This window comes from Enoplosus armatus, chromosome 20 (genome assembly GCF_043641665.1).
Source record: "Enoplosus armatus isolate fEnoArm2 chromosome 20, fEnoArm2.hap1, whole genome shotgun sequence".
NCBI lineage: Eukaryota > Metazoa > Chordata > Actinopteri > Centrarchiformes > Enoplosidae > Enoplosus > Enoplosus armatus.
The window spans coordinates 15,192,865-15,337,043 of record NC_092199.1 but is presented as its reverse complement, the minus strand read 5'-3'; the positions used below and the strand labels follow the sequence as shown (position 1 = coordinate 15,337,043).

Below are 144,179 nucleotides of genomic sequence, written 5' to 3'. Positions count from 1 at the left end.
AGAAAAATAAAGACACATAGATGTTGCATGTTCTGGGATGATTCACAGGTTTTCTACATATGATAATCAAATTGCAATCCAAAGGTGTTTCTGGTTGTGGGCATCACACACACACATACGCAGTCCACTGGGTCAATATGACTCCCTAATGCAGAATTGCACCTCCTGCATTACTCAGACAAGGGTGCAAGGAGCTTACGTCTGTGTGCCACATTGTGAGTGTCCGTATATACATCATATGGAACTGTACCCACACGCATGCCTATAAATCTCTGCGTGTGATACTGCTTTGACCTGTGAGTGAAGATGACAGCAGAGAGAATGTCATGACAAATTACAGGCTGTGTGGCCCACGACCAACTGGGAGACAGCTACAGCATCTGTGTGCGTGGCCACACAATTATTTTCTGCGATAACCTCCCAGGACAGGCCCTGTCTGGCTCCTCATTTCTTTTGATCGCACTGATTGATGGCGTCTGACTTGACTGATGCATTGGGACGAGGTGACACTGACCCCGCAGCATATGGTGGATGACCTTATTACTGTAGAGGCTTTGCAGTTGTTTGACAAATCTCCCGGCAACCAGGTGTGGCCCCATCGTGGAGGTCCGCTTACACGGAAATAGATGCGTCTGCTGCGCATGTGGGCTCATTCAGTCAGCATTAATGGAGTGATAAGGTTTCCAAAGTCAGGTTATTGTGACAAGGTGTTCTCGCTCTGCTAGGAGGCTGTAGCTTAGTGAGGTCAGCCCTGTTCACGAAGCAGACCGCCGTTGTTTTAGCTAGCCAATCAACCAGCAAGCTAATTCAAAAAAGTTCAGTTTACTCGTCATGAGGACTACTGCTCAGCCTGTTGAGTAATAACTACAATGTCTCAAGCTTTGTCTTAATGTGTTGTGTTCTCGGTCGATACAATACATACTCAGGCTTCAGTTCGTTCTATCTCCTGCTCTCTGTGTCTCCTTACCCCGCTCTCTCCCTCCCTCTTTGACTACATGACACATTTTCCTGCCTTCTGTGAAATCTAGGCATTTTTGCAAGCACACGCTGGCTGAACCAAATGTGAAGCCGAGGGGTGGTGACCAACATTTCAACATGGAAATCTTACATTGTCAAAACACAGCACTTTACAAGCAGAAACGGGGTCTTTACGATGGCATCGCTGGCACGGGGAGCAACTGTTGCTGAGACCAGGATACAGTAAATTATACAAGTACAAATGATGGGTTTCACAAATATAGTTTCAGAGCTGTCCTTGATGCGCCACAACGTTACAGGAGTTTACGGCAGGGATTTGCCTTTGAAATTCGTTTTGGTTAGGGCACGGAGGTTGACAGAAAACCATTTCGTACATATGCAAAGTCGAGCTGTTTTAAAGAGAGCAAGGCCAGAGTGGCTGCCGAGATGTTTTCCCATCCGTCCGCTTAATCTATAATCCAGGATGTTAAATTCAAGAGTTTACGGATCAATGCAGCTCCTCCCGCGGAGATGCCAGCTAGAGCGGGAAAAGAGCGTCCTCTGTTTGTCTCCCTGTTGATCATGTAAGACCAGACCAATCAGCGTGAATAAAACATGACCATGAAACTATTCAGGGTTGTGGTTTCTGATTTTTGTCTTTCAAAGTCTCTACAGAATCACAGTGCCGGCTGTTTTCCCCTGGCATGTGACCCTTCAAGGAGGGCACGGATGGTGCTCAATCCCCTAAGAACTCTCTCTCTCTCTACCATGGGTGAACTGGCCCCGATATTTCTCCAGTGGGTCCACAGCAGTCCGCTCTCCGATCCTGCGTCTTGTTTCGATTTTGGTTCAGTCTGCAGGACTTCTGACAACTCGATAGAAGCTGGCAGGCATGAACAGAACTCTTATTTATGTTTTATTTTAGCATCACTTGTCTCTACAGTGTTGAAAATCGCTTTAGTCGAGATACATTTTTGTACCGCCTCAGGGCGAACCAGCTCAAGTTGCCTCATTAACCCAAATATCAAGAGTTCTGAGTTGGAGTCAGTGAACTTTCCCTGACCTCTGAAAACCCTTAGGAAATTGTTTATTTTTCACTTAGACTTTGTTCATGTGTCAATGTCCGTGAGCAGCAGCTGTTACATCATCCTCCTGCCCCCAAATCTTTGAGCAAGGGTCACTAGCAGTGCACTGACGGCCCATTAGTCTGGAAGCCCCAAGCGCCACCACTCAGTCTCTCTGGCCTCCCTGGGAGTTGCTGCTGTTGCTCCTCTACCCTCAGATGCTGGTCTGCAGTTCACCATTGAGCAGGGCAGCATTGTGAGTCTCCAAGTTGGCGTTGATGATTGCGGCGTCGTTAGCCATCCTGCTGCGGTCCGCCCTGCTGTCACTGCGCTCTATCTCGTCCAGGCCTGCCACCTTTTTCAGGCAAAGAACGTTCTGAAAGCTCTTCTTGAAGTTGTCCGACAGGAAGGCGTACAGGATGGGGTTGGCGCAGCTGTTGGCGTAGCCGAGCACCACGACAAAGTCGAAGGTGCTCTTCACAGCAGAGGTGGGCTTGATGGAGCCGGTGACGGAGGTGACGTTGAAAATGTAGAAAGGCAGCCAACAGAGGACGAACACCGCCACCACGATGGATACCATCCGTGTCACCTTACGCTCAGAGCGCTTGCGCTTGGTGGAACCCACTCGTATGCCAGACGACTTAACCTGGCAAAGGAAAGGGCCGTCAGTGGCTTAAAATCTCCCAAATACAAAAGCATAACATTCACACTGTGAGACATATAGAGGAAACATCTTTAAGTAATAGTTTGACATTTCGGGATAAACACTTTTGCTTTTTTGCCAAGAGTTAGATGATGAGGTTAATACCACTCTAACATCTGTCTTATAATATTAGGCTACAACCTGGAGACAGTTAGCTTAGCACAAAGCTTTTTCCACCTCTTAAGTCTCTATTAAAACGATTTCCTACCATCCGCTGTATTTTCAACATTATTCCCAGGACAAATGTTCAAGTTTCCCTATCTAGCCTGGATAGCCTTCCAGGGCTAGCTAGCTCGTGTTTAAACACACAATAACCCTGGTGTCCTACTGTAAAAGTTAATATTAATCTATGATGACGTGATGTTGTTTTTCAAAAAGAACTTAACACATAAAAACATGCACTGCCTTTGGCTTCTTTGACAACCGTTGACTACACGCGTATCCAACAGTGAATCTATCAATAAACAAGTGACTCAAATCTGTCTGTTCAACATTCTAGTCGTGTAGCCAGTAACAAAAATATCTATAAAATAAAATAAAATATATGTGGTTTTTCAATGAAAATATTATGTTACATTATAATGTCACACATGTAGGGGCAGGCTCTCACCTTGACTATAATGAGCAGGTAGCACAAACATATGACTGCCAGCGGCAGGAAGAATCCGATGAAGAAGGTGTAGAATATGAAGGCTGTGTAATAGACATCCTGGGGCTCCGGCCACACGATCCCACATACAGGCACCTTGTCCAGGCCACTGAAGATCATAGTCGGTAGGATGACTAACAGCGACACACCCCATACTGTCAGGTTAATTAGCTTGGCTATACGGGGCTTCCGCCATTTTGTGGACTTAATAGGGTGGACAACAGCCAAGTATCGATCGATGCTCATCACCATCAGACAGAAGATGCTGGTGAACTGATTGAGGGAGTCTGGGAGGGAGAAGAGGAGAGGGAGAAGAGGAGAGGAGGAAGAAAGGTGAAGTGAGGATACGTATCAAGTAGCAATATCAGTTGCTGCTAAAGCTTGTTCTCTTTATTAAAACAGGGGGAGAATGTGTTGGTAAGACAGCTAGGATGGCCAACACTGTTTGAATTGCAAATACGAAGAATCAAATCATTCTTACGTCTGTCCGTTAAAGATGAAGCCGCAGCCCGGAGACCGTTAGCTTAGCCAACCAAAGCTAACTTTTCCCCTGCGTCTTTTACAATATTTGCACCTTATTTAACATTCCATGTTTGATATTTCAATTATCCTATCCTTTGTTGTATATATGTCTTGTTTTATACATTGTATTTTTAATATTTGATATTTCATTATATCAAGCACTGGAGGGGGCAAAAGGGCATTTCATTCGAGATATGTTGTTTATGTGACAGATGACACCAGCACCTATAAATCTCACAAATGAACACATTATACTGTATCTTGTTAGTTCAACCCATTCAAAAACCAAAGTGTGAAAGCTGCGGTGACGACAAGACACCAAAAAAATAGTCATGCACATAACCACCATAAAACACTTTTTGTTTTTTGTACAGATAAAACAAGCAAGATACAATGTGTTAATTAGTGAGCTTTAAAGGTGCTGGTAGCTAGCTGTTAACCCCTGCTTCCAGTCTTTTGCTAAGCTAAGCTAACAGTATTGTAGCGGACAGAAATAGGAGTGGTATCAATCTTCTGATCTAACTTTTCAGCAACAAAGCAAATAATCGATTCCTTTAAGACACGCTCTGGAGCAACCCAAAAGTGTTTCTTTTTCGCATTGAAACCGCCCCTGCTAGTGTCCCATTGGCCCTCTGCTCTACACCTACCTACAGTCATGATCACCCTGCAAAGCACCTCTCCAAAGGGCCAGTGCACCAGAGTCAGCTGCAGGGCAATGAACGGCAGGCTCATCATGCACAGGACATCTGCCACCGCCAGGTTCAGGATGTAGATGTTGGTAACCGTCTTCATTTTGGCGTAGCGCAGGATGACATATATGACCAAGGTGTTGCCGCACAGTCCCACGGCGCATACCATGAAGTAGATGAAGGTGATGACCACCGAGCTGGTCTTGTCCTGGTGAGGTTCCCTGGTCTCTGAGATGTTCAGGTCCAGGTCAGACTCATTCCCCTGGATGTAGCTGTCGTACAGGAGGGGCTCAGGGATGGAGATGTTGGGGGGAGTTGGGAGAAAGGGCCACTGATCCAAGGCCATGATGGTGAGAGGTGTTTAGGGTATCAAAGGGCTAAAGGTGTAATTATAAGAGAAGGTAGATATTATTGGGTTTGAGGATGGATTTTAATGCACAAGGCTGGAAATAAGGGTAAAGGGTCCTCAGGAGTTAAGCTGTAAGATAAGCCTGGGGTACTGGGAATTTGAGACTTTGGGGCTCTGGGGATTGGGATGACTGGGGATTTTCGTGAGCGAGGAACCACAAGTATCACATTCCAGCTGTAGAGACTCAGTAAAAAAGCAAGAGAGATCTATGGAGAGAGAGAGAGAGAGAGAGAGAGAGAGACACAACAGAGTGAAAAAAACAGTACTATGGCTAAGAAGCATGCCTGAGAATATTTCCTTTGACAAATAATAATAGTCGTTCAAAATCCATGGCAGCAGTTGCAAGGTTATCCTACATAACTGCTTTCACGCCTTCAATCGGAGGGACATGTAAAATATTGAGAGAGAGAATGCTCCAGATATTTCCTTTACGTGTTGACTTCTTCCTCTCCTTGATTATCCTCAACAGTACTTATTCCTCTCAGAGCAAGCATTTGGCAGACAGAGACATGGAGAACATGGCCAAATCCAGACAAGTCCAGAGTTTGCATGATGTGCATGTGGCCATCGTCTCCTTGATTTGAGAAACCCAACAAAGAAAGACAGAAAAAACTGGGGTTGTAGGTTAGACACAAGCCCCAAAATACTGGAGCTGTTTGGTTTGCTCGTGAGCCAGCAGCCACCAGTTTGAGACTTTTGTGTCATGACATTGAGGCGTGGGTGACCACACAGCTCATCACGACTTCTACTACAGAGCCACAATTGCACCTGTATTTGTATTCAATGTCAAAATTTCAGCTTGATCTCGCCTGCTTTTGTACTCTTTTCTTGCTTTCTAACTCACCCAGATCATAACACCCCCCCCCCCCCCCCCCCATGCTACACTGAGCCCGGTAGTCCAGGTCAGGTGTGTGCATATGTGTGTGCATATGTGTGTGGGTGTGTGTGTTTGTGTGCGTGCGTACCTCCACCACCGCATGCATACATGCAAAAACGTACGCCAGGGTGAGACAACGACGAGGGCACTGTGCTACCAAAGACAAATGTTTATTCAATTGATCTTGGGGACAAACAGCTCTGACACTGTGGCAGGATCACTCGCTCTCCCCCTGCAGTGACAGCAGTTGGCTCAACAGGGACATTAGTCTTGCTCTTGCTTTCATCATTTACCTTGAATTACACGTGATTAGCACATGTGGGCCCCTTTAGACAGTCCACTTTTGTGGTAATGAGGGGTATTGTGAGAAAAGGTTGGGCCCAATCACTTTGTTATCACAGAAGATGAGGAGCAATATACTTGCTCCTATGTGTGGAAAATGTGTGTGCATGCAAAGGTTAGACGACTGAGTTTCATTGTTCATCCTTTTTATTGATCTACAAAGGGTATTTCCTTAATAAATCCATTCTTTATTCGATAACATGTTAAAAACAAACCACAAATGCCCATCATTACCAGAGCCAAAAGCGACGTCTTGAAACTTTGAGTTTAATCTGCCCATCAGACAAAAAGGTATTCAAAAATGTACTAAAACAGCCATTCAGTTAGTCACTGATTGGGTTTGTTAACCTCACCTGCATTCTCATCATTTCAAAAGGGTTTTATGGGCGCAAATATCGTCCGATCCTAAAGTTACAATCCTTAAGATGTCACTGCTGGTTGATTTGGCAACACCTGTGGTCGCTAGTGATAGCAGTGAGCGCCGGGATGGCGGACCCTGCCACTAACAGAGAAAACTACTATATAGACTGAATGAATCAGTCCCCCCCAGATATTGGTGGGGCTCGATTATAGGCTTGTGTGCTTGTGTGTGTGAGTGAGAGAGTCAAAGAGAGAGAGGGGGAAATCTGCACTGACAATACATCCACTAACGCAAGCAGGAGGCATAGGCTAATTACTGTAAGAGTGTCAGTCTCATTTGGTAACATCTTGCAGTTTAATTATAAAGCAGGGCAATTGTATTATTGAGTGCAAAGGGGGATTTAGTGGTCCATTAAAAAGGAAACGTCTTCATCATAAATTGCCGGCTTGGGTGTCAGGAGCTGCACTTCGGCTCAGGCGAAGTGATGCCAGGGACGCAGCCTCACACTAACCTGCAGGCTGTGTGTGTGTGTGTGTGTGTGTGTGTGTGTGTGTGTGTGTGTGCGTGATAAATGTCCAGCTCAACAGGAGACCTTCGGCCATTCACAGTAAAGTGGAAAGTCGTCCGATAGTGAGCAGTCCGGTTTACAGCATCTCAAGGACACTTTGACATAAAATGGTCGCTGCGGGCATCAAACGTTTGACATCTTGATTGAAACGCAGAGACCCCCCCCCCCCGTTCTCTGCCTGACATATTTTCTCACACACTTGCGCGTTTCTCCAATGGACTTGCACCTGTTTCAGTTATTCTTTGCTGCGCAGAAATGAAGGCGCACCTCCTCTTCCAGGCTGCCAGAACACAGAATCAGGTCTTCGACTGCGCGTAGAGCACGTGTTGTGGGTTTGATAAAAAAATGTTACTTTTAACAGACAGACTAGAGACTGACTATGCGAGGACTGATTAACTATGCGGGAACAAGCAAGCCAAACTCCACGCAGAAAATGGCAAATTTAATGAGCAACATTAAAAACCAGCACACATTTTTTTTTTTTATTAATTTTTTCCCCCCAAAGCATCACTTACTTTGAAACAGAAAACTTCATCCTCACATCAAGTCCATCGCGGTAAGGTGTCCTTCAGCAGTGGAACATGGAGTCCGGCAGCTCCGGAGCGGCGCTGACCTGCCGGGAAGCTGCATCCCGCCAGCCTCTCCATCCACCTGCTCCCCCAGTGTTACGCACGGCGCTGGCGATCAACCGCCCACTCCCCACCTTCACCGGAGCTGGTGTCTCTCAGGTCATTTTACATTCCGCACTTGTTAACCGAAACGTTGGCAGACCGCGTCTCGGGAAAAAAAAACAAAAACAAAAACGCCTGAAGTGCGCTCGCAGTGCGCTGCGTACAACCAGACAGTCTTGGCACCGAATCCCCCGCGACGAGTCTCACGGAGCGGCAGAGCGCACGACTGCACCGGAGAGAGAGAGAGAGAGAGAGAGAGAGAGAGACACAGACAGACAGAGAGAGAGAGAGAGAGAGAGAGAGAGAGAGAGGCCTCAGCGCGTCATCCTGTGTGCGTCGGTGTCCGGCGGATTGCTGGTTTTGAGTCATGCACATGAGTTGTCTCTTCTTCTGGTGCCTTGTTAGCTTTTTAAAGAAGCCAGATCTACAGCGTTTCTTTGGCAGCAGCTGCGTATCAATTCACTGGACCTCTAGACGCACCAAAAACACGTCTGTGTGTGTGTGTGTGTGTGTGTTGATTCTGGCAGAGTAGGCCAACATGCAGGGAGAGGAAACCTCAGCCCCCAAGCTGCAACACAGCACGATGCCGCAAGTGCATTGTCTCTTTCCGAATCCACCAGCTTCCACTGCAATTACTTCAAGTGTCCACCGGCAGATCTCAGTCAGCTGTGCACATTGTTGTCCGCCAACAGCGAAGACACTCGGATCTGAGGGGGTGAAGCCAAATCGACGGTCCCTCTTCCGTCTTTATGAAGGAGGAGTTTTCGAGCCAGTGCAGATGGCGGGCATCCTCCACGACCTCTCTCAGCGGAGAGCTCCGTGAGAAAATGTGCCGCCACTTCTCTGTGCTGCTATTATTACGACCGGCCTGTTGTCCCATCAAAGATGAATAGCTCTATTTGTGTTTGTCCTCAGTTGGGCCTATTCTGTGCGGAAATCCCCGTCCACGGTGCGCGTTTGCTGTGGTTTGAGGTCAACAAGTTCTCTGGGTGAGTTCGCTGTTGTGTGTGTCACTGAGGACCACGTCCAACCTGCAGGCGCTTCAGTTCATTTTCGGAGCAACATTAGCATTGTAGCACTTTAACATCGTTAAGGGGTTAGTACGCTAAATATGAAGCTAACACGTCAGCCAAACGGCAGGTGAGTTTAGCCTAGCATAACAACTGGAAACGGCTAGTCGGCTCTGTCCTAAGGTAACGAAATCCGCCTACTGTACCAGCACCTCTGAAGGTGCGCTCAGACAGAAAACAAAGCACATTTTCAAACTGTCTTTCATGTGAATTTGACCGCTGGACCCCCAAACAACCAATGCAGACGTTAGCTGCAAGCAAGCTAGCAACCGACGCACCAGCCGGGTCTGCGTGTTGCATTCAGCTCTGAGCTCTACTAACCACCTTCTCTCTGTTACGTCCCTCCAGTCTGTGTCCTGGCTCCTATCGCCTCTGTACGTTTACAAATCACACTCACAAAGCCTCAGTGTGAGCGCCAGTTGCTTTCGCTTAAAGCTGAAACATTTTCAACTCAGCGACTCGGCGTCTCCATATCAAGTGCCCTTGGCGAATTTGCGACCTTATTGCTTCTTTCCGTTGACTCGGTTGTTATTGAGACGCTGGGTCTTGTGGGAATTAAACACATCATGACATAATGGTACAATGATAATTTATGTTTGTGGATTTTGCTGGTTGTTGAACAAAGGCAGGCTAGTTGTTTCTTTATGCCGAGCTAAGCTAACCACCTGCAGACTGTGGCCTTACAGTTTCCCAAAATGTCAAACCATTTTCTTATTCACCTTTAAATCAGACCTTAATATCCGTACTGGTAGAATACTTGGAACAAATACGAGGCTTTCTACATTGTGCCTCCCACAACTGCCAAATGGTTATGGGGGGGGGGGGGGGGGGTGTTCCATCCAGGGAGACGTCGCCTGGGTTTTGAGAAACAGCAACAGCAGCACTGAGCAACGCAATCATTTGCATAATTGATCTCATGAGTTTCTTTCATGCTACAAAATTCATCTTGCAATGTTTAAACGCCGCTTTACATCCCAACATTGCAGCTAATTAGTCCGTTCAGTCCTTTTTGAGTACTGACTTCAATAAAATGTCAGTTTTTAAAATTGATTTTACTGCTCAATACCACCACCCACAGGGTATCCCGCTGGAGGAAAATAAAGAAAGCTAATGGAAATAAACCAGAGCTGCTACTGTGCTATCTGTTGGGCCACAATCTCATCTGGATTCATTGATGTTCAAATGCTGATACACACCATAATGAAATCTCAAACTTTCTCTTTGCTTTCCACTCGACACAAACACACACATAGCCTTGAATGTCATTCGTCAACAACTCTCCGCTTGGCTTTCATCTCTGGCACACGTCTAAGTCAATAAGAAGCCTGGTTTGAAGGGTAAAGGTCCATTTAAGATAAGGCTTAAACTTTCCTTTCTTACTCCTTATACCGTCGTAGACAGCAGAGTCTAGCTGCCTACAACACACATGGACTTATTTCTCATTTAGGTGCTTAAGTCGGTGATTGTGTACTTTGGGCTTTGAAGTCTATCCGTTTGAACAGATCAGAACAGACACTGATGGAGGACTGCAGCTGCTGACGTATTGTTTTCGCTGTGACAATGTGTTGCTGGAAAGAGCAAAGCAACTAGAGGAAAGTGTCAAGCCAAATACGCCTCTTTTTTCCTCCAGCAGCCCAACGCCTCTTGCCTGTTATCCCGTCATGACCTATTCTTTTGCCTTCTTCTCAGCTGGCTTCACATACATTTCATGGCCCCTGGCAGACTAAGCACACAAAACACATCTCCAAAGTGTGACTGATTCGATGCCGCTGCAGAACGCAGAACCTTGACGCTGTGCTCGTGATTAAACTCTTCCAGGGAGAAAGTTAAGCATTCACAGTGACATGATTTATCTGCTGTTTATCACCTCGACTCCTGGTGACGGCGCAGTGCTGCGGCACATAATATCACACACATCACGTGATGCCCCTCGTACCGAGAGCGAGCGCGAAAGGTGCTGCACATAAACTGGATCAAATGGCAAAAGTAAAATGTAATGACTGGTCCTGAAGGTCATAGAGCTTTGAGTATTTCTTTAAATGCTTTTCTACCTGAGGTCCTCTCCAACCACAAAAGAAGAAAATGTCACCTGACCTGAGAGAAGTTTCCTGCTGCTTGGCCTGGAGAAAAAAAAAAAGGCTGCTTTCAATGGGCACCAATGCTAGAAAAAAAAAAAACACTTTCTAGCCATTTTTTGACGCGCATAAAAGTAAATGATTTAATGTTAGTGCACACAAGGTCAAGGCAGGCCGGGGCCATAGATGGATTATGACACAACAGACCCAGAGCACAGACACGTAAAAGACACAGCTTTGTCGTTTGCAGCCGTTTTGTGACTCTGGTTGTTGTGCAACTCCTTGTGGTAATTTTTCGTCTCCTTAAAGCCATTATATGTCTCTTTGTAGTCAATTTGCGTCTTTTTTTGATGTTGTTTCATGTCTCTTTGTCGCATTGTGTGTCTTTGCAGTTGTTTTGAATTTTGCTGTGTAAAAAAAGATACTGACTCCAATTATGCATGCTCTCAGATCGGGACAGATTGTAATGGTCATATGGCAGAAGCAATTCACAGACTGTAAGTCGTATGCTGTAGCTAGACTCTTAACCAAACCTAAGGAATAAGAACATGTCGGTCCCCTTTTAAGGGGACCTTTAAAATGTCTTAACCTGACTACATCATACAACATTTTCGTCAAAAGACTCGCGAACATGTGTACATGTATGTGTTTATCTTTATATGTGAATTTGTGTATATAGAGATGTTGGTTTGATAAGTGCTATACAACTAGGCAGAGGAGTGCAGTGGCCGCACCAGAGTGTAGGGCTTGACCATGGCGTGGAGGCAGGAGCAGCTTTCTTCCCTGCATTATAATAACACAGTAAAATAAAAGACAAATCAGCAGTAAAAACACGTAGGGACAACTCGCAGCGCTAGTTGGTGGTTTTTCCCCTGTTTTTTGGAGGGAGTATTTCCTTATCTGAATTGAGGGTCTAAGGATGCTGAACAGACTGTGATATTGGCTATATAAATAAAAGTGACTTGACTTTAGCACCTTCACAAGCCGGGAACATGCTAGTGCTAGTAAGTTGTAATAACTCTCAGAGCCCCCCCTGTTACTTTGCACATCATTTCACCCAATAAGGAGCAAGTAAACTGTCAGTTAGCAAGCTCGTTAGCTCGCTCTCCAATGGGACAATAAGTTCGCACAGTTTATTGAGTGTCTGCTAACCCTTCCTCTTTTGTGGAGCAGTTCATCCTCACACAGAGGGGGGGGGGGGGGGGGGGGGGTTGAGACAAAAGTGGATGGAGCAACACAGCTAATATGCTACGATAGCTTCCTCCATTTCACCACTCATGATGGCTTGCTGATGGTCAAGGGTGCAAATTCATGTGTCAAATTTTTTTTTGAACATTTTGTGCGGATTTACTCCAGCAAATCCAGTGATCACAGCTATACAATTACCTACAATATTTCTGCCTATATTTACAGAATATTTAAGATAGTGTGTCACAACGAGTGACTCTGTGGCTGACAAATACGGGAGCCATGCCATTTTAACGGTTTAAAAAAAGTAATTTATTCCACAAAGCAAATGAATAAAATGCTTAACTGAACATTAACAAGATGTGGAGTGTGGGTGTCAGTGGAATCAGCAGTGTAAGGTGTGCATGAGTGATGGGATAGTGTTGCAAGGTGCATAAAAGAACAAAAGAGGAACTAATGTTAACACTGCTGTCCTCACATGACTGGCAGGGTGCATGCAAGAGAAAAGAGGAGTTGAGGAATGAGAAAACCAAGCCAGCAAAACCGGCTGGGAACACTGAGCCCAAGAGGCATTAATCAACATCCTCCACAACAATGAAATGCAATGCATAGAAATGCAAAGACACTGCTGAATAACAGCAGTAGGGGTCATCACACCCTATTTACACATGACTTTGGGCGACTTGGGTGGATCGAACAGCTATCTCAAAAAAGCAAAGTGTAAATGCATCCATCTCTCTAAGACAAGTACAGGCAAATACAAGGCACACTGAGCTCCTGTAGCGTTTATCTGATCCCTAATCAGTTCAACCACTGAAAAACTTTTGTCTCACTTGTAGTTCATAAATACAATTCATTCATGTGTTTGTGTCATGAATAGTCGTTAGCTAGCTAAACTGTTGTAGTATCTAAACTGCTAAAGTGCAGACGTTCTTCTTCTTTTTGGCAGTTACCAAACAGCTTCAGGTGCATTACCACAACCTTCTGGACTGGAGGAGGGCTGACCCTGACACGCATGTAGCACTGGAAAACCATGATGGATTGTAAACAGATTTGTGATCTGACCAGCGGAGAAGCATTGAAGTGGCAAAGTGTAATGTGGTGTGTAATGAAAGTGTCTTAAATCTGGATTTTACCCCCGATACAAGACTTGAAGTGAAAGTGTAAATGGGACCTAAGAAAGGAGTTCGATGCTTGACATTGAGAGGATCAGAGTCTGCATAAAAATGATTATTTTGTATCTGTGTGTAATAGTGTCAGCATGTGGTGAGAGACCAGAGTGTTATCTGCATAAAAATGATTATCTTGTATCTGTGTGTAATAGTGTCAGCATGTGGTGAGAGAGCAGTAACATACAGATGATGAACTAGAATTATTCAGAACAAAAGTCCTATTCTGTGCGGACGTCAGTAAAAACCCTGCTGCCCTGCTGCCAGAATTAGACTTTAAACATTCTTGTCTCGGCACTCCATTAGCAAGTTGTGAGCTTACGTAAGAAATCTCCACTCACCCAGACAACATATGATGATATCATGACCGCCGAAATATGTTTCAGGCACAAACACCTCCGAGGCTCGGCAGAAACATTTCTCAGAATGTGACTCACCCTGAGATGACAAGTGAATTACATGCGACTGTGTTATTGCTGCGGTCGGACTGTGAGCTGAATGTGTCAGCGCACACATGTTTTGAGGGCCTGCACGGTCACATGCTCGGTGCATATTCACTTAGCTGAGTAATAAGCATGTGGCATCGCTCTGATGGATCGTCTTTATGATCCTAAACTGGACTCCATGGAAGGTTGTCAAGATGCACAACCACATAATCCGCTTCATGACAGTGATTAGAAGATGCACAAAAAGGAGTTTTTAAAGCCTTTTAAACTGCATTTCAGTATTTCGCCTTTGGGTGTTATTGTAATCACCTTTTATTTTTCGGGTTTTATTTCAATTCATTCTCAGCAGAGCAGTACATCCACTGGGCATTGTAGACTAAGGGCACAATAGCAAGACAAACACTTTCTGGCAAAAGGCATCAATATAAACTGAAGTGTTACTAGCCAGCGGTTCTTACTCTTTTTAGCTTGTTATTTTGCAGATGTGAAAATGTTCAAATTTATACAATAACTTCACAAAAAAAGATATTTCTGTCCTAATGGGCTCTAATCCTATTCATCTTCCTCATTTCATGTTTTTAATATGACTGATTTTTTTTGGCTGATTCAACTGCATTAATATGCGTTTGATTAAATAATGAGAGAAGGTTAGGCAGTACAAATATTAATTAATTCACATGGAAAAAATCTTTCACACAGAAGAACATTAGAATATTAATCACACTATTTGATCACACCACAGGAGATAAATTGGTTGCCTTGCCAACCTCTGTAGTGGCCTACCATATGTAGCCCATACCAACAAAAAATGTAGTATGACCTAAGATTGAATTCAGAGAGCTTTTGTGTCAATGCCACACTACTCACAAGGATGACTTCACTCTGATCATGGATGTTTGCATAATTTATTCATCCTTGTATTAATAAAATATTCAAATCCCACGCTGATGAAAACATTTATGTGTGGGCTATGTGGGCCCAAACACAATTTCACCAGGAGGTACAATAACTGAGTGCATGTGTAAATACAAATTTAGGATTGATTATGACCTCCACTGAACATTTTTTCAAGGCTGTGAAGGAAGTGAGAACAAGCTAGACTGGTGTGATAACATCAGCAGAAAAAATAAACCAGTTGATACCCAGATTATTAGTGGAATAAAAAAATCCTCTGGTAAAGTTAAGTCAGTCATGCGTGTCCTTGTATTAAATGATAGTGAATAATATAGTCAGTTAACCAGAGATCATTTCCTATAGTTAAAAAATCTGCTACAAGGACGGCATACAGAACACTTCAAATTTATGCTTAGAGGCCAACAACGCAGCCAGTGATTCGTACAATTTCCACTTATCAAAGCTCAAAGGTGAGTCATCAAAGTTTATAAACCTCTCAGAGCCACTGGACTCAAGTGTTAACACTACGAAGAACTGAGGGACATACAAGCTGAAAGCTTGCACAGAAAGTACATTTCCAAACAAATGTACATTTTAGACACATATTGGTCAACACAAAGGCAAATGGGCCACGGTATTGGAAATGAATTACAAACAGACCAAATTGGAAACCCACACTGGTAAGAAACAACCGTGGTTCACTGCTCACTAGACTTCTGTGTGACCCCACAGTACGGACTTCAAAAACTGAGAAATCATTGACAACGTATTGATTCAGCGAGGACCTGGCTGACACAGACAGAACAGGGGGGCCCGGCTGTGTTCATTTTGTAAAACAAAACAAAACTTTCTGTAATAAATAAATTCCCCCGTCTTCAAAAGCAACTGAAGCTGCCGTGGCGTTTAAGTTCTGTCACGTAGCGGACGACGAGTCACGCTCCAAATAACCAGCCTGTCCTTCGCCACACTCTGCTCTGGTCGCGGAGGTGGAACTCTGAGGCTAGCCCAGTTGGACCGAGATGAGAGGGACAGGTGGGAGTTTCGGTCGACGTCAAATCCAAACATGACAGTGTCTTGTTATTGCTACAGTTCAATTCAGTATCAATATTTGAGATCCTCCCCATGCCCTTGAAAGGCACCCAGCAAATATTTAGATGTTGAACAGGTGTTGATATCACGTGTCTCTCGCTCTGTGTGTGTGTGTGTGTGTGTGTTTCTCTCTCAAATTGTGTCCTTATTTGAGCTGATTGATACCTCCATGTCTGAAAAAAGACAATCAGAGAAGATTTAGCTAAAAAGGTCTTTTGGTGCATTTTAGTATTTTCCAAAGCTGGGCAGACACTGTGAGTTTCTATTGATCTTACGCGTTGTGCTAACTCACATTACAGGTTTTAATTTGCCTCTCCGCGTGGCCAGAAGCTGAGGCTTTTACACTCACACCGTACGGATCGATTGACCCGCCACAACGTGAAAAGGGAATAATATGGAGCCACAGATGTCTGGAAGATGCAGATAATATGTCTGTCTGCTCTGCAGCTTTTCAGTTTTATATCACAGCAGTCTCAAGGCTACCTCTAAATTTACCATATCATCTGGACACTCTCAGTGCCTTCTGACGTCTGAAAAAAAGAACACGTTTTGGTGCAGCAGCAAAACAGATATGTTTTCTGCAGCTATTTCTGTGTCTTAGCAGAGACTGAAGAGCCTATGGAGTCTTATGGGGCCAAAAACGCAGTACCTTATCACTGTGAGAGTCAGCCCATCATCGAATCCCCATAGCACCTAAAAGCAGCTCATTTATAAACCTCATTTGGTCCAATGTACTGCCCTGCGTGATCCTGGGCCAATTTCCAATGTGAATTTAGATTACGTTGTTCCCTTCCTTGAGAAGCACTTTAATTGAGATGGATGGTCGAAGATACAGAATGAAGTGGAAAGATATGTTTTTAGATTATGTAAATAGAAAACAGAAACATCCGCAGAGAGGATGATGAGGGAAGATTTTGTCGTTCCACAGAGACACACCGAGAGGTATACTATTCAACAGAAAATCCTCTCAAGCTGAACTACCTTGTTGAAACATTGATCTGGTCTTTGTGGTAAATATTTCTAGGCAGCAGTAGTCTTTGTAAAAACCCACCCAGTTCTATATTTTTTTAGACACGTGAAAAGAATCCGATGTGTGCCAATGCAGCTGTCATCTGAACGCACAAATCAATTTTCTGCTCATGTTGCTCGATGGAAGTCACTGCGGTCGACAGGACCCTGCTGCTGCCTTTTCCAACCAAGACCATACCCCAAACCTGTCTATGCAGCTGCTCCACACTGAGTCATTATGTCTGTCTCGTCTATGCTTGTATCTCCGTTTATTTATGTACGCATGAGGAATGTTTTTGAACGTAAATAACGCACTATTTTAGGGAAATTCAAGACCTGGGATTGCTTTGAGATGGTAATCATTTTCATAAGATGAGTGAGACACTCATAGGATGAAAATATGTACTTCATGTGTTCTGATAAGACGCCGGCCATTTTTGGCTGCCCGCCTCCAGCCCCTCAGCAAGGTAACACCAGTTCTTTCACCGCGTCCTGCTGTTGTGTGTGCGGTTGCAATTATTTTTCCCTGACTCCTTTATTAAAATGTGAGTTTGTTTGGCTGCACTGCAAACAGATCCACCCATTGCTCTTCTGTCAAAGTAGATGAGGAAGATGTGTTTGCTGCCCCCAGAATTCCGGGACCTAAAGTAATGGTAACCACAAGTGTTGGCAGTTTAACCAGGACTGAAATCTTAAAGCTTGCGTGCAGAACTTTTATCTCCCCCTTCTGGCATGTGCCTACAGGCTTTCCGCAGCCCAGAGCCATGTAGAGAGAGAGTTGCGTCAACTCCGTTCTCTGACTAATTACCGTAAATCGCAGTTCTGTCTCTCTGTATTTACCATGGATGTATTATATTTAGGAATTTCTCCCGCCAAGACCTTCCTGGAACTATCTGAAGAGTACGTGGATCACGTGATGATCACGCATTTTGAACTTCCTTGATGCGACTCTGTCGGTGGCGGCGACAGGGTGAATCAACATTATGTGAAGTCATTTGGCAATGGCTTGAACGTAATGGACGTTCATTTATATGTAAAAGTCCTGCACTACAGCTTTAAGCAATGCAACTTTGGAAAACATGTTTTTAACACAATCAATCCATTAATAAATAGAGATAAGTGAAGTGCCTGAAAATGAGCAACGAATATGACATGTCACCTTAAAAACAAAGGAAGTAAATAAAGGAAACCTTACTCACCATGTCAAAAACACAACTCATATATCAAGAAACAAGTGTCACATGAAATGAAATAAAAGGGCACGATGAGTTTTTCGTTCCTCATTTTACTGACTCCGATCCTCAGAGGCAGCCTCTGCAGATAACCGTCATGATGCACTCAGTCGCCATCTATTGCATTAGTCCTGCAGATAATATTGTTATTTCTGAATAATCTACGTTAGTGAATCACAAACAACTTAGTGCATCATAAGACAGGACTTTGATATCTCTCAGCCGACTAATTACCGCATTCAGAAAACCTCATTTTTCCTTATGCTGTTCCTTGAAAAGTGGTATTGGAGACATGGAGCCGGTGTAGCTCCCTGAGCACACAATAAAAGAAAGCTGCATTTGTAAATGTGTGGTGGAAAACTTTGACTGCACATTTTTGTGCTTTCCAAGAACACAGAAAAATGGTAATAATTTCCGCTTCTGTTTGCTCCCCTGCAATAGCGCAAACCATGGCTCAGCAGTGTCTTGTTTTTGTCATAAACGTGTACATTTTGGCAAATTGGGAGTCCTGTTGCGCAATCAGAATGAAATAGGAAGCAGAGATTTAAAAAGATAGATTGTTGTTGGGAAATGAGGGCAAGGAATGACAGGAATGGAGGAGGAGGAGGAGGCGGAGGAAACCGAAAAAAAGACATGAGAAAGAAAAGAAGAAAGGCCCAACAGCGAGTGGACTATGTAAATTGCCTGATTGACCTTTATTGATCTGTTCCTCTAATCATGTCGTGGACAAATACACAAATTCAAACACACACACGCGCGTGCACACACACACACACACTCCCTCTCAGGGGTCCCATCAATATTCTTTACTGACAAACCTCTCAGGCAGTTTGCATCTGGTCTTAATTACACGTAGAGGGTGAAGGTTGGATCAGTTAGAGCAAAGAGGACCAATGAAAATAACTGCTGTCTGCCAGAGCTTTAATTAGGACCAACACACACATACAGTACACACACAAACACACACACACACACACATTCCTCAGGCCTTTTGATTGAGTGTGACCTTTTGGATTGTGGCATAACAATAGTTTGTGTCTCTCTTCTATCACTCGGCACACGCGATTGAATGCAATTGAACAATCCGCCGCATGTTTTGTTGGATCAGTGAAACAGTGCAGCACCGTGGGCTTTTGGCTGCCATTTCCTGCTTTCGTCACCACAGCTGGTTGTTTTTATAATCTTAAAACACTGATTCTGTTTCGAGTCATAATGTACAGTTAGGACCAGAAATATTTGGACAGTGACACAAGTTTTGTTATTTTAGCTGTTTGCGAAAACATATTCAGGATACAGTTATATAATCTAAATATGGGCTTAAAGTGCAGACTCTCAGCTGTCATTTGAGAGTATTCACATCCAAATTGGAGGAAGGGTTTGGGAATTACAGCTCTTTAATATGTAGCCGCCTCTTTTTCAAGGGACCGAAAGTAATTGGACAATTGACTCAGAAGGCTGCATGGGCTCGTCCCTCGTTAACCTGTCATCAATTAAGCAGTTAAAAGGTCTGGAGTTGATTCCAGGTCTGGCATTTGCATTTGGAAGCTGTTGCTGTGAACCCACGACATGAGGTCAAAGGAGCTCTCAATGGAAGTGAAACAGACCATCCTTAGGCTGAAAAATCCATCAGAGAGATGGCAGAAATGTTAGGAGTGGCCAAATCAACAGTTTGGTACATTCTGAGAAAAAAAGAGCGCACTGGTGAGCTTGGGAACTCAAAAAGGCCTGGACGTCCACAGAAGACAACGGTGGTGGATGATCGCAGGATCCTTTCCATGGTGAAGAAAAACCCCTTCACAACATCCACCCAAGTGAAGAACACTCTCCAGGAAGTAGGTGTATCAGTATCTAGGTCTCCCATAAAGAGAGGACTTACTGAGAGTAAATACAGAGGGTTCACCACAAGATGCAAACCATTAATCAGCCTCAAAAATAGAAAGGCCAGATGAGACTTTGCCAAAAAACATCTGAAGAAGCCAGCCCAGCTCTGGAACAGCATTCTTTGGACAGATGAGACTAAGATCAACCTGTACCAGACTGATGGGAAGAAGAAAGTATGGAGAAGAATTGGAACAGCTCATGATCCAGAGCACACCACATCTTCTGTAAAACATGGTGGAGGCAGTGTGATGGCGTGGGCATGCATGGCTTCCAATGGCACTGGGTCACTAGTGTTTATTGATGATGTGACGGAAGACAGAAGCAGCCGGATGAATTCTGAAGTGTACAGGGATATACTTTCTGCTCAGATTCAGCCAAATGCAGCAAAGTTGATTGGACGGCGCTTCACAGTACAGATGGACAAATGACCCGAAACATACTGCGAAAGCAACCCAGGAGTTTTTTAAGGCAAAGAAGTGGAATATTCTGCCATGGCCGAGTCAATCGCCAGATCTCAACCCGATTGAGCATCGATGCATTTCACTTACTCAAGACAAAACTTAAGGCAGAAAGACCCACAAACAAGCAACGACTGAAGACAGCTGCAGTAAAGGCCTGGCAAAGCATCACAAAGGAGGAAACCCAGCGTCTGGTGACGTCCATGGGCTCCAGACTTCAGGCAGTCATTGCCTGCAAAGGATTCTCAACAAAGTATTAAAAATGGACATTTTACTTATGGTAATGTTAATTTGTCCAATTACTTTTGAGCCCCTGAAATGAGGAGACTTTGTATAAAAAAGGTTACAATTCCTAAATGTTTCAAAGGATATTTTTGTTCAACCACTTGAATTAAACCTGAAAGTCTGCACTTCAATTGCATCTTAGTTGTTTCATTTCAAATCCAATGTGGTGGCTTGCAGAGCCCAAATCATGAAGATTGTGTCACTGTCCAAATATTTCTGGGCCTAACTGTATGTGTTGGGAAAACAATAAATAAGAAAAGAACTGTCTCATGTTTAGGTCTCAAATCAGTCCCATAGCTTTGGTTTAAAGCAACAGAGTGAGATTGACGCCACTCTCGTATTTGCCAGCTGCTGGTTAGCCTAGCCTAGCATGCTGGAAAGAATGGAAAGAGAGGGGAAACACATTTTGACCTGATCATTTCAATAATTTGTTGAAATGTTAGTTGTACTTAACTCATCCTGATTGCACCATCTCTCGCACTCGGTTGAAACAATCCCAGGGTGCACTGCAGCTTCACAGACAGATGTTTTAAAAGAAATCAGGTAACTGCTGACTGCTAATTTAAGCATTATAACAGTTGTGGACATTGACCACTTCACTTTAGTCACTGCAACTTCTGCGCAAAGTCTGAAATGTAGAGGAAATACTCCGTTTTCTTGTGTTTGAATACAACACAAGTACTTTATGTTAAAGCTGTTCCATTTTATGGTACTTCATACTTCTGCTCCACTACATTTCAGCGAGAAAAAGGTTTTTTATGTTTATGTTATACGTAAAATGTTGAAATATGTAATTTAAAATGTTCTTTTATTTCACTTTAATGGAGTCAAATCTGTGCCAATTGCTGAAACTGCACTTTTGCTGTAAATGAAAATGAACGTCTCACAAAACAAAATTAAGGCTGAGGAGCACCTCAGACAAAAAGCCAGCATCTAGTGGCCGCCAAAAGAACTGCATCTCGAGGCTCTTCTTTGGGTTCAAAATTCAGCTGGGGTGCAGCCGGTGGGGTTATGATCTCCACCACCTCGCCCCGCCCCGCCCCCACCTCAATGTTCAGAGACGGATAACATGACCAAGGACTCGGTGACGCCTCCTCACTCAGGTTTTACTCAAACATAGCAGTAGTCAGGCACAGTCAGGCCAGGCACACCTGGTACAGATTCAAACCCAGACAAATGAAAGTATTCACATTGTGATTTCATATGAACATGCTTTTAAAAGAAGTGTAATAACACTAATAAAATGCAAATGAATAAATGTTATTTATTTATCGACCACTACCAGTAAACATTTAAATGCTAGATGAGAGCTTATTAAAACATGAGATGACACATAAGTCGTCCACCACTGCAAACTAATTAGGCCCTACGGCATCACGTCAAAACTGTCTTAATATGATATATATTTTAGCTGTGCAATTAAATCAATTTGTGTTTTGTGCTTTTGGGCTGAGACTGAACTCGGCCTCGTCTTACTGTCAGTCAACTTCTTCTTTGCCATTGGCACTTGAGTGTCTTTAAAATGTTCAGAGATGTGGCGGCTGTTTAATAGCTCCTTTTGAAAAAACAAGCCGGTAGACACGAGTGGGTCTCAGCGAGCAGGCTTGACATTTACAGAGTCTTTCCAGTTCACAGGATGTCCTCCCAGGGAAAGTAGCGAAGCAGACAGTCGGGACGACACTCGGGTTTGCTTGTTCGTCTGACAGAAGAAGACTTGGAAATCTCAGAATTCACCAGAGATTTTCAGAGATTTTACCTAGCTGCTATTTTTAAATCGAGGCCCTCGTACTGGGGCTGGCTATTGCAGCGATGGAAGAAGCACAGAGATTCTTTTGCTAAAGTAAAAGTACCAATAAAGCAATGTAAAAATACACTGCTACAAGTCAAGTCAAGTCAATTTTATTCAAATGTCATAAATTAGCCTCAGGAGGCTTTACAACCTGTACAGTATATGACACCCTCTATCTTTAGACCCTCGATTTGGATGAGGAAAAACTCCCCCCAAAAAATAATTGGGAAAAAATGGAGGAAATAAGTAGAGCAGCAAAGTAAAATTACGGTATGGACAATAAGGACGACAAAATTGTAGATAGTACAAGTAAAACCTCTGCATTCAAAATGTCACTTAAGTAGAAATAAGTATTATCATCAAAATATGCCAAAAGTAAAAGCAGTCGTTCTGCAGAGGAATAAATCCTGTGACTGATACATTATTATGTATATATTTTACTGTTGGAGCTGGTCAAGCTAGAGCTAGCTTTAGTTAGTTTAGCCCCATGGTTCTCAAACAGGAGGTCGCCCCCTCCCCCAAAGGGTCACAGGATAAATCTGGGGGAGGGGGTACACAAATCTGTTTTGATTGTTTTGGGGATTCCGCTTCTTTGTGAGATATTGCATAGTCTGACCTCTTTGGATCCTTAAAATGTTATTTTAATGAAACCATTGTAGAAGTTTGGAGGGTAAGTCACTCTTTGGTGGAACTGCTTACAACACAGTACCCCATTGTAAAAATACTCAAGTAAAAGTCTTGCATTCAAAGTTTTACTTTGGCAGGTAGGTCAAAGCATAGAAGTATTGACAGCAACATACACTAAGTATCAAAAGTAAAAGTAATTGCCATGTAGATTTATGGTGTAATATTGGTTGTATTGTTGGATTACTAGTATTGATCCATTAACACGTGAGGAGCGTGTTAATGTTGTTGCCGGTCGAGTTGGGGCTGATTTTACGTATTTGATATACTGTTAGTTAGTTTAGTTAATTAGAATGCATCATTTTATAAGATGATCCTCATTGTTTTATGTGTAAAATCTTGACGTGTAAAGTAACTAGTAGCAGTCAGATAAAAGTCAAACAATATTTCTCACTGAAATGTAGTGGAGTGGAAGTATGAAGTACCGTAAAATAGAAATACTCAAGTAAAGTACCTCAGAATTGCACTTAAGTGCGGTGAATGTACTCAGTTACCTTCCACTACTGCCGTGACTTTTGAGAGCGACAGAGTTGCAGAAATTGCGCGTAAGATTGCTGGTAAGTCTCAGAGCGGCCATTTCCAACCAGGTTTATGAATCATATACACAATGTGATGCGTGAAAGACATCGCCTAGCATCCGTACAAGGAAGTATGTGACATGGGTGTGGTTTATTCCTTTGCACTGAAATATGGTGACAGAAATAATAATAATAAAACACAAGCAACTATATTTATTTACAGTCAACATGGCATCAGCATCTGCGAGAGGCTCATATACAGAGTGACTACATGGTCAGTGTAAGTCCCAGCCCCATGTCCCGATGAGCGGCCTCAATAACACAGCTGGATTTACAAAACATGCGTATCGTCTTGTGTGTGTTCAGATGTGATGTAAATGGATTACGTGGACAACAAACTTTAAAACGAGGCACTCGTGTCTCTGGTACACATTGGGACGTCCGATTTATGTTCCTCATGCAAATAATCTTCTCATTTATACATATTTACAACGTTGATGATAGACAGCCAACATCTGTTCTGACAGTCCAGTCTTGACAAGGGAGTTTGTAAATGAGCCGCCGGCCTCCTGTTTACTTTTTTTCCCCCCCGCATGTGTGTGTAATTCTGTTCATGCATCTCCTGTTTGTTGCTTGGCCAAACACTGTGTTTATACCTGATTGATATGTGTTTTATGCCCAACATCACAGAGAAGCATGTCACTGCTATCGCACGAGTTTTTGGCTGGAATTGCTGGATTGCCTGCCTCTGTGTGACTTAGTGGAAGCCTTTCCATCACAGTGGGTAACGTTAAAATGCATTATGATCAAAATAAACCCATGATTGCTTTTTACATTTCTCAACTGGTGACCTTTTAGAGATCGAGGAAGGTTTTCAGCATTCATAGGAAGCATTCATAGTACATAAAGGGAATAAATGTGGTTAGCTTTTATCCTGTTCATTTCCTTCAAAGTGCCTTTTGGAGATTCTCAGGATCAAGCAGAATACCACAGTAAGCCTGCGGCACACAAGGATCCCAACATGCATGGGTGCAGGTGCACGCACATGGCCACCCAGGCACACACACACACACACACACACACTCACACACACATCTGATGTCCTCCCGCAGTTAAAGCGTTGAGGACGTAATCCAGCTGTGGGACTGGAGGAGCTGTCCGTGTGTGTCTTCGTGCTGGTGTTTGGCCGCGGGCATGTGACCCGTGTTATTCTGTCGACACTCCACACTTCGTCCCTCCTGTGCCTCATTCCATTAGTTCTGGTGAAATGCAGCATAACAAGAGATGCAGCAGAGCAGGTCGCCCCAGCAGAGTTATTAGGAGTCGAACTGCACGACAGGTCTGAGTCAGACGAGGCAGGAGGTGGGCCTGCGCTCTATCGAGGCGGGGGACTTGTCGGATAAAGAGAGTGTTACGGAAAGTCAAATTGAATTATGCAGTTTGATGAGCATTTTTCCTTCAGTTTTGGCTTTTTCTTATCCTGTGAAAGAACCTCTCCCTCAAAAGATTGGAAAGTAAAAAGCCAACTGTTCAATTTCCACAAGGGGGAATGGGTAAACTTTCCAGCAGAGCAGAAAGATTCACAGTCAGTCAGTGAACAGTGCAACCCACACAAGTGTGTTGAAATATACATGCCTTGTAAACACACAACTCAATATACAGTCAGAGGGACAGCAAATCTGATCACCTAGGACGAGACAATATGGAGGCAAATAATGTACCTTCAATACATCAGTTGAGTGGAGACAATAAAAAAACGAAATCTGAATTTATCACATATCTACGAACCATCTAATGAGTAAATAGGTTTAAAGAAGTTGAAAAGTATCATGCAGGCATCGTGTCAGGAAACTGGGGAAAAACTCGAGTCAGTTTTCCGTCTTCTCTCTATGCCAGAATGGTTACATCCCGCACAGCTGTGTCATTTAAGTCATACCGTTCGGTGTTGCACTGCATGCTGGGAGATGACTTGGTGGCGAGGCAGATGAGGGTGCGGAAGTGCCTCCTGAAGGTGTCGGAGAGGCAGGCGTAGAGGATGGGGTTAGCGCAGCTCCACGAGTACGACAGCAGGACCACAAACTCAAAACCTCTGGCGAATGTCAGGACCAGGCCAGTTTGATACAGGGAGCAGAAGTTGAAGGTGTAAAATGGCAGCCAGCACATCCCAAACACTACCACCACTGCGACCACCATCTTGGTGACCTGTCGCTCCCGCCGGTGGCTCTCGTGGTCCGGGGTCGTCGCTCGGAGCCGCTGGGACCTCAGGGTGAGCAGCAGCGCCGTGTAGGAGGCCGTCATGACGGTGAACGGCAACGCAAACCCCATGACGAAGGTGTAAGACAAGACGCCGAGCCACCAGGCGTCCGAAACGAGATCTGGTATACACAGGCCTCGATCGGCTGAGAAGTGAAGCGCCATGGGGAGGATGGTGAGGAGCGAGAACAGCCACAGGAACGCCGAAACGATCTTGGCGCAGCGCGGCGTTCTCCAACGGGCGAACCGGAGCGGATTGGCCAGCGCCATGTAGCGGTCGATGCTCATCACCGTCAGACAGAAGACACTGGTGAACTGGTTGATGCCGTCCAGCACCATGACCACTTTGCACGCCGTGTCGCCAAACATCCACTGATTCTGGAAGTTCTGGCTCGCTATGAAGGGAAGGCCGACCATGAAAAGTCCATCAGCTAGAGCCAGGTTGAAAATGTACACCGTTGTAGAAGATGACATCTTGTCCAATTTCAAAATGGCAACGATGACGAGGGAGTTCCCAGCTAGTCCCAGGATGCACACCACCAGGTAGAGGATGGCCATGGTGATGCCAAAGCCATCAATACTGTCCTCAAAGTAAAAATGCTCATCCACATAGGTCTGATTAAAGTCTGTATCTGCTAAAAATGAGGCGTCCATTCTTCTTCCTCAGCACATCAAAAATGACTGATCAAAAAAAGAGAATTAAAATCCAAAAATGACACTCAGGGGCCGCTCAGCGGGAGAAAATCTTTGCTTCTGTTTAAATTCCTCTGCAAGCAGTTCAAAAGTCACCTCTTGACTCCCCGTGGTGGAAGTAAGGAGTACTCAGAGGGAGAGGAGTAAACAACTCAACCGAGAAAACCTGAAAATCAAACACCGTTTTCAGGTTCAAGAACAGCCGAGCTTCAGCAGCTCTTCAACTCCCCCCATCCAGTCAATCGTTACGTCCTTTTATCTTTTGGAAAAAACAACAAAAAAAAAAAGCCAACCTGTCAAAGTTTATTCCTTTGAGGTGGAGACAGCACGCTTTCTCTCTGATACCGATGTGCCCTTTCTCTCTCTCTCTCTCTCTCTCTCTCTCTTTCTCTCTCTCACACACACACACACACACACACACTCAGCGTGGATATGAGCAGGACGGCCACTCGGACACTTGCCTGACCACTCTTTCTCCCTGGGAGCCCTTTTATATCTCTTCCCCCCACAGTGTGCAACGAGTGTGTCTGCTGCTGTGTGTGGGTGGACCCCCCCCCCTGCCCCCTGTTCATCAGTCTCCAGAGATTGTGATGAACTCCAGCTTGGCTCACGCCCCTCCTCAGTCCACCCCCCCCCCCCCCCCCCCCCCCCCCCCCCGCACCCCAGTTCCTCTTCCATAATGCTGTTTCCAAGGTAAACCCTGGCCCCATCTGCTACAATACTTTTGTTTTCATAACTTTTTCTCTCCACTCTTTCTTCTCTCCCCTCTGCTTCTGTTTACTTCACCCCCGCCCCCCTCCTGTCCCCACCATCCGTTTTGTCTCACCACTCTCCACCCCATGCTCCCCTACTTCTCTGCCTCCTGTGCTCCTTCACAGTTCAGTGGGGGGTCATACAACTAAACCTAAACAAACACACAGATAATACCGCAATCTTGACACTCGGGCCACCCACCTTTACAACCCAGACAGAGTAAATCTGCCGCCAGGAAAGAGAAGTCGCTGTCTGTTTTCTCAGGGCTGTTGTTTTTTGACATTTGACATGGGATGCGGTTTGTGCGTCCTCGACTCCTTCCATCCTCCTCCAACCCTTCCAACTTGTTTTTCTTACCCCATCTATCGCAAAGGAAAAGGTGAAAAAAAGACGAGAGAGAGCGGAGAGGAAGGGAGGAAAAAGATGGAAAAGAGGAGACAGAGAGAGACGGGTAGATTGGAAGAAGAGGGGGGGGGGGGGGGGGGGGGGGGGGGGGTTGGCGAAGATTAAAGACCCTGGATGAGCGATTGCCTCCGTCCTGTTGCCGCTCTGACACGCATAGCTGGAATACCCCGGGAACGTCCCCCAGAAAACATCCAGCGCGTTCTGCCACCCACTATCAACACTGCAAGCAAAGCTCAATCAAAACGAATCAATTCCTCCCCATCTTTATCACCTTTATGCAGTGATTTAATCTAATTTCAGAGACACTTATCCGAGAGCTCATTCATCAGATGCCACAGAGACTTCTCGAGACATACCTTCACCCTGGCTTTTAACTGGTTCCAATTACCTAGAAAAAATGCCTTTGTAGTCTAAACTCCTGATTAGGTTGTGGCTTAACTTCCCCCTGGAGACCAGCACTTCATACGATGAAGCCCACCTCTGCGCACCAACTCCAGCCCCCCCCCCCACCCCCCCGTAAAAACATCACTGGAAACACTTTGTTTCACGGTGCTAAATTTGGAGACGTTTGACAGCTTCGTATTTCACGGCCAGTATTTCACTGTTCAGACAGACATGCTGGCATCCAAATCCACGTGCTGCAGCGCTGTCTACTGCAAAAGGACGAGCCATGTGGACTCAAACGGATGACTTCTTTCACATTGCCAAACTCAAGGCTGAGGGCTACCTCGCGATTCATCGGAAAATAAATAAAAATTGCTCTCCAGTGACTTTCCTGTCTCTTCACTATCTCACATGATCATTGTGGGGTCACAAGAAAAGATCTTTAGTTCCACTGACAGACAGCTGTGGCTTTGAACTCTGTGCTGCTTTCTGTCGTTCACTTGTTATATTGATGCTCTAGAAATGGAAGCTTATCCTTCGGATGAGCATGAAATGATGACCGCCTGAAACTCAGAATGTGACTGTAAACCAGACAAGAGTCGACAGCCATGCTGGCAGCTCTGTGAGGCTGTTTAGGTATGGTGGCACTTTCAGCTACATGTTGACATCAGCATGCTAATATACTCACAGAGACAATGCCAACATGATGATGTCTAGCAGGTATGATGTTCACCATCTTAGTTTTGCATGTTAGCTATGCTAAGTAGGGATGTACCCAAATCCGAATATGTTATTCGAGAAGGAACAAATAATGCGATGGAAACAGATATTTCTTCTGCACAAAGTTATGAAAGTATGAGGATGTGGAAATATATTTCATAATTTAATGCTTTGAAGGCACATCAATTGTATTGCTAATGAATAATAAGTTAGAAAATTCATCATTTGACATTGATTTAATGTGACTTCCTGTATAAACCAATCTTATATCCAAATACAGAAACAGATCATTTTGTTGTTTGACCAGATATAGATACAGATAATGACGTCGCTGTACACCTTTAATGCTAACATTTGCTAATTAGCACTGAAGTACAGCTGAGGCTGATGGGAATGTCATTAGTTTTGCAGGTATTTGGTTATATTAAAGTAAACCATAAACCAAAGTGTTGGACACATTGAAATTTTAACCTGACCTGCATGAAAAGTCATTCCACGACAAATAATCCACTAATTAGCTAAATATGTCATTCAAAACCAAAAATGTGAAGCTCATGGTGGCGCTAGATGAAAAGCCAGAGGATCACCAAAGTCTGTAGAATTCATCCTCCAGGGACCATGAATGTCTGTACAAAATGATGTGCTGGTCCGTCTGGTAACTGTCAAGTGTTTTCGCTGGTGAACATTTTGAATTGCTGGTGGCTCAAGGTGGAAAAGTCTTAGGATCACCAAAGTCATTAGGATTTGTCCTCAAGGGACCTTGCATATCTGTAGCAAATTGAATTTTCTTATAGTTATAAATAGTCTAGATGTTTCACTCTGGACCACTCATGTCAAACTCATGATGGCTCTAGAAGAAACGTCAAGGGATCACCAACGTCTGAAGGAATCATCCCCTGGGGATCATGACTGTCTGTGGCAAATTTCATGGCAATCCATCCTACAGTTTTTGAGATATTTCAGTCTGGACCAAAGTGGTGGAGAGACTGACAGACCGACTTTGCCATCCATAGAGCCATGCTGCTAGCGTGAATAAAAAACGAACCCCAAATGAAACACAGAGGCCATCTGTATGCAATGATATAATTATTTCAGCTAAATATGAATCAGAGAGTGTTGTCATAGCTTTGACTGAATTGTTTCACAAGAGGGCATTTTCAGTAAAAGATGTTACATATGGAATGGCATGCTGCACCAAATGCTTTCAGCATACTTGGAGATGAAAAGAAGAAGAAATCTGGAAACAACATTATGTCTTATTATGTTGTTTATTGTTTCTGGGTATCAGTTTATTTCTGTCTTTTTGTTTCCCAGCAACACTGACTATAAACCCAAAGTCACTCATGAGTAATACAAATCGAGCTTCCTGCAATTGCATCACAGAAATGTTAAATATTTAAGGAAATGTTGGTGGAAAAATAATCCCAACTGCACTGCAACATTTGTGTTTCATTAATGAAACGGAAAAAGCTGTCGTAACATAATCTAAATGCATCAGTCTGTTGATTTATTGTATCCAGGGTGGCATATTAACTGCTGTGGTGAGTGGTTGGTGAAAAATTCTTTAAAACTTTGAAACACTGTAAAAAGAAAAAGGCAAAAGGCACTGCACCATTGTTGGCGTATTTTTCTTTGGTGGTGTATTCCTGTTATTGTCATGCAAGACTGCCCAGAAATATGCAGCGTCACGTTGGGATATCTCCAATGCAGGTGTTTTGAAGTTGTATTAGCATAAAACAGCAGGGGACTGGCACATCAGAGGTAAACATCAGTATTTAATGCCAGTTCCGCAGAATCAAAGCGTGAGGGCTTCTTTCTTCAGCCGCCATTTTGCACAGACCCATCCGCAATCATCCTGCAAGGACAGCAATCCATTGAAGACAAGGCAAATACTATGCTTGAAGTTTCTCTTATCCAATATCTCCATTCACTTCAACAATACAATCTGACATGGTACACTGCAGGCAACCTGTACATAGTACTGTACTGTAAGTAACAGTATAAACAGATAACAGAGTTAGAAATACTCCGAAAGCCCACTGGTGTGAATGTGTGTATCTGTGTGATTGTGAAAAGGAGAATTACTGGAACAAACGATGACCAGTATTGCTCAACTTTCCCTGGAAAAAAAAAATATAATTAAACTTTATTGCTGTAAGGCTCTACAGGAAAACCTTTAAGCTGTGGAGTATGCAAAAACGCAAAACAAATGTTGGAAACAGGAAATTTAGAGCTTTGTGGAAGAGTTGAATCGGTTACTGATGATCAGTCTACGGGTCAAAGGTCAACATGCCTAGGAATTACTGCCGAGAGGCCAATGAGAGCAGCAATCCTGGAAACTTCCACTGGAAGAGAAAATTCCCCAGCAACATCCCCAGAATCTGTTCCTTGTCAAGACCCAGCAAAAAGTCCTCACATGCACACACATGTGCCCCCAAAAGCCAGCGGTGGAGAAGTATTTTACTGAAGTAAATACTTGTACTTAAGTGAAAACACTTATTGACAACATTACTTAAAGTATAAAAAGTAAAAGTACTCAATGCAGACAAATTGCCCCTGTGACTGTTACACAATTCTCTGTTATATTATTAAGGAATTATTACTGACTCATTAATGTGTAAGCAGCATTTTAACATAGCTGTTTGAGGTGGAACTAATTAGATCTTTTATATACATAACTGTGGGGTGATTTCAGCTACAGGAATGCAACATATTTTTACTGCCAAAAACACACATACATGATCACTCGCTGTCCTCACAGCCCTGTGAGAGAGTAATGTGTGAATATATAAAACAGCTTGTAGCACATTTCTGTTTTTGTTTGCCATCTTTTCTCCTGTACATTCTTATTAGATCCTCACAGATTCACTTGACACTTGAATATTGTCCTTACACGTAAAAAAGGCCTGAATTTGCTCTGCTTTCCAAACACCTCTTTGGCGTTTTTCATCATATTTTTTAATGAATGAAGTCGCCGCCGCTGCTGCTACTGCTGTAGCTGTCAAATTGATTGACCAATAGGCTGCGAGGAGAGGCGGGGCTTTAGCTGTCATAGACACGTGTACCGGGAAGGAGGAAGTAAATACAGAAGAGCCGAGGTGCCACTGGAAGGAAGTGAGTAAGCCTGAAACTAATGCCAAAAGTGACCGATAACATAAGCTTAGGGTAAAATTACAGTTTGCCGAATTAATGCACGTCGTTTGAAATTACTACAAATAGAGTTTGAGTGAAATATAACTGTTGTTTGATGCTATAACGCGAGCAAGCATTTAAAGTTAGCCGGTTGGCGCTCGTCACGTCAGTTACCTGTACACATTACGTGCAGTATGTCTGTGTTAGTGTTCGTAACTCAGTTAAAAGACCAGTTATACCGCACATGAAGCCACATTAAAGATGTTTATGCAGCGTACTTAAAAAAACATAGGCTACATGTTTGCTGTTGATGTAAAAATGCCAGTTAAAGCTAAATGCAGCCTATGAATTCAAAGTCCACATCCTCATATCACATGCACTTTATCTAAGGGAAGACATACACACAGAAAATGCATGTAACTTCACATTTAAATTGATTATGCATTTATGAGATGGATATCAATATCTGTTAGTCTTATTTACCACATGAAGTTGTCAGTCGTCAATGCTTTATAAAAGCAGCTTCCCCTGCTGTGTGGTAAATATTCCCAATGCATGCTTTTTTTATTGATGTGCTCATGAAAATGTCATTTGATGGGTACATGAAAGCCCTGCCTACAGCTTACATTAGAAAATATTTGTAGTAATCACAACACGTATATTCATTATTGATTGTGAATGTGAAGCGTTTCCAGTTAAAGCTACTTTAAAGTGAGACCATGTAACATTTGACAGAAGAAATAACACATTCTTCATCCCATCAAATGAAAAGCTCAATTCATACGTTGTAAGACTGACCCATGCTCATTTCAAGACTCGCGGGTTTTTGCCCGCAAACATTGCGGTTTGTTCATTTACAATGAATGCAGACCTGTCACTTAAATAATTTAAGTTTTGCAGTATGAACGACAAAGTCACAATCCTAGTATTCAAGGCACCTGCTGTACCATTGCATTTATTGTACGACAAACATGAATCATCAACCTATTTTAGGCTGTGTTATCTACTCATTGAGAGGTGATGGGCCAAGCCCGACAGGTTTGGCAGCACAGGCGCAGATGAAAAAGTTCAGGATCTTGAAATGCTGAGCAAACAGGATTTGACTCTTTGCTCTGCTGGGTGCTGAACCAAACACAGCGGGTGTGTGTTAGACTAGTAGTGTGAGGGCTTAAAGGCACACAAGTTGACTGAAGGTTAGTCAGCCACTTACCCCTGTTTTTGGATCTGTTGTTTGTTCTGTTGTCATTTGTGCCTATATTTGGCCATCAAATATGTAAGCTTACCAAAAAGGGTGCAGTTACGTTGCTTTCACATGTCAAATTGAGCATAAATACCGGCTCCTAGATGGAGACAATATCTACTTAAGTCTTGCAGGAGGATTTAAAAGCAGGGCAGTTACTGGATGATTTTAATCTGTCCATTTTGTTCCCCTCCAGTTCTCAAAGGCTTTTTCAGAAAGATAAGAGTACAGATAGATATCACCTGCCACATCTTCCAATATAATGTGAATCTGCCCTGTGTGTTGTTTGTGCAGGTCTGGCACAATGCTAGAAGGCTACAGCCCCATGACCCAGGCCCTGCTGGGGACTCTGTTCACCTGGGGTCTGACTGCTGCCGGAGCAGCCCTGGTGTTTGTCTTTTCCAGCCGACAGGTATTGTTTGAACACAGGACCTGCAGACACGCCAAGCTTGAGCAAATACTGTACATTGTTTTAAAGGAATAGGTTGGCCACTGTCTTGGGAAGAGTTAGATGAGGAGATACCACTCCCACATTTGTGCGGCAAACATAAAGCTCAGCATAAAGAATGGAAATGGGAAAACTGCTAGCCTGGCTCTGTCCGAGAGGAAAACAATCGGCCTTCTGTATAAGCACCTCTTAAGCTCACAAATGAACACGTTGTATCTTGTTTGTTCAATTTGTACAAAGGTTTGCCGTTTTCGGAGGGGTTTACACTTTGGTTTTTGGACGGATTAAACAAATTAGGTGTAACGTGGCTAGCTGTTTCCCCATGCTTCCAATCTTAATGCTAAGCTAGACTAACCGTCACTTGGCTACAGAGTATGACTTCATATTTAAGGGACAGACATGATCTCCTGTTATACAGCAGCACGTTAGCAGGGCAGCAGCAGCTTCAGTGGTCTGTCTGTGTCTACACAGGATGCGTTCGGGAACAGTATTTAGTGTGGTGTCACTCACATTTTTGCAGTGCCTAGAGCCCAACACACAATCGCTGTAGTCATGAGACGGACACCTGAAAAATGCGGCTGAAACGTCTCCTGTGTAGACGAGCTTCAAGTGAAACATCCAAACACAATCAGATTTATCAGTGATAAAATAATCCTTTCCTACATGGAAACAACGCATGAATTAATCACATGATATTTATGTTAAGACAACGTGTTTTTAGATGTTCTTAGCTGTTCAGCTGCTGTTGAAAGCTGAGGGTTTCCAATATAACTGCTACAGAGTGTGTTACAGTACATCACATGAAACCCGTTTATTGACAGAATGGTTTCGCTCATATGTTGAGCTTTTTATCTTTGAACCTTTGGCTCTCGGGACATGATGCTTTTTTTGCCAGTTAAGTCAACAGAAGGAGGTTTACTGACGGGTTTGATGTTACACTGTCAGCATTTGAAGATATTGATTTGACTGACTCACTTCTTGTCTGCCCTTTTTCAGAAGCGCATCTTGGATGGAAGTTTGGGCTTTGCAGCGGGGGTGAGTTAGATTTCTTTTGAACTGAACCGCACACACACACACACGCACACACACACACACACACACACACACACACACACACACACACATACAGTACAGGTACTGTAGGAGGATGCTACGAGGTGATGGGTTTGTGGACGTGTCACTCTGGCAGGCTGAGTTTCTCCCAGAGCCCGACAAAGCCTGACACTTCCAGATGCCACATTCATTCATAAAAGTTTGAGATAAGTGTCCCCCTGAAGGAATTCTTGGCCTTATCATGTCTAAAGAGGTATTACGCTGCAATAGAAAATGCATCCCCTAAACCCCACTGTGACTCTTCCAATTACATTTTTTGATTTCCTAAGGGGGCAAACAGTTCACGGCTGATATTTATCAAGTAAAGGAAATCGGTAGCAAATCTAAACTGGCACAGAAGTGTGAAGTGTGATATGCGTATTAAAATAGCAAAATTATTTTTTACGTCTTTTAAAACTATGAAGGTTATCTTGCACTATATCTCCTCTGGGATTTAGGAGAGCTGCATAGCTGCTTTAACCTATTACAAGCTCATAGAAGAGGGAAATGATAGGACAAACGTCTGCACACATTGTGTTGAAGATTCATTTTAATTTTAAACAACAATGTTCTTCTTTAAACCTGCATTAATTGATTTTTAAAAAAATACTATATTCATATTGAGTTGTGTTTCTGGCCACATGGCAGATACAGGTCCAATATTCACTCTTCCTTTTTGCTCTGTTTTGGTTTCCACCAACCGAAAAAAGGATCTGTCTCTCTCTTGCACCTGCTAAATGTTCCATTATGTTCACCAGGTAGTCGCTAACTTTGTCTGTCTGCTGTTTGGTGCTTTGCGAGTATTGTACGGTGGCTTTATCAGAGCTTTTCCGCAGAAAACATCTGTCTGCTGCGTCTGGATTCGAGGTTTATGAGAACAGTTGGAGTGAACCAAAACAGCAACGTTTTGGGCCGTAAAAGAGCCGAGGTGAACTGCAGAATCTGGTGCTCATTTTGTGTGCGTTTGTCACCACGGGCGACACCTTTCACATTAAACGTGGTCATTTGATCCATTGTTACTATAAAAATATTGATTAGTGCAGCTTTGAATGTATTGAAACCTCTTGTGACTGATTCTGTCCACCCGAAACCCTCCATGCATTTTCAGAGTCATGAATAGGCACCGTCACAAATTGTTGATGTAAAATTATTGCTCAAAGTGTAGATGAGCAGTGAGCACACCGCCAACACTGCCAAAACAGCCAAAACAGCCAAAACACTGATGATGTTGTTATTGTAGTCAAGGCGTGTTCATATCAAGCACCAACCTCCAGGTCTGAAAAGTGAGACTGATGCGGAAGTGCTTTAAACCTGCGTTGTCTCTAATGGTCAGCAGGGGGGGGGCGACTCCACTGGTTGCGGAAAGAAGTCTGATTGTGTAGAAGTCTATGAGAAAATGACCCTACTTCTCACTTGATTTATTACCTCAGTAAACATGTTATGAGTTTATGGTCTCAATCGCTACTTTCAAGTCTTCTTCAATACAGCATGATGTTCATTTTGTAAATTATGAATTTTGAAGAAAATAGACGATAAAGCAGGGCGAGGCTTCAAAAATGTAGTCCACAAAGCAATGGATGACGTCACAGTGGCTACGTCCGCTTCTTTTATACAGTCTATGGCTCATATTAAAACTATAGGCCAATGAACTTCCAGCTGTTTCAGTGTAAGGTACTATTAGTTCAAGTAACAGAATCAGAATCAGAAATACTTTATTGATCCCGGGGGGGAAATTATACAGTACCGGTGCTCCCATTCAAGAGAGGAAAGTAGCATAAATTTAGAAATGAGAGTATGTACAAAAATAAGAAATAAAAAGATAAAAAATATACACATTTTCAATATTTAAGTGAAAAATAAAAGAAAAAAATATATACAATAACAATGTATATGTATGTATATATATATATATGTATTGCACTGTTTAAAAGAATAAATAATGACTTAAGTAGTTTTATCATTTTGACAAAATCTATATATTTTTAATAAGCCTGTGTGTACTTAGTTTGCGATACACTCACATCATTTTCATACGCCACAACACTTTATTTAGTTTTCCCCACATCAAGATATACAGTAGATCTGCCCATCAGTCTTTTGAATGTGCTCCACTGAGAAAACTGCAAGACTTCTTATCAGTTTCAGAGAACGTCCACCGCTTGCATGTAGGCAGCTTCATAAATAACTGCCATGTACCCGTTTTTTTTTTTTTTTTTTCATTTCTTTTAAAATCCTGTTGAACCTTTAATTGCTCATGGTGATTCTGAGATTGTTAATAATTACAGGCCCAGACAAGTGAGTTGATAAGACTAATGCCGCATGATGAGAGATTGTCAACGCTCCCTTGAGAAAGAGAATGGCAGAAAAGATGGATCTTATCTCAATCAGCCCGTATCTCAATCGTCTGTGTTTCGGTCTTAACAGCTTTTCAATTACGTCCCGGGCCGTGCTGATGCTGTCATACGTCCAAATGAAATAAGATATGGACAGAGAAGAGCTGAAGGGTGTTCCTGTCAAACATTTGCTTAACTTCTTTCCCAATTTTGTCAGTAGCATATCTCTCTGAAATATATTTTTGATTAACTTAGCCACTCTGCATGGATACTGGATATGAATTATTAATACAAATTGGCAGTCCCTCTAAACCTTTACAGCCTCTTGTTGGCAGAATGTGCTTTTACAGTAATTTATTTGAATAAGAAATTACATTTTGCATACTATATGTGCACTAAGTGTTTGGTCCTGATAATTCTGTCATAATCTATGTTATTAGTAGCTTGTGGCATAGCAGAATGCACAAATGTAGCACTGGTTGATGTCATTTTTCCTGTTTCATTTTTGTTGAATCGTTGCTCTACTTTGGCTCCAGTTTGGTTTGTATTACTGTAAGTGTGTGTGTATGTGAAAGAAATGGTACTCGTACTAGTATAGGATATATGGGTGTAGAGAGAGTTAAGAGTTGCCAGTGAAGGTAGCCAACTTATGCAATTTCGTGCTTGTTGTGGGCCGTCAAAAATAATAAACAGCAGTCCTCCACTCACAGATGTGTCTCTGAGATCCGGCTGCTCCATTCGGCTTTTATACTCAGCCACATCAGCTTCTGGGAGAAAAAAAAATACCTGAGGAGGTTGAGTGGAGATGGAAAGAAGAGGGGAGCAGATCGCTTATCCCTTTTATGCCGTTTTCAAAGAATGTCCTGACCGGCCTTGGGATTGCTTTTTGGCTACAGATGGAAAATCACCTGAGGAGGTGCCATAGTTGCCGAATTCATTCAATATTGACGCAGAAGGTGAAAGTGAAGTGGTAAAAATGCTGAACGTATCTGGTTTGTGTTTTAAGTTTTAAGCTCTGTGATTGGATGCTTCTCACCAAAATACACCTTGGGAGATGTAGTTAACTCCTCTCCATACATTTGTATGTACTGTACACACGCTTGTACCTTTTTTTTTTTAACTTTTTTAAATTTTATTTCAAAGAACCAGATATGTCAGCACTAAGTTTATTGTAAATTGAATTGCTCGATCATAGACGTTCGTCAGTCAACAACATCTTTATACAGTACTGGAGCCACAAGACGCAACAACCAATCAAAAAAGAGACAACACACCACCAGTAATTGATTTAAAATAAAACATTGTTGAGACCAGCGGATTGTCCGGAAAACAACCCGGTCCAAGCCTCACTGACGAACTGAAAATCCCCCTTAGGTAAACATTTAAAATAACCCAGTGAGTGTGACAAAACGTTTGACAACTAATCTTCCTACATTTCTAACTATTTGATTTTCAGAAGTGTTGAAAATGTATCAGTTGGAACATGTTGTGTTCAAAAACATTTAACGCATAAAAATGAATTATTGCTTTGGCTATTTTATTGATATTTATATTGACATTTGTTCCGATATCTCTGTACTAAAGATACACTAAGTTGAATGAGTCTGTTGAAATGGCATCTCGCAGTGAGACAGATTCATCAGTCAAATGTTTCTGCAGGTAAAAATCTTGAGTTGACTCATGAAGACATCGCCCGTTCAGAGAGACTGTACAGAATAACTGTCAGTAAGATGAACAATAGGTTAGAAAGTGAGTAGTCTCTGCTGTCGTGAATATGCAGATTTGATGAAGCCTCCACAGCGAACTTATTCGACGCGGTGCGGCAGACTTTGTCCCAGCTCGTCTTGGAGACAGAGCTGGTGAGATGCACTCGCTACACTGAAATATTCCTTGCACAATCTTTTGTGTGTGTTGACACTGTGCTTCACACACTGTGTGTTCACACAGCGGCGCACTCAAGTTGAACCTGTGACACAAAATACATATGTCCCCTCAGGACCGCCGTGCTCAGGTTACCGCGCGATACTTTTAAGTCCAACATGAAAACACAATGGCGTGAGTGTGTGTGAGTGCGAGTGCGAGTGTGTGTGGGTGTTTCATGACCTGCATGTGTCGTGCTTTTTGCATCTCATGTGATTCAGATGCCATCCTGTTCCCATGCTTTACATCTGCTGTCCCGCCTAACTCACATGCCCTGAATCCAACACACACGCACACACACACACACACAGACAGATTCAGATGCAGATGGACACACAGACATGCCATATCGTCTTTGTCACAGCAGAAAATCACGTCACACAGTCCCGGAACACAGTGTCTCTCAGCTGTGATTGCGGGCATAAGAACAACAACAATTTATGATCCTTTCTTTGTTTCGACATCTCTCCATGCGTCTCCTCTTCCTGTCCCACCTCTCTTGGCAGTGTTTTAGGTAATGACGCTGTTGATTCCTGGAAAGGAGTGTCACAGAAAGCAGTTACAGCGAATGCCGTTAATGGGCAACATTTAAGCCAAGTTCTCTGCCTCTTTAAGTTAATATCCGGGAACATTTGAAATAAACATCAGTTTTTCAGTAACTGCTCCACACACAGTTTATGAAGCGTGGCCCCAGCTGTCTTTTTACGAATTACAAACAATTTTCATTGGCTAATAAGTTTGCACCGCTGTGTTGTAGCGTCACACTACCTGCTGCACTGGAACGAGCTGTTGCCAGCGAACGTAATCCGGGCGATCTTATGTTTCTTTCAAAGAACTATTAGCCAATATAAATGAGTTGTGTTCCTGTGGGTGTTTCCTGTCCTGGTGATTGGAAGAAATGGCAGCACACTGTATTTTGTATGGTTAGAGATTTTTTCCCAGCAGACCAGAAACACACCTCCAAAAATGTAATCTCCATCAGAAAAAAAAAAACAAAATCAGAAAAAGGCATATTTGCCCCATTGAGCCTCATTTCACCTACAAAACCTCTGTAGAAAATTAGTTTTTCCAATTGATGTTGAACCTGCATCAAGGAAAAAAAATGTGAAAACAGTGTGACGTCACAACTGTGTGCGTGTATTGCCCATGAAACACATAGTCAATCATTTCTCTGCCACGTGATAAAAAAAGAAAAAGAAAAAGATTGGTTTCCTTGTCGGTGTCGTGGACAGTTAGATTAACAGAACGGTGTGTCCGAGTGTGAAGGAGCACTCTAGATTAATTAACACCGCGTAACGCACGTAAGTGTTTATGCATGCATGAGCCGTCATGTTGTAGGGGTATGGCCTCGGTCCACATGACGCACACATGAGAAGAGACCAACAGCAGTCACATACATGCACATTAGTGCAGACCTCAGGAGAAGATGCTGCACACGTTGGGAAAAAAAGTAAATGTGATTTGTGTGAAGATCATTTTCATCAGTTGAGCTTGAAGACTCATTCCTGAACCTTGTTGCAGTTTGATAAGAAATTCTTATCGCAATTATTACTCCTTTTTTTTTTTTTTTTTTTTTTTTTGAACTTTCAGCCATGTCTTTTGCCTTTCATCGATTGATGAAGTTTCAGTGCAGTTTCACTCACATGATAGTCATACGTGGGGGGAGATTGTAACAACAGTGCTCTCCATGACTGGGCAAACTCCATCTGCTTTTGAAGCCCATGAGACATGGCGGAAAGCTCCAGAAAACCCAAAAAGTGGACCCTATGATTTTTTAAATCAGTTTAATCAGTAAATCAGTTTTTTTTAAATAATTTTCTCTTTTCATTTTTACTGCAAGAAGTTACTGAGCCTAGACCAGCTGTCGGTCTGGCAGAATGTATTGGATCCACACCATAACTGATATTATCTCACTGAATAGAAACCCTCCACATCTTTTTGCTTGGAGGAAGCTTCATTGTGGACATGACTATCATGTGCTCTCAGGAAGTAGTCTTATCAGTCCTAGTACAACTCTCAGCACAGTGCCTACGGAGATGATTTGGAGTTGCTTAATAAATATGGAAGCTGGTGGCACTACTGCTGGAACCAGTTTTCATGCTGTTCTCATTTGATATACACAATATACGTGATCTACTACTTTAATCAGAGGTTTACGCTCCCACGATTGTAATCTAAATGCATTCTAGGCTGTTGGTGATGTTGCGAAGACACGTCGATCTAAAATTTTTCATCTGAAAGTAAAACGGCAGGGGATGGAGAGCTTTCTCAGCCAGAAACAAAGCAAGTACTTTCTCAGTTGAGACTGAAGTAAAGTGGTGTTGGCTCAGTTAGCTGTGGCTGCCAATAGAAATACAGTTAACTTCAGTCTGGCCCGCTGATGTATTGAAGACTGGATGAGGAACCTGAACATGATAGCCCATTTACTCCAAAGAAAGTGACTCGGTCCAAAGAAACGTCCTCCCGTTAACACTCATCATGCATGTCATTCTCTGGCTCCATCTGGTTGACTGCTCACCCATATGGATGACACTGACATTTTTATAAATATAATTGTGCTGAAACATAACAAATGACGTGTAATGCACAAAGGCTCGCAAAGCAGTGTGAAGGAGAGGGATTTGCCACTAAACAGCATTTTATGTAATTATACCCTGTGGGATTTTTTTTAGGGTGTTATATTTCACAGAATTCAGCCCACACCGTCACCAAAAGGCTCTTGAGTGATTTTCGGCATTCAGTGCACAGAGGTTGAAAACGAGCCTGAACGAGCTGTGGCGGAGGTCTAGGCATCGGTCCATATGGACAGTAGTTCTGTTGCCAATGCTGCTGCCAGATGCATGTTGTGTGTGAGGTGAATGAGCATCCTGAGGGGTAGACAGTACTTACCAGGAATACTTAACAAGAGCGCTGTCTGTTATAAAGACATGGGCGCACACAGAATATAAATATTTGTTTGTACTGGGAATGTAGTCGCATTCAATTGAATTATTTCTTGCTTTAGAAGCAGCAAATGCACATTAACATAACATATGGACACCACAGATACTCCTGTTGTATATGCATGTTCTGTTGGTTGAGTGGAACAGTGAGGTTCATTTCTGCTCCTCAAGAAGAATTGGAATGAATTCAGTCTTACAAGGCCTTACTTAAGATTCTGTCATAGGCTGTAGGAAAGAAGTGGATTTCTCTCTTGATGATGTTGATGATTAAACATTTTCCTGATGAGTTTATGGTCTCAGTCGCTAGTTTCCAGTCTTCTTCAACACAGCATGATGTTCATTTTGTAAATGATGGTCCCATTTAGAGTAAAATAGATGATAAAGCTGGGTATGCTTTAGGATGTGGCTACCTTGTGAGTGACTGGTCAATCAGGATAGAGGCGTGACAATGTGTATCCATGGTACTGTGTACATTTAAATAGCCGTGAACTTGTTTTTGGGTGTTGACCGTGTTTTTGTCTTAGAACTATGACCTTTTCACAGTGTGTTTTCAGTTCATGAAAGTTAATTGTAATATTTCTGTCGCCTAAAATGTCTTGTTCAGCGTTCGGTTGTACTAAAAGACACTCTAAGGAGTCGGCTGTTCATTTTTTCATTAAAGTACATTTACAAGCTAACTTTGTTAGCAGCGACTTCACACAGTGTAGCCCGGAGCCAGGTGCAGTCAGGTTGCTGGTATAGGTGGCCGTGCATAGTGTCCTCGGGTTCTAAGTCAGATCCAACCTCTCATCCAAATATGGTCACTTCTGGCTCCAAAAACAAGATGGTGACAAACCAACGGTGGCTTCTTCTTCTTTTTTTGTACAGTCTATGGGTTCTGCTCATCCTCTCTGGATATATATAGTAAGTAGGTAAGTAAGTAATTCATTTTTTCTAGAGTGTCATGGACAAAAAAAGTGTCCAGCCCGCATGGGCTTACATGACACTACAAACAATAATTTCAAATGAAAATCTTTTTGCAAGTTGTCCTTCCACCTTTCCATCACAAGTGTCTCTCTCACTGCATTGAAATGATTACATTTATGTCAGATCGCAGTGTTGAGTGGCTATGAGGACATGTATAAATAGAGAAGCTGTGATTGAATTAGGCGTGAGGATGAAAAAGGATTGCAGGAAGCAGAACACACAACACAAACACAAGTTATACGTTATATTAACGTACACCGCCCCTGTCCCCCCTGCGTTACATTAACGCACCCACCCCCTACTGGACACTTTATCTGGACACTTTATCTTGGTCACTGCACTGTTTGCTATTTATCTTATCTTATTCTTTTACCTTTATATTTTTACATGCTTGTTGTCTGTCAGATTATATGTTATATGTTAAAAACAATGTAGCACCATCAGACCACGGCAAATTCCTTGTAATGTATGTTACTTGGCAATAAACAGTTTCTGATTCTGATTCTGAGAAATGGGGCACTGCTTTCCACAAGGTGGGAGATCATGTGCTCAAGGTTGTTGAGGGAAAATCTGTTTTCAAATGCTGCAGCGTGCAGCGTGCTTTGCATGAAGGGTTGGGTGGTGTGGAGCATGAACATTCATTCAAGTCACATTACATGCTAATTACTTGCTCTTTGCTTTTCTTTCCTGTATTTCTCGGGTAAAGTAAATTTTCTACAAGATAAAAAACTAACTAACTAGCGTGGAATGATTTATTATCTGTTCAGTATTAATGAATAATTCCCAGTTCCCAGTAATAAACAATTCTGTCTTAGTTCACTAAGCATTTTGCTATTCTTATCATTCCTGCATGAATAAGCAGGATATTTGTATTTCTTTGCATGGCTGGATGCAAATCAAACTAACTGAATTGTGGTCATTACTTGCAGGATCCACTGTTTGCATATGGAAAAAGAAAATCAACAAAAGTGACAGAATAAATGCAAACATTGTCTGTTATCACGCTCAGATATTGCTTTCCTCGCCTCTTTAAGTTAATTGTGAGACATTACTTTATCCTTGGATGGAACAGCTGCAGGCTGTATGTCTCTTACAGCATACTTAACCAGCCCTGCAGCCTTGCATGCTGCAACTGGAAATTGTCTGAATGTCACTGATCAAATTAGTATTCAGATATATGTCATGTTTGACTTTGATTTAGCAAGAGCACAGTGGTGTGAGAACGGCAGCATCGCTTCTAGAGACTGCTATCTTGCCTATTGGCAGCCTAAAAGTTAGCGAAGTGAGTTCGTGGGTTAAGGCCTTTGAACCAATGATTGTCTGAGAAAATCTTGAAAAGGAAAAGACTCAGGGACCATCTCCTTCTACTAATACTCCTCTGGACATGCCCTTTTCAAGAGGCATTTCATCCCTAGTTGCACCAGGGGAGATGTTTGGTTGCCAGCAGGATGGTACTTGCCAACTTTAAAGTGTGAATGTGTGAAACTGTAGGAATGTTAAACCGGCAAATGCTTGGAACGTGAACTTTTGTTCACAAATGAACCTCATTTGAACCACTTAGATTCATTCTAATGTCTTTCCCACGGCTGTAAACCAGCAGCGCCGTGTGATGGTTATCAGTTGAATACTTAAAATGCAAATGTATTCGACCTACAAGTACTGTCTTTTGACCTTTCCAGGAAAAGACATTTTGTATGCTCTCTGGGCAGTCTCAGTATGGAAACACAAAACATGCACTAGCATATGTTTTCTCTCTGGTGGCAAGTAACGGCATACAATTACCTTGTTTTTGTACTTAAGTATTCATTTGGGAACTGCAGGTCTGAAACCTGTGGTGTCGCAGCATTTAGGCGATATTGGCAGGGCCTGGTCTTGGACGCTTTGAGGACTCTGTTAATTAAGCGCAATTCATTTTTGTTCCCCCGATAATCTCATTCTACTAGAAGTAGCATTCGTGGTTGGCGTTGTAGCTCCTCTCTACTGCATATTTATCCTGCATTGATATTCCATTCATGCCAGACACAGCTGTTTCTCCAGTTCTTATATTTTATAAGAATATTTCAGATTTCTTCAGTGATATCTGGAGTGATCTGTGAAAGATATTACATTGTGGCCTTTGATGAATCTGCTTCATCGCGCTTTAGAGTCACAGAAAGATTGGTTTCGAGCAGAATTTGATTTCAAATATTGCAAGTCTCCCGGGGCTCAATTGACATCAGCTGCTACAATTCTGTCTGCCATGCTGCTGTGCTTGATAGAAGCCACTGTGTGTCATAATAATAAATGATCTCATTGGCTGCTCATTGCTAAGTACATTATATTTCAGATTTTCTGCGTTGCTTTACTGAAATGTAACCACAGTTTGTTATAGACATGTTTGAAATGAAGACTGATTCTTGTTGTGTGTGTCTGGCATAGTTTGCACTGTTGCAGCACAAAAGGGAATTTCCTTCAGGGTAGAAATAGTATTGTATTGTAAATCTTCAAGTCAGATAGGCAGCTGGTGTAATGTTAATTTGTCAAAGCAATGTAAAATTTACTAAACCTGCCACAAATTACCATCAGGGACACAAAAATTTGGTAGCTCTTTCTGATAGGAATATATTAAAGAATATGTTTTAGTTGTGGAAGAACATTTTTTTCCATTTTTAACTGATGCTAGATTCTTTGCCGTTGTGGTATGTCAAGCTATAGTAGGGCTGCAACTAATGTTTCATCCATTGGTTATATTTGTGATTAATCATGTAACAAGTCTGTAAAATATAACCCCTTAAAGGGTAAAAATGAATCGCTCAATATTTAGTATTTTGACTTGATGAATGACAACTTACAGTGACATTTAGATCCACTCTGTGACGTTGAAAAATAATTTATGGAAGCAGAGATAGAAGCCTCAGTCTGAGTTGCCACAAGGATTTGTTTCAACAAAAAGGCGGATCTGCAGGATCCTGTCTTGGGCTATTCTCCATCGACAGTTCATGCCTGTCAGTTTGCCCTTGTCTTTCCATCTTCGACCAAAGAGCTTTAGAATAATCTCTTTCTCTATCCCTGAACATTGTCCCTTGTGCAGTCATATCGATGCAGAAGCACAGCAGGAAGAAGAAAAGGGTTGAATGTTCTCTAAGGTATAGATAGAGTGAGGTGGATGTAAGCCTTCGTCTTAAGAATGACCCTTTGATCAATGTGCAGCGTGTGTTTGTGTATATGCATAGCTGTCAAAAGATTTACATATAATTTAATAAAGCTTTGCATATGCTAATACCGGTCCAACAGTTATAACTTACCAGTCAAGGATTTCATCTCCATGTGTCACTGATGTCAGTGTAGTTCACTTTCAATATGATTCAGTTGTCAGCTTACAGATGAACCATCTGAACTTCTAGCCCTGATTGTCTGTGGAAAGCACTCAACATGAATCGATTCTCCTGTGGCATTCTGATTGACTTGATATGCATGGATCCAGACTAAAATATCTTAACAACTGTTGGATTGCTTGCCATGGCATTTTGTAATGACATTCATAGTACCCAGAGGATAAATCCTAACAACTGTGGTGATCCCCTGACTTTTCATCTAGTAACACCGGCATGTCAAAGTTGTCATCTATCCTGTGAAATGCTGTATCTCAACAACTACTGCATGGGTTGGCGCAACATTTTGTACAGACATTCATGGTCCACAGAGGATGAATCCCAATAACTTTAGTAATGCCTGAATTCTCCTCTAGTGCCACCATGAGGTTAACGTGTGGTTTTGGGTTAAATGTCTCGACAACTGTCTGATGGATTGTGATGGAATTTGCTACAAACATTCTTGTCCCCCTCTGGATGAATTTTAATAAAATAATGGCCTCAGTGATCCTGTTACTCTTGATCTACCACCAACATCAGGTCAAAATGTTAATTTGTGCAATACTTTGGTTTATATATACCTGCTAAATCAATGACATTCCCATCAGCCTCAGCTGTACTTTGTGTATCGGGCCAAGTAGCAAATGTTAGCATGCTAGCCTGCTAAACTAAGATGGTGAACATAGTAAACACCATACCTGCCTGACAGAGCTGCTAGCATGGCTGTAGACTCTTAGTCCTGTTCTTCTTCTCTGACATCTGTTTATTTTGGTTTCATGTTCAGAATGCTTCATTAAAGGCTATTTGAGGGAATCACTGAACACATGTAGTTTTACTGTGTAATTGTGCGGAATAAAATAGTCATAGTATTTATGGCCATTGATTACTTGGCAACTTATCTGCAGAAGTGGTTTCCCCTTTGAAAAACTGTTAACATGTTAAATGGTCAAATTCCTCCAGCCAAACACAAAAATGACACTGTGGAATTTTCCCATGATGACTGAGGGACACCTACAGAGAAATAAGAAATTAAGGACTACTGAGGACAACGCTTAAATTAAATGACGGTTGAAGTGCAGGATGAGAAAGAGATGGTGACAGATGGAGAGATGGATGCAGGAACCAAGGAACGAGATCGATTAAGCTTGGAAGATAGAGATGAAGTGGGACAGAGTGGATGGCTTTGAACCTTGTTAGCTTTTAGATAGACAGAGGCATGATGGATGGAATAGAAGAGATATCAGGAAGGAAGATGAGTCGTTCGGGGAGGGAAACTGTTTGGGAGCATCTTCTCCTTAGTGGGATAAGGAGTAGGATTTTGCACCGACAAGGGAATACAGGCCATTAAAGGGGAGCGACGAAATTGGCAACATGCACATGTTGGGAGGATAATCTAAGCAGAATCCCCTAAAGGCTCAGTTTAGTCCAATCTTTATCTGGAAAGCTAGTGGGTTATGGACAGCAAAACGGCATAGATAGTGAGATGAAGACATGCGTGATGTAGTCTGCCTTGCTCCTATAATGAATATACATCTTTGCCTCACCTTGCCAAGTACTACACAGAGTGCTCAGTTGTAGTAAGTAAAGTAAGAAGTAGGACTTCTGTGGAGGGCAGTAATCAAGTTGTGTTATGCCTGTCTTTATCTTGGCAATCAATCAGACTATCTCGATCCAGCTTATTTCTCCATTTGCCACAGGCTGTGATTAGATGATAGAGCCACTAACCACCACTGGCGAAAAAACACGGCACTTATTTTAGAAACCCTTAGAGAAGACTATAGCTCACTATTTATTTTTGCTTTCCACAGCAAAGCGACAGAACTCAAGCTTATTTTAAAGTTTTTGCGCTCACTGCAAACCAGTCATTTAATTTACTTTATGTCGGACTGTGGGTCTGTAATAAAGATAATAATTCAAAACATCACAAACGCACACACACTTCAAAACATCAAAAACATGCTGAGCACATAGAGTTGCCATATCTCCAAGTATACCTTGCAGCTTTTGGTGGGATCAATTATACTGTTCTCTGCTTTATATAATCTACATATACAGTGCAATCATTAAGTATTTGTACAATTTCGTTTTAACTTTATGCTCCAGCACATTTAATTTGAAATGAATTAATAACTACACGGTTAAAATATTGATTTTCACATTAATTTGATTAACACACTAACTAACATGGAGATCATAGATTCTGGCAGTACACCATAAACTTGTGACAGACAAGTATTTGTCAGCTATTTTCTAAATTGATTAATCATTAATCAATTGGCCAAAAAAAAAAGATTAATAATCTTTCAATGAAAACGACAAAAGATGTAATTTTTTGTCTTTCTGACATTTTGTAGATTAGACATCTATTTCGTGTCAATTTTTTTAGTGAGTGTACCCTCATTGCTGTTGCTTCATTAACATATTTAAATCTAACATTTATTTTTTTTTTTTTGCTTAAACATCAACCCATGTTTAAGTTTTTCAGCCTCAGCCCACCACATGAAGGCCTCTCTCACAGCAATGTGAAGCCACATATTAATTCCAGCCAGATTCAATATAATATTATTATTTGTGATTATATGGAGCTGGCTTGTCATTTGGGCAGGGGATTGTTTGATTATTTTGCATAACTGATACCCAAGTTTTGATATTGTTAAACAATACTATTTCCGTTACTTTACTTTTGGAAATATAATGTCTAAACACAAGTAGCTGTACAAAAATTTTGCCTGAATATGATACAGGCACAAAACATGCAACCACAAATCTGACCAGACATACAGTGCCAGCGTTTGGTACTTTTGGTACAGTTTTTGATATTAAGTGCTACAGATGCATTTGAATTGGTTAGTGATAAGTAAGGTGTTAAGGTTGAGCACCAGCCCAACTTGCCACTATATTATATTTAACAGCAGTGTCATAGGCACAGCAATGCTTCCTTTGATGTTGTACATTTACATTTCTACATCTGGTCGCATCTCAAGGAAATTCTGTGCTATTTCAAAGTAGCTCAGTTTACTTGACATAGGCCTACCTTTTTACCCATTTTAACAGTTGTATACAGTGCTTAACAAATTTATTAGACCACCTGTCATAAAAATGAGAAAACACAAATATTTTAGAAATCTGTCAAAAACTTGTTTCAAACTAAAAATTGTATTGTTATTTATTAGGCAAATAACAAACTGTCCCTTTTGTTATTGAGTTCCAAATAGTTTCTAGCTGTTCCCAGAGACTTGCTTTGGATGAAACTTTTGTGCGATCTATTTTTGAATTCAATAAATCCCAGATCTGTTCAATAGGATTCAAGTCTGGACTTTGACTTGGCCAGTCCATCAGTTCCAGTACTCCAGATTCCTTTTTCTTGGTCAAGTAGTCTCTGCACAGCTTTGCAGTATGCTTGGGGTCATTGTCTTCTTGGTATTTGAACCCACGACCAATCAGGTTCAATCCAGAAAGGATTCCATGATGCACCAAGATGTTGTGGTAGACCTTCTTGTTCATGATACCATCGATTTTAACTAATTTGCCCACGCCGTTTCCACAAATGGAACCCCATACCATAATGGAATCTCCACCGTGTTTCACTGTGGGTGCAATGCATCTAGCATCAAAACGTTCTCCAGCTTTTCTGCGGACATAAACACGACGATGCTGACCGAAGAGTTCAAACTTGGACTCGTCCGTCCAGAGTACCTGCTTCCAGTCATCTACAGTCCAGTGTTTGTGCTCCCTGGCAAATTTTAGGCGTTTTTTGGATGTTTGCAGGCCTCAATAATGGCTTCTTAGCAGCTATTCTTCCCTTTAAGCCTTGTTCCTTCAGTCGTCTGCTTATGGTCATTCTGGAGACTTTCTCAGATTCTGATCTAGAAGCATTAATCTCTGCCTGAAGATCAGCAGTGGTCTTCCTTCTGTCTCTAGTACTTAAAATCTTGAGGTGCCTAACATCTGCTTTTTTGTAAAACAGTAAATTTGAAAATTCATGGATAACAACAATAATTATATTTTAGCATTAAAGATATCATTTTGATTAAAGAGCTTGCACATACTGGTGGATTAACCATTACAGAAACATAAAAAAATATTTTGGTAATCAGCAATACTGTTAATCTAGGGCAGCAGTGGCAAACACCTTACACTGGGTGGTGGTATAATAAATTTGTTAAGCACTGTATATGTATACCAGGAGGTACTGTACATAATGTAGTGCTGGTTTAATTTAATCTAGGGACATCTGCATCACATGTACAGACCACTTAATGTAAAATTATATATTTACGAAACCATTAAGGGACTCACTGTTGGTTTCTAATATTGACGTTCATTGCTCACATGGAACCTCCTAACTCAGCAGGGTGATTACTGATTGCGGGATTGGTTATGCATCTAGATGATTGCCCGCAAGCATTGTAAGACCAGAGCACCCTATGGTGTCTAGAAGAGAGTCCGTAGTGATGGGAGCATTTTGAGATATGGTTTGATTAAGCTACAACTGTGTTATGTCCGTCTTCCTCTTCATCTTAGACAAGGATGATTTGAGATGGAAAAATGAATCAATTTGCCTCAGGGGGCTTTACAGTCTGTACAGCATACAACACAACCTGTCCTTAGACCCTCAACCCCCCCCCCCCCCAAAAAAAAAAAACCTTTAGAAGAAACCTCAGGAAGAGCAACAGGGGAGGAATCCCTCATGCACAACTTGGCAGCTTTTGGGGCACAGAATCAAAAACAGCAGAGGGTTAGAGAAAAGCAGTCTATTAAAAAGTTTGCAGTCTGTTCGTTGAAGTTAGTCTAAGAAATAAAGTAAAAATAGTAATTATGATAACTACACTCAGTTTGTAGTCTTGCACGATTGTCCCCTGAAAGCCTATGCTAATGCATGCATATGCAGATGACTTCCAGCTCTGTTCATATGTTCATGGTATAATATTTCTGGGGCAGAATATATCTACATGTAAAACTAGTAGCAAAAGGCTTATTATTTAGGCCCTGAATGAGCTAACAAAGCAGTAATTGGGTGCTGGCATCAGTGTTAGACAGATGTTTCAATAGCCTTGAGGCTGTGTTGGATTCAGACTTAATGTGAGTGAGACGAGAGATCGTGGAATGGGGTTTGGCTGCTGGAAGTGCTGATCAGAGAGAGGAACCATACAGGGAAATGGAACAAAAGTACCTTGCTGATAGTGGAATGGAAAAAGAAGAGGAAGAAAGAATATTGAAAAGGTCACAGAAAAAGTAGAGAGATTGAAGCAAAAGTAGATTGCATTTTCCACTATTGTGTCTCAGGTGAATCAAGTATGATTTACTTATTCACCTAGAAATCCTCAGATAGTCTGATATCAGCATCTATACCCATCCCTATAAAATTGTCTTTTGAAGCAAGCAGCAGCTAGGGCTATGTTCAAAGAAAGTTGGGCTCAGCAAAATTGAATTCCTTGTCTCTCTTTGCCCTCTGGTATCACAGATCAACCAAGTTGATATGAGTGTTCTGCGTGGGGATAAGCGATGTCATATTATTATAGCATTTCTGGGTATTGATGTTCAAATATTTCAAACTGTTCTCCCTCACTTTCAGTTGGAGCTGCCAGCATGTGAAATAGCCTTTTGCTGCTTTGAACCCCATGTATTACAGCGTCACCCACATTTGTGTGATGAACCACTTCTGTATTTCAATCATATTGTTATTAGCTTAAACTACTCCTTTTGTGCTACAGGCCAAAGGTGTTTCTTTTTTTCTTGTTTCTCTCAGGGACTGAGCAGCAGTTTAGGAAGCGGTAGGCCTGAAAGCACGCTTTACATTTTTGGACTGTTCAGTCATTTACAATGAGGCTACAAAAACCCATCCAGAAGTTCTAACCCAAATACAAATATACAATATACATATATAAATGTATATGTTGGCAACGGCAGTGTCAATATTCTAGTATACAGTATTCAAAAACCCTAATACATGTAAAACAGTGGAAAACTGTCCTTTGGGAGCATGAATCGGTTACACGAAAGTAAAACCAATTATCTTCAATTTTTGTGACGTGATATACGTTTTCTCGTAACATAGCCAATTTCCTTGGCTGCCGCCAACAGTCAGGACAATTAGGAAGTGGAATTTATATATTTTTTTCTTTGGATTTGCTGGGCTTTAGGCCATCAAAGAAATTGTTTGATATTTTGGGAAATGCTCAATCTCTGCCACGAGTTAGATATAGTTGATATAACTCTAATGTCTGTCCAGTAAATATGAAGCTACATCCAGCAGCATCTTAGCTTAGCTTAGCATAAATGGGTACAAAAACCAAAGTGTAAAAATAACAATTTGTGTTTTTTATGGGTAGTTATGTGTGTAACTGCGCCTGGCCAAGAAATAGTCCCTAGCTTACTGGCTTCTGTCTGTAGCTTCATATTAGCCATACAGACATTAGAGTGGTATTGATCTTCTCATTTAACTCTCAACAAGAAAGCAAATAAGCCTATTTCTTAAAATGTTGAACTATGACTTAAAAAGTGAAAACCATTTTGTAGCTTTTTGAGTCATATGTATTGGGATATCTGTTGCATTTGTTGCATTTCTTAATAGTAGTAATAGTAATCCTGGAATTTAATTGGTTAAACAACCCTTTAAGAGACCTAAAGCATTAATGCCCACACTCATTACACATGTAAAGTCACGTTTGTGCATTTACATCAGTGTATTCTGTGCACCTTTGAGGCACGGCAGCTGTAACAGCAGTGTGTCCAACTGTTAATCTTATGTGCGCTCTGGATTATTGCTAATGAACATGTAGATGGCTCCCCACTTTGAGTCAATTGGCACAGAAGTACACGGCGTTCTCCAGTTTGCAGAATTACACCCTTGATTGGTAGACGATGGAAAGTGAACATGAAGAGAGCTGGTGCGGGAGATAAAAATAATCCCCCCAGGGGAGTTCTTTTCTGTGATTATGGGTTATGCTGCTAGGTATGAGGCAAAGTGGAGAAAGGGAACAAAGTCTCTTAACAAGTTTGCAAGTTAACACAGAAGCGTGTACAACAACTAAAACGTACTACGTCATGGGAATCATCAGTATGGTTGGAACTGGTTGCTGTGTTTGACCGACTGCTTGGATGATACCACCTGCTATAATTGGAAATTAAGTGAAGTTGAACAGCGTAGAAAGGAAACCATTTTTACAATTATTAATCAGGCTGCTTCTTCTATTATAAGTGGCATAATTAGGCCTCTAAAACCAATGCTCCCATTAAGTCAAGACAAATTTTTCCGTCTCTGGTAAAAGTTTTTCCAATTCGAATGAATTAGCCGATGGATGGATATTCATTTCGTACGTGGTACAAGACCGGAACATGCTTCTCCAGGCTGCATGTAAACGAACATGCACTGGTGTCATGAGGAGAAGTGCTTGTTTCTTTTATACTTGTGCAAACAAGAACATATTTTTTCTTTCCCATTTCCAAGCCGCATCACTACAGAAAGTTGGAGCAACCAACACCACACCACACTACATAGAAATAGGAATACTGACTACATCTCCGGTCCAAAAATATGTGAAAATCCAGTGCGCCCACTATAACACAGCACAACAGAGACCGATGGTATGATTGGAAATGTTTTTTTTCAAAATGTGAATCCTTCATTTGATTTGGGTTGTACTTTTATTTCTGAAAGGTTTGGTTCTCTTGCCTCAGATTTTTTTTTTAGTTTGCTAGGATATGTAGTTTTAGCTATGTTCAGTTTCGAGTTCAGTTTCTGGCTTCTCTTTGATGCCTTTGCCCTACTTCTGTTGCCAGTGGAGTGGAGAATCCGGCTTTCTGCTTCTACCTGTATTACTCTGTTCCCTCGCCTTGCTTATTGCATTGCGCAGCCAACCGAGGATTAAGTTGGAAAGCGGATACAGTGAGAATACATGTGACTTTCACATCATGTAAACTGTAAAAGTAAGTGTTGATTGTTTTTTTGACTACTCGCAGGGGCAAGTGGTTAAGAAGTTCTATTTGGGAGCATCAAGACAGGTCATACTGTAGATAGAAAGTGAGGAAAGGATCATTTGTCCTCTGCAATCATGGTGAGGATGTGATTGCTGCCAGACTTTGACAATTCAGCATGAATAAGTCTAGAGTAGAACTGTGAAGTTTACTATAATTAACAGGTTTTCAGGTCCCAGAGTTCTATTTTGAGCCAAACCAAATGAGTTGCAATCAACCGGTATTGTTGTGCTCTGTCTGATTGACAAAGCTGACTAGATCTGATGCTAGCGGTACATAATTTTTCAGTGCTGGAGCTGACTGCAGCCTAACAATATGCCTCCATTACGTTTGATTGGCAGGGCTGAAGACTGACTCGTGTTTCACATTTCCAGGGCTGACAGTCAGGAGGCAGCTATGAGAGGAGCTGCGGGAACCCAAACAGAATAAAAATGGGCATGTGGCAACTTTTGAGTGATAAACAATAGAAGCTGCAGATACATTGCATACATGGATTTTGAAAAGACACAGTGTGTTCGGACATACAGAGCCCTCCCCCCTCTCTCTATTTGGACTTTGACAGCTGATATAAAGAGACTTTGGAGGCTTTGCAGTGAAAGATGCCTTCAGGGTGAATTACCTATGAGGAGGCTGAATACACTGGACACTCGCTCACAAAGACATGGCACACATATCCAAACGTGGACACACACACACTCATGCAAACTTGGGAAACTTCAAGAGACTTAAATCTCTAGTTAATAACATTCATAACGTTCATTGGTGGTATTTATGAGACTACGTCAGTCAGCCAGTCAGATCACATTCCTTTTACCCCAGCACATTTTCGTATTCTTATCCTAAACCCAGAGGCCTTTGATGTTTGCTCCTGCGAGTCTTCCAAGTCAGACTCACCAAACTCTCCAAACAGCGCAAACGTGCCATAATTGCCCGTTACAACTTGATGAATGCCACCCGTTTGCGAGATTCGGTCAGAAGCATAGTTGAGTCCTGCTGTTGGAAATCAGCCATTGTCAGCAGTCGTATTAGAGAATCCCAGAAACAATTACAGAATATTAACACAGCTGTCAACGGCGTGCCATCAGAGCAGCGCTGCGCCGTGACCTGAATAAAGAAGGAACGGTTTAATATGAAGTTAGATGCTGAGGAAAACGTCTTGCTAAAGCAAAGCGGCCTTTGACTTAAGATGAGAGGTGGTCATGGTGTCGTGATGTTACGCTGTGACAGCTGTATAAGGAGTCTTCCCAAAATATGCCGCTCAGAACTCAAGCACTCAGTAAATTGCCATGGTTATGATAATTTAGTGGACAAAATGTGAAATTTGCATTATGTTTGTCAAAGTTAATTATCTAGTTGTATTTAAATTCAAAGATTATGGGTTCATATGTTTATATAAGTCAAACGAGTGTTTTTGTGGACATGAGTCGTACGTCAGTTCTGTTTCACACATACGTTTTGTTCATACAATATTTTGCGAGTGTGACAAGATCTCTTAAGTCCCTCATACGTGCAACAAGAACGAGTCTGTTCATGTGAATGGTTCTTGCATAAGGCAGTTTTATAGTTAACATTTTCCTGTGCATGATGATAATTAGTGATGACATATTACATTGTTATGTTTGAAGGCACATGCTGCTATGATACAGCAGGTCTCTATGGGACACCAGTTGTAGCCTTAAACCTAATCAGCCTATTCTTTCTTATTCGGTCTACACAACAATTCCGTATAAGTATCTTGTTTTAATCTTTTTTTTCTCTTTTTTTTTCTTATTTCCCTCCTTCTCCCTTTTCTTGCCTCTGTCAGGTAATGTTGGCTGCTTCCTATTGGTCATTGCTGGCCCCGGCAATCGACATGGCGGAGGATTCTGGGAAGTACGGCTCATTTGCTTTCTTGCCAGTGGCGGTGGGATTCACACTTGGAGCGGCCTTTGTTTACTTTGCTGACCTGGCCATGCCCCTGCTGGTAAGAACCTGATGCATGGACTCTCACACATTATAGTCTGCACCAAGGATTGTGAGAATAGTGTTTATTGTGGTATGTGAACACTGAATGTAGGAGGTGCACATCTGTGTCTTCAATAAGGAGTTCCCTGCTGCAGTTGCCAATAACTTTTGTAGATGATAACCTTTGAGCGTCTAAATTGAGTGAACAACAGTGCAGAATAATTCACAATATAAGGAATGCCTGGACTGGGTATAAAAAAAACCACAGAAACATTATGTGTCCATTAGTAACCTAATAATTTATTAGAAAAATGTTCTGCGTGTTCATATCTTTCTTACTAGTACAGTAGAAGATGGAAAAAGTCATTTGAGATCATAAGAAGCTTTTAATTTGAAGGGGAAAAAAATACTTGAAAGAACTCATAATTGGATAAATGGAGACATCACTGTGACCTCCATTCCGTTTTCTATCAAACTGCTGTATTAGTTCATGTGTTGTTTCTTAGACACGCAAATTAGAAGGTTCCTCTCAAAGTCAGTACTTTTTCTCATTTTTTGCTGTGATTAGTTTGTAATTACTTGGTCCTTTTTTGGAAACTTCCTCAGTAATTACTTTCATGGGAAATATTAGGTAATCGGGGATCTAGAAGCCAAAGTATTACTCAAAATTATTACAAAAGCTGTCTCTGTGAATTATGGTTTCTTGTGTGTGTGACTGTCACATCGACTTCTACACAATAGAATGGGTTAGTCAATCTCTGACAGAGATAACAGCTTGAAACAAATTACTTGACTTGAGTTCTGAAGTCGCTATAGCTATCAGCTATATACAGCCTCTTGATGTTTAGATGCTACCAGGGCTGTCGTGCTCAAGACTGGTATCGGCCTCAAGTCCTTTCTCCAGAGGTTTTTTATTTCTTTATTTATTTTAATCTCGGACTTGTCTCGGACTCCGGGATGTTTTGACTCTGACTCTTTCACGCTCTGTCGCTGTACTCCTTTGCCCCCTGTGTGTTTGTGCGTGCCTGCCTAATTCACACTGCATTTGCAGTCATCAAACTGCACAACGGTATCATAAAATATCCCAAACCTCACTACTCCATTTTATCAAGAATACATGACGTTTAAAGTTACGTTAACGTTAGCATTAGCAGCTAACATGATCAGAGCACACTGTCCCTCCTGGTTTAAGGTAATACCTGAATCCATAGACTGTTGTATTTACAAGGACATAAGCCCATAGTGTGGTTGAAAACAGATCAAGGGTGTATGGCTCACACTGACCTGGGAACAGAGAAAATTACATTTTATGCAAATGTTACCTTCCAACATTAATGCAGTTTAAAAGCCTTCACCTTACTGTGAGGAATAGATGGTGGAGAAATACTAATGTATTTTAAATGTAACTAGATTAGTTACATTTTTAGCCATGTTAGCAGCATAGCTATAGGGGTGGCAATGGCGGTCTGTCGGTCAGTCTGCCTGTTGCAAGACCGAAAACTAACGACGTTCCCATCTGCATCAGCTGTACTTTGTGTTTCATGCTAAAAAGCATTTAAGCGTTGTTATTGTGCGTGTGGTAGCATGCTGATGTTAGCTCAAAGCACCGCTGTGCAGCCTCACAGAGCCACCAGCATGGCTGTAGACCAAGTCTCGTTCATGGTCAGTTCACTTTGAAAAATGAAGCGAGGTCATTATTATTTCAACATAATTATCTGTGCGGCCCTGCTTAGTGTGTAGTGTATGCATTCTGATGAATGACCCTTTGGCAGGTGAATATTTAAAGAGATAAATACAAAATAATACAAAATACTGAAGCACATAGTTGCAGATTTAATCATTCCCCTTTGACCCTTTCTAAAATAGAAAATCATCACCATAATGTTGCACACGTCAACAATATGTGATGATTACATCTCGGAGCCTTCTTCTGACCCGAGTTTAACAGACCGGTGAGGGGTCGAGACGGGACTGGGAGAGACAGAAGTGTGATAGTGTGATGCGGACCACTGCAGCCAGAGCAGTAGAGAACAGCTGCTGCCTTAAGCTCCTGCAGTCACACCAGGACAGCAGCAATGACACGAATTACATATGAAGGAGCGGCTGACACATCACTGTCATGCACACTCATACAAGATGACACACACTCATGTAAACACAACACACACACAGAAGCACAGTCTACTGAGGACAATGGAGAGTGAAGGAAGAGGGCGATACATCTATACATATATAAACATATAGGTGAAGTAAGCTTGTTTGGGGTTTGTGTACGGTTTGTATGGTGTATTATATATATATACATATATCATTTTGCGTTATTTTATACAAACATGTTTGCAGCCTTGATATGGTGTGAACTTTTTTTTTCAACTTTTGCCTCACCTGGTATTGGCTCCTAAGCATCAGCTATAATTACATGGTAGAACGTCGTCCTGTCGCCCTTAATTGCAGTCAAGTTTCTGAAGCCACTTCCCTAATGTCGAGCCTTCTTAACTGCTGAGCACTCGCACAGCTCTGACGAGATAAAAAGATGTCACTCGCGTACAGCTGCACTGCAAGTCTGCTTAGCCCAGTCAGTTCCCGCCTCTCTACTCAACCCAGCAGGGGCTAATTGGGCAGCTGACCTTCCTGGTCTAAAACCGCCTGTGCAGCAGTTCAGCAACTGCACTCAATTGGCAGTCTGAGGCAGAGGGGATGCACTTAAAAGAGATCTGTATCGGTAGTGTTGGGCAAACAAGCCATTCTTAAATCATTGAAGCTTTCCAATTGTGTCAAATGGCTTTCGTTTCTCAAGGCTTAAAGCCTTCACCAGGGGCACATGCTGGTCAAAAGACTTAACAGCAGGCCAGCAATTTGTTGCAGTTTGTACAACAGTGTATAATAGTGACATAATTATAAATGCATATAAATGAATCCTTGTTTATGCCTAAAAAAGACATGATTGACCTCAAGAGAACATCATGAAAATTGGTAGAAGTATCACTTCTGACTCGCAGCTGTGTTAAGGGGTAAGCGCTATCATACTGCTCTTTAAACGTTTGTAGATTGGTAGTGCAGCCTGAAAACCTGATGGCCTTTAGTAAAGATGTTCAAACCAGTGCCTGATATGCTGTAGCAATGTGTTGTTGCCTAGTAATGCACGTAGGAGTACTTTTTTTGACTGTCAGACTGACGTGGACCCAAAATATCTTGGTGTACTTTACCTTACTTTGCCATGACTGGATGCTTTTTAGCACTTAAGCAAGAATAGAACCCCGACTCTCAGCAATGTTGGTTCAAACGTACAGCTCTCTACAGGTCTGCAGCTAGTGTGGAAAAACTTGTGGGATTCCTGTTCGTCTTTTCTATATCACATCATTGATGTCAGTGTGCCTATCATGCCAGTGATCTTTTCCACTTTCATCTCTGCTTCATTCCTTTATCTTGTAGCTCCTCCCCAGCTGCCTGCAGCCCTCCTTTCTTTTCATTTCTCCACATGTTCCACCTCTCCTCTGTCTTCCCTCTTCTTCTTCTTCTTCCTTGGTGCCATGGTGACAGTAGTCGAAACGTCAGGCTGTGATAATAGCGAGCACGAAATCAACAGGGAACATAGGGGGGGTCTTCCATACACACACACAGTGGGGGGCCATCAGTGTTTGGACAGCTGCTGGTGCCACTTTTACGGGCTCCTCAACAAACACTGGAACTGAATGAGAAGAACGATTGGGGAAGGGCAAGATGGACAGTGAGGGAGAGCTGGGGTTGACAGGGAGAGAAGGATGGGAGCGATAAGGTAACGGACACATTGGAGGATGAGAGGGGGCGAAAGAGCAGGAAGAAAACCAGGTAACCAAGACACTGTGATGGTTCCAGGAAGACATTTTATCACCACCATTTTTTCCCACACATCTCTGTCCCCTCTACCCATCACACCAAGGAAATCTAAATGACATTAAATCAGCATCTTAAAATGTCTTGTTTTAGTTTTGGAACCAAACTAAGTTCATGTTTTAAAACTCCAGCGGCTGGATAGTTTTTGTTCCAAAACAAAGTATGAGCTGGAGTATTGAAAGCCATGAATCTTCACACCTGGCAAAGTAATTGTTGAGTAATTGGTTTTAGTATTGGATTAAAAGAGATGGAGTTGTTAATGTGTAATTTAGTGCATCTCGGAGTTCTCAGAGTTCTGTAACCCTACTTTCTGGTCCTACCGGGACTTGTCACTTGTTTGAAGTCCCAGAGCGGACGGATGATAAGGGGTTTAGCTGTTGCAGGTTTACATGGTTTTAGGAAGCAAGAGTATTGCACCTTGGAAGAATAGATAGAATGAAAGGGGTGGTAGAAAAGTAAAGAAACAGGAAGACTGTTCCATTTTCACGTATTCTTTTCACTCTCTCACTTGTTCTCCTCAGATAATCCGTGTGAAGATGCAGTTTGTTTGCAGAGACCAATGTGTCTGTCCTCACTTGAATGAAATACAGTGCTACTTTCTCACCTTATTAAATTCTGTCTCCCATCCTACTTGCCATCACCATAACAACAAATAGTGGTTGGGGGCAAAGGAAGTGTTGGCAGCCTGGGGTGTGGGCATTGCATTTTGGTATACAGTATATCACAAGATCTGGGTTTCCTGTCCACAGTATTCAGGACACACTGGACAGCAGTAACAATGACCCGAGCACCGCAAACACATGACATCTTTACTGTTTACCGTGTCTGGGGAATGGCTGTCTTACAGGAGTGACTGATGTTTAGTCATGGTTACCCAGGGTGAAAGTCTCAGCCATTGGGGCTCTGTAACTGGGACACTCCAACTGTAAAATAGCACCAAGCTTGTTTTGAGCAGAGTCTTTAAACTCTGCAACCTTTCCTCCATTGGTTTGCTTTGACGCGTTTAGGTTCAGATACAGTACGGGGCAATGTGCCTCACTATTTGCATCCAATGCCAATGTTCTGTGCCAGTGCAGGAAGTAGTGAGCCCTTGGTGTAGCGATGTGGAGGTCGGGCTGCTGGATGGACATGTAGTGCATCTGCCTTTCATGTGGACGACCAATGTTTGCAACCTGTCACAGACCTGAACTAGTCTTGCAGTTTGTACAATAGTGCGGTCAGTTTAAGTCTTTTAAATTAAACTGGTGATATATTGAATAAATGCATATAAATGAATAGTTAGAAATCATTGTTTGCCTAAAAAAAAAGACATGATTGACCTAAAGAGAACATCATGAAAATTGGTAGAAATATCACTTCTGACTCGTGAAGTCAGAAGTTCTGACTTACTATTATTTTTTGGTACCGTTATCAGCGAGTGCTTTAAACTAACCTTAACGGTAATTTATTTTCCATCACCACAATCTTCCCCTAACCTTAACCATACCGTAGATACCATGGGTCTTCATTGTAGAGAAACAATTTTTTAAAAATGTTTGCAATGCATGCTACGAAATGTTGTTATGCAGAGTGGTATTCTGACTTTTGCAGAATTCTCCAATATGAACATTCATCTTTGGCAATGGGGTTGATGTGTGACCACCTCATTTAAGAATTCACGATGAAAGAACTGAAAAATCCTGGTTAGTTTTCATCAATGCGAGCGATTCCCCATTCAAACTGGGGCCTGGCCTCACTGACAACAGGATACTTGCCTCTCAGACGCTCAGACGAAGTGTGTCAGCAGGACTCCTGAGTTGTGACCAGTGTTAGTTGAGCGGATTTGTAGTCCAACTAACCGGCCCAGAGGGCGACTCTGGTGATGATGTTCTGCTGGTCAAAGTGCAATTCAGAGGCTTGTTTATCCGCCAGGTTCATAACAAGCAAGAGAGTGAGTGTGTGTGTGTGTGTGTGTGTGTGTGTGTGTGTGTGTGTGTGTGTGTGTGTGTGTGTGTGTGTGTGTGTGTGTGTGTGTGTGTAGTTGCCCCTTCCACGATGTCATGTTGCGTAGTTTGTGATGGACCATTATTTTCCTATCTTGTAGTGAGAGGATGTTTGTGATTCCACAACAGACAGTCTGTAAGAGTTCCTTTTTGTATGATGCAGTCTGATTTCATCATTGGTTAGCATTTTCAAGATTCTTAGTCGAGGCCCGCTGGAGCCGAACACACACACACACACACACACACACACACACACACACACACACACATACACATACACAAGGCGTAGCTCTCTGGAAGAAGTGTTATTGTGCAAATATTACAGCCATCTGGGAAGCCCGCTATAATGAACACACACACAAACTCTTTGTCTGCTTGTGTCGTTCTCTCACACACAAATTGGAGAAGAGTGGTGGAACAGACGTGGCCTCGTTACCTTTCCTTGTTGCTTCCCTCCCACGTCTGCTGTCAAAAAGGTTCCCTCTATCTCAGACAGTCTCGGTCCTATTCTTGTTCTGACAGTACACCGCACCTTAAATACACCTCCACCTGAAAGAGCTTAGCTGACTTGCATCAGTTTGCATAATGAGATATGATGGAAATCAGCATTCTGCTTGTTCACTGAGCACTACTGTGTCACTGCATAATGACGTAAATATGGTTATTGGGAGATTTAAAATTCTGGTCCTGTTTTTTTAACTTCTGTAGCTCTGACTGACACACTCTCACAGCAACCTGGTAATGATTCATAGAGATTTGATTGTCTGAGATGAACAATACAGGGGATTTAATTGAGCAGAGTCTTGATTTAAGTTTCTTCTTCTGTTTGTCTTTTAATGGTGGAGCATGGTTGTCTTCTTTCTTTGAGGGAATGTCTTGAGTGTTAGAATACCTCGCAGAATAAGATTAAATACTGCACCAAACAATATTTTTTATGTAAGACCAAAAAAAAAAAAACATTGTCCAGACAATACATCGCTGAGATTGTTTTAGAGAACTTCTTCTTCTCTATATACACATATGAATGAGGAGATGATGCATATTCAAAATTCTGAGAAAAAGCATGAGAAGTTATGTTGGCGTTGTTGAGAAGACACTCTTTAAGACTGAGTATTAAAGATGTATTACCTAAATCTGGGGGACTAACAAGAGACTGTTTAAAAAGCATAAGCAGAGACATCCTGACTTTTAGTCCCAAGTATGCGTCCCTTTCAATAAGGCCTGTAAGCTGACTTTTTTGGTTTGGCTAAAACAAAAACTGATGTGTTCGCCCGTTCAGTGTGGTTTGTTTGGGCTGGTGTGAAAGCTGTCAGTTGAACTGTGGTGCGGACCAGACTGAAACCTCATGAAAAGGAGGCTCTCTCTGCCCCGCTTCCTAGCAGACTCTGGTGTGGTTGGTTTGTGGTGTGAAAGCAAGCAATGTACTCTTGGAACAGTAAGATCTCCAAACTACTTACAAAGGTGGGTTACAGTGGCAGCAACCAATGGAGTTGGCCCTTGGGTTTGCAGACAAATGGCTGTGCCGATGCCTAAATGAAAATATTCCCAATGTGATGAACGTGTACCATCTCATGAAGTAAATCCAAACAAGTCTGACAACCCTGTGACCTGAAGGGAGTAGCCTACGATAACTGCCTGGATTTTTAGCATACTTGTTTCTCCCTTACAGACTGCAGTGAGCTCTCCTGTCTGCCATTACACTGTCCAATTTGCTCACACTGGGAGTACAGCACCATGATAGATACAGGAGACGCCACAGCTAGCTGAATGGCTGATGTGTCTCACTGTTAAACCAGACTGTGCTGTGATTATGTGGAATACGCAAGTTGATGAGCTCTGTTCTTCAGACAGCCTGGCAGTATCATAAGTGTATGCATATTTAACATGAGTGGCCCCAACTGGAATGAAAGTTGTAATCCCCACAGCAGGGCTAATATTATTATTATATTTTCTGACCGATAGCCGACCCTCATAAACCGATCATTAACCGTTAACCGACCAGATTAAAATGTGCTATTTAAAATGGACGAATGTCTGTGACCCATTAAAATATTACCAGTACGCCTGTTACACATGTTTTTGGGGTTTATTTTTTACATGTGCAGTAGCAGCACAGACAACAACAAAACATGAGGATTCACACATTGAATCCTCCAGTGCTGAGACCACTGTATAAAACATTTAATTGGCATAGCAGCCTAGATCTCCTGTGTAGAAATATATTGTATAACTTATTAAAATGAAGAGCCTTGCAAACAGGAGCCAGACTTTTGTAAAAGGCTAAGTAATGATCAAAAACAGCCGCCAGGCTAACAAAATGGAAATTTGTAGTCGCATTTTTCAAACCTCAGATAGCCCTAAAATAAAATAGGCCAGGATTTTATTCAGAAATAGCGACGTGTCCACATTGGAGTAGTCTGGTGCGCAGTCTGTTCACTGAGACCCGCGGCGTAGAATACCAGCTCAGATGGTTCCGACGTCCGGAGATCGTAGCAACAGAGAGTGCCTCGCTAGAGTGGCCAGCATCGGGAAGAACGCCTGAATACTTTTCCACTAGTCAAGAGTATCCAAGTGAGGGGGGGTTGCCTCTCATATAGGTATCCACCTCTGCCTCTGGGTCATTAGCTTGATGAGGGGTGCTGTAGTTGTCTCCCCGGAGCAACATTGTGGCTATTAATATCCTGTATAGGATATTAGTTATCATGCACAGAGCCGTTCTCAGCACCTGCATCCGTCTGTGTGTGTGTGTGTGTGTGTGTGAGAGAGAGATTCAGACAGTCAAATTTGGCATGGCCCTGTATTTTGCTGATTTTAATGGCTTGGCCCAGGTTTGGCTGCTGTATTGTTTTCCTTTGTCTGGCCCTTAAAGATACATATGAGGTGAGGTAGCACTGTGGGACATTTGGGACTGTCCTCCCAAGAGAAACGGCAGCATCTCCCAATGGAGCAAATGCCCCAAAAACAACATTTGGCTACGTTCAAGTGACAACGCCCTCTAACAGCTGTAGGAATTGTGACTCTTGTTAGTGATGGGCCAACAAGACATTGGAGTTGTGTGCTTCCTGTGTCCTATCGACCGTCACTGTTAGTTTCTTCCTATCATGACAATGATCGTTCCTTAAAAAGAGTACTCCACCGATTAAGCTTTGCACTCCTATAATATTGTCTGACTCATGATGGAGAAAGTATCAAATCAATACAGTAGAACCAGAGGCATCGTCTTTTTTTAGCCTACTTATTCGCCTACATTTCCCACAATTCAAATCTACCACCAACAGCTCGGTCAGAAATTATTGTAGCCTTGAGCTGCTACATGTTCACACCAACATAATTCCAGTTTAAGTGTAAATGAAGTAGTTACTTTAACCCAAACCATGATCTTAACCAGTGTAAAATCAGAAAATGTTTTTCTGTAATGTTGCCCTGCTAACCAGGATGTAACAACAACGCATTTTGTCGTGTCATTTGGAGGACTTGTTGGACGTGTTTTCTATATTTGTGGAAGAGAAAACGGTCCTTATCTGTGTTTCTCACTAATTCTCACACACACACACGTACGCTTTTGCGCGATTCCATTAGCAAAATGAATGAATGTGGACAGCTTCTAACCAAGAAGAATGGCACCAGTAGAAAACCTCTGAAGGCTTCTGCCACAAACGCGATTCCGCTAATATTCCAATGAATCACTCTATGTTCAAGGCTTTTACAAGTGCTCCGCTATCAAAACAGCTTGAAAACCCTTTCTGTGCTCTGCGCTTATTTTTTAATTAGTTTATTTGTTCATTTTCATTCTTTTGTAAGCCATATATTTATTTATTTCCTTGATTGGCCATGGAGGCTTTCATCTTTTCTCCATGTGCATGCTGATCCGCTCCCTCATCCATCCTCTCTGGCTCTTGCTCTTTGACTCACCCTTTCACCCGCCTTTTTGAGGTGAAACCAGCATAATAGCATCTCTGGACTAACATTACTCTCTCGGGCCCCTTAATGCTTCATGGAGCACGGCGACCGTTTAATGAGAACACGCCGTCTCTCTCTGTCGAGTTTGTTGGTCATCTCCTCTGTGTTATTTATGTTGGCCTGTGAATAAGTGATGTCTTCCTTATCTGAGGCGTCTGGCCCGGGCGGTAGAGCTCCCCCCTGTGTGTTTAATGAATGATGGCTGCTGAAACACTGATTACAGTAAAAGTGAGACACAGGGATGCTGAATGTTCCTCAAAAGCATTTTATAACATCAGAAAACACTGACGGAGGTTCGAGGGCGTATCATTTTGGCCACATGTCCATCAGAAAAGCTGATTGTTGCTGATTGTTTTCATTCCTTGTTAGAAAGTATGGTGGTTGTGTCCTCACAGTCCTGAGGGGAGAGTGTGTATTTTCTCCTAAGGACAAAATCAATCAGTTTTTCAGTCATTTCAAAGCAACCCAAGGAGCCCTGCCTGCCTTTCTGATATGCTGTTTACAGCCGGAGGCTTCAAAAGAGGTGGATGACTGAGAGGCAAGGAACTTGACTTTTAATTTCAATTTAATATATGATGATGATATAACCTATAATGTAAAATAAAATAAAATATTGCCTTGAATTTCAGACTCATTTTTAATTTTAGAAGCTACTGAGCACTTTTTTCTTTACTCTTTAAATGCACCACCACAGGCGGTGCCAGAGATGCGTTTGTAGCTGGCGGCCATGGCTGAGCAGATCGCCCACTAACTAATCCACCAAGGTGTCCTTCGGCAAGACACAGAACCCCAGTTGGTATTGATCGCCTTGCATATTTTACCCCATTCCACAGAATCTCTAAGGTCCGGTCCTTTCTGTATCCCAAGAACCTGGAAATTGTCATTCATGAATTCACATCCAGTTCAGACTACTGTAACTCACTCTACTCATGCTCACGCAAACACAACCTTTCCAGACTTCAGTTAATTGAAAATGCCGCTGCCAGGCTCCTCATTAATTCTAACCGAAGGGTACATATAACCCCAATTTTAGCTTCATTACACTGGCTACCTGTGCATTTTAGAATTGTTATTAAGATTTTAATTATCACTTTTAAGGCTCGGAAGGGACTGGCCCCTGAGTATATCAATGAACGTCTAATCCCATATGAGCCTATGTGAAGCAGGTGATCCTCCGGTGGGTCCCTTTTAGAGATTCCAAGATCTAGATTGAAAACTGAGGACGACTGGCCTCGTCGCTCTGAAATGATTTGCTGGAGAAGAGATCAGGCAAGCCACCGCTTTTAAATCTCTTTTAAAAACAGCGCTGGTATCAATTTACAATAAGGGTCCATTAATGAACGTTAGTTAACAGTTAACGAATGTGTCTAATGATCATTTACTAATGGTTACTAACTATTAATTTATACATTATTTAATAGTTTATAAAGATGCTATTAACATCAGTTAATATAGTACAAAGCATTAACTAACTGTTCATTAATACAATAATGTTGTTGTGAAGTTGAAAACATGTATCCCACTTCGTAAATGCATGAGGATGCTGAGTAAACATTAGTTAACCATAATTACCCAATTATTAATGCTCCTTGTTGTGAAGTTGAAAACATGTATTTCATAAGTAACACTGTCGATTACATGCTGACTGTTGTAGAAGGTTAATAGTGTAGTGTAACAGAAAACATACCGCTCTTAGACAAAATGAAATAATCTCATTTTAACCTAGAAACGCCACCAATCACACACATTGAGTCACATTGAGCATCGCGGTCGACTCCCATCGTAAGTGTTAAACTCCGTGCTGGTTCGTGTTTGATGTTGATAGACCAAGTAAAAACGGAGATAGGACAATAAACATTTGATATAAAAATCATGTTTACGCGTACGAAAGACGGGATGGGGCAGACGTCGCACTTATTTCAATGTCTTCAACGTTTTTTTGTCACATGATGAAAGGGAAAAAAACTCCCGAATCTGCTGACTCTGCTCTACAGGCTGAACATTTTAGGGAGGTGGGGGAGGTGCCAACTGAGCAAAGAAGTGGGAGCGTGCTAATTGGGAACCCTGCACACTCTGGGAATGAAAGGCCCGATCTGTAGCGCTCTGCATTATTGTTTACATCAACTGTTTTGAAGAGCAGCGTAGCTAAGAAGAAAAAAAATAACCACCCATGGATTCACCTGCTTTTTGTTGTAAGTAGTTGTTTGTTGTCCATATGATCTCGATTTTCTCAATTTTACCTTTCACATGTTATGTTTGCAACCGGTGTTTACATTTGCAACCTTTTAAAATGCTTCATTGAGCATGTTTGTGGTTTTGATCGTAAAAACACAATCCGATTTGTATGTGTTTTGTGTGTTTTCGGGTCCAACATGCTGACACAGTATGCTAAAGTGAAAAGATAATTGTCAGGTCATACAGGTGATGTTGGGCAGAAGAAAAAGATACCAGACACTGGCATGGTAAGCATCTTTTAGAGTGACGTATAAAGGCAAGATCCAAAGTATTCAAAACGGCCAAAATAGCCCAGGACCACCTAAGGGTTAAGTTCATTTTGTCGCGAACAAATTACAACTACAAAACATGTAACCTTTTTTTTTTTTTTTTTTTTTTTACTTTAAAGCTACTTAAACAAAGCTTAAACATGTGTTGAAGAAGATACGAAGAGGAAGATGTAGAAGAAGAGTCTGGGGTATTCGGATTTGGCTGCTCACTGCAAAACTAGGGACTGACAAGAGACTGCCTGATTGAAATAGCGCCTAGGGTCTTGTACAGTCACGCACTGACTACCTGCCTAGTCATGTTGCGCTAATCCACTTATTATGTGTGGGTGTGCGTCCTGCCGTTATTCCCCGTCGCTGTGTCTCCATCGATCAGGTAGGCCACCTCTTCCACTTCCTCTCCCATGTTTCTATTCTTGTCTCATCCACCTCTCCTCATCTCTTTTCACAGCCTGCACGTCAAGGCGCTGTATGCGGCATTTTAACATAAATACCACTAATTGTGATTGCTATACAGTGCCTTCAAAATATTAGTGTTATTTCACCAACAAGACTATTAGTGAGGAAACTCCACCAGCCTCCACCTGTCTCATTACATAATCTGATACAGGGAGTTTGTTTTATGGCACAACAGACAAATTGTATTATTTTTGCAACAAATACATGTCGTTATTCCACTTAAACTTTCTAATTCTTCAGTTTCATCTTAGTGTGACCTTTTATCAGCTGCAAAGAGCCTTTTTATCAAGCCATTTTTCTTCCCTGAAACATAAAACACTATCAGGGAGGTGGAGGAGTTCCCTGGCAGCACTCTCTGTTTAGTTATGCAGCGTTATGGCTGGAGGTAGGGCCGTACAATTAATCGTATTCAAATCATGATTTCGATTTTTATGCCCTATTTGCATAAGCAGGGGAGACTGGTTGTATCAGACCAAGCATTTCTAATTTACTACCTCAAAATTTGCCCCAGCGTACAATTTGATGAGCCCATCAAGGCCATGCAAACTGCCAGTCCTCCACCCGACCCGCTCTCATGGGCACGAGGAGATTGCAGAGGCAATATTCTGTTGGAGAACTGTTTTCCTAAAAATTGCGTGAGAGAAATTGTGATCTCAATCACGAATGAGAAAATGTATTCTTACTTTGTCCAGTATCAAACTAAAAAAACAACAACATAAAGTCCAATTCATGATGTATATTTGACTTTGTTTTACATGGTCAGAAACTGAAAAGTGAGCACTGGGTTAGCAGCAGCTTTTACCTTTGCGTCAAGAAGCAACAATGCCTATGCAAGCTTATACAAGTGTTTTAAAAAGAAAAAAGTGCTGCATGTTGTGCCTTTTTTAAGGAAGTGCATTTCCCAGAGGCCTCTAGATTATTGTGTGTGTGTCATCTATGCATTTGTGTGTGTGTGTGTGTGTGTGTGTGTGTGTGTGTGTGTGGAGTACATGACCATATGTGATTGTGGTACAGATTTAGGCGCAAGAAATCGAAGCTCCTTTCATTCAGTTTGCATGTAATTAGCATCTGATTTTCTATGGCAGCAGCTAATTATGCAATCAGCGGCTGGGACTGCCTGTACCACCAGTTGATTACTGGGCCTTAAAGACGCAGTTCAGTCACAGCTGTCAGCCTGATCAGGAGAGCTTGGATTGTTTTTGTGGCAAAGATCACCTCACCACACATGTTTCATGTTAGAGAACTTTATTACTGGTGCTCTTAGTTAGCCTTAAGAGGTGCTCCCAAAGATCTGTCTTCATGACGTGAAATACTGGTAAAAAGCAATTGTCACAAGTTTTCACAAAGATGACTCAAATGTTCGTAGAAAGTCTTCAGCCAGACTTCTTCAGTCGCTGTCTGCCCACATGCCCAGTATCTCAGAACATACTGTTGTAAAGTGAAGCTAAATTCACGGCTTTCCTTTGTTGTTTCCTTATTATTTTTAGTATTTGTTTTCATAGAACAAGATTAAAAATGTCACTTGCAGCCGTAGTATAAAGTCCTCAGATCTATGAATTGAGTCTAACTCGGATTCGGATTTGGCTGCTCACAAGTCCACACTTCTGCTGGTGGCGTTTCTGAAAAATACAAGGAAATAGTTTCTTTTTGACACTTTTCAACACAGCTGCAGCTGCACCTTCACGTTGGAAACATTTTCATGCCAACGCCTCACAAACTGTGTGAACCTTAATTGTCTTCTCCCATTATTTGGCGCGATCCTTCCTTGAATGCAAAATAACATAATGACCGAGGACAGGTGGGTTGCACTTCCAGGTGCGTAGGCCTGTTTGACAAAAAATACTCTTGTGTGCAGAATGCGCCTGAACCGGGGGGGGAAAAGCTTGGCGAGATGTGTCCTGTCGCTGTCGGGGTGAGAGGGTGCGTCAGCAGAGGATGATGCCAGTCAATGCATTAGTAATGGCCCTTTGCCTCACATCAAGACCACCTCTCAGTGCGCTCACGTCATTAGACAGCGGCTCTTCCTCCTGCTGTGCCTGTGTGAGAGAGAGAAAGAAAGATAGAGTGACAAAAAAAAGGGAAAGATGGAGAGAAAGAAGAGATGGTGATTTAACGGGAGGTGATGAAAGCCATTGATTTGCCACTTTTTCACTCCCCAGTTTCATTGGCCATCGTGAAGAAATCCAGTAAGGGCACCAATATCATAACAAACTCCATCATCTTATGATCGGCATACATCGTATTAATTGGTTAAAGTCGGTGGTTAACTCACACATGCAGTAAAAACTGTCAATATATTACATTGCTGGACCACATACTCAGAATTGTATTGAAATAATTAAGACCCATTGCTCCCTTTAAATGAATCAAAACTATTGAAGCTGTATTGAATGATGATGTGCTGTGTCATCGCTTGTGTTATGATGTGAAACCTTATCTCGTTCTAAAATTTGATATAAGAGAATTTCTCAGCTTGACTATTAAAGCAGGATTTTCTCTGGTGCCTCCTGTGTATCTGGAAAGTGATAGCTTGTGTGGGAGTGTAATTATACTGGACTAATTGGCTTGTACCGGAGAGTTAGCTCTAGATGAAGAATCAAAATGAGGTAATGAGGTGCTCCACCCCAGCTTGTATGAACTGTAAATAAACATCTAATTCTATCTGAAAGAAAGAAAAGTGTGACTTGAGGTATGAGCCTGCGGCTCCAGCGTGGCATTCACTTGACACTGCCAGATGACACGGGTGATTTGTCGTATTTGTCATTTGAAAAGCTAAAAGTATTTGATGCCTCCTGCTGAATGATTCCCATGACTACATCCTGCTGGATGACACGATAAAAAGCGATCCAGTCAAACTGAGATTCAGGCTCTCATGTCAAAACACACGCCAGCTCAGATTGCAGGTTATGTCCGTGCGCTTGTGGCATGAAAATATTCCTGCTTGCATCATCTGTAAATGTGTTTTTTTTTATACTACGTTTTATGTAATATTGTTTTACATATAATTTAAGTTCTTTGTGCTGTAATGCAGACCACTTCTGTTGTGGTTGAATCCCATTTTGTAATATTACAATTGACAGATCCGGTTTTAAACCTCCCGAGCTGCTCGCAGACTCATCTGGGCCGACACAATCAAGCCTAAGTGTACTTTAGATCTCAATGGTTTAACTTGCAACATGTGGTTGTGACTGTTGTTTCAGTTGCAGAAGAGTTGGGAGCATGTTCATCAATAGATGCACCGAACACCCTCAGACTCACTTCTCATTCTTCAGCGCGTTACAAGCAGATGAGTCAGGTATCGAGAGCCTTCTTCAACCTTGCTACATAAGCAACCTTCACTGATTATACAGGATGTGGATGATTTGCTCCCAATGGGTGATGGTGGTGATGGTTGCAGTGAATGTGTGTGTGTGTGTGTGTGTGTTTGTGTTGTGTGTGTGCTGAAGCAGTAGTGTTTTCCCAACGGTTAGATCCTGACAGGCTTTGCAGGTAGCGTCCGGCGGAGTCCCATGATTCATGCAGCCAACAGCGGTTCTCCACCTCATTTATTCACCACATGGACAAAGAGCTCATGCTCCATATTGAATATCACATGACAAGAGGCACACTAGCCATTGTGTGTGTGTGTGTGTGTGTGTGTGTGTGTGTGTGTGTGTGTGTGTGTGTGTGTGTGTGTGTGTGTGTGTGTGTGTGTGTGTGGGTGGGTGGGCGTGTTTTTCCTACCGCCTGGCTTACCTATGAATAATCATTCCCCTTTGAAATGTCACCTTTCAAACTCAGTGGCCCCAACTAGATCACTGTGGAGGGGCTGTTGTGTGTGTGTGTGTGTGTGTGTGTGTGTGTGTGTGTGTGTGTGTGTGTGTATGAGAGAGAGACAGAGAGAGAGAGCAAGACCTATACTGGTAGAAATTGGAACAAAGAGAGAGAAACCTCTGAAGTAAAAACACTTAAGAAATAAAAATCAGGCAGGCTTCTTTAAGTGTGTGTGTGTGTGTGTGTGTGTGTGTGTGTGTGTGTGTGTGTGTGTATCTCCATAACCCTTGTTACAATCTCTGTATTCTCACTCACGTCTCTGAGTGGGCCATGTCGCCATGGAGACGTCATTTAAAATCCATAGTTCTTTCTTTGGTGTTGGACTATTGGTGCAATTGAATTCATCCAACCAATAAAAGAACTATAGTATAGTATACAGTGCTGTTGCAGTGCACTCACTGGAAGGGCATCATGGAATAATTGCTTCTATTCACATTATTTATTATTCGAGATGTACCTGTTCATAGTATTTTCTGTAGTAAAAGTCGAGCAGTTTCAGTGGATGCTGCGGTACATTTCTCAAAAGTTTCTTGGACAGTTTTCATTATTTCTGTTCCACCAGCTTCAATCAGATCCCAAACTCTGTGAATCCTGAATCTGACTGTGCACTCTTAAACTAAACAACAACATTTAAACTTGTTTAGCAACATGAACAAGAATGACTACTCTTGTAAGCAATGCTCCCAGATCCAACGGCGTAAGGGGATGCCGCTGTTATTTTCATTGTCAGTTCATCTGCTGATTATCTTCTCGATTAATAATCAGTCAAACAATAGTGAAAAAAGCATGACGCCGTTAACTGAAGAACAAGGTGCCAAATCAGTGTCTTGTTTTGTCGAACCAACAGTCCAACACTGAAAGATATTCAGCTTACGGTGATGTGAAACAGAGAAACGTTGCTATATGATTGTTCATTCCCCTGCAGTGCGTAATTTTAAAAGAACTAATTTGAATACATTTCTTTCAAACCCACTCATGACGCCCCCGAAAGGACAAGACCCTTAATATTTCATTATACCACCTATTACTGTAACTGTAGGGGGCCACCGACTCATTCCCGTTTCAATAACATACCTTCCCTTTTATCAAGATTCAAATTTATTTAGGTCTAATGTTCCTTTACGAATACCGAGGAGGGAAATGGAGGCATGTAAATCCATAGTAATGTGGAAAATGTAATACATTTCTGCAGGAATACCCTCTCAATGACCATGTGTTTATGGGACACGACAAAAAAGAGGCAGCGTGTTACTTCAGTGCTCATTGGAGAGAGTCTATGAAACGTCTCTTTCAGGTAGGAAATAATACATACATAAAATAAACTGAATGCATTTATTTGTCTGTCCTCTGTCTCTCCTCCAAAGTGATATGGTCAAATATCTTATTTTAACTCAATTATACTAAAATAATTCACATACAACTGAAATAGAGACGACATATCTGAGTGTCCTGTCTTTGTATGTGTTCTGGTGACCCTCGGAGACAAACAGTTGACGGCCCTCTCGCCTCTGGTTAGCATTGAGCACCATTAAGAGCTTCATTAGTTTCGAGGTGTTGGCAGTCCTGACAGTTATTTTTCTGTCATAAATATTGCACCCAGCACCGTTGCTGTCAATTCAGTGCACTGTTTATGCAAAACTGTTTGCTTCCAGACAGCCGGGAGATTAAGGCAAAGTGACGTATGGACAGGATTGTTTTTCTCGCCCCGTGGCGAGCAGCTACTTAGCTTAAGATGTACCATTCAAATATCAAAATTTAGCGCCCAGCGCATGTTATCACATCGTAAAGTAGCTGGCAATATTGGTGTGACTCAACATTTCTATAAGCCGGTTTGCATGCTTTTGAGAGAATCCATGCAGCACTGCAGGACAGAGCTTCCCTGTGGTGGATAGCGTTTCTCTCTGGCCAGGAAGGGTGCCTTTCAGCTCACACACACACACACACACACACACACACACACACACACACACACACACACACACACACACACACAGTTGCTCTGAGAGGATGCTCTCGGCAGTGCTTTGATGGTAAGGTATTATCAGATCAAAGCTGTCCTCAGGGCCTCTCCGCTCAGGGAATACTTGCCCCGTGCCCTTCTCTGGAACTTGTTATCTTTTATAAGACAAAATGGCCACCAGGTCGCTGAGTGGCTCAGTCAAGACACCAAGGAGACTCATTGAGGGCTTACTGCAGGGACGATAGACGCCATGTGGGAGCGGGGATTTACAAGGCAGCGTGCTAGTCCTGATAAGCCCTCAGACACTCGCATGAGGTGCGCTGTGAAGGTACGAATGCAGACACTGAGGAGCAGGTTATATTCATACTAGTGCACTTTTCTCTGGGTGTGAAGTGTGATCTCTAATTCCTCTGCAGTGAAAGTTTTTACTAATTCTACTGCATTACCATCAAGGGTGCATCATTTTTCACCAAAATCTTTTATTTATTCACACTGCAGATGTAAATGAGCCAAGATACAGCTGAGTTCATTTGATTGAACTGTGAACTAAACAAGACCTGGCGCATAGCTGTTTACGACCCGTCTCTCACCTTTCAGGAAAGCGGTGTGCGAGTGCAAAAGAAGTAGCGTTCACTGCTACTGAACTTGGAATATCGGTTGAAGGGAAGACAGTTTGTACGTGCAATGGTGGACACTTCTTGCAAGTTGGAAAACTATATGTCGACAAACATTAGTTAAAGAGCCCAATGATGTCAGCTCAAAAACAAAAAAAAGTTCACTGATTGAATTAAGGAGGACTCGCTGAGTTATAAATAATCAATGTGGAAGAGTTCTGCCTTACTCTCCATATCTAAATGGCCATTGGTTTACACTTCAGATGAATGCTGCGTTCATGTTGTACCCAAGTTATTGTAATTTCTAGTTTTTGACTTGTAAATAGTGGTCACGTCAACATCCAATTCATAGCTACAACTGAGAGACTTTTCGGAAAGCACTGCCGTATCCGTCTCGGCCCTTAAAGTTGACTACCACTGTAACGGCTGGTGTGGTTTAATGCTGCAGGCCCCTGAATTCTGGTGGCATCAAGCACTCCTTGAGCTGTGACTTCGTCAGAAATACAACAGAAGAGAAGAGCAAGTGTTGTTTCTGTTTACAGTGCAGCCAAACAAACTCATGCTGTTTTTAATGAAGAAGTCAGTCAATATATATATTTTTTTCAATCATGCCATGAGCAATTTCCACATGGCACATTAAAAGGTGTTTGTTACCTTGCTGAGTTGGAGGTGTGCAGCCTATCACCTTCAGCTCTTCACCTAATAGCCAACTGTGAATGATTCATTTTCCAATACTCCCTGCAATATTTAACACTAGTGCACTGTCAAACAAAAATCAAGAAAACAACTCTGTTTTCTAGGCTGCTTTGTTGACGAATGATTGCTGTTGGTGCTAACCTTGGTGCCAAGCTGATTATGTGCCGTGCGTATTCTTCACAATAAAAGCCACCCAATGTTTCTCTTGTTGATGTCAAGCAGCGGGCAATAGTATTTTCCATTTGCTTAATACAGCTCTGATACAGTGTAATGAGGGGAAGAACGGTAAACTGTGAGGCTGATATCAATGAGATCAAGTTACACTGGATTACATACATGCATCGTTTTCATGTGATTCCCTGCTCTGTAGGTCAATTTGTATCTCATGTGGGAATGGCGGACTCCACCACTAACAATGAAAACTACTTTATAGAGAGATAATTACTGAGAATAAATACATGTAATGGTTTTTGCAGAACCAATACAGACCATAAATAGCACCGAAAACAGAGTTTGATTTCATGAAAATCTTAAGGAATATAACTATTATACAGAAGTGTGTGGACACCGCACATCAGGGAAAGTCATTGTTCAATGTTATGTTGTGCTGTCAGCATTTTTAAACCTCACATGACGAACTCTGTAATCATACAACCATCTTGAGTTGTCTATTGATGTGAGCGCACATGTCGTAAACTAGGGAATCTTTCCCATCTCTATCCTCCATCCCAATATAAAGTGAATGTGGCAGAATCCCTCACTGTCCTGTTTCGACAGGAAGAAAGTAATGAAACCACGGACAAACACAAATTACTATTTTGACTGACGGCGCCAAAAGAAGAGAGATCCTTCATACAGATCCTTCTTTTGGCCTTTCACTCTGTCTTCCTAACGCACAGTGGTCCACTTCATCCATGACAGTAATTCCTGAGAAGACATGACAAGAGTGTCCTATCTATTTATTGATCCATGTAATGACCTGTTTATCATATAAATAGATCAAATGAGGTTCGAAGGCATAGAGAAAAGAAAATGGAGAAGGGGCACAGACTCTATATGCAAAGACATCTGTCAGCATTCGTGTAAATCATGAGAGGAAGAAGATGAAAAGGGCAAACATCATCATGTGCTGATGATGCTTGGAGACTTTAGCATTACCATTATGTCTGAAGAGCTCGCTTATGATAGTGACCTGAGAAGACCAGCTGTCGGTTCTGAAGTTACTGCTCCAGTGGCGCCTACTTATTGTCTATTGCAGTAAAAGTGTTTTCTCACTTTCATTTTCTCCACAGTTGTTGTTGCTGCCTTGTATCCTTCATTTTACATCTCCTACTTTATGCTGCACTAAAGGCAGAACAAGCCTTTCAAGATCTAACTAATCAGCAACTGAACAAAACAACGTCAAATACAAGTAAACTCGACAAAGAACTGGATAAACCTGTTATGGTTATATGTGCCATTTTTTATACGTAGATTTTATATGTAGATTTTATACTTTTCTTAAGTGTAGACGCATGTTAGCAGTAACACTCCATTTGATCCGTTTATTATTAGGATTTTCAGGCATCTCTGAGCTAAATTCAGTTTGCGCTCACATTTTTTAAGTCAAGTTCTTTTGTTTAAAACATTCCTTGTAATTGATGGGAAAAAGACATATGAGCTATTGATGAAGAGAGGAGAGGAAGTAAAGAGAGGGCTCTGACAGAATGGGATCAACTTTGGAAATAATTATCTGGCAGAGACAAGATCTTTCACGTCTTTGTCTCTTCCCCTGGCAAAATAAGCATCCATTTCACTTAGCGTGTGGTCGGTAGGGAGTGCCAATTATACTAAAATATAAAGGAAAGTCATGATAGTTTAACGGAATACCAAATATATCAACATATAGAAATCAACAAGCTTCTTTTGTACGTGTTTATTCCTGCACAGGTGAAATCTCCTGAATGCAGCAAATATAAAATGATCTGTGTTTATTCCTAATGGAGATTCAAATGACCTGGAGCTCTTGCTTTGTATGCAAATACAAATTCTCTCTATTATCACTGTGCTGGCTGCATCATTGTGAAAGCAATGACCTTAACCAAGTTGTTTTTGGGCCCAAACTTAACCATAGCGTTGTCAAATCATAAAACTGATTTATTTTGATGTTAGGGGTAGTAGATTTACGCTTCTATGTGTCGTTCTAAAGTGCGGGTAAGTATTTTATCGTTTAATTTGGAAGACCTGCTGACTTTTAAGAACCTGTAAGGCTTTGGTTCTAAGTGCTGCTGTGCCTTTCCACTGTGTTTCACAAAGCAGAAAGTTTCAGACGCTGCTCCGAATATAGCTTATGCCTTTAAAAAGGGAACACCACGACACTTTGAAGAAACCAGTCAACACAGACACTGACAACCATTTTAGCAAAGCATAAACCCTCATGTGTGCTCCTTCTGGCTCCTCTCTATCTCAGTTTTCCGTTCCTAGGAGACCTGCATCACTGTGTGTTTTTTCTCTGTGTCTGTATGTGAAAGTACTCCTCTTGGGCTGCATTGCAGTCACATCCCAACTGAAATCATGTCTTTTCTTAACTATAATAATATGACTTAGGACCTGACATTTTAGTAACTTCTTGCTCCTGGATCCTTGGGTGTGTTTGCGGCTCACTGGCCAGATGGACAGTATGTTGGTGTTAATGAAATTCAGAGGAGGGGCAAACTCACAGTATTGTAGCCTGCTTTCTGCTTATTATTCGTAGTTGACATTTTGCTTAGCTTTTCAATGTTTTTACATTCTGTTATATCATAGTCTTCATTGTTAGAGATGGGGTCTGCCATTTCCATGCAGGATTCAGACTGCCTTTACACACACACGGGATTCACAGGAAATGATGCAAAATGTAATTCATCAGATTGCTCATGGCATGATGGGAAAAGGCCAATTGCAGTAACTGACTTCTTCATTGAAACAATGTGAGTTTGTTTGGCTGCACTGCAAACAGATGTACCAGTTGCTCCCCTAAGTATCAACTCAGTGAGTTTTTGCTGTAGTATTCAACAACTGTTACCACAAGTAACCATGGGTGTCACTATTAAGTCAAGTATATTTTACATAAAAATACAACTTTAAAAGCAGTCGATGTAATTGATACAAGCAAATAATTTCATCAGTATACTGTACTGTACCAATCATAGGACACTCCGAGGATATAGCAGGCTTGTTAACGAGTGAATGCGTGACAAATGAGGTAGATGACCCTGAGCCAAGTCCCTCCGTCACTCTCTGAAACATTAACAGCAACAATGGTGAACAAACTGCCTATAATGAGTGGAAAATGTGTAGGATCCCCTGCACACACCTACAGAAACACAGTGCACATGTACTGAGGACAGAGCGTGTTTATAAGGAAAAGACCTCAGTGGGTTGGGTATTGGACCCCCAAGGTTTATTGCCATCTACAAACACACTCCCATTAAACTCATTAGTTATTCCAGCCGGCATTCCACTAATTACCCATGTCAACCTGGTTCCTGGAGTGTGTTTGGTTCATTTAATTTGTGTGTGTGCATTTGTTAAAAGGCTGTACTTCCTTTGATTTCATCATTTGGTGTTTTCTCAAGCTTTTTCATCAAATCACTCTCCAACGTTCTCATCGCAGTACGTTGAAAGGCTTTAAGTAGCACATCAAAGAGAAGTAACCACTCGACAGCAACAGAATGTCTCAACCTTCAGTCTTCGCTTTTCATGTCTATGTTCTCCTTTTTACAGCCTTCTCTGCTTGTTTGTAAGTTCAACGTTTTTTTTTTCTTTTTTTCTTGGATTTTACCTATCCAAATGTTCATCATCGTGTTTTACCACCATTTTTGTGTGTATTAAATCGAGCGCCAAACACATATGAGGGTGTTGTTGTGCTTTTTCTTTCATACATATTTGACATGAAATTACCAAAGTGTGATTCAAGATCAAACAGACAGATTATGGGTAAGACAAAACACAATTTTTCACCCTTTGCAATCAAGCAGCTTCAAGTCTCACCTTGATGCCTTTGAGGAGAGACTGTCCAAAAGTCTGCACCATTGTCTCCATTTGAACAATTATTGCACCTTGCCCCATCCCTAGGCTTTTTGCCCAGCTTTTTGAGTGTGGACATTTGTAACAGCTACAAACCCTCAGACATGGTCGGACAACATTTCGCATAAACTTTGTTTCAAGAATACCCCGGCCATAATTCTACTGTTCAACATCCTGTCTTGTAGTGTAATAAACCCCTGTGCAGTGTCAGTGATTTGGCGTCTTGTAAGCCTTGAAAAACTCATATTTGTTACTTAAGCCAGCCTTCTTGGATTGTATTTCATCGTCACATCCTCTTGCAGCAATGCTGTCTTCGCCCTGGTGAAGAATCTGTGGTCTGAAACATAAAGCTGGCATGAGATATAATATGTGGGAGAATAAATTAATCAATGAAGTAACAGGAGTGAAAGGCAGTTTTATTAAAGGGAAGGATTTTGTTGCTCAAGTTTTTATTCCTGCCTTCTGGTTCAGAATAACATAACCAGTAATGGAACCAGTTGTTTGCTTTCTATCACGAAGACTTGAAGAAGTAAGTTTCAACAACAAAGTACATTTCAGCCACCAGTATTGGTGGGAGTGTAGGCATCAAGATGTTTTGAAATATCACTTAAAGACATAATTAGAGACATGAAAATCATGATTTACTTTACTTTGGCCTTCAAATCACACAGCTCTCACCAGTCCTCATCAGTCCGTACACCAGACACTGCTGCCACTGTAGATTGCTGCCGCAATTTTCTCCACAGCAGGATGTCAATCACTTACACAGGAGCGGCTTTTCTGACATGAGCAGACGTGCCCCCACACCCTCAAAAACACGATTGCTGCACACTGAAACATTTTCAGGTACCAGACTGCACTGAACTTAATAATATATAAATATTTTTCATTTTAAAAGTTGAACTGCTGAACACAAGATGCCTCCTACTTCACTGAAAAGTCCAAGTTTCAAGTTCCCACATTACACAAGTGCGTATTGGACCATGATTGGCTTCCAAACTAGTTTCATGCCTGCGTGTTCACATGTCAAAGGCGCCCTATGGAGTTTTCTTGTAAACAAAAGTTTCTGTGTACATTCACTGTTCTTCCCCGGCACGCATTGTGTGTATCCTTGAAGTCTAAGAAAGGCGTTGAATGCATTTCCTTCCTCATTTGTTTACATCCATGATTACTAGCTTGTGGTCTTATTCTTCACTCCCTTTTAGTTGGTGCATTAGTATATTTCTTGTCATGTTAAAAATGTCGTCACCTGTCGGTCAGTGGAATAATGTGAAAACATTAGATGGAATGTGAGCTAACACACGAGAGCTGGTCTGAAACTCCACAGGGAACCTTTAAACTCAGTTTTATGGTGAGCGCAGAGCAACTTTCCCCTCTTCAGCAGATGAATGCGAAAACACTCTCCTTATGTCAAACTCTGCACTCTGCATTCTGTGCAGTGAAGCTCAAACGTCCGCTTTACTTTTTGAGAAATACGCTTATTTGCTTTCAAGTGAGAAGACTGGTACCACTCGCGTGTCTGTATGCGAAATATGAAGCTCGAGCCAGCTGCCAGTTAGCCTAGCTTAGCACAAAGAGTGGAAGCAGGGGGAAACGGCTAGCCTGGCTCTGTCCAAAGGTAATGAAATGCAACGGTAATTTTTCCAGTTTCAAGTCTTTATGCTAAGCTAAGCATGAAAGTGGTATGGATCTTCTCATCTAGCTCTCTGCTAGAAAGCAAATAGGCATGTTTCCCAAAATGTCAAGCTATTCCTTATAGTATAATATATCTAAGAACCTCTCCAAAAGTCTTGAAGGAATACTCCCCATCTGTCTTTTGGGTATCACATACACACTGCCTGTCGGAGAGTGTGGGCTGTTTCCTTCCGTGGGCTTAGATTCACAGCAATTACAATTGATTCCAGTGTTTGGTGGAGTGTCTCTTTAATTCTGTGAAATGTGTGTCTTTCTTCATGTCTCCGGGCCACTTGCTTCACAGGATGTCAGTTTGACATCATCATCATCATCATCATCATCATCATTATCATCACCATCCCCGCTCAGGTGTTAACAGAATCCACGCCTTACTACACACGCGCGCCGATGTGCGTGTGTATGTCGAAACGATACTTTAGTCAACACCAGTCCAATAACTCATTAATTAAGAGCTGGGTGCCAGACCAGGAGACATCATTTCATCAGGCAGGATGTCAGCTCACATGCACACACTTGTACACACACACACACACACACACACACACACACACACAGTTTCATGTTGTCACCGGTTTGGGGAGGCATATGTGTTGATCAATAATGACATGTCTGCCTTTTCAGAGAAGTCGCTTCAGTGTGTGTGTGTGGTCCTTTGAAGGTCACATAAGGTCACTTTAACTGTAGACTCGTCCTTATATGAATATATTTGATATGATCATGCATGTGTGATGTAAGTCCATGTAGCCCGTGGATTGAGAGGCAATCACAGCAGATTGTGTGTGTGCTATGTTGATTAGACTTTCATGTGACAGTAATTAATCATGTTGTCAATGAATGCAGATTCGCTGTGAGCTGCCTCATACCCTGTCGCTCGGTGCCGTATAGATTCTGTCCCTCAAACCTTTCTTTGGTTAATAGGTAATCATCACACATGCACACACGAGGCACAGACACCAGCCATTATCGCAAAGTAATTCTGTTTCCAAACTGTGGCAGTATAAGACGGTGCATTACACATCGTTGTAAATATGATATTAGAGTGGCACGGAGCCTCCTCCTGCAGTGTTAAAAGGACAAGAAGACAGTTCAAAAATGTTTTGTAAATAGTTCTACAGTTGGCTTATTCCATGTATTAACTACTGTTCCAAAGTAGTTACTGTCTCTCAGGTTGAAGTTACTTCGACCGTTGTAATTAGAGAAACACAAGGACTACAACATTGTGACATCTGGATGCCAGTGCAGATTTAAAAAAGCCTTTGGGGATAACACCTCCAGCATGCTGAAGACAAATCTGTTTCTATCAGCTGTTGGGGAGTGTTTAACAGGGGAATCGTTGCATTATTAATATGTTAACACTCACTGCACTGTGCTAATTAACCAAAGTATTTGCAGGGATAAATTGCCAAACATTACACATCCATTCTCGAGATCACAAGCTGACTTTTTTTCTGTTTTCACAAAGGAAAGAAAGAAAGAAGAAAACATGTATGTGCTCTCATAGGGTTATGTTCAGCTCCCATTATTTAATGGTTTCTTGTTGGTACACCAGTACAAAAATCAGTAATATGCCACCACAACTAATTTCAAGGTTCCTGCAAAGTTTCAAAGTGATAAGCGTGAAAACACTTTTAAAACAGCCATACCCAAAGTGTTTGTGTCTTTGTCATGTATATGTACTGCTGGCTGAATTTAGTTTGTTTGGGGAAAAAGGTGGAATTTGTCACACTAAAGCGTTCTCTAGTAAGCAGTATTAAAAACTCTTTCCACTTTTTTTATCATCTTTTCTTTCCATTATGTGTTTTAGTCACCAGCTGTCTTCTTACAAAGTTGCAAGATGCAGTCAAACAGGAGTTAAGTTGGTCAATGCCACAAATTTGTGTTTTTAAGTGTTTCAGAATCCTCAAGCTTTGTGATTATTTCCAGGCTTACGTGAAAATATTTGAGATTTTCAGTGTGTTCTCAGACTTTTGGACCCCATATATAATATATAATATACTAAACAACTAAAGACAATTATAAGGAGAAAGTGCCTGTTACATTGCAATATAATATAGGAAATAGTCTGTTCAGAATTTTATACAAATTGCTAGTTTTACACAAACTTTCTCCAGGTATTATGTTCACTATTTAGATGATTTGTGCAGTTAATTGTTCTGTGCTGTCATAGATTTTTATGCAATAAACATAAAGATATTTTGAAAGAAGTAGGCTGCTTTTTCTCCTTCTTATGTGGGTGGGGTCGTCAGTGTATATAAAATGGTAAAATAGGGCTCCCTGGCATAGTAGATTCTAATATCGTGAAATGTCATCTCAGTTTTAACCAAATACGGACGCAGTTGCTGGATCTTGGCTTTCTAGGTCAGTGTTTGCAGCTATACGACTTTGTCTCTTTGCCTTTTTATGCTGAATGACCAGGGCTTTTCAAATGTCGGAAACTCTTCTGTGAGTCAGAAGACTCAGTAAGACTGATTGCATGTGGGCTTGAAGTGGGTGCAGGTGAAATAGATGTTGCAGATGAATAGAGGTTGATCAGCAAGAGCGTCTGACTTGGTGTTCGCTGGGTCTGGCCACTTTCTCAGCACTCCTTTTATCTATCAAGAGGGACACGCCGAGTCATTGGAGCATTGAGCTGTAGAGGAGGGTCATTTATCCTCCTCGCCTGGTCGCTAACTGCTCTGTCGTAATGATAGTTCAAGCCGTCCCAGAAGGGCTCACTTCTCAATTTTAAGCTTTACTGAACCATTTTGCTGGTGATCATTTCAGGGGTGGAGCTAAATGGAGCGATACATGACTGACCACATTTTGTTGCGGTGTCCTGAAACAGTGCAAAATGAGCATTATGTGGACTGCTGCCGGTATCATGTATTTGCATATTGATGTGCTAACTGCTACCCAAGGTATAATGGGATGTTTTGGAAAAAAAGGCCTGCTGTCTCATTGTATCCCTCCCCCCTGATTATTTCTAAATGTCAGATGTTCAGTCAGAGTAGAAAAGGCCATTGAACTGCCGTGCCTCTACGGCCAACACCATTGACTAAAATGCCCATCAGTGAAGGGGATGGCAGAGTGACTGGTAATTTGCGAGGAGAAACAAAACACTGTTAAACATTTATGTAGATGCAAATGAATTCATTAAAAAGGCAAATGGCACAGGGGAAGGCATTACAGCTCTCTACTCTTAATACATGTGCGATACAGGGTGCATTTATTTCCACAGCTTTGAGAATGAGGAGTTGAATTTTTGTGGTGATTACAGCGGCTGGGGCTCCTCTAATTACAGTCCTGGTGACCTCTCCTCCAATGCGGATTGGAGGTGCTTTATTTAGGCACTACCGTTCGGATTCAGTACAAAAGTTGATTTGAAAAGGGCAATGATAGGCTGAGCTGTTCTTTGGTAAAACAAATAAAAGCACTGTAGAGCTGGAATAGAAAGCTAACCGGAGGTGCCATTTTTCAAAGGTGGGAATTATGAAACTTGCAGCTAATTAAATTGCTACATCCAGGTTTCAAAGTGTTTCGCGATCCCAATTATTTGTGCATTTTATGTAGAACGTCGTGACCTCGGCAAATGAGAGGTCTGGCAATGTGAGGTTACAGATCGTCGGTGGCTTTATCGGAGGTCCCCTGCTGAAAACAGCCGATTACATTGCCAAACGCGCAACGCATCATTACATGTAGTTAGTTCCTCTGCGGCTGTTTGCCGTGTTTGTTATTTAGACTTCCGCGGCCTGTCCGTGTCACTCTGCCCCAAGCCCATTGTTTCCTACAGAAGATGTAAATCTTTAAAGACCGTTCACAAATATATAGATAATAAATTGACCGTATGTGGGACTGTCACCGAACCTATGCAGCTCACTCAGAGGAAGAGGAATGTGACTTCTTTTTGTTTTCATAAGTTTCCTCCTCGGCTGCTGAAATCTCTCCGCCTGAAAACAATCTGTTCTCCTTGAAGACTTTGAAAGTGTTTTTTTTGGTGGATGTGTGAGCTGCATGTCAGGTTTGGCTCTACTTGAGAAAGTTGGTCTCCATGATCAAATAGACTGAGCTCGGTCAATGGTCTGAAGTGGAGATAACAGGAGTGTAGAAATCAGAACACGCAAGTAATTGAGGGAGTGTCAGTGTGGGTGTGCTTGAATGTGTGGAAATGTGCGACAGTGTGAGTGTGTTTTTTTTTTTTTGATGGAAGCGGGGCAGTTGACTCCCCCCCCCCCCCCCCCCCCCCCGTCCCTTTTCTCAACTTTTTCCTTCCTTATCAAAGTGGTCTGAGACATCTCTCCTACTGCAGCTTTCACACAGAATGAATCACATAAACATCAGATAGCTGGAGTCCTTTCATATAGAGTCCTGCCACAGTACACCAAGATCTGCGCTATAGACATCAGCAGCTTTTGCCTGGAGAAGGAGTGGGTGGACACATCGAGCAGTTGGCGAGTGATTTTCGTAAGCCTCAATTAAATTCTTTAAATGCGTACATACACGTGGGTTATTTCAATTCATTCCAACCACTGTTTCACCTTAAAAACGCACATTTTCATTTTATTTTTATTCGCCAAAATAGTACGTTGTGTCTTCAGCAGGATTGCCAACTTATCTGAGTTGGGGCAAGATAAAACATTTATGCAGATAAACAGTTTGTATTTGTTAAGAGAACTGCCAATGGAAATGGATTGATTTTGAGCCAGTGAGCCTCCACCACCACCACCTCCAGCTGGGACTGTGTCCAAAACTGTGATCTGGTAAAGGAAGGAGTTTGTGTGTGTGTTCATAGAACTTGTGTCTCAGTAATGTTGTTGCTGAAAACACATAAGGCGATGGTTGAGATGACTCGTAAACCAATGATGTAAATATTTTACATATGTTTTACATCATGAGCATACAGTGTTTTTAGTGGTAGTTTGGTAGTTGTAATGAATATTTCGAGTAAACTCAATGAAACATTCCCACTTGTATTAAGAAAAATGTCACTTGTTTAGAAGTAAACTAAGCAACATCCCCAACAGAAAGAAAATCTCAGTTTAAGATAAATGTGTTAATACCCAACACATATAAACATCATTTTCTGAATTCCTCACTGTAACAAAAATTTTCAGAATTGTTGATTTAATGTGTTAATATTGCAGCACTGACTTTGGCATAAGACACAAAAGATTTAGTGTAATATCTCATGGTGAAAGTATTGTGAAGGCTGTTCCAGGTGAGTTACTGTAAAGGCCTTAATGTGTCATCTTATGTCTGTTGCTGACTGTATTGCAAAGCATTTTGTGAGATTTAGACTGATGGAATTATGTTAACGTTAACGACACCAACAGGAGTCTACTTTAGCTCCTTTTCATTCATTCATTCATTCCATTCTAATGGAAAAAGGCAAGCAAGAAGACTTTTTCGCTCCCTGATTCATTCCTGAGTTTAGTTCTCGTGGTTCCGTAGTTTCTGGAACAGTTTGGTCAACAAGGGGAATAATACAGTTTAAGGTCGACAAATCGGTCACTGGCGGATCAGTCTCAAGTCTCTGCAGGTTTATTTTCAATGGAAATGGCGTTCCCTCCTCCTCCTCTTCACTGGGAAGGATTTGGAGTGAGTGATGAGCAGCTTTTTTTCCCATTGGTATAATATTCATAAATAGCCACGTCGCTTTGTCGCTGCAATGTTAAGTGGTGTCATCAAACACATTAGCGTGGTCGCCTGCCAGCGGCACCTGCAGGTTTTGAAATAAGGTAATCAAACGGTTCCTATCTGAAAGAGCAGTTAAAGAGGCTTGAGTTCAAGAGAGAGGAAGTGAGGGAGAGAGAGGTGACCTTCAGTGATCAACAGAGCCAGACTGCTGCTGGATGACGAGCTCGGACCTGCTGATGAGATCGTAGGTTAACCGTGGGTTAATAATTTCCCCTCGAGATGGTACATGAACTGTCCCGTTATGCCACACCATTACTCAGACATGCCCACACACATACCAACACACAAACCAGCACACAGAACTTGTCGACCGTCACCACGAGAATAAATAGTATATTCTGAAGCATACAAATGGTGGTGAAAACAGCGAAGACAGAAAGTGATTCATTATTTAAGCATTGAAATGATTCGGCTCTCGCAACAACTGGAAAATATGTCATGTAATATTTACGACAATGCAAATTACGCAGATGAATTCACAAGAAATGTGTATATGTCTGTGTTTTCATCGATGAAGCGACGGCTACAAAGTCACAGCAGCCACTTGGGCCTGTTGGTCAGCCTGCATTCAGTGGTTTCTGCTTAACAATGACACCACAGCATCCCCAAATGTCATGCACCACCTCACTCATTAAGGCATGCCTGAGCAAACCTCCTCCCTTTATTTCTTTATTTTTCTTCCCCTGTCCGCCGCGCTGGGCTGCATCCTTCTCATACGCCTCATTGCCGCTGGCGTAAGTAATAACCAAAGAGCAGGAATGACAAATACAGATTGAAATGAATTCACGGCTCAGAGAAAATGTCTCCACAACAATATTTTTTTTTTGTTTCCAGCGTTGTTCCTCACGCTTATGAAAAAACATTTATTTTATTCCCCCTCAACATCGTGTTTTATTTCATAGCCAGTGCAGAAATATGTTGTACTTACAGTGAATATTCCCCTCCCTTGTGAGATTTCTTTACTGTCTTTCAACATTGAATCAAAGTTGATTTAATGTGGCATTTTGACACTGATCAGCAGAAAATAACAACCTTTAATGAAAACAGATCTCTCCTTGACTGACTCATTGTTCTGTGTGGAGCGAAGAGGAGACTGTAACCTTCCTCAGCTCAATACATGAAACAAATACGAATGCCGTATTTTCATCATGTTTTCCACATGGTTTTCCATCGTTTCCAATCGCTAAATATTTTATTTCAATATATCATATTGTGTGAATGTAAATCATTCATTTTAAATGATAAAATCAATCCAAGATGGTTTCTTCCACTTGAGTTTTGTCAGCATTCACCTTGAATCATTTCAGCATGTTGAAAATGAAAAACATGTACATGATATACACAATGAAACATTCTGACGCACGCACGATGAAGGGGAGGAAATATGTTGTTTTTTTTAGTTGGACATTACTCATCTAATGGTTCGCTGATGAATATGTGGACCCTCATCAAATTGGCCATTTTAAAAAAACACACTCAATTAAGCCCACTTCTGTTGGTGGCGCTGACTCATTGTGTACATTTATTGGCCTTAGACGGTATCTCACATTAAATCATCTCTATATACAGTGCTTAACAAATTTATTAGACCACCACCCAGTGTAAGGTGTTTGCCACCGCTGCCCTAAATTAACAGTATTGCTGATTACCAAAATATTTTATGTTTCTGTAATGGTTAATCCACCAGCCAAGCTCTTTAATCAAAATGATATCTTTAATGCTAAAATATAATTATTGTTGTTATCCATGAATTCTCAAATTTACGGTTTTACAAAAAAGCAGAAAAAGATAGTAAAGCACATTATTATTTTTTGATTGAGATGCCAAATCACAGTTATTTACTTGCATTCCTGAACAGAATGCAAGCTGTTCAGGCCCAAAGGAGGTCGTACAAAATATTAAGATTTTTGGTTAATATATGTGAATAAGGACTATTTAGTTGTTCCAGTTTGTTATTTGCCTAATAAATAACAATACAATTTTTAGTTTGAAACAAGTTTTTGACAGATTTCTAAAATATTTATGTTTTCTCATTTTTATGACAGGTGGTCTAATAAATTTGTTAAGCACTGTATAGATATATATATATATAAAAAAATATATATATATATATAAATCATCTATTTATTTTGTTTTTTTAATGGATTTTCTGTTAAAGTTTGATTTAGCTTTCTTGTGAAAGAAGTGGAATTTAATGGCGTTATGCCGTGTTCGGTAACTGATCACCGGGAAATTAAACTGGTCTAAATGAGTCTTCTTTCACAAAAAGGTCCTTATTTAGTTCCTTCTGTTTTCCAATTAATTAACATGCTCACACACTGGCTGTGTTTAGAAACACTGTTGATTCACTTATCCCGACAGCCTACATCCGGTGAGTCAGACTATGTTGCAGTAATAGGGTTGGACGAATATATCAGTTATAGGCGACTGACTGATTTCAGTTTTATTTAGCTACTTTAATGGTCCGCCTCCTCGAGAATTCAACTCAGTAAATAATGAACCTGTAAAGCGCAATTCAAAGCGTGCACGAGTATGAACTGGCAGTTTGAGTAGACTTTCTTGTTGCACTGATTTTGACATTCAAGCCGTCTTCTGCGGTTGCTGTCCGGTCGATTGGTGCTGAAAAGTAACGTCAGCTCATAAATATATTTATTTTTTAATATTTGAGAACCACCTGTTTGTTCTTTTGGAGGCTGCAAGCGGAGGCGTCCTGGCTCTTTTGCAAATCGTGTCGGACAGCTGCTCAGGCTTTCTTTTTTACGGCTAATTGCTTAGCAAAGATCTCAAGGTGATTTATTTAGTTTCACTGAAGAAGAGTAGCCTATGGGCTGTAATGTTTCAGTGAAACTAGATATAAGATAAAATAGTGTGCAAGTTTTACTGCTCTGTTTTGTGTAGTGACTTATTTTGAAGCTGCAATGCACCCCTCTACTGTGCATTTCTAATGAGGCACCATTTGCATTTATATTCCTTTTAGAGACTCCGCCTAGCAAAACATCTCACAGCATTCGCTTGTGTTCTGCTTCTTAAGCCCTCCAGGGAGCACAGGCCATTGATGAATGTCCCCCTCCTCACTCAGTTTGAGACACAATTGATCAACTGGCTTAATTGATTGATTTTATTTCGAGGAGGTTGTGAAATAGTTGAATGATATTTTTTTAGTGAACCTTTCCTGTCTGACTCACTGGATTATCACTGGACTGGTAAAACAAACGAATGTTGTCAGAAATGTGGGGCTACGCAGCAGGCGTGCACAATCGTGTTGAGCAGGGCAAGTTTTAAGACTCCAGGGACCCGCTGATCCGTCCATATCTGCGAGGCTGGATTACCAACCGTGCAAAACGGGCAATTGCCCTGGGACCCTAGATCCCCGAGAGCGCCTGCTTTAACTGTGTGGCAATTCATTTGTGGTAATCTGATTAAATGGAATTTTGTACGTGAGAATGTGGGAAAGCAGTTTAAAGCAGCACATCAACTAACGTGATAAGGGCCTTAAGGTGGTCCTGATTTATGACCTGATCTCGAGGCCCTGTCTGGAAAAGGTTCCCTGTGTCAAACTCTAGTTTTAAGGTGGTACATGGTTGCATATCTCTTTATTAATATGTTCATTATCAAACCTGGATATGCAATATATGCAATGCAATATTGTAGTATAGGAGCATATTGCACAGAGCACAAAGAGGGGTTGAGATGGGCCGACAATGGGGGTCCAGCAGGACACACATGTTTGTGGAAAACATGTAAAAATATCGACAGTACAGTCACTGATTGAAGGGGTGACAGTGAGATGTTGCCCAAAGATCTATGTCACCATCTTAAACTGACCTGAGAACAGAGTTTGGTCAGTATGAAATAAAACGTTACCTGTGATCTTCTGTGTTTAAAATGGATTTGAACCCCTTCTCTCTTCCTCTTTCCGCAGGGCGTGGGTGCTGACCCCCACATTGCCTTGGCTCTGCCCCCCGAATCCAAGCTGGCCAAAGAGAAAGCAGAGGAGCCCTCGTTCCAACCCTTGGACGCTGATGAGATGACCATCAGGATAGGTAGAGCCGGACCTCTCTCAGGCAAGCCTCCCTTCATATACCCACATCAGCGTTTACTTTTTAGAAAGAAAAAAAAAAACGAAAAAACATACAAGCATCTACAGCTGTAGCCACTGATGCCCCACTTTTCTTTGCAACTCATCCGATGGGAAAATCAAGTTTCAGGCACCAGGAAGCTGAAATGAATGGTGTCACGCTGATGCTGAAAACGCATGAAAAGGAACAGCATTGGCTACCACTGTGAAATCTCACCTGGAGCTTCTCTGATGGCTTCTTTTCCCTTTTCTCCATCTCCCTCATCTGTCCATTTGTAATACTCGTTCTCCTAACCTTGAATGCTTTTTCAATCTGGATAGCGCTTAACAAATGATCCTCACTGTGTTTTCTTGGGTTAGGGACACTAACCTTTCTGCATGCAATCTTCCTCACGCATTACGCACGCTAAGACACGTACACACTGTAGCGCACACTCCTCTGTTTTTAATACTGCAAGGCTTTTATTGACCATTTTCGGTCTGTAAAATGAGACTCGCAGCTAATAAACACATTTCATCTTCCAACAAATCAAAGAAAGATTAAAGCAAAGTGTAAAACAATTACAGGCAAAGTGGTGCAACATGGTGGAAATTTGTAGAACTCTGTGTGTGTGTGTGTGTGTGTGTGTGTGTGTGTGTGTGTGTGTGTGTTACACACACTGTTCCTGTTTTTTTTTCTTGTGGAAGATAAATCAAAGTTGTTTTCTCACCTCACTGGCTGGTAATATTTTAGATACAATGACATTTTAGCTGCTGACTGTCTCTCAGTGAGCATATTAAATCCAAGCACAACAGTGGCTCTGTATCATACACACTCCTGATTTCACACCAGATTATATGTGCACGGCTTAGCATTGCAAATAATGAAAACTGTAAGCTAAGTATGTTGACCAGACAACATTATTTTTGCCTGGTAAACTGTGTTAGTTTAGTAGTTTTAGAAGACTACGTTAGGGCGCTTTCACACCTTTAGTTTGGTTCATTTGGTCCCGATACAATGCTGTCTTTCCAGAATCAGAATCAGAATCAGAAATACTTTATTGATCCCTGGGGGTGAGATTATACAGTTACAGTTACTTTTTGTGATCCTGCATCATCAGAGCTGCTTGGACTCGTGTGGGGAAATCAAATTCTAGTGGGTGAAACCAGGCGATGCTGCACTTGATTATTTATTTATCTTCTCTGATGACACAAAGAGCTCATGAAGAAATAACTGAGCGTTATTAGTCAAGACTGTAACTCAGCCTAATTTTATGAAAAGTGACGCCCAGTTAGTTAAACAGCACAAAAAGAATACTACCCGGGGGGAGTTTTAATGACATTGATTGAGATGACTTTTTTTTTTTTAAATGGAGGCACGAAAAGAAAAAATAGCAGAAGGAACTTGCATGCAAAAATGGCATATTTTAGCATTGGTGTCTTAATTATGTAAAGTTATGTATTTTGACAGGGAAAAGTGGAACGAATAACTTTTAACGAGGGCTCTGTCCCAATCAAGTGTCCGGTAAGCCACGTCAAGTGAGCCACCATACGCAATGAAACTTGCACGTCCAAATGGAGTGCCGCCACCGTTAATGTTATTAATTGCACCTGTGCTTTTCCTGCTGACGCGCGGCGCCGCCTGTTGCTTAGTTAATCCATGCAGACACAAGTGAGGGTCAGAAAGCAATCTGAGCATCGCTAATGAATCCAAATAGCTGGAAGATTGAGTTACTTTGTGGCTTGTAATTCCTTTGGCTGCGTATGGCTGTCTGAGTCATTTTATCTGAGTCACTCCTCCTCTTCATATCCATTATTGTCACAGTGACCTCCCATTTATCCTGAGATTTGAACGGTGATGATGATGTTTTTCCATCGCTGTACATCTAAGGGGAGTTTGGCTGACCACTGATGTGAGGAGTGCAGTCGGGCAGCGCTGCTGAATGTTAGAAGAAAGTCCTGTGAAAGGGAGAAAGAAATCCTTGAAAACCTGTTAAAATGTCAAAAGAATGTCAAGTTTGCACTCAGACCAAAAAGGAATGAGAAGCATATTCACGAGGAAATAGAAATGACATTGTTCTGATGAACTCAGATGATATTTCTAAAGCTGCCGTCATTGTTAGCAGTGATGGTACATGCAGCTCTGAATTCCACAGATTAAGTGTATATTTCAGACGACATTCGGATCAAATTCTCTGCATTGTCGGACAACACAGTGGGCAGAAAAGAGCACATACGTATATATAAATAAGATCAGTTTGATTCCCATGGCCCCCTTCAGGATTACATTGCGTGGTAAGTCACTGCATGTTTGACTGCCCACCGCCGCAGCCTAAATGCGCTGCCCTCATTCAAAATGAATGGGAGGACTGCCGGTTTCGTCGCAACGCTGGGTTTGGTCTGAATGGCGCCGATTGCTTATCTTGGTTAATCGCGCTTTCAAATGTAACAGTGCTTGGATTAGTCCTATTAATCCTTTCGTGTTGTTGAGCTTAACCGTTTCTCTCATCCTCAAAGAAACAGGACAAACTGATATATAAGCTTTGCGTTCTTGCATTGCGTCTTACAAAACAATTGCTGTTTGGGGGGAGGGGTTTAGCGGACAGTGAACTGCATCAGTGAACCCCCTCGACGGCGACTCTAACCTCAAAGCGACGGCCAACCCGACATATGGTCATGCAACAAATGCTGACCCGTGTTTCCCTGGAAAAACAGATCAAAAAACATCAAATGTATCTCAGCCTCGGCTCATCGGCATCAGTGTCAGAGTCCCTGTCTTCCTGCGTGACAAGAGCCACAGAGGAGGAGCTGATTACAGCCTCCGGGCTCATGCTGTCATTATTGGTTTCAACCTGAAGGCTGAATTCTCACTCCTTAGCTGCGTCATGTTGAGTGATGTGTGCTGCAGAGGGCTGTAATCTTTCAGAATGGGGCTTACAGTATGTAGGAGTCTCGGTGCGGATGGTCAAGGCCTCTATCGGGCGGTTGTTGAGTGTTTTCTCTGTTTATTAGGAGATGAGACGTGTAGGAGATGAGCGAATTGAATATTCACACACACGTATACACAGCCTGATGAGGTCAGCACCCACATTTGCGTCCCTCAACTGGGCTCACAACAGGTGTTTACTGCATCCTGAGATAGCGGCTCAGTGGATGTTCTACAAGCTTAAGACTGACCTTGCGCAATCCTCCTAACGTGAGGCTCTTCTGCATCATGTACAGAAACTGACTCGGAATCTGAAATCAAACCCTCTGACATTAGTATTACACGCGTACATAAACTCACACACTCTCTATCTTTCAGTGTCCTTCAGTGATCTTTACTTTCTCCGAAAATGTGTCTGCCTTTCACTGATTCAAGATGTTTGGTGGTTGGTGTCTCTCTTTCAATCTGAAGACGCTTGATTAATTTTTGGGGCTGTCTCCTCTTTGTCTCATGGCTTCCTCTTAACAGAAATCTGGTATTTTTCAAGTACCCTCTTGGTGTCAAAGGCCTCTGCTGTGAAGCAGCAGTCACTGCTTTTTCAGCCATCACAGAAGATAAACTAACCAAAAATCCCATCCTTTGGCTCCCTCAGATGTGTGGTATATGAATGTGGATGGTATGTATTGCCTTTTTTTTTTTTTTTTTAACCTTATTTTGATCTACTAAGCAGGATGTACTAAGCTGCTGAAAACTAACAGCTAGGACAGACATCGGTCCAATGTATGAATTGATTTTCTATTCTCAGAAAAGAGCTCTAAGAAGCCCTCCTCAGCACAATCAATGAAACACTGAGACGCAAATCCCTGTTTAAAAACCCTTTATGTTGTTCAGTCCTGAAGCGCAGACGAAACAGGAAAAATATGCCCACCGACTTTGAGTCATTAGAAGATCATATTTTCTATCCAAAAGGGATCAAATATATTTATTGAAGCTTACATTTAAGACACATTACTCAATCACATGTTGGCCGGTGATATGATGAGGTGGAGATGAAAAATAAGGGGCGGGACGGAGTTCAGATGGTAAAAACATTGTTTGTTTAGGTTGTTAGCCATTTTCTCTGACTGAGAGTCTACACAGCATTTTGTAAAATGAAAATGAAAAGAGGTTGTTTCGTCTTAATGTTCTTTTCGGTGATACTTTATTGTGAAGCACTTTGCGGCAGCGCTATAAACTGACTCATTGATTTTCTCTCTGACGTTTGATAATGATGATTGAGACATCGACACAGACGTTTTACAAGTACATGTGGTGCGTTCATGATACGGGTGCTATTAATAGGCACCACCGTGTTGTGACACTGCAGTGCTGTAGAACTGCACTTCTTCCTTGTGGGTTCTTTCATTGACAGGTCTAAGTATTGATATGTTCATGTTAGGGCATATCTGCATCCATTTTTGGCTAACTGGGAGTGGAAATAAGGCTTGTGCACGTGTGCCCAGTTCCAACATGATTCAGGGAACTGGGCTTTATAAACCAGATGAAGAGTGAGTGTTCATATCTCTGGCTTTTTTTCGTTGTGAATCTAGGCTTAGTTTTATTTATGTGGTCTGTTGTGTCATGATTTGTCCTGAGGTTTCGCCGTACCAGAGGTCGCTACGTGTCGAGAATTTCTGACCCGATCTGAATCTTAGGTCTAAACTCAGTGTTTCTAAACTGATTTTGCAAAAAAAAAAGTACTAAATTCAAAATGGACCAAATGACAGACAGACCTGATCCAAATACACCAGAGGATAATTACACTAAATCCAAAATGTGGTTGACTCAAACGGCCCCCAACTGAATGGACATGGCAGCAAATCCGCTCGGGTATAAGACCCGATACCCACAGCTTCACCTGACCTGAGTAGAGAGAATTTGGATTGGGACCCGGCCTGACTTGGGTCCTGGTTCCAGTGAAGTCATTTGGAGAAGGTTAATATTTCAGTAATTATTTCAGCAATATTATATACAATTAACATATAAGTAAAATATTCATAATCACATAGTACATTTTAAAAGCACTCTCATCTCATTGAATCAATCAGTATTTAGTGTTTTATTGGAAGTTTTCACCCCCCAAAAAAAGATGCTATGGAAGATTCAAAACTAACAGTATTAACAGTACTAACATCATTCATTCAGACGTGAACTGTGATCCACGACATCGTGCCGTCATGTGAGTTTTGTGTGCTGGTCTGGTCTGCTAGTGACGGGAGCATTCAGTCTGCCAAGCTCAGCAGACATGTTTAAAAGATCTGTGCTCTGCCTCCTGCTGTCCTTCAGGTATTTGAAGTGGCGAGAAGCCCCTTGTAAGCGTGTACCCACTCTAAGATGCACGTATTCACACATGCACAAAACTCTTCCAGTTCCCTCTAATACTTACTCCTTACTCCTAAATAATTCACTCAGCATTAGGAGGAATCAAAGTGTGCCTTATGGCGTTCAGTTTATTTAGGTCTTCGGCTTGAATTTTGGGATGTACTGTAAAATGACAAATGGGATTGGACCTGAATTTCTCAGTACATATTAAGCACCAAGTACTATGCAGTATATGAACCTCCATACTTCTATTTCCCATCGTGCCACTTTAACTTAATTAAATAATGAATCTTTTCCTTTCATCATAATCTTTTTTCGGGCCTTAGGGCAAAAGCTGCAGCCAAATACATGACCTATCTTTTATAATGAGGAGGTGACGCCATAGTTGTGATCAGAGTGAAGTCTCAACGCATTTTACCAGCCACATCATATGTCCGCGTGTAAATATTCTGACGAGATGAAGCGAAAAGTGCTGTTGTTAGATCCTAACTATACCCTGAAAAGAGTTGACTAGAGCAGCTCCGTGTCAGCTCCCTCGTCAGAATGTCGAAAATGCCCATGGATTTGTTCTTTAAAGTTCTGAAAACAGCTACCAAAAACAGTAGCATAGTAGTAGCAAACTGCTCATGCAGCAGGATCCCAGTGTTTTGAAGGCAAATAATTGCACTTGCTAACCTGCTTGCATGCACACTTTGGCTTTGTTTTCACTGACCTGAGGGAGAGCAGATAATGAGAATTTTCATTCGGAGCAATTCCTTTAATGGAAAGTGCTGTATGAGTACGGGGTAGCTACATGTGATGGTGCTGAAACTGTCCAATGGACAATGTGGACAAACTTTACCAAAACTTGACTCATTATAGTTTGTCTACAAGTACATTTTCTGCACTTTTTGTCAGGAAGTTGTTCTGAATCATTTGTAACAGGGATGTTGTTTTGAGACAGCGCTCACAGCAGCTCAGCACTGTTTCGAATCACCAGTAATGGTAAAGTGTTTTCCAACTGCTTTCCAGTTGAACGCGAGTTCAAGTTTAAACAGTGCAATACATATATATTATTTCTTTTTCTTTTTTTTATATATATATATCTTATTTTTGTACATACTCTTATTTCTAAATTTATGCTACTTTCTACCCTTGAATGGGAGCACCGGTACTGTATAATTTCCCCCCGAGGATCAATAAAGTATTTCTGATTTTTGATGGTGCTTTCACATTTTGTTGCATTAGATGGTGGCTTGTTTTCTCCACTGTGAGCCTAATTGTTGACCAGGCTGCTTTTCTGAGCTGAGAAACAATGTTTAAAAAAAAGAAAAGAGGAAGAAATGGAGGGTTTTCCTGTGTATTTGCTCTACTTTTTTGATGGAAAGCAGTCTTAGAAGAAGAACCACAGTGGGAACCTTGTTAGTACTAAGAGCAGAGGCCTACAGTTAGGAAATGGAGCAGCGTATTTGTGTCTGGCACCCTGATTTTCTCAGTATGAAATATTTTCAATCGAACTGATTCTCCTCACTTTTTGTGTAAGAAAACAGAAACGATCATAATGCCGCAGCTATTGTGCATGTTTTTCCATTTTTCAAAAGGGGATAAAACTGTGTCTCGACCTACTTCCTAAAACAGCGTTGAGCCTCTGGTTTGGCAGGTCCTATTGAAGCGGTTGACTGACATTTGAGGCACGACGTTGCTAGGAGACATGCTGTCAAACTCTGCGGTGATCCACTGACTGGAGCATGTCATATTTATACGGGGGGGGGGGGGTTTGCTATCAAATGTTACTGATTTAAGCTGTCTGTCCTTTTACAACATTCAAGATTTGGGAGGACGCATCGTGCCGCTAAGGTCGTATCCCACTAAGAAAATGGAAGCTAGCAAGATAGGCTAACTAGCCTTCACTCAGTGGACGCTTGTTACCCTAGCTTGCTAACTTTTGCACTGATTCCCACCAGACTCTTTGCTCAAGTTATTTAGTCATCATCAGTTCCTGCACGCTCAGTGCTGTTGTCTTCCTGTATTACAAGGGAGGGGTGCTAGCTAGCATTAGATGTCTGTCTTTTATGAGTCCAGTTGTGGTGATGGCAAATGACCGGTCGTCCTGTAACCTCTGTACTGTATTACCTTGTGATTCCAATCACGACAGAGACTACCATTCTGAGTCATGGAGTGAAGTAGGGAGTGGTCAAATCACAGATGGGGCAGCCAAAAATGTTGACATTTTGGTCACTTAATTAAGGTACATGATTGTGCTTTTGTAGTGAAAAATGCCGTATCTGTAAAGAGTACAGAAAAGAGTGCTTTTGTACAGACAAATGGGTACAATTCCTCTCTTGAATGTTGTTATCAAAGAATTCTGAATTTTTCAAGTGGTCTGAGATTCAAACAAACAACCGTATTGCCAAAAGTCTGCTCCTCTATCTCTGTGCTGCTGTTGAATTTCCTGTCGTTGTGTGTTTCGCCCCGGTTCATCGCTTTTTGATGAGAGACACTAATGCTGCCTCGTCTTCCAGTGAGCCTCAGAGGACAGAGGGAGGAAGGTTTGATGAAGGTGATAGAGAAGTGAGAGAGACCAAAGGGGTAAACACTCAGACACTCTCTGTGACTGGGCTTAGTGTTTCCCCAAATGTGCGTCGCTCTTCCTGTATTATTTATGTCGCTCATCTCCCTCGTTCTGTCTCTCTACGTTTCTTTACTTCACTTCACACACAGATTTAAAAAGAGGCAGGGAACCTACCTCTGTCCTCGTTTCCGCTCTTGTACTCCTGTTCCTTTCGGATCATGTCAATCTTGAGAAGTTTGGAGGGAAAGCGAACAGCAGCAGTTAATTAGTTGAAGAAATCTTTGTGAAATGTCTTTTACAGTTCCCCAGCTCAGCAGGTTTCCTGGCAGCCACTGAATCAGCAGGTTGTCCAACATGAAAAAGCCCCTGGGTCCATACTGTTTCTTCTTCTTCTTCTTCCCTTCCCCTTTCCCTTCCCTTTCGTCGTATAGCCGTACAAATCAAATTGGTCCTCCAACAATTTGAAGAAACCTGAGGCTTCCTTCAATTTCAGAGTCAATTCGTCTCTTTGAGAAAACCTGAGGCATTTTTCGGTCGTGATGATTGTTTGGACAGCCGCGCTGATGGGAGGTAATCATGGAAAACAGAACGGTGATATCGCAAATCAATTTTCCATGAGCCAGGCCATTTCAATGTATTTGTAACTAAGAAATGATCATTCAAATTAAAAGGTAAAAAAGGTTTACAGAGTAATATGTATCCATAACATCTACACAGTATAGATCTATCATCAATACATGCTTTTATATTTTTAATTACCTACATGTTCTTATCAGCTAAAAGTTAATAAATATCAACTTGATATAGCTTGCTGTATTGTATGAAACTTGAGCTGGCAATTAACAGAGCAAGAAAACACAGTGCGCGTGGCTGACATTTGGCATTCATACTGTTATGTTATTGTGTTATGTAATGTTATTTCGTACAGTGCTATATGACGCTAATTAATGTTATTATAATGCTAATTATAAGTTGCAGGCATTATTGATGAAGAAAAAAAGGAATTAATTATAGAGACATTCCCCAGATTTAACACGTGAAGAGCAGTCTTCATCGTGTGGGGGGTTACAGCTCGGCCTGTGAAAACAGTTGCATAATGTCTTCTGCGGCTCTGGAGGAGCGTCTTGGGTTAGGCTTGGAGTCTTTTAAAAGTTTAGCAGAAAGCCTGCACTACAAAGTCGGGGTAAAGGTTGGAAATGCATGATATTTTTGTGAGCTTGACGCTTACTAAAAGTCAGGATATCTCAACCTCTGCTGCTTTGTTTTCTTTGTTCTTTTTAAATCCCCCAGCTCCCAGTAATAACACCATGCTGGAGTGCACGTAAAGGAAAAGTCCTCCTCCAGACATTTAATAAATGGCATTTTGTGATGCGCCGTGCATTTTTTGTCGAATTTGTAGGACAAACGTAGAAGTTGCTTCAGTGTCTTTCTTGAAGATTTTTCAATCAAAGATCAAGGGTGTCTTTTCAGACCTGCCACCATACACTGAAAAATTAAACCCACAATGTGTTGTTTGGTTCGGTGCTGGCAGACAACATCTCCCTGACTGATGCAATACACTCCGAACTTTCATCTTGAAAAGCTTTTTTTTTTTGTGAAATGTAGTGAATCACAAAGCATGCAGGCAGAGAGAAAGTGGGTACAGCAAAGTGGGTCCTGGGAAAGAAAAAAAGGAGCGAGCTAGAGCAGCTTTTTATAAAGATCCACATGTCTGCCAGGGCATTATTTAGCGTGGAAAAAAAGTGGCAGTCTAAAAGGGACTAAGAGGGAGTTAGAGGCCCGCTTAGAAAAGCTGCATACAGAAAGATAGAGACAGGGAGTTAGGTTTACCTCTGGATATGCCTCTCAGTGGGGCAATAGACCACCTAATGGATGTTAAAGCCCCACTTCGAAAGATGTGGGGAGTGGTAGTTAGACAAGCAAGGTCAGCATCAGTCCCTGGGCCTAATGGTGAGCCTTATAGGCTGTATAAAAATGCTCCAGATGTTTTGCGGTTTTTGTGGAGGTTTATTGGGGAAGCATGGAGGAAGCAGCGTATCCCCTGGTCTTAGCGAAGGCCAGGAGGGATCTCTATCCTAAGGAGAACGACTCTGTTGATGTAGGGCAGTTAAGGCCTATCTTTTTTCTCAGTGTAGAAGGTAAGGTTTTCTTCAGTGTAGTGGCACAGAGGTTGTTCAGTTAGCCAGAAAAGAGTAAGCTTAATGAACACCTCAGTGCAGAAAGCCAGAATACCTTCTTTTTTTTTTCTGGATGCTTGGAGTACACAAGGAGAGAGGGAAAGAAGACACTTGCATCGTGGTATTTTTAGATTTAGCAAATGCATTTGGTTCTCTTCCACTGTGGGCAGCATTACAGTACTTCAAAGTGCCAGACATAGTCAAAGGGCTAGTGTGGGAATAGTTTCAGGACAGTCAGATGTGTCTCACAACTGCAGCGTGGCAGCAGGTGGAGATAGGCATCATGGCAGGGTGCACAATCCCACCATCAGTTTTTACCATGGCAATGGAGGTTATTGTTAGGGCATCTAAGTGGGTCAGAGGGGGAGAGGGGCTTCAGGGAGGGCAGCGCTGACGGCCCATATGGGCGCACATGGATGACATGACAACCATCACTATCTCAGCACCATGTACCAAAAAAGCAATGGATGAGTTGAACACTAACTTAAAGTGGGATAGGAGGAAATCAAAAGGCATCTGTTTATGGTTGTGCTTTCAAGTAAGAGGTTTTATATTTATTTATATATATATTATATATATTATGGATGAAGAGGCAATTCCAACAGTGCTTGGTGATAAGGAGCAGATTATTATTTTATGGACAGAAAATATTTTGATATGTCAGGAGGAAGGAAAACCACAGGTGTAAATCATAAAATGAATGATGGCTGAATTCCATTTAACTGCTTCCATTTCTCACTGTCACAATGTCATGGCTTGAAACGTAGTAGTCGTAAAGGCTGTTCATAACACCTGTGCCTTTTCTACTATCAGGAGTCAAAAGATCTGTCTGCTTCGCATCCAACTTATTAAAGTGGCAATAAAAGAAAATACAAGTGCATGCTGTTGTTTTGGTCTTCAAACAGCATGAGATTTAGCCAACATTAATGACACAGACAAAACAACATGTTGTCCAATAGCAATTCCTGCGAGAGTCGTTTCTCTGTGCTCACTAATTTGCATTCTCTGTTCTGTGCCTCCTTTTAAAGTGGGTGAAAACACAGTTCGAGTCAGTGATAAGGAGGAACACAGAAACAGAGACAGATGGACAGCCAGGCAGGCAGGAATATACCGCAGATGAACATTTCTGAAGCACTGTAGGAAAATAATTCTCCTCTAATGACAAAATAAAATGCTTATGCCAAATCTCGTGTTCCTGTTTACTACAGTGTCCAGGACCCGATATGATGTTATGCACACTGTTGAGCTGGATTTGTTTTTCTCTTCAGTTCTACTACTAGTACAATAAGATTAGGATACAGGTGAACGCATTAAAACAAAAACAAAGAGTGCATACAAATAGTTTAAAATGTTCCAAGTATAGGCAGCACATGTTCGTGAACACATGATCACCCCTTGCTCTCCTGTGGTCAGTGACAGTCAAAGTTAGCAGCACATGACTTCAGCCCGATACGTCTCGGCAGCTGGAACTGTACTGCTGATTATACGCATGCTGATTGCAGATAAAGAGTCTACAGCTAAGGTAGCAGCTCTGTGGTGATTTGAGCTAAGTGCTAACGTCAGAGACAGAGACAATGCTAACATGCTGTCCCTCAGCATGTATAATGTTTAGCATCTTAGTTTAGAATGTTGGCGTGCTAACATTTGCTAATTAGCACTAAAAACAACGTGCAGGCAGGCAGATGGGAACGCGGCTAGCTTTGCAGGTATTTGGTCATAAACCAAAGTATTAGACAAATAAAACTTTTGACCCGATGGCTGCCAACTCATGACCACGAATATCCGTACAAATAAATCTGACGGCAGTCTGGGCTGATCGACGTTAGGAGGAGGAGGCAAGGAGACAAAGGGTATGTGTCATGTTGAAGCCTCAATGGTCTCTAGTGCAAGTTGTTTCAACACATTGTTTCATTCTTTTTTTGTCTCTCTCTGCTCACATGATCAGTTTTAACAAGGGAAGATTCTCATTGGAGGTGTGTATGGCCTTATCGATGTGGCACAGTTAATTTTATGTGTGTGTGTGTGTGTGTGGGGGGGGGGGGTGATATCCCCACAAGGGTCAGACAGTTGCCTGGCAACAATGGCCAATGGACGCATGAAAGTTTAGCTCTTTTACTGTCTTTCGCTCACCATAATGCTCTCTCGCTCTTTCTCCCTGTTCCCATTTCTCGTTGACGTACTGTCCCTGTGTGTCTCTCACACGCTGCCAGTCTGTCACGCGTCCTCTCTGTTCCAGTTCCGTTTGAATTCAGTGGGTGTTATTGGCACGAATTAGAAGAAGTACAGCAACTGAAATTGTAGATATTGAGTTATTAGCATTATTGTAGTTGCAGTCTTTAACCACAAATATGGCATATAGATAGAGCATTTGAAATATATTAAATAATCATCTGAAAGGAGTTGCATGTAGTAACAAACCCACAGCGAGTCTGCTGCTGCTACAACAGCAGAAGCAAAAGCAAAGAAGTGGAAAATGGAATCAAATTTGCCGTTATCTGTTGACAGTCTTGTGTAGAGAAAGGGTTCCTCTCTCCTCCTTCGTGCTTCAGAGGGGTTTGTGCACCTTGCAGAGGGGAATTCAAGGTGATGCAGCATTGTTATTTTGGAGGCATGGTCCTTTACCTTCTCGAAATGTTCCTTTTGTTTGACTTGACAATGTCGTAAATGCTATTGAAAGTATGACCAGTTAATGAATACAAAATGAGACATGAAGGAGCGTGAAGGTTGTTTTTAATCACATTCGAGGTCCCTCTGACTATTCATGTTATAGCCCTTCCTTGGCTGTGGTTGTTGACAAAGAATAATCCAATACGAGCTCTGGTTAAAGAATGGCGATGCACACTTGTTTGTGAAATGTTTTTTTAACTCGTATCATGCGTCATTCACTAACGACGTTACACAAGGGCACTTGTTCACTTTTGTCAAATGTTTTAGGTCGGGAAGTGAACGTTTATGAACAGGGTTCCCAAAACTATAAATGAGCTTGTGGCTGTGTCAAATGTCATAATTAACCATGGTTTAACCAAACCATAGGAACACTAGTAAACATAGGCATGCTATCAAAAACCTCACGGAAGGTTTAAAAAAATACAGTTGTTGTATCTTTGTATATATTTGAATATGTGAATGTCTGTATCCATCATCCATCATCACAGTGGGAGCACACGGTGTCCTGTCAGCTCTGTCTATATCTGATCTTCACACTCTCCTTTACTGTCACCATCTGTTAACCTATCTTTTTGTATTGGCCATTTTCTCTCGTTCTCTCCCTGTCTTTGTCTCTTGATCTCTGCACTACTGAAAGTATGTTACTCTATTTTTGTCTCAGTTTATTATGCTTTTGTTCTCTATAGTTCAAATGCTGTTATCCATACATTTGATATTTCAGTTCTTAAATTCCTATGTAATATTCCAATGCAGAATTATCAAAAGGTGTTTACTTACAACACCAATACGTTATTTTTTATCCATCCATTCGTCCAAACAAAAAAGAAAACCCTAACAATTATCATACCAACCAAACAAAACTCAAACCCTAAATACACCAAACAAATTAAACTCAAACCCTGAACACATCAAGCTATTAAACACAAATAATAATAATAATAATAATAATAATTATCGTCAGATCTTCTCGTGCCCTAGTGAAAGGGTAGCGATATTAAAAGCCTTATGCATTCACACAGTGGTGATTTTTTGCCAGCTGCAGCTGTGTTGCTTGCCTGGATGATGTGTTTAACTTCTTCGTATTTGTCTGATTTTATAGTTTGCTCTTTGGTTGTAAAATATGCCACTCTGCTGCCAGTAGACTTGTCCATGTTTGCGATTGGGGAAAACCGTGGGTTGACTTACCGAGTTGATAACCACCGCCGCGTGACCGCTCAGTGGGATCGCGCTTGTTAGGCTCAGTGCAGCCAGATAGCGAAAAGATATCCAGGGTATGTTGAACTTGCTTCGTAGAACAGGCCTCTGATCCAACTGACGGCAGACACCTTGACTTGACATAGCTGAAAAAGCACAGGTGTAGCTAATAACATCGATGATGTTGCGTTTAGCCGTGCCAGTAAGCCATGTTAGTGATGCAGCGTACACAATACCAGCCAGTGGAGCTGGCACACCTGAATGGAATGCAGCCACGATTAACATCATTAGCTACACCTGTGTTTGCCAAGTGAACGTGTACGTCGTCTGATTAGCCCCATGTGGAGGAGCAGACTAGCAGAATGTCCTCCCTATGGAGGCTTTCCCTCATTTTTTACACAAGATGTTTTTTCTTCGTGAGGCATTGAATGAGATTTGTGCCAGCAGCGATTGTGTTTTAATTGCATAAATCTGACTTGGTCATGCCCATAGTGAGCCGTGACTTTACAAAATGAGTTCATTAAATTAATTGCTAATTTAGATTGAGAGTGTGCACTTCCAAATTGAATGTCTTGGCTTGAAATTCAATGCGATTCTTGCTTTTATTGTATTATTATTTTCAGAGTTGCACACTGACGGCGGGGAATAAACGGTACCATAAACGAATGACAGATTTGGGATTTGAGACCGTAGTTAAAGAAGAGTAGAAATTCACAAGCCTCCGTTCCATCAGCGTGTTGACTTTGGACACCAAGATGGAGAAAATGGAGCACAAAAGACGAGAAAAAAGCATTTGAGCTGGGGACAATACGTGACCCCAGCAGCATGGACCAAGCTTTGCCCAGCTGCTGTTCCCCTCAGTGGATGGATGTAGGAGGGTTTTGTGTTCACAATAATTAGTCGATTTTCCTTCCAGGCTTAAATAATTTGTTGGCCCTCGTTTGTTGGCTCTGTCATTGGACAGTTAATCAGTACAGTGGGTGATTTTGTCTGAGCCTCAGTCTCATGTCCACTTCAGCCCTTTCCTTCGCTGGTTTTTCTCTCTGTATGATCCTGAAGATCAGTCCGGGGGTTGCTCGCTCGTTTGTTGTACAGCACCGTATTTTTGTTAGACTTTGGCTGTTAGACTGTGACCTTTGCTGACCTCTGTACTATTGAGTTGCTTGTGTTGGTGTTCTAGGAATCAAATCTTATTCTGCTGTTGCACCTGTTTTCATACCTAAGTGGAAACGTGGAAAGAAATCTCACAATATTGCAAAAAGGTTTTACGTTCGGTTGAGGTGGAAAAGTGATTGATGACTCATTTAATTACGCCATGTTTTTGCACCTTCTTCTGCAATGATTTAATTGCACCCAACTGTACAATTAGTGCTACAATTATCTCCCTCCCTCTTCCTTCAGTATCCGTCCTTTCTCTTTCTCCCCCATCGCTTCCCTCTCACACTGACCCACACTGCTCCCCAATTACCCGTCTCCCTTTATTTGCCTCATTTTCTACTGCTTTCACCCTGCACACGTGAATCCATCTTTTTACCTCACAGCCTATTTGCTGTCTCTTTTCTCTGAATTTCATTAATGTGTTGAAATCCATCTGACCCTTTCCGTCTATTGTCATTTTTATATGACAGAATCTGCAGCAGCTCTACCCAGGCCATGTATAGGACCATTAGCTTCTCTACTGCTGATAATGTCAGCAATCAGTGCCTTCCACCACCCGACTAATCACAATAAATGGGGGTCATTCATTTTCCCCACATCTTTCCTTTTACCTTTTTAAATTTTCCATTCTAACGTATGCAGTGTTTCAGAGCTGTGGACGAAAGACATGAACATTCCACTGGTTTGGACAATTGTAGGTGAGAAGACGCGATGAGAAATGACCTTAGACACCAGTCTCGAGCCCTACAGCTGCTCAGTGGCTCACAGTAGAACGCTCTGATTATACTGGGCAGCTCCCAGGTAGCTGGTAGTGGGTGGTTTGGGTTACTGGCTGAAAGTGAAGTCACTACCGCAGCTCAAAGAGAGCAAGTGAGCTCTGTCAGTTTGGCCAAGTTGAATAAAAAGAAAAGGCTATATATATATGATCCAGTAGATTGTTTGACACAGGGAACACTGAGTGATACAGAAATGTCGAAACAGTCATCTGTAAGGTCATTATGTGACCAATTCATGTCTCCAGAAGAAATAGTTTGCACACTGAAAGCTTTGAATTTAAACCCACAAGCTGCTTATGCTTTGACTTGAAAGTGAGACTATATCACTTTAAAAGAATAAACAGTGCAGTCATTCTCCTACAAATGGAAAGTTGGAATCAGAAGTAAGAGAACAGACTCAATATGATACACATATGATTTGCAGCTACAGCCTTAATTGGTCTGGTATTACCAATAGCTTAGGATGGCTAATGTTAGCAACATCTATCTGAGGTTTGCTGACATTAGCCGTTTAACTCGCATTGCTGTGTCAGTTCACGCACTACTGTTACACGATGTGTTAGCAATGGATATGTTCAATCAGATGAGCAAATGTTGGGAAAAAAAAAAAAAGGCTGCTTGTTGAATGTCTGATATTCACCCTCCTTTTATCTCTGGTCTGATCTCCACCGACTCTAAAATATCCAGCTCTTTAGCCGCTAAATGCTCCACTATGTTCACAAGCTAGTTGCTGTGAGTTGGGTGATAATTCTTGTCACGAGTGACCCCTTTCACATTAAAGGTAGTCATCTGACCCATTGTTAATATGAAAAAAATGGATTAGTGCAGCTTTAAATGGATCTACTGTAGATTGTAGCTTCATTTGGTTAGATACCAACGGAGATAAGCCAACAAGCAGCCATGCCGGAGAATTAGTAATAATTATTAATATTGGGGAATTTAATCAGTGTCATTATGACTGACAATGTGAAGGCAAATTAGGAATTCTAATCCATATAAAACAGGTAAAAGGAGTTAGATTGCTATAAAAACTATATGAGTTGACCCACCACCTTCGCCATACTGCTTCAAACTTTCTGTTGTCAGGGAAGGTCAACTCAACCATTTTCATTTTTTTGATTCAATGTTCCTGTTTGTTCAACAAATGCTCTAATGGTTGTCAAGGTAACTGCAGCCAATGTGAGTGGCTGGTGCATTAGTGCAGGACTCATTTGTAACTGTGCATTAATGGTAATAAATAACTACATGTTGCACATGTTTGTTGTTTATTAGCAGAATAACGTCGCAACGGCTGCTGTTGCTAATGAGTACCCAAGGTGATGAAGGCAACAGGTGGGAATCGGGGCTGCGTGAGAGATTTGTAGGCAGCATTAGTGTGAAAGAGCACTTACACACACGTGATGCACTGCAGGATGGCAGATGAACACCCAGTAACCAGCATTTGGAGATTATTTTTTTGTTCTAAATAGCAAAACAGGCAAAAATACATAAAATAGTCCGTGTTAGTAGTCTGTAGATGCAAAAGAGTTTCCTTACTTCAGAAGTAAGTGCACTCTGGAAAAAGCACGGGCATATTATTTTATAGCAAATATTTATGTAGCAGAGAGAAGGACATTTATAAGTATTTACAGCTACTAACATGCCTAACAACACAATATAAACAGTATACACCATGTGGACAAAAGTATGTGGACACCTCAACAAAGTACCTGCATACCCACACATTACACCCAATGTTGTTGTTATAATAAAAATAATAATGATAATAATCATACATTTTATTTATAGAGCGATTTTCATGGGACTCAAAGACACTTTACATAAGTGGAAATAGTGATAGAAGCAGCATATTAAACCGCTTATAAACAGCTTATATATTTAAGTTATGACAGCCTTTAATCTTCTGTGAAGTTTTTCCATCACGTTTTGAAACCTGGCTGCTGGGACAGGAAAAGGCCTCCCCCAAACGTGCTTTATAACAAATTAGAATGAATTGTAGTAGGCAATTACTGGTATATCTTGAGAATGTGATGTACTCTTGACATTTTAGTTTTATCCCGTCGTGCCCTGTCTGGTCTTCCGTCTGTAGCAATAAAATCAATGAAATGATGAAGATGATATATAACAAATAAGATATTCTAAGGAAGTAATCTATTGGATCTGCGACTGCAGTGGAATTTCTGACATTAAAACTGGTAAAACAGGCTAATAATAGGAATGTGATACTTTGGTGTTGGTATTATTTCCATAAGTGGTGTTGACGAAGGTAGAGCGAGGACAGAGCTGTGTAAGGTGACCCGTGACACAGATGAGGACAAGGGGGAGAAGGCGAAGGGGAAGGGTGATTACTGGGGAGCAGTGGACTGAGAAGGAGAATGATTTAGGGTCAGCGGGCCAGTGCCAAGTAGAGGGACGAAGGAGTATCACTTGGGGATTCAGGAGGTAGAAATCGCAATCGGCAGGGACAGACATAGGGAGCGGAGGTGAGGGGAGGACGCAGCGCTGCTTGCCAGGCATGCAGGGGAGAGATGAGGGGAGAGCTAAAGAGCCCGAGTCAGTGAGCACGTGGGCGGGAGAGGGAGAGGAAGGAGGTGGATGTTGGTCACACAATGCTATTAACTGCTCGTGAAAACAATGACTGCATCTTTTTCGAATGTTACCATCTTGCATGAAAATTCAAAATAACAAGTAAGTTATGTAATATTCGTTAGCGATTTCTACTGTCTGCGAGAATGCGTGTGTGTTCTCCAAGGTCAGGGAGATAAGTTGGAGACATCCACTGCAGGACACTAATCATCTCAATGAAGTGTATCCACCCACCTGTCAATCAAAGTCACAGGCTACCCTGCTAGGTGTTTGGAGGAGACTGAAAAATATGCTCTAATGAGATGACATGCTCTTTCATAAAAACACGCTGCTCAGCAATGAATCAGACTAATTGTACGCACGTGCTAAACAAACAAATGAGGTTTCCATTGTTGTGCACAACATAACACAAATTTCCAGAAACAGCTTCATCACTGAAATCTTAAGTAGAGCAGAATATCTCCTCCCTCCTTCCAATAAATAAACATCAAACAAGCTTAGATTTGCAAAAGAAGTACTTAGATGCAAACCGAAAACCAAGGAGACAGGAGAATAACCACTGTCACTTTTAAAATGACTGTTATATAAACAAGTTGGAGAGAGAGCCCTGATAGCCTGCTACCCCCTCGCTACAAAAATGCACCAGATAGAGAGAAAACACAACACGTCGTTTCATTTCTATCAATTGAATCTTGTTGTATTTAAACCAAATAATAATGAAAACAAATGGTTAATACTCAAACACAAAAGTCTCACACGCACAAAATGCCCGTTAAAATCAACAGAAACCAAAATCTTATCCAGAGTCCTGATAAGAAAATCAAATGTCCCTGAAATTAATTAAATGAAGACTTTCAGCAGCGACTTGTTGCCCAGAAAAGTTCAAAAAGTCCAGCCAGTTCTTGGAGCAACTGCCACACTTTCTTTTCAGAGCAAAGAAGTTTCCTTCTGCTACACTATAGACCTGCACTCCATGAATCTGTTCCCTGCTGGTTCTCAACTAGCACCCTGCCAGAAAACACATTTCAAAGCGTACCAGGCGTGTTGAGGACCAACAAGCAATTCCAATAAAAAAAAAGTCACTGAATCATCATCAGAAGGACAAATACTGTGCAAATCAAAACACATGCCTGCTGTGTACTGCACCTACCAGCCCTCTCAAGTACAGACTGACCTTGAGTAGTTAAACAATAATGGGCTACCATACTACACCGTACACAACTCCACTTGTGGCCGTAAAAATAACCACCTTCTCTGCTCTGCTGTGTATTCACATTGACTTTACTCCATATGTGATTACAATACAACAAAGGGGGCAACAGTGCAGGTCATCAGCCACCAGTTGATGCACTTTTCTACTGCTATTTGATCCAGAACCATTTGCCCACTCATGTACCTGCAACAACAACATCCATAATCAGGAATGTTTGTTTGTACAAACATACAACAGCACACTCAGAGACGGCAGTGCTTGAAGACAAAATAGTGTCCCTATACTTTGCAAGCTACAAGGCCGTTAAAGACCTTAATAACCTGGACAAACAATTTCAAAGAGTATTGCCAGATGGTGTTCAAACAGGAGGAGCTTATTTTCCCTCTCCCACTAGACCATTTTGAGCAATAAGGGACTGGAAGTCCTGAGGAACAGGGGTTGAATTTAAAGGATAAGTCTGGTGATATTCTAGTTTTTGTTGTCAACAACACACACACTGTATACAGTATGTGCAAAAATATCAAGACTGGACTGTAGAATTTAAGAAGCTAAATCTGCCTGCGGGGGGGAAGGTGGAAGGTCCAAATTAATCCAGTACAGCAGCCCTTCAATTATTATCTGTGACAAAGATACTGTAGTCTGTTCACTCTTTAATGAGACAGTGTGAGAGAGGTGATGATTGAAGCCTATAGTCATCTCTAAGGCTTTAGTTAGCCCTTTATTTAAATCAGCACCACTAGCCCTGTATAATATAATATTATGCACATCGTTCGATATAATATAGGCCTAATCCAATGTATAAATCAAACATGAATGTGAAAACATTAAAGTCCTTAAAGTTGAATCAGTTGTTCTCTGCCAGTCTCAACAAAAAGTGTAAAACATTACAGGCTCCACAAAGGCAGTATTTATTGCAGCTCTTTAGTGTTGGATTGGATTGAAAAGTCTTTATGATATTGTGTCAGTACCTTGTATAATACAGCTCAAAATGTGCAACATGTTTTTTATCAGTATCATGCAGTTCTGTGTCTATTCTGTATGACTAAAGTGTTTGTAAATTGTGTTTGTGGGTGTAGATGAGAAACAGGGATTGCACTTGTAGCACAAGCTGTTGTATGCTCTCTGTTACGGTTAAATGGTTTGGGAAGCTCAATTGGATAGAAATGGATTGGGGGTCTTTTTGGCCTTTGATAACGTCCCCTGGCTGAGGGTGTGACCGGAGCACCCCGAGCAATAGTCCAGATCATTTGACCTTTGCACGCTAGATAATTCCAATTTGCAGCCGCCTACATGGCAAAATGAGACACTTGGAATGCATTAATAGAGGTCAGTTGCTTGTGTTTGAGAATGTATGGGAGAGAGAGGGACAAATAGAAGGACCGGCGTGGAGGGAGGAGAGAGAGAGATGGTGATTAGGATGGACAGGTTGCATGGGTAACGATTATGGAGTCTGCAGTGTACCACCGGGATGATTAATCAATGCTCAGTTGTAGCCAATTAAGAAATGAATACATTAAAAGAAAACTATTATAAATTAAATTGAATTTGCATTTCAATTGCGCTTTAAGGATCTCAAAGTAAAAAATACGAAGAAACTAAAAAGATCATTCAATTTGCCAACCCACAGAGAAGCTACAAGATTTCTTTATGGGCTTATTAACCATCTGCTGCACAGTGCTGCCGACTCCGGCAGGGCACAGGAGCAGTCATGGGAATCGCGGTTCAACTGCTGGCCAATCGGAGCTCGTGTCGTGGGTTTGGACCTCATTAAACTTTCAGGTAGCTCGCTGCCTAAAGTATGATATCTCCAAATTAAAGCACCAGAGGGAAACTGGGAATGTTGAAGCAGGAGAAAAAGAATGGTGAAACTGAATATTATTGGCAAACATTTGCCATTGAAATAACAAGAAGTGAAATGAATACGTTTGCCAATCGGTAAATAAAGAATTTGAGCAGCTATAATCAATGTCTTTATATTAACAATGTGTGACCGTGTGACTACTTGTATGTGAAAGGTGTCGCTTGTAGATACAAACCCCACAGAGAATTACCTCCCAACTCCACTGTGTTCTCTGTGAACATAGTGGAGCATTCAGCAGCTAAAGAGACCGATGTTCGTATCAGGAGTTAGTGAAGACCAAAAACAGAGCTGAAAGGAGAGGGAAAACAATTTAGATTAGTCCATTTATACTTGCTTAGATGTATCAATTTATGAAGTGATTATGATTAGAATTCTAATTAAATGCTGATAAAAGTCTCTCGTCATTTTGGTGGCACACTCCAGACTCCAGAAAACATGGGTGAAGAGTGGGAAAACAAGATAAACCTTTAGCTCTAGTGTTTTTCGCGTATTATCTGTAGATCACTGACTTTACAATTACAAGTGACCCACAGCTTTGAAAAGCAAAACCTGAATGTGCTTTAAAGTGGTCACGCCTTCTGTTGTATTTGGTTTATGTGACACATTTTAGGCTTTGTGCGGTTTTGCCCCCGGCATGAGAAGAGTAGGGGAGATCACGAGGTTATCCAAACCCTCAGCATGCCAGCCTCTTGTGTCTACAGGCAGTGGAAAATGTAAAATATGAAAACACTGCAACGCGCAGATAGCTAATTGCCATGCCGATTGTTACTCCTGTTAGGCTGAATTCACACGTCGTACTCATTTGTTTGATGATGTGTTGAGTTTTTTTCTGCGTTCTTTAGCTTTTTGTCTTACGTCAAGCAAATGTAATATTGTCTGTGCAACCTCCAGCCGAGGGTTTGAGCTAATTAGATTGTCTTGGACCATTAACTTTGTTTTCATGACATTAACAGAGATTGCAATGCTGATAATTGGAATGATACAGGGACAAACCCGGGACATTTTTTATTCTAGATGAGAATTGTAGCTCTGTGTCCTTCGGCCTGCAAATATAAACTTGATGACAGGCAGCCAACAGGGGCATCAGATTTCATCTGTAATAAACCTAATTGTCTTTTAAGTTCTGTGACGCTTGACAAATTTGAGGGTTTTGTTTATGTTGTCTTCGCCAGGCTTCTTTGGATGCACCTCTTGACATTTGTTCTAACACTATCTCGGCTCTCCTTTGAAGCACCCTTTTTGTAAATGCATGAGGTATTCTCGCTGAATGCTAACGGGGTATTGAGCAAAGTAATCTGTCACTGTTATCAACCTCTGTGTGACTGGAGAGAACTGTGAATGTTGGTTCTCAATCCCTCCCCTTGAGCTACAGTGGCCATTAAGGGTTCCGAATTAAAATTGTTTGTACGTTGACCGACCACATCGAAAGGCAAAAGTGGTAATACCTGTTCTGAATGGCCACACTCAAAGGCAGGGCCTCCTGGCTGCATCCATTACTCAAAGACTGCTCTTGTTAACATTTCCCTTTGACAGAGAAGACGATTTAAACTCAGAGAACACATTTCTCACTCCCATCCATATGTGATTGGTTTACTGTCTCTATAAAGTAAAGAAAAACTTCACGCGACAACACTGTGATGGTGTAATTAGCTACAACAGGATTGATAGCTCTGACTAGCCTCTATCGGCCAATGACAGAATGTCGGAGTGCCCTCTAGTGTTCCATAAGGTCACACTTTACATGTCAAAATGATGAGGGATACATACGGCCTATCTGTGTCCAAGGTTTCCGTAACTTTGTTTTCGACATTATTCTCCTCTGTCACGCAGATAAAATAGAGAATGGAGATGTGTACCAGAGGAGGAGAGGACCTCATTCGGGCAGCTCAGATGGACAGGAAACAGGAAGCAAACAACAGGAAGGGGTTGGGCATACAGGAAGCAGCTGGCGACGAATTCTTCTCCTCATCCTCGCCATCACCATCCACAACATCCCAGGTGAGAATGAGCCACCGGGCTGTCTGAAGTAGCTGACAAGGGAAGTTGTCAATTTAAGAAAATGACATTGAGTTCCATATGACTGACAGGGGTGGCGTTTTGCACATGTATATCCCATCACAAATATCTGTGTAAACAACATCTGCAGTGATCTGGGCAACATAAGCCATTCATAAAAAGGCCAAATTCAGGTTATGTTTCTTTTTTGGTTCTTCTTGTTGATTCTGAGTGGCGACAAAGTTCTGGCAGCAGAACGTGATGAATACCAAGCCTGTGGCTGCTTTGAAACAGGCAGAGGAGCAGCTAGACAAAGGTCATTGGTAGGAGGAGAACACCTCACTCCTGACAGCCACAGAGATTATCAGCAAAAGCAAAATGAAGCAAATGCTCGACAAAAAGACCAAGAAGAAATTTTGGCTGGGCAGGCTCTTCCCATGCCTGGCCCCAGCAGTGGAAGATTACCAGAACCCAGCTGTCTTTCCTTATGTGTTAAAGCGACAGGAAATGTGATTCAGAATCACTTTTTTTTTGTGCTAAACAACATGAAGAATACAAGAGAGGCAGACTTTGACAGGGAGGAAAAGAATAATAGATGAAACCGTCTGTGCTGCTCTTAGTTTACTATCTAGATAGTCAGAGAGCCTTGTGTATCTTGTATATACAAACTCAGTTGTCAGTTTGATTTTACTTGCTACGCTTGTGGCATGGCTCTCGTGATGGTAATGTCGGTCTGATGGTCGGTCCACCACTTTGGTCCAGACTCAAATATCTCAACATGGATTGGATGAATGGATTGCCATGAGGTACAGGTACTCATGGTCCTCAGAGGATGAATCTGAATGATCTCTGACTTCCCTCTAAAGTCACTATAAGGTTGACATTTGTGTTAAACGGTGACATGTCTTGAAATCAGGTACACACATTCATGCCCCCATCAGAGTGAATTGTAATCACTATGGTGATCCGTTAGATTTTCAGTGAGTCCCATCATCAGGTCAAAATTTCAATTTGTTCAATACTTGCTCGCATGGCTGTAGATTCATAGTCTTGTTTATTTGTATTATAGAAACAAAATATGAATGGTGGGTGAAAAGAAACACGTAGTTCATGTTCTTGATGATGATATTTCAATATAATTGCTACTGGCCACTTTTGCTACTAGTTTTGTCAACATTGTCACGACCTGATATTACCCTAATTGATATATGTGTCGGGTAGCAAAGGGCTTTACAGGGCTTTTCTTATGGAAGTCCAGACACCAGCTTGACAGTTTCTTAGAAAAACATAAATCAAGAAGATCATGTGAACATTGCACATGACCTTAAGGTGCCACACAGAAGCCAATGCATGCTGCTAAAGTTGCTATGGCAACATGTAAACCACGCTGTACAGCAGTGAGCTTTCCCATAGCCGTAACAAGCTGAGCTGAAAACACTCCAGAGCAGCCTTAATTCATGCCAAAAGGGATAGTTTGTTTGAGCTGAGCTCAGGCGGATTGAGTATGAATATACCTGAGGAATAAGACCAGCTCATGCATTATATACACTAAATCGGTTCAAGTCAACAACCCCACGAATGACAAAACAAGCTTTGTGTGTGTGTGTGTGTGTGTGTGTGTGTTTCAGGCAGAGAGCAAGAGAGACACTATCATTTAGTGATGCCAACAAGCTGTTAATGTTAGTAATGAGCTGTAACAGTAAAATATGTGCCGGTAACAGGTACGGTTTCACTACCAATTTACAATTCATTTAGAGGAACTCACCTGGTGCTGAGCTCCACAGAGGGCCAACAATAGAGGTGCTGTGCCACACCCTGCACTAAATCTCCTTTACCAGCCCAGGTTGTTTGGCATTGAGTCGGTGCTGAAATGCTCACTGAATGGTAATACCCTTCTTCCTCTCCGCTTGGAATCAATTGTTGGAATATCTGTGAAAAATCCTGTCAAACAGACAGGTTTCTCCTGGAAGTTTACAGTTTACATTATTGAACACTGCGCAGAGGCCAACAGGTGGCCTTTCTGTCAGATTTAATGAGACTAATGACGTGTCAATCATGCATCAAAGTCGACGCCCAGGGAAGAGCAGTGTTCAATATTTGGAGTTTTATAATGTCAGATTGAACAAGAGGATTTCCTGTTGTGTAAAAGTCAGACTCTAGTCTTCATTATCTATATTTACAGTTTTCAAAAGTGTTTCTTACTCTGCATCGTTTCAAGTACTTGCCCTTTTTCTCTCCTTCCTATTTGTATAATCTTGAGCAAATGATCAAAGCAGTCTCTTGTTTTGATGAGAATAAGTCCCTGTTTGACAGCATTGTTTGATAATGACAATGAAAAGTTTATTCTGAAATGCAGCAGTGAGTAAACGATGAACATGTTGTGTTGCTGCATGATGTTTCACCTGATTTGATAAACTTGAATTAAATTTGTGTGCAATGCCAGATTTTGAGGCCAAAATTGTAAGTACGTCATTTTATGTTTCGCACACTGAGCCACAGCCACGGTGAAATACTGCAGATACAGCGGCACTGAGATCATGTTGGAGGGAAAATGTGCAGCAAAGGTGTGCTGCTGTTTTTGCAGTGTTACATGATGCACTTGTTTTCAGTTTTAGTGCCTCAGTCTCATTCTGTCTTCCTGATCAGGCAACTAAAGACAGATATGATTTCATGTGACTTCATACTTTTGACTTTACAGCATTTTTGAGGAAATACATGCACCTTTTACTCCACCATATCCATCTGTTGGTTTGATTAAATGTGGACATATAGAATGCATCATGAGCACAGCATTGATCTGTGTACAATTAACGATTTGCTCCCATCAGATTAATGAGAAAATGCAGTTTCATTAGTTTGAATGATTTTCCGCCTTACACTTATTTGATTTCCATTCGTTCCATCAGTAACAGCAACACCATTTTCATATTGAGGAGTGATTGTTTGCTCCAGGAAGTGTAGATAAAAGGCAAAGTGGGGACACGTGCAGTGTGTAGCAGGAGGGTAAATGGTGGTGGCTGTGTCACCAGGAAGTGCTCCACTATATAAAATGTGAAAGGTCAGTTCATTAATGAGTAAAACCGTGTACTGGTCATTGCATACGCCTGGTAATTGTAACATTTGCATGCAAAATGTGCTCCTACACAAACACACTTGCATACAGACATCCATGCACATGCAGTCATAATCAGACAACACGTTAAGCTGTGATTGAAATGATGTGATTGACTGAAGTGTCTCAAGGGTACAAACAGATGTGATACGTTGAGTCCAACCATGCGTTTGTCTGTGATGGACTAATTGTGTGCAGATCCAGCTTGGAAGAAGAGAACTAGCTCGTAAGGGTACAGGTGTCAGATGTGGGATCTAAAGTACTCAGATCATTTATAAAATATAAAAATATTAAAAGTACCAACACATCAGAATGAACTGTTGTAGTGTGATAGTTTTAAAGTTGAGATGTAAAACAGGACAGGCAACATAATGTTGGGAAGAATTTGATTTGAACGTTGAAAAGTGTGCGCGTTAGCTAGCTAACAAACGAGTGTGAGCTCTGTGCCGCTAAAGATTGATTGATTAATGGGTGGATGTCATGACGTTATTGGTTGAAATTGGTCGGTTCAAGCTGATGTAAGCACACGTCACATTTTGTTTTACAGGAAGAAGACATGATTGGATTTTAATACAAGAAAACAAAGAAATATTTTTTGGCATATATTGTTAGATGGGTGCACAGTATGATCGGGGATGTGATCTAAAAAGAAAGCTTTCATTTCACCTGACTTTAATTACTTCATATAAAGTTAGGTAGGCAAGTCCAGTAGTTCCCAACCCAGGGGTCAGGCCCCCATTCAAAGATAAATCTGAGGGGTAATTCTTTTTTTTGTTGTTTTTTCTCTAATCTTTGTTCTTTTGTGAAATATTGGATAATCCAATCACTCTGGGCCTCAAAAGGTGATTTATAGCAAACCATCTGAGACGTTCAGTTGCGGTTATCAAATCACAGACATCTGAAATGCGACAAGGAGCCAGTAAAAAGAAGATGAGCCATCAAACTCATTTTGCCACCAGATTTTCTACGCCTCTTTTTTTAGAGGTGAACGCATTAAGTCAAGTGTCTGTGGTAATTGCCTGTCTTTCGTGCCCCAGTTTATCCTATCACTAGCACACAAGGTTTTGTTATGTTGCACAGTAAGATGTCGAGCACAAAGAGCAAAATCATTTACACTGAAATGAAATTCAAGGAAGCACTTAACAGCACAAAAACTGTCAGCCATGCAGTCTAGGATTTGTTACGAAGCATTACGGAAATTGAAAGTGTTTTTCAGTTCAGTTCTTCAGCGTTCTCCTGAAAGCTGCTCTGTAAAACTTTAAACTGTAACTATGTAAAAGTTCATAGTTACGGTATCAAGGGATTTCATCTCCCTTCAAGCTGGGGGAAGGAAAACTGGGTGATGTAAATGTTTTTATAGTACATGACAAACATGTTTGAGGTGTATGAAGACACCCCAGGGACAGGGTGTGCAGTCTATATTTTAACATAAAAGGACTAAATGAACATTTATGAGTCTATATTTGAATAGAGGCAGCACAGAATAATGATCTCAATTTGTGTGGTTGGTTGTCACTAGTTTAAACAAAGAGTGGCTTTTTTCCTTTTCCGTTTTGTTGAGTAATTATTAAAAGTAAAATTATCTAGTAACTCACAAAGCAATATTTACAGGAAAAAATAAATGTAGTTTGGTGTAGCGGGTATATGTTTCTCTGCGGTCCTATCTTCTTAATCATCTACTGACCCCTCAGATTTGTCTTGTGACCCTTTGAGGGGGTCCCGACCACCAGGCTGGATAAATAAACCTACAATTAGCCTGAATGCGGCTTGTTTTTTCCCAACTTGATGCCGTGTGGTGGGAAATGTGTCTCTCCCTGTCACCGTGAGGTTGTCTGGACCTCGTTTTTGTGGAGCGAGCGTGTGCACCCCGCCAAGGCCTGTCAGTAGATGATTTCACTTTTGCCATAATGGTATCTTTTAATAAGCCCATAGTGATCGGTCAACATCTCTCCTCCTCCTCCTCCTCCTCCTCCTCAGAGTGTGTGCATGTCTCTGCCTGGACTCCCAACAGGTTAGGACACCTCTGGAGCTCTCCTATGTATTGACAGAGATAAGAGTGTCCAAAGTGAAAAAAGTTGATAAAATGCTCTTATTTCTAGTCCTAAAAGTGGAACCAAAAATGTATCACTCTGTCATTTTTGATCAGTTAGGACCAATTTCTACTCTGAGACACTTGAGATGAATATGGGCCCAGACCTCATTTTTTCTTACCACTGTACCTCAATGCCCACCTTCTTCACTGTCCCACCATCTAAACTGTGTGTAGGAGTGGGAGCTATCCTGTTGTATTCTCGTGTTATGTGTAATTTTGCAGCCCCAAATTGCTCTAAGAGGCACCTGTTTGGCTCCTTTGAAGTGCTTCTTCACCCAGTAATCATGTCATTTACCATCAGCTACAAACACTGGGGACCTTTCTCTGTTGTCTTTTCTCTGTTTCTGTTAGCGTCTCAACTCTGTAATAACCCCATTTTGTGATTCTGTCTGGCTGTTGAAAGACGTCTATCTTATGAAGACCTTGATTCTGCTTTAATATTGATATTACACACATTTTTTACATTATTCGGTGCTGAAAGAAAATCAGCCATTTATTGAGTGCTTTTTCCCCAGGGTGAGATAAGTGTCCTTGTTTTGTTTTTTTGGACCCCTGGCAGTCAGTGGGGATGGAAGCCCTCACCCTGGTGGTGTTAGTGCATTGCTCTTCCTCTTGAACAACACAAACAGCAGCTGCATAACGTCATGCGCCGATCTTCAAAGAGGCTCAGAGCGCTCTGTGACGCCGCAGAGACGGAGCCGTGACAGAAGTTTGGAGACGGTCCATCAAACTGAGCAGGAGATTGATGGCCGTCCTTTCTCCCCACCATTAGGGATCATCCCTGTTAGTGTGATGGATGGAGCAAGGTCGTTGACAGCTACTGCTATTAGTTGGTGGAAGCGGAATAAGAGAGAAAGAGGAATATCATTATATTACTGGAAGTAGAGTTGAAGATTGTTCCGAAAACACCAGAAACGAAGGAAATTGAAGGAAATGGACTTTAAAAAGCTCTTTATTATGTTATTGTCCTGCAATTTAACGTTCTTTAGCAATGTCACTCTCCTGGATTTAAGGCTGTTAACAATAGTTGAGTAATTGATCGGTCGACAACAAATTGACAGGCAACTATTTTAAAAATGGATTAATGATTAAAGTCAATTATGCAAACATGTCAGACATTCTCTGGTTCCAGCTTCTGAGATTTGACGAACATTCAACGCAGTATTTACGTGACCTTTGATTGGTCACAGGTTAAATTCATTTTCTTTTTTTTTAAGCACAAACACTTTTCTTGCTCACTTATTCCAGTCACTTCTACTTTTGCCGTTTGTTTGACCGCTGTTGATAAAACTCCACCCTTTCTGCAGATGTTTTGAATTAAAAGCCTATGAGGGAAGGGAAGGGTTATGCCCTTTGAGCTACTGGAAGGCTTTTTAAAAAAAAAAAAAACATCTGTCAAAGTGTTTGTTGGGAATTTGTTCGTAACTGAGAACAGAATTTCTGTTGCAAAGAGACACTCAGAGCTGCAGAGTGGTGAGCATGACACGACTCGACTGTCGTTGCACTGATTGAATCAGTGCTGTGGAAATGCACGTTGTGCAGAATTTATCATAACAGCAGGTAAACATGGGGGCAGTTTTGAGTTAGCAGTAACAGCAAATGGCATCAGCAGCAAATTTACACAGAAGCACAACAGAAGACAGGGAGGCGTCTTACTAAAATGTTATAAAATATACTTATTTATCCTTATATATACTTAAAAAAATGGGGGGGAAACAGGAAGAAAGCCTGTTTCAAACACAGGACTGAAGTTGAGGAAAATAGGGCCAGTATTTGAGAAGAGTTTCCATCAGGGCCAAAGCAGAAACATTGTATTTCAATACAAATGTCTTTTGGAGTCACTCTAAATACAAGTGATGAGTTACCACTTATTAAATGTCTTTTAGATGTTGTAGTATTGCACGGGATTAAGTCATGGTTTTCATCAAGTGATTTGTATTTTATGATGCAGTAGATGGTTGTATATTTTGAAATGTCACCTCGCGATCCCTGAGGACGGGAGGATGAAAAAGCAACAGCAGTGAGTGGAGACTTTGATGTGGTTTTTAAAAAAAAACACATCTCACCCCAAAACAGATGGAGGAGAAAAGAAAGGGCAAAATTAACGCTAAACCTCACCGTTCTGTTGTAGCAAAAAAAAAAAAAAAAAAAAAAAAAAGGAGAGGGAGCTGATACAGTAGAGAGGAGGCCCAGTAATCGCAGGCTCAGTGAGAAAAAGGAGTGTGTAGAGGAGATTAAAGGAAAGTGCGATGGAAATGAGTGGCGGCTATGACAATGGGCTGTCAGCAGCAGAATCGTCAGACTTGCTTAAAAGAGCATAGAACATTAAGCAGGAATTGGATAGAACCAGCCGCTGCGCACATGCAATTGTGTCGAGACAGAAACACATACGCAGGCAGGTACACATATTTTTGACCAAAACCAGTCTGACGTTCCTGCAGGGAGTGAAAAACGCACAAAAGAAAGACAATAGGTGACAATATAAAGACATCTCTCATTTCATCTCTCATTTCTGCCACGACAGAGTTGAAGACTCACACTCTTCTCAGGAATCATCTCGACTGTTTGCCAGTGACACTAGTACTAGTAGCAATCAGTGACCCATTGCTCCCTGCGGATGGGAAATGGTTTCAAGAATGAAAGAGATCACTCGGAACAACTTTTGTGTTCTGATTTGCGGTGGCCCTTCCCTCTAAGGCTTCTTATGGCTGTCTGAAGATAAATGTTAACACGTCTGGGGTTCTACTCAGAGAGTGGGTGGTAGGGGTAACTGCGTCTTGCACATGCTTGTAGAGCTGTCAAAGTGGACACATGAGATAAACGCCATTCGTGTTACAAAATAATCTACCAGGAATGTGCGCTTGATTGGCCACCGCAGCATTTTGCCGGATGCATTGTGTCAAACGTTGGCCCCCTGCATCGGCACCCCCCACTGCGTCGCCACACTGACCTCATTCAAATGAAGGGGAGGACTGCGTTTTTTCCCCCCACAAGGCTAAAATTGGTCTGACTCTACCGCCACGCTAGCAGCTCTGTGAGTCACTTAAAATGTAGACCTGACGACGGCACTAGATGAGAAGTCAGGGATCCCTAAAGTAAATACAATTCCTCCTGATAGGAATATGAGTGTCTGTACCAAATTCCATGGCAATTCATCCAGTATTGTAGTTGTAGGTAGGTTGTGTAGGTTTCACACAAAACCACAAATGTCAGCGTCTCCAAAGTCATTGGAACACATGAACTGGTAACCACAAATACCTGTCTGTACCAGATTTTGTACCAATCCATCAAGTAGATGTTGAGATATTTCACTGGATAAGTGAAAACTTTGAACTGCTGGTGGCGCTGCATGGAAATTCAGGGGATCAACAAAGCCATTTGGATTCATCCTCCAGGGGCCATCTGCACCATATTGCATGGCAATCCATTCAGCCACCTAAAAAGCAAAAATGTCAACCTCATGGTGGTGCTAGAGGAAAAGCCAGGGAATCTGGGAGTCTAGGATTCATCCTACATGGATGTCTGTACAGAAGCTAATGGCGATCCAGCCAATAGTTATGGAGATATTTCTGTCAGGAGCAAAGTGGTGGACCATCAGACAAAACAGCCTTTCCAACCCTAGAGCCACGCCACTAGCAATGCAAGTAAAAATGTAAGTCACTTCGGATAAAACAGCATGCCAAATGAATGTAATGTAATTCTGTATTGACTTCCTCTAACCACCATCACTCAAAATTCATAGAAAAAAAAATACAAAGAAAGGATGGTGTTTTTGGACAATGACAACTGATGTCACATCAGTGTCGCATCAAGTGTAAATTTTGAGTTCTTGGCTGTGAAACTAAGGCGCTGCTCTCTGCTTCAGCCGTAGCTGTGACGCCACCTCTACTGTCAGCTTGGTCAGGAGTGCTGCAGCTGAAGCCAGGAAGCTGCAGGTTTAGTTTTGTGCGGTATTGTAACAATCCTTGAGATATTCATTTAACGGCCATGAGATGCTGGCAAGGACTCATGAGTAAAACCTGACGGGTGTGTGGGCGTTTAGTGCTCCCCTACTAACCCTGGTCTCTGTTTTGGAACAAAAGCTTCCAGCTCAGAGGACTCGCAAAACACTCCCAAATCCCCAGCTCACATTTCCAGCTGTGTAGCAGTACTACAGGTGAACAGCTGTTGTCAGAAAGCCCTTATTCTTGATCCAACAGACCAGATGAGACAACTATTTTTCGTACTGACATTTTACCTTTCCCACGGATCCAACAGATAGTAGCACCAGTGATGTTTCTGAAGTACAGAGGACAATCTTAGTAATATCAAGTGTGGGATATTTGTTTACCCAATCATTTAATGTGACCATATTTGGAACTTTAGAGATCAGAGGAGAAAGAAATCAGTGAAGATTTAAAAAACTTCTATTGTGCCCCTGGCCTTGCACTCGATGTGTCAAACGCCAGAAACACTGAAACTCGCTGAGCTAATGTTTTATTCAAAATCAGTTGATGGTTTTTCAGTGCAGATAGAGTTTCTACTGGCCCCATGGCAGTTCCATGGATTAGACAGTACCAGAGGATTGAGATGAATAGTAAAGGGGACCCACAGTGTAACTGAAGGGTGCTTTTGCCCACAGTGGCTCTACAGTATGTCCGCCTGTACTGGGCAGGTGGGAATTTGATTAGAACCATTGTGCATTGTTGCCAGAGGTAATGACAAGCATTAGATTATGATGAAGTGGCCTCTGCCTCTTCAGCAGCTGCAGGGACATCAGGATAGCAATCTCTTACTCTCTTGCATTTGCGTTGTCTTTCCACTCTTTCTTTCATTCTTGCTTCTGGCTCTGTTCAAAGTCAACAAAATCAGCCTATCACCACCTCTAAAGCTCACTAATTAACACGTTATAGCTCATTTGTTTAATTGCTACAAGCACACATTGTGGTTTTACAGGGGCTTATATGCAGGATTATTTCTTGGCTGGGTCCAGTGCCTTCCTGGAGTCTCTGGTTGCAAAGCAACTTCACAAAGAGGACAAGACTCCAGTCTTTGTGTTAAGCTAAGCTAACCTCCTACATGAGAGTGATAGCAATCTTATTATCTCTTACCTTTGAACAGGGTCACATTTTAATTGTATCTGAGTAAGTTAGCTACGTGTACGGAGACAGCAATTTACAAGCAATCTGTTTGGAGCAACATCGGCTTCAAGTTAGATTTCGTAAATCGAAAGGGTTTATCCTCTGTGGGCACAACTCCCTGATGTTTTTTTTATCTTGTGTTTTAATGCTAGCCGTAAAAACAAAATCAGGAAACTAGCAGGTTTTACCATTGTAATAACCTAGCTGTTAATGGCATGGCAGGACGTGACTGCTTCTCAGCGTATGATGAAGTTGAAACACCGTCCCTCTGCCTTTTTGCTATGAAATACAAAATAGCCTGTAGAGCTGACTGACACATGCACACAAACAGTGTCCCACACACACACACACACTCCTCAGACCCATGAAATACACTCGTAGATATATCGTACACTGTGACATTTTCACTTTCAATTTGAATGGTGTGTACTTTAAGTATGTATGACAGGCATTTCAAATCATACAAATGGGACATCAGAGGAGAGGGATGCTGCTCAGGGTGTACAGAGCACGCAAAGAGGGAGCGGAGACAGGCTCTATACAGTGGTCACAACTGTAGAAATCCCTTTTTAGTGGAGCTTTCTTGTTGTCGTCCTCTACGTAGTCACAGTTGTAGAGGATGAACCTTACGGTAAAAACAAATACTCACATTTGCACTCAATTGCGGATCAGTAGTTCAGCAAATATGTTTCATTCCGTGAAGTCTATGTTCCTTTGTAGATATGGTCAGAGAGATGAAACCTCAGTAGCAGGTTTCATCAGTTGAAACCTGACTACAGAAGGTAAGACCAAATAAAAGAATACAGTGCATTCCTCGGAGTAGAGGTCCCCACGGACTGTTGCTGTGAGTAGATCACAGTGTTCTGTCTGAAAGAACAGACCATATCCGCCCATATCCACAGACCATACAGACCATTTCCACGCTTTGCCAACATTGTTCCTTCCTCTTTCTTAAAACGTTGTTTTTCCTATGTAGTGCTTCAAAAAAAGTCAATGGACAAATCATACACTAACATGGATCAATTGTCTGTTTCTTTATGTGCAGAGGGTTTGGCTGTGGGTGTTGGATTCGGAGCCATTGGAAAGACTTCATCTGCTACTTTTGAAAGTGCCAGGTAAGATTGGTATCAAGGCAAAGAGACACACATAGAGTATCTTCATTTATCCAAAATGTCACCTTTCTATACTGGCATGTGTAGTGGCTAATTCATACCTAGTTTATTGATGGACCTGGCAATTCGACTATCTTTAGTAGCTCCTGTTGTTATCCCTGTTAATATCAGGGCACATTGTGTTGAATATAGAAAAACAGACATTCTGTGCAGCGCCGCAGCTGGACACGAAATTATGGATCCCACCAGCATGATGTGTTGAGAAGTGCTGTGATTGGCTTTGCACACCTGGGAAGTTGGTAGTCATAAGATTAAAGATGGCATAAGCCTTGAGTTAACTTTAGGTAAAGGTTTGGTGTGTTTGAGGTTAGGATTAGGGTTATACACCTATGTCGATAACTGTACTGTTGTTGTATGCTGCTGACATCTAGTGGTAACATTATAGTACTGCAGAGAGCAGTGGCAGTGGATACTGTACTTACACTACTACACATATAGTATTTCCTTTGTCTATCAGTACTGGATGTGTAGATCCTGATCTGGATCCAGATACAGTTAAAACAAACAAAAAAGTACACACTTCTCTGCAAGTGTGCCAAATAAAAGTTTAAGAAATTGAGAGGTTACAGTCGTCGATTTATGCATCATTGTTGGGAATTCAACCGCTGTCAGATACAACTAAAACAATGGTGGACCTAGTGAACAGTATCGCAGCTGATGACTCCCACCATGCTGTGTGCAGAAGCACTCTGGTTGGTTTGCCAAACCGGAAGGTTGGGCTGTCCTAAGATTAGCAAGACTACAGCCATGCTAGCAGTTCTGTGAGGCTGCACAGTGGTGCTCTGAGCTAAATGCAAATGTCAGCATTCTAGCATGCTCACAATGATGATGCTAACGTGTTGATGTTTAGCAGAGATAAAGTTTGCCATGGTCACTATCTTAGTTTAGCGTGTTAGAATTCTAGATATGTGGTCATCAGATGATGGTCCCAGATGAGAAGGGTCACCAAAGTCGTCAGGATTCATCCTCTGGGCACCATGGATCGCTGTACCAAATGTCATGGCAATCCATCTAATAGTTAATAGCTAATACCGGTTGGGTTTAGTTAAACATTAAAGATGGTTTGGGGTTGGTTTAAGGTTTAGTGTGCTTTAAGTTAGGGTAAAAATATGGGCAGGGTCTCCATCTGTGCCCATAATTGCAGTTGTCCTTTGTGCTGCTGACATCTAGTGGTTACACGATGGTACCGCAGAGAGAAGTGGCAGTTGTTTGGCTGGAGATCCCTGACTGACAAAAACAGGTGTCGCTCTGGTCTTTTCCCATCTCACCACCCTGATCAATCTGGTGGAACCAGATAATCATTTTTTAAAACGATTCATCTGTGTGCCTCTGTTTAAGCACAACGCCACCACACCGAGCCTCTTTAAGGTCACTGAACTTTTGTAAATACTCTGGGATCAAAGTCTTCTTTGAAAACTCTGTTTTAAAAAAGATGACAATAAATCCAATCTTTCATATTTTATTGGGACTTTTAGTGTGAGCATTTTGCTGTGAATCACCACAAGGCTTCTTTTCTGACGGCTTCACGAGTACAGATGTTCAATGTCGGATGTGGACACGAAAGCTTCCATTTTGTCTCACAAGAGTTGGAATCTTTGCTGATAAATCTGAGAAATAACTCTTTGCCCAAGTAAACTGATGTTTAGAAAACATCGTCTCAGTTACCTCACTTTTACTGAAACAGTACGTCTCCAGCTGATGGAAACATTTAAGTGGCATATAAGAAAAAATCCGGTTCTCTTTGTAGTTCAGGCAACAATACACATTCATCATATCATGATCTTGTGACAAATATATCACAGTGTTTAGGTAGCTCTTGTATTTCTCCATAAGACGGTTGAGCTGTTGCTGATACACCCCCGCTGCTTGCTTGGCTCTGGACCCACCTGCCCTCTCGAGACGAGCCTGATGGATCAACATCTGGGTGTGGAAGGCAGCTCCGTTCACCCACTGCTTGAGAAACTGAGTGGTCATATGTCCATCGTTCAGCATGGAATTCTTAGAAAGAAAAGGAAGGTTTTACGGCATGATAGAGTTAATAGAGATGTTCTTATATACATTTTGCTGAAGTTACATTCGAATATTCAGTCATTGGAATGTGCGATCTGTTCAAATACAGATGAAAGAATTTGACTTCTTTGCACCTTTAGCCGTGTAAGCTGGGCACTAAGATCGATCTCTATTTGCCGGGTCTCAGCTAGTTGAAGCTGTGGCCTCCCCATGTTGATCTGCAGACGTTTCAAATACTCCTCCATCAGGTCTCGGACCTCCAGTTGAGGAGTGGAATGGTTCATGAAAGCGAATTTTGAGCGTTGGTCAGAAAGTATTAAAAGGAGCTTTACATTTCATAAATTCTTCGATAATGAAATTGAAGGTAATCAAATACTAAAACATAACTTAAATGTTCCTACCCCAATTAAATTAGTCAGTTCAAAAATATGACGACACTGAAAGATCGGGGTCTCACCTCATTGGCCTTCTCCTGTGCAAACACCCTCTGCAACATTTCCGCTGTGCCCATGGTTTGTTTCCCTAAGGTCTTCCCAACTGTCTCTATGATCATGGAAATGACAAGAGCCCCCAGTCCCACAGCGTTAGGCACCAAGGTGAGCCCACCCAGTGCAGAGCCCAGCTTCTCTACGGTGGCTGCAGCTTCAGTGAATCCTCCATTGTATAACACTTGGTCTCTGTAACCATCCAGCACTTCGGTAGAGTTGAGTCCAGAGTAACTTAGCAGGGAGCTGAGTGAAGAGTTATAGTCATTTGTCTTCTACAAATGTAACTTTGACTGTTGGAATTAAAAAAATGAAGTTGAATATATTCACCTCGTCAATGATACGTTTTATACCGTTTTAATTTGTTATTTTTCCCACTATATTACTATCTCTTGTATTATCAGATTGGGTTTTTATCCATGATTTTCTGAAAGGTTGAATTTGACTTAACAAGACATAGTCTACAGCCATGCCAGCAGCTCTGTGAAGCTGTACTCTGCTACTGTAAATGCTAACGTCAGCATGGGAACATTCTCACAGTGACAAAGCTAACATGATGATGTCTCGCAGGTATAATGTTTACCATGTTCACTATCTTAGTTTAGCGTGTTAGTATGCTAACGTGTGCTAATTAGCCACCAAATTAGAGTTTTGACGCAATATTGTATATATATATTATAATTGTCTTATTTGTTGACATTTGTCTTAAGTCATTTCAGCCCATAGTTTGGTTAGTGTCACCTGTGGACTAAGAGGAAGAACTGTACGTAATAAATCTAGGTCTTTATTTAAATTTTATTCAAATGTTTTCCCACACTGTGATTCTGTGATTGTCTGCTTCATATATCCTCAAACTACCTTTAAGTTCAAACAAAGACATGCATTTCCCTTTGGGCTGTGAACATGCCTACCTGTCAATTCCAAAACCGTGCCATTGTTTTGAATTAAACAGTGCCTCGGGGTACTTGTTAAGTTCCACTAGTCGCTCCTCTGGAGACAATGACTGGCCCATTTTCTGTTTTGCTGTTTTTCTGGGAGCAAGAAGAGCAGAGGACACGTTTACTAATTGTGTTAGAGCCTGAGTTTTTAAAGGAAAGGCGGCATCCAAAAACACTTCATGCAGTTAGCTTAGCTTAGCATAAAGACTCGTCTGGCTCTGTTCAGTAACATAATCCACCTACTTGCATCTCTAAAGCTCACTAACACGGTATGTCTCATTTGTTTAATCCGTACAGGCGCCGGGACAGAGCCAGGCTAGCAACTGACCCATGTTTCCGGCCTTTGCGCTAAGCTAACAGTCTCTTAATATTTAATGGACAGTTGTGAGATTGGTATGTGGGACTATTTAGTGACCAGGAGCAGTGACTTCCTTGAATCTCCACTGATTGCCTGGTAACGGTGACTGCCCCTGGTCAAGAAATAGGAAATAGGAAATGGGTCCCACAAATTGTTATTTTTACACTTTTTGAATGGATTAAACACACACACACACACACACACACACATATATTATATATATAGATATAGATATAGATATAGATATAACATATTGATTAGCCTATAGATGGAGCCAAGCTAGCTGTTTTCTCCTGTTACCAGTCTGTGCTAAGCTAATCTAACCAACTGCTGGCAAGGAAGCGAATGTGTGTGTTTCCCAAAATGTCAAAGTCTCACAAAATCGATCATGACTGTAACAGGCACAGATTTACTTGTGTGTTAATAAATACAAAAATAAAAAAAACAGAGATCACAAGACCTTAGACAAAGACACTAAATCTATCAGCAGGTATGTTTAACTCATTGCTTTTTTCATTTTGATGTTACCTACTGTTACCTGCCTACACGGCAATGGCCCCAACTTAACTCTCAGAGAGTGCACACCTCCACCAAGCCTGCACTGGCTTCTAAATGTTTCAGTACATCAAAACACTTTCTAATAAATAATCATGGGATACATTTGCTAGATTATTTCATTTCAAGCAAGTGTAGCAGTTCATGACATCAGCGAAAAAGTAACAAACAAACAAATGGGACTGAAAGCATCAACTATTTGGAGAAAGTATTAACTCACCCAGTGAGAACAGAACTGTAAAAAGAATCAAGCAGCAACCAGTGGTGGTTTCCCTCTGTCTGAGTAGGTTCAGGTACGTCTGTCAGTTTTAATACTGGAGACAGTTTGAACAGTGTGGTTAAAAGTTCACATTGCGCCATTGTGGAGGGTTGTTGCCAAGAAAAAAAACAGAGGGCAATAACATCTGTTGCACATGCACAAACCAGTGGTTCTTTGCTGATACTTTTTTTCCACTTTTCCACACTGGCAAGTGTGGAAAATAACATTTGGAGAAATTAAATGAAAATAAGTCCATTGATGCCTCATTGTTGGGACCTAAACGTTTTATTTGTCCATTGTAGTCTGTACAGAGCATGAAACATTTTAGCTTCTTGTGCTTTGACTAAGTCACCACATTTCTGTTCATTGTATGTTCTTTCTTTAAACTTTGGTTCGTGACCAAATACCTGCAAAAATGACATTCCCATAAGCCTCAGTTGTACTGTGTGTATGTTGCTAATTAGCCAATGTTAGCATGCTTGCAAGCTAAACAATGATGGTGAACAATTTTATAGCTGATAAACATCAGCATGTTAGCATTGCCACTGTGAGCATTCTAACACGCTGACGTTAGCATTTAGCTGCTTAGCTTAGCCTCACAGAGCCGCTAGCATGGCTCAAGATTCGTAGTTTTGTCCTCCACTTCATCAGGTGAGACGTCTTTCTCGTGTTTTATGGATTGAGTGACAGTGTATTTCTTTTTATTTTGGAGTTTCGTTAATATGCAGAAGCAAACTAAACTTCAACATGTGAACACCTGGTTGACGTCCAGTCATCTGTTGGTTAGTAATGAGACTACCGTATTGTAGGTCCTCAAGAGGTAGGTTGTTAATATTTATCAAAAGAGATATGGTCTGACTGGGGATTTCTTTTTACTTGTTTGTTTTTTGTCCTCTCAGAATTGTTTGTTTTGCTTGTTTGTTTTTTTTGTCCTCTCAGAAATTTGGCCATCGGTATTGGCATCCAGAATTTCCCAGAAGGCTTGGCAGTGAGCCTGCCGCTCCGGGGCTCAGGGGTCTCAACATGGACCGCCTTCTGGTAAGCGTGTCTGTGTCTAAGGACTGTGTCAGAGGGTGCAATAGTTAAACAACGTTTTGCAAAAGCTTGGGCTTGAGTACAGATACTTTTTAAATTTGAACGTTGTGACTGACTGTTGCTGATTTGCCGTCAGGTATGGCCAGCTAAGCGGCATGGTAGAGCCCATTGCTGGGTTGCTGGGCGCCTTCGCTGTTGTCTTGGCAGAACCTCTGTTGCCATATGCGTTGGCGTTTGCTGCCGGGGCCATGGTTTACGTGGTGGTGGACGACATCATACCTGAGGCTCAAGTCAGGTGAGAAGGAACAGGAGGAATTAAAGTAGAACTATGGAGGGGTGGATGACAATTTTTCTAACAGATGAAAGAGTGAAACACAAATAAGGAGTCTTTCAGCATCTCTCTCTAACTAATCTCCCATTTCTTCGCTACGACTTGGGTGTCACCAGTGGAAACGGGAAGCTGGCATCCTGGACCTCCATCCTGGGCTTCGTAGTGATGATGTCACTAGACGTAGGGCTGGGCTAAGGTCACCGGCACAATGAAACCCTCAATGACCATGATGTCATCACAGTGCTGCTGACCTCAGTTTTTTTGTTTGTTTTTTTAAAAATGGGACCAAGTGAAGTGTTTTATTCTGAAACACTGTTCATCCATTTTGTTTGAATTGTTTCTACTTGAAATTTAGCCATGATAACAGAACACAGAACTATTTTGTAAAAAAAAACAAGTTGTGAGGATGACTGCACTTGAATAGTTATCTTTAATGTGTTTTATTGTCATGCTAGCAAGTCATTTCCTAATAGCAGCTGTCTCTTTTTTTCAAATGGCAGACGTGTCATTTGGGAATTAATTTACAAATATTTAATGAATATTTCCGCGATTCCAGAGCTTGTGAATGTTTGGCTGAGAGGATGTAGCTTTTTTGAGTTCTTCTTTTTCCAAAACATTATGTCAAAACAAAAGGTGATCAGTTATGAAAGTTAAATGAATGTTATTTTTTAGTTTACTTCTTCCAGTATTTGTATTTCCTCATGATGGCAATACTTGAGTCTGATTTGGTAATTTATGGGACAGTCAATGAATGCTTAAATTTACATTACAGTTTATGTGATGGTGTACTGAAACATGAAATTCCAAATGTAATTTTTTTTTTTTTCTTTTCAGTTGTGTCTACACAATTATGACTTACATTTACAGTAATTTGTCGACTGTTTCAGACGTCATACATAATTTACTTCTTCCTTTTCTACGTTCTAACAAGCGCAAAACAAATGATTCAGTCTCTCTTTTTCAACCAAATGTAGTGCCTTCTTCTTTTTAGGACACAGTCAAGTCTCCTGCCATCTACAGGTCAGTCTGAAGAATCACATGTTGTGGTCCATGTGTAATTATTTAAATGCCGATGAAGTTGACGCTGACGTGTGAAGTATTTATATGATTAAACAACCAAGTGATTCTCAGTTTTCTTCAACTTCTGGTTTTTAAGGCGCTCAGTATGTTGTATCCATCTGTCTTTTCTACGAAGACAAAATGCTAAGACGTGACATTGAGCTAACAGATGCTAGAGTTTTCTCTTTAAATCATCCTTTGTTTTTGTCTCTGGGCTGGTAAGTATAAAAGAGACTTTTTGTTTTTGTATAAATAAAACTTGACTTTTAGCTTATTTAAAGTCTTAGTGTGATGTTAGGTGCTGAATACGGTGACTCCAAATTATTGGAAAGTAAGGACTATAATACGTCTACGCAAAATACCCGCCTTTTATGCACTGAATCAACCAATAGCAGGCCCTGAAAGGCTTCATGCACACCAGGTCATGTTAACACTTCCGTGCTTCAGTATATTGAAACACGCCAGAGGAAAGCTCATATACGACATCCCCCTGTGGTTATGTTGACAATATCAACATATGATATTGGATATTATTCAAAAAAAATCTTTTTTGTATGTGAAGGTCCTATTAAGTCTTTGTATGTAAATGATTTGGTCATCCCGACTTTTCCTCTGGTGCCACCAGCAGTCTTATCCTGTGAAACACCTGCAAAACTAATGACATTCCCATCAGCCCCAGCTCTACGTTGTGTTTAGTGCCAATTAGCAAATGTTAGCAAGCTAACAAGCTAAACTGTGATGATGCACATGGTCAGTGTTATAGCTGCTGAACATCAGCATGTTAGCATTGTCACTGTGAGCATTCTAACATGCTGACGTTAGCATTTAGCTAACATGCTGTATCTTAACATTGTTAGCATTGCCCTGGTTATCATGCTGATGTTAGCATTTGGCTCAAAGCACTGCTATACAGGCGGACAGAGCATGTAGTGTTTCTTCCAGAGCAGTTTACCTCAAGATTAAATATTTCTGTCAAAAGTTTACTGGCAAGTTTATTTAGAATCTGTTTAATTAGTTGTATATAGCTGGGTGTTTTTATTCACTGTCTTTCAAACTCACCAGTCCCAACTAATTATTATTGCACATTTCAAAATATATACATTATAGATGGTGGTGGTTAATGTGAACGTTCAGAAGAAACACACACATGATCATAAACTTTTTCATGTGGATGGAGTGTGGCTAATGCTATGCTAAGTGTATAGCTGCTGCCTCTTCTGGTCACGCCTAACTGACTGGGGAGACCTCTGGAGATCTCTTCAGTGATAAGGGTTATGCAGGAATAAGAGCAAAATGTTAGTCTTACGATTTAAGACGTAAGACCAACATTTAACTCCATGAGCGGCCTAATGTGTGCTGACCTCGATTTATTTTAAGAACTTGTGCATGTTTTTGAATGGACAGAGGCAAGTATTTTATTTTTCATGGGACAAACAGCTCTTCTGAAAGGAGCAACTAACTTGTGATGAACATGTGGCAAAGAACTGTAACTCCAAGAAACAGCCTCCTTCAGAGAGGTCTTCCAATAGCTCCAGGGTAAGTACTAATAATAAAACGTAAGTACACACCACTGATCCACACATTTCATGTTTTGACTCGAGAATCAGTCTTAACAGGACAGCACATGACCAGACATAAGTCATTAAAAAAAAAACGTCAAAGGTGGTCCAGAGTCTACAAATAAAACACAAGCTTCAGCCTAAATAAAAACAAATGTACACAATGTGCCTTCAGCTCACTGAGCTACAGGACAGCGACAGGGGCCGGCTTGTGTTGCAAGAAGCTAATGAGACTCGTTGGCATTTCCAGCTGGTCGATACAGTGGATCTTGTTGATCTTTTTGAGGTATCTCCGGACAGCGAGTCGGCACTGTGAAGTCAAGGCCTTTGGATTTCCTGAAGACAGAAGAAAAAATATATATATATATATATTTTTTTTTTTAAATACATACTCATATTTCATTTCAGTACACTCCTTTATCCAACAACATCTGCCTGAGGCCACGCGAACTCTTGCTGTTTAAGTCCTGTAGCAACAACATGCTCCATGCTCAAGGGTGTCCTTTAATGCGTGCAACCACGAGACTACTTTTGCAACTTAATCTCCATCACCATGATGAAGAGTGTAACTCAATGGTCTTTGTTAAGCATTGGCTATGGGGTACTTCTTCAGTGGCTATTAATATCAATGTGTCAAAAATATGGCATTATCCTGCAGCTGTGTGTTTCCTACAAATATCCAAGGAAGGATGAGGAAAACCTTCAGTTAAACTCGAGTAAACATTCCGTAATAATTCATTTATTATTTATTCTCAATATATGTAGAGTTGTATCATGGCTGTAGACACATTTTTTCATGAAAACACTATCTAGGTTACTCGACCAGTTCATTTTATTGCAGGCCTACCACTTAAAAACCTTCTACTTTTTTTTTTTGAGTCTAAATATGTGCAAACGCTCAACTTCAGCAACTCTGCACTGGCCTTCAGTCTTACTTTGTTGTGATTCAACATCCTGTTTGAGTCAGAAATCACAGGAGCAGGGCACCATATGTGCAGTTTGACTCGATACCTCTTTCCTGCAGAAGCAGCTCCACAGCCTCATTCTGCTTGGTGGACTTCTCGATGATCAGCGTAGGGAGGTAGACGTTTGCGCCGAAGTCGATCAGAAGCTGGATGTACTCCACGCCACAGCCGTGCCTGAGGCACATCTCCAGCACGGTTTTGGGCTGCTTGATAGAACTCAGCAGCTTTGCATCTGTGCAGTTGTAATCCGGGTCTGCCCCGTAGAGGAGCAGCAGTTTGAAACACTCCATGTGTCCGTAAACGGCGGCCAGGTACAGCGGCCCGCTGGACACCCTTGCACTGGACGTCCACAGCAAGACTTTGGAGCGGGAGTTCACCTCTGCGCCGTGTTTAAGCAGTTCCTTTAGTATCTCCACATCACCCTCCCGAGCAGCAGTGAGGATGGGGGAGCAGTTGTTGGACGAGCTCCCGTTGGGGTTGGCGCCGGCTCCGAGGAGCGCTAAGACACAGTCCAGGTACTTTCCACGAACAGCTGTGAAGAGCGGTGTCTGAGCCTTGACATCCACACAGTCTAACAGGGCGCCGTGGGCTAGCAGAACCTGCAGGCAGCTGAGATGGCCTTTCGACACAGCAGCGTGCAGAGGCGTGCCTGCAATGCCCCAGCCACCTCTGCAGTTGATGACTTTCTTGTAGATTTCTTGGCAGAGCATCTCATCAAGGAGTCTGTCATTGTTTTGTAACACTGCTTGTCTGAGCTGGGAAATTTCACAGCTACTTTCTTCTTCTGCAGAGGTCCTTAGTTGAAGCATAGAACCTGCTGAAAAATGTCAACAAAGATGGGCAAAGTGAACTCGACACAAAATACATATTTCACAATAGCTTTCTTTTAAAATGTGTTTACATGAACGAGATAGTTGAAACTGCACAGAAAACGATTCAGTGCTTGAATTGGGCTGAAAAGCTGCAAGAACTTTGCTGAGTACTCATTCAATACCATATAATAACATTTACATGGAAGTGACCATTTGAAAACTCATTTTGCCACAACATCCGTGTGTGGAACTGTCATTCAACAACTTGTAGGCGTCACTGTCAGTTGCAGAGATGCTCTCTATAAACATACTGTAGATAAGAAAGCGTCAAGACACACTGAATGCGCTGCAACGACTCCATAGAAAACCACTACACCAAGCTCCCATCCAAATGTATCACAATTTAACGTTTAATGGCTTGTCGACTGAAATACACAACTAGTCGGTCACAACTTACTCTCGATAATGAATACTTATGGTCTTCTGGATAATTCGGCATACACCAAATCCATATGATATTGCTAAATTAAGTACAATAACACTACTACCTTGTTGTTCTGAAACAGGAAGTATGGGGAAATGAAACGCATTTAACTACGACTTGGTGTAATGTTATTGAACGAGTGCCGAACTGACGACTGGCGGAAATATTCTGTACATGCAGTAGCTATTGACTGACTCTCCCTTCATACAGTAACGTCACGTACCAGGGCTAATATGCGCTGCCCAGCAGGACGGATTTCGCTAATATTCCGCTAAAACAACCACCGACATATCCCGCTAGCTATTTAACTGCAAATTTCGCGTTGCTAATCGCGCGTTTCCTCGCTTTCACAATAGTTGTGGGAACATAATGAAGCCGCACCGTTGTGATTTCATCGTTTTATATTAGCCTACCTGAGATATGTCACCATCAACTGCCCTCTTCATCTTCCTGTTTGTTCCTCTTCTTCTTCGGCCTGTTTGTGTTGTGGATCACATTCAGTTTAATGTTGCAATGCTGCCCTCTAGTGTTTCTAACTTTTTCTGTCTAACGCCAAGCTGTATATAAGTGAAATGGAAAGACGCCATTTTAACCCTCTGATGCACAACATGGGTCAAAAATGACCCGTTCATTTTCAGTGGTGCTTAATAGATAGCTGAATGTTTCTTTGTATCTTTTGAACAAAATTATGTCTTCCCCAGGATTTTAAGAAAGAATTATTATTTTTTAACTATAAATATATTATAATAAGTCATCATATTCATTTCTCTGTCTTGCTATGTCGTGAAAACAATGTTGTTTACACACCTGACTGAAACTTTCAGACTAAAAGTTCAAAAACAACCCGCCAGGATGAAAGTCAACAGTATAATTTCTTTTCACCAGGCGAGGGGGGAGATCGCCATCCTGAAGAAGCTGCGGTGCCTGGATCCAGACACGTGCAATATCGTGAGGTGGAATGGCTTTTTCTTTGACAAGGCTCACATCTGTCTCAACTTCGAACTCCTGGATCAAAGCCTGTACGCTTACATGGCGTCACAACACAAGTGGGGTCTTCCCATGACAGAGCTGCGACCAGTAATAAACCAGCTGGCCATAGCCCTGTCCCACCTGAGGTCCCTGGGAATTGTACATGCAGACCTCAAACCTGACAATGTCATGGTTGTGGACCGCCAGCAGCAGCCACTGAAAGTCAAGTTGATTGACTTTGGCCTGGCGTGTCCAGTGTCTGCTGTTCAGCCTGGTGTGTGTGTGCAGACCACCTGGTACAGAGCACCAGAGGTCATGCTGCACATTCCTTTTAATGAGGCCATAGATATGTGGTCTCTGGGCCTGGTAGCTGCAGAACTGGCTACTGGGCACCCACTCTATCCTGGGGAGATGGACTATGATATGCTCAACTTCATCATAGATACTCAGGGCCAGCCAGCAGACTATGTGCTGGACAAGGGGATGGGTACAGGCTACTATTTTTACAAACAAAAGAACGGCCAGCAGCACTGGAGATTTAAGACACCAGAGGAGTTTGCGTATGAGACGGGGTTCTACGCTACAGAAACGAGACGTGTCACGTTCAAGAGCCTTGATAACCTTGAGCAGTCGATGGACATCTACAGAGGACAGCACAGTGAACACCCACTGCTTGTGGACCTGGTCAAGAGGATGCTGCAGCTGGACGCTGACCAGCGCATCAAACCCCTGGAGGTTCTGCAGCATCCATTCTTCACACAAAGACTTCCTCAAAGCTCCCGTCCCGACGTCTGCAATAATATGACAGACACAGAAGAGCAAACGCCAGAAGTCGGTCAGCAGCCATCCTGCTACCAGACAGCAGGACCAGAGTACATTCGCGGTAGGGTGGAGAATACAACCACCCCTCTGGCTGCTGAATCAGAGGGGAGGAACCCAGAAGAGGTGGACATCCAGCCTGAGAGCACAGCTGAGAACGACGGCTGGCTAAGGAGCTTCGTCAGAGGGATTACAGAGGTCTTCTACTTGACCAATGGATCAATATTTCACTTTCAATTTCTCATTCATTAAAAAAAACCTTGCTATTCTGTCCAGCAGTAAATCAAAATGTTGTCTGTACAGAATGGCCACATGCAGGTACTGCATTTGATCCTTGCTGCTGCAGTTTTTTTGTCCTGTCTGCAGCGCAATCAGTGACACTTCTCCCCTCTCCACCTCTCCCCCTCTCTCTTTCTCTCTCAACCCAACCGGCCGAGGCAGATGACTGGCCACCCACAGCCTGGTTCTGTGTTGTAAAAAAAAAAAATATATATATATATATATATATATATATAGTATTTAATCACAATAAAAATGAAAAATTTGTATCAGAATTCATGTACAGGCGTCTCTCAGATTTTTGTCACAGTCTAATTTCTGGGTTGCGACTCTTGGAATATCTCTGTAGTTGACGTTCATGCCTGTAGGCAGGAGAGTAATCTGTTAACAACAATTTACACTTATTAATCGCTTTTTATTGCCAATATGTGAACAGAGCGAAATACTGTCTTAGTGGATAACGTCAGCTAATTCATCCAGGCTCCCAGGGCTAACTTGGCTGGTAAATTGGCGAGCTTGCCATTTGCAAATCACTATCAGTGATACAAAGCAAATAGATCCATGCAGTGTAGCTAAGTTACAGCTAGCTAACTTACTTTGGCTTGATTGCTCGCTAACGTTATGGCTAGCAAAATACTATTTGAGTGGATCTGTTAGTTGGCTAACTTAATTACTTCACCAGTTTACGTGATCCATGATACTAACTGATGTATTATGACAAATGGCATTGATTTTAGCTAACAATAGATGATGTAACGGTACAAAGCAAAGATTAATGTTATAGGAAATATGGACGTGGGGCTATTTATGTTTTTTTTATTTGTTTAACTTAGCCTCGTAACGTTAGCTGATGAAGTAACTTTCAAACTGTAAGGTAGTTGGTATCACGGAGCCAATGGTCCAAATACAATATAGGAACATTACAGATGGTAACGTTATTCTGAGTGTTAATCACCGTAAATTATTCTGATGTATGTCATGTCACTGTTTTGGCCGATGCCCAGGATACTCGTTCACTTAACGGCCACCAGTGATGTTATTAACAACAACTTTCTGAAAACTATCTCTCTATTTAGCCCCCCTGCTCAGGATTACTCTTTACTACTTCTCAGGTTGTTCAGTATGTCTCGCAGAAAGTGCTTTTTCTGTCGGTTAGTTTCTTGATGGACAGATGGCTTTACTTGTTGCTAAAGTAATCGCTAGCTACTGCTAACTGTAGCTGCCGTTAGCTAATTAGCTGTGCATCAAGCAGTCATCTTGGTCATAGAAAGATACTATGTCTATGCTCTTAGCTAGCTGACTCTAACAATCTGACTCTCGGAGCCCCAGACTGAAAACCTCCTCCTCCAAAGCTCCTGTGCTGGCGGTGTAAAGACCAACACTTTCCCGGTGCTCAGAGCTAACTGAGCTAACGGCAGCTACTGTTAGCAGCAGTTAGCGGTTACGTCATAAAGCTCTCTGTCCATCAGGAAACTCAGTAAATCAATGAGAGTTGAGGCAGAGCAGCCGGAGGACATCAGAGGGAAAACCAGAAAACATTTTCTCCATAAAATTATCAAGTTTCACAAAAATCAGTGAATGAAGCTGCGCGTTTTTGTACAGTAATCAGTGAGGCCCACTCCCCACAAACACTCTGCTCTGGCGGCATCTGTTGTTTTTCCAGCCTACTTCTCGTCTCATTTGTGGTCTGATGAACAGTAAGTTCAGTGCCCCATGTCGCTATTTTTCGAGCTAAGTTACTGTAGCTATCGTATGCCGTCGAGCACACCGGCAAGAGGATCAAAAAATAAAATAAAGAACCAAAGGAGTCGTTCATGAGTTTGGTCGCTGGTGGCGGGTGAATGAAACAAACCAGGTTACTTAAAAGAACCTCTTTTCTCATCACTACTGTTTGTTCTTAGTCTTCCTCTTCATTGTGTGTATGTGTTGTGGGTCACACACCGTTCAATGTCACAATGCTGCCCTCTAGTGTTTCTTACTGCTACAACAAAATGGAGCCTGGAGAGCGCCACTGGAATGATTATAGACTTTTACAGAGTTTAATTCTAATCTATCTAAAAAGAAAAAAGCTCTTGAAAATTGATTAATTAGATTTGCTTTCAGAGCATGCATTATAAAACTCATGATAATAAAATAACAATGAGCTAAAATTATTAAAATCAGGGAGCCTCAAAATGTAAATAAATAATAATAAAAATACATTATGAAATAAATAATCAACCCTAATAATCATGAGTAAATTCTGTAAAATTAATTAGTTAATCATTAAATTGTAAAATAAAACTCGACCTGATTATCATGATTATTGTTCAGTCCTTCTTATTATTCTTATAGTTTTATTGGAGTTCATTTTTATTCAGTTATACAAATTAAAATTGTAAACGCTCTTTTTCAAAAGTCTGTTTTTATTCAATCAAGGCATATTTTCCAATTAAAGTTTCATGTCAGACTTTATTCTCTTTAATGCCAACTTGTAAATAAGTGAAATGGAAAGATGCCGTTTTAAACTTAATCTTGTGATGACGGACATTTTGAAACAAAACGTTATCAAATGAAATAAAAATAAACTCCAATTAAACTTTGCACATATCATACTAATGAGATGAGTTTGAGAAGTTCCAAAAATAATTTCTCAAATTATTGGTTCTTTTGAATGTTTTACACAGTTTATTCATTTTTAGGTGTCACACTGACTTATATGAATAATTTGTGAGATGGAATGTGGTAGGCGGACACATTAGTAAATGGAATAACAAAAAGTTATTCCAACTATTAATTCATAATTTAATGAGAACGTAAGGAAACAGAAATACTTATAGATATGTAGAGATGCAGAGGATCAGTTGTCAGTGAAATGAGTGAGGCAGATTTTATTTATTTTTGAAGTCAGAGTTGGATTTAAATGCTTAAATCCAGTACTGTCAACTACAGATCATATACTGTCAACACATTTAAAAAAAAACTGGACAACTTTTTAGAAGATTTCTTGTAGTTTGTATCCATTTTAGTCTGTCAGTTGGTCGGACAACGTGGAGTGGGACGGGCCAACTGACGTTAAAAGAGACGTTCAAGCCCCTGTAGAACAACACAACACTTTTACTGTTGTAGTCAGTTCATGAAATATCAATGGGATATCGAATGTGTTTCAGTAAGGGTGATCAAAGCATCATCTGATATGAAAATTAACAAAAAATATATATGACTACATGTACATTCATACATTCCTGCAAACACACAGTAAATGCACACACATGCACGCTTTGATAAATCTTAAAAATAAATTTTTTTACATCATATTTTCGTTTTGCCACATTGTTATTCTCTAATGAATAATAAAAATGGCATAATTGGTAAAATTGCATTGCTTGTGTTTGTTTTCAATGAGACACTGCCAACAGTTGATCTAAGTGGGGGTCGATGTGCACAGTAGAATGCCATCTCCTCTGGATAAAGTTATATAGCAAGTTGATGAGCCCGAGTACATTTTTAAGAAGATCAAGTTACTTTTTATCAAAACAACAAACAACTGGCCACCTCAAGTCCAAACACCAACATCACTGAATGAGGGGATATTTGGACTGAGGGAAGCCAAAAATACAGTCAACTATTAAGACTTTGGAGGCGCTTGCAAGAAGAATGATAAAATATCTACTTTTAGAAAAACTCAATGCAAGTATACCAAAAAAAGAATGGAAACATTGCACTCAAACACACATACACACACACACACACACACAAACACACGCACGTGCACACGCACGTGCACACACACATGCACGCACACACACACACACACACATTAGAATGTTGGGCGACATAGAAGCCATCAGTGGCTTTCATGTTAGTCAGTTCTAGAATGTTTAAAGTTTATAAAGGGACACGTCGAGAGATATACGTGTTTCAGTGCTCATCAGACCTTCAACCTGACTGCAACGAGAACAACTGCGAAAACAGCGAATCTTCTTTCACGTTTGGACTAACGGCTCCAAAAAACACAACAAGCACATCCAGCGAAATGGCAGTGAACAGAACAGCTAGTAAGTTGAATAATTCCGCTACTATATTTCTGTGTGGACACCAGACTTTACCACCATGGGTGATCCAACACTTTACAGTAGAGTTACTAACATGTTAACCACTTCAAAACAGTATAAGAAACATTTAAGAAGTTTGTTTATTCAAAGAAAAGTTTTCTCTGATGAAAAATGTTTGTGCACAGTGTTGCACATGTTATGTTGGACTGTACAAACATGGCTTCATATTCTAACCATATCTTCTGCTCTCCTTCTTCCTCACAGACGACCTCCAGATCTTTAAAGGGAGCTCACTTGGAAAGTGCCACAAGGTGGAGGCCTTCCTCGGAGAGGGCGGCTTTGGTTTTGTAACCAAATGCCGCAACACTGAAACGGACAAGAAGGTGGCCATCAAAGTCAACAAGAATCACCCTGATGTCGTCCGGCAGGCGAGGGGGGAGATCGCCATCCTGAAGAAGCTGCGGTGCCTGGATCCAGACACCTGCAATATCGTGAGGTGGAATGGCTTTTTCTTTGACAAGGCTCACATCTGCCTCAACTTCGAACTCCTGGATCAAAGCCTGTACGCTTACATGGCGTCACAACACAAGTGGGGTCTTCCCATGACAGAGCTGCGACCAGTAATAAACCAGCTGGCCATAGCCCTGTCCCACCTGAGGTCCCTGGGAATTGTACATGCAGACCTCAAACCTGACAATGTCATGGTTGTGGACCGCCAGCAGCAGCCACTGAAAGTCAAGTTGATTGACTTTGGCCTGGCGTGTCCAGTGTCTGCTGTTCAGCCTGG

At 41.6% G+C, this 144,179-nt stretch overlaps 4 protein-coding genes across 4 annotated transcripts; 1 reads left to right on the top strand and 3 right to left on the bottom strand.

Moving 5' to 3' along the window:
• Positions 1-2,235: 2,235 nt before the first annotated feature.
• On the bottom strand, positions 2,236-4,930 carry sstr2a (somatostatin receptor 2a). The gene is made up of 3 exons (XM_070926568.1): positions 4,543-4,930; positions 3,335-3,660; positions 2,236-2,667 (listed from the first exon to the last, which is right to left on the bottom strand). The coding sequence occupies exons 1-3, from the start codon at positions 4,928-4,930 to the stop codon at positions 2,236-2,238; spliced, it is 1,146 nt and encodes a 381-aa protein (XP_070782669.1).
• Positions 4,931-25,485: 20,555 nt separating this feature from the next.
• Positions 25,486-26,523, bottom strand: LOC139303357 (somatostatin receptor type 2). The gene is given in 1 exon segment (XM_070927143.1): positions 25,486-26,523. A coding segment is annotated over 1 exon segment (1,038 nt).
• Positions 26,524-31,871: 5,348 nt separating this feature from the next.
• Positions 31,872-132,626, top strand: LOC139303654 (zinc transporter ZIP11-like). Its single transcript, XM_070927494.1, has 10 exons — positions 31,872-31,920; positions 33,473-33,590; positions 34,623-34,661; positions 56,011-56,169; positions 91,346-91,487; positions 114,781-114,948; positions 126,315-126,384; positions 131,986-132,084; positions 132,218-132,376; positions 132,529-132,626. Exons 2-10 carry the CDS (start codon positions 33,483-33,485, stop codon positions 132,605-132,607), a joined length of 1,023 nt encoding a protein of 340 aa, XP_070783595.1. The 5' UTR covers positions 31,872-31,920; positions 33,473-33,482; the 3' UTR covers positions 132,608-132,626.
• A 2,248-nt stretch (positions 132,627-134,874) lies between these two features.
• LOC139303522 (ankyrin repeat and SOCS box protein 12-like) lies at positions 134,875-136,807 on the bottom strand. The gene is made up of 2 exons (XM_070927366.1): positions 136,042-136,807; positions 134,875-135,366 (listed from the first exon to the last, which is right to left on the bottom strand). The coding sequence occupies exons 1-2, from the start codon at positions 136,802-136,804 to the stop codon at positions 135,215-135,217; spliced, it is 915 nt and encodes a 304-aa protein (XP_070783467.1). The 5' UTR covers positions 136,805-136,807; the 3' UTR covers positions 134,875-135,214.
• Positions 136,808-144,179: the final 7,372 nt, after the last annotated feature.

Excerpts from the sequence above, each read along its gene's own strand:
- sstr2a (XM_070926568.1), bottom strand. The coding sequence starts at position 4,930 with ATGGCCTTGGATCAGTGGCCCTTTCTCCCAACTCCCCCCAACATCTCC. Across the intron at positions 3,661-4,542 it reads CAGGGTGATCATGACTGTAG|ACTCCCTCAATCAGTTCACC; the intron begins GTAGGTGTAGAG and ends TCTCCCTCCCAG. Across the intron at positions 2,668-3,334 it reads ACCTGCTCATTATAGTCAAG|GTTAAGTCGTCTGGCATACG; the intron begins GTGAGAGCCTGC and ends TTCCTTTGCCAG.
- LOC139303654 (XM_070927494.1), top strand. The coding sequence starts at position 33,483 with ATGCTAGAAGGCTACAGCCCCATGACCCAGGCCCTGCTGGGGACTCTG. Across the intron at positions 114,949-126,314 it reads CACCATCCACAACATCCCAG|AGGGTTTGGCTGTGGGTGTT; the intron begins GTGAGAATGAGC and ends CTTTATGTGCAG. Across the intron at positions 126,385-131,985 it reads GCTACTTTTGAAAGTGCCAG|AAATTTGGCCATCGGTATTG; the intron begins GTAAGATTGGTA and ends TTGTCCTCTCAG.
- LOC139303522 (XM_070927366.1), bottom strand. The coding sequence starts at position 136,804 with ATGCTTCAACTAAGGACCTCTGCAGAAGAAGAAAGTAGCTGTGAAATT. Across the intron at positions 135,367-136,041 it reads GCTGCTTCTGCAGGAAAGAG|GAAATCCAAAGGCCTTGACT; the intron begins GTATCGAGTCAA and ends TTCTGTCTTCAG.